We start from the raw sequence: 142,129 nt of genomic DNA on the forward strand, positions 1-142,129 counted from the left end.
TGGGCTTGTTTGTCACTGCAGTGTCAGAATCTGAAACAGGGCCTGGTGCCAAGTAGGTGCCAAGAGAGTTGCGAGAAGGTGCCTTCCCCATTAAATCCTTTTCAGGACTGTTTTCACTGGGTTGGCTGAGTAGGCGTCCCTCCTCGGGGGAGTCCAAAGGGTCCAGAGAATCCTCTTAGAATCAGAGATGATGAAGGACTAGCTCAGGCTTGATGGCTGTTGGGTCTTCTGTCCCCTCAAAATCCATACTCTTGCTTGTTGTTATTTGTTCAAAAATATTCCCAAAATGTCCGCTATGTGCCAGCCACTGCATGTTCACAAATGAACAAAACCAAGTTTCTGCCCTAAAAGAGCTCATAGCTTTTTGGAAGGAGACACAAGATCAGATAATTATCTTCTGATGCTATAAGGGCAGTGAATCTATGTAATAGATTTCTTAGTTGCCAACAAGATCATCCTCTCTGGATAGTATACGCAGAAGGAGAATTTATGAAAGTCCGTTGGACATCTCACAGAATCCTGTGCCCAGTGAAAATGATGTCTCAAATCATGTGGGGAACAAACTGAACTCAGCTGACTAGATCGGCTTCTGCTCTTCCCCACCATTGCAGTGGAAGAAAATGAATGCGGCTTCAGAGACTGAGAAACCCTGGGTCTGCGGATAATGAGAAAGTTCATGTGTATATAAAGTATTGTGCTGCTCAGTCTCTGAGTCGTGTCTGACTCCTTGCGGCCCCATGGAACGTATCCCGCCAGGCTTCTCTGTCCATGGGATTTTCCAGGCAAGAGTACTGGAGTGGGTTGCCATGCCCTCCTCCAGGGGATCTTCCTGACCCAGGAATCGAACTTGTGTCTCCTGCACCTGCTGCATTGGCAGGTGGAGTCTTACCATTGAGTCTCCTAGGAACCCCTCATAATGTGTTGTACAGAGTTAGAAAACAAAGCAACACTTTTCATTACAGAGCCACGAGCAGGGCACACGCACCCTGCCATTTCCTGCTTTACTGAAATCAAACTGATCAGACTCTCAATTATCTTGAAGAACATAGATGGGTTAAAAAGAAACAAAAAACAAAACTATACCCAACAGCTATTGCAAAAGTACCTTAGGAATGTGTTTGTTTTATCAGAAGTATTCAAAAAGAAGTATTTTAGTATTCAGAGGTATTTTATCAGAAGTATTTGCTGTTGTCCAGCAGAAATGATTTCGAGATACAGAGAAACTACCAGTGTCCTGGCCAGGTCCTTCGGCCAGCCATTGCCCTCTGCCCCAGGAGCCACGAGAGTCAGCTGGTCCCTTCTCCGGAGAATACCCTCAGATACATAGGAGCCACATCACAGGGAGGCTGCATGACCCCTGGCTGCTCTGTGACCCCAGGAGGAGAGAGCATCCCTCTAATCTGAAGAGACCTGCTGTTTCCTCCCTGTGAGGGCTCAGAGTCCTCCATTCTGCTCCATCGGGAGTGATGGGTGAACTGCATGGTTCTGCTAAACAGATTGCCTTGCTGGGCACATGGTTGGACACCACCGTGTTTCCTAGGCCGTCTTCTTGACTGCAGACTTTCTTGAAGCTTCTGTTTGGACATGTCAGGCTGGTTTGGGGGTGGGCCCCAAGGGACTCCTCTAGAGAACTAGCATTCCAATGGATTGCAGGGTGGAGGGATCCTGCATCCTTTCTAAAGGGCTTTGGCCGAAAGTGACTCAGTGACTCAGCACTGGAAGAAAGTCCAGGGGAGGGCTTGAGCCAAAAATAGAAAAAAAGAATCATCACCACCCAGAGCCTTGCCTGGGACCTGACAGATAGCCCCGAAACCCAGCAGCAGGGATTGAGACCTGACCCTTCGGCGGCCCCTTAGACCCGGATCCAGCCCTGTAGACAGCAGCCATGCACAAAGGGCTGCATGAGTTGTGCAATATTTAAGCCACGTGTTCAGGGTTTAAGAAATTGGCCACCAAATTCTTTGATATTCGCCCATTGACAGATGGGGACTGTGTTTCCTTACTTTGAAGATGGGCTGGCTCATGATGACTTTGACCAACAGGACACCATGGAAGGGATCTGTGTGAGGTATGTCACAGAAGGTGACACAGCCCTGAGCCACCATGGAAGTGCTCCCACCTGGAGCCCCATCCTGGTGAAGCTGCAGGTAGGAGCCCAGCCTTCCAGCCATCTCAGCAGCACCCAACTTGTGAGTAAAGAAGTCTCCAGATGATTCCAGTACCTGCCCTAGTGTTCTCCTGACTTTTGGGTCTTCCCAACACTGTCCTCAGTCTTGCTGAAGCAGAGACAAGTTACCCATACTGTTGAATTCCTGGCCTGTAGAACCCAAGAGCATCATAAATGATGGTTTTCTACCACTTGCTTTGGGGTGACTTGAAAGCAATGATTACAACCGAGTCTCCACCCGTGCAGGAAAAGCTAAGGCTTTCTCTCTCACACACACTTGCACATGTGAAGTGATGGTCAGAGTCAGAACCCGTGCAATGCACAGCCAGAATCTACCTCTCCTCTATGTGAACTTAAAACCCTCACTGATTTGCTTCACTCTTCACTCCAAGGTATTTCATTCCCAAAGCTGCATAATGATCTGCCCTTTAACAAAGCATTATTGTGATGTGATGACCTGCACGAGGAAAGCCTGGTCCTGCCCTGTGGATCCCTTGCAGGCTTTCTGACAAGATGCTTGTAAATGGATTGAAACCCCACCAGGGCGGCATGAACCTGGACCTGACATGGACACATAAAATCTTATTGTCTATCCCTGAAAAAAACCAACCAACCAACCAATAAACAAACCCAGTTCCTTGGGATTGTACTCTAAAAGGGAGTTTGCAAGCCAGAGCATGTTCAGAGGACTTGGCTGCAAACTGGGCCTTAGGAGGCATAGGTGAAGGGATCAGGGACATTTGGCTTTGACAGAAGAAATCTTGGCAGAATATGTGGGCTGTATTCAGAGATCAGAAATGGTGTTGTGGAAAAAGATAAGCTTTGTGGCCCTAGATGGCATAATCAAGAGAGTAGACTCAATGGGGTAGAATTTGGCTGATTCAAGTGGTCCTACTTTGGTCACTGCTAAAAATCCAAAGACACGTATATTCCACTGTAAAAATCTTTATTAGTCTGAAAAGCTCAACACAGGCATCTCAGTTTCTCCTGTGATCAGTTGCCATTGCCACTGGTTAGCATTAGAGATTCTCCATGCTCTGTCATGAAAGGAAGGAGGACCTGATTTTGTCAAGAGTTAGAGAAGCCCAAGCCTCTTAGAACACAGTGTCCTTGTCAGGACATTAGTTTTCAGCTTTCTCTGCTGGGAGGGTGATGAGAGAATTTCTCTTCTACCTCTAGCCTCGTATTTTTAGATGGAGCTGGTGAATGAATGTTAGACAGCCCATCTGGCCTGGATATATGTGTTCCTTTCTCAGTTGCCCATGAGTATGTGCCCTGAAACAAATAGGTTCTCACAGCCTTCTCTGGTTGTCTGAAAGAGAAGCACATCTGCTGAGACACTTATTAAAATTCCATATGCTCTGGTCCTTTCTCTGCAGATCTAGTTTAGTAGATGGGGGTGGGGCTGAGTCTTTATGTAAATTGTGCCTCGGGGGCTCTGACCAGGCAGGCTTGGGAAGCGCTTGTGTAGGGAGAAAGAAACAATTACAAGCTCTTGCAGATTCCTTCACATCAAGGTATTTGTTAGACCAGGCACAGTATATTCTAAGGCTGGCAATGTGCTCACACCTGGAATTGACTTGGAAGGACAGTAGAGGTATGAGTCCCAGGCTGTTCCTTCTTTCTGGATCAGAGAAACTGGGTGGAAAGTGCTAGAAGCTGGGAGATAGAAGACTGAAAGGTGTGCTGTGGCTTCCCCCACCCACACCCCCCTCCATGGCCAAGGCTGAGCAAGCAGGACCCAGTGACTCCGCCTTCTTAGCCTTTGCTCTTGTCCTTCTGAAGCTTCAGAGGTCGCTGCCCACCAGGTTGAGCAGGGCATTCTTGTAGTCACCGCTTGTGTCTTCCTGAGGACAGGAGGGACATGAGATTTAGAAGGGAGTTTGGTTAGAAGGACATTGACCTGGCTTGGAGTCGCCTCCATCAGGAGCTCTTATCACTGGGAGCTGTGCTTCTTGGGGGGAGTCCTGGCCCATGCTTGTACTGGTTCCTATGCCACCGCCCCCCACACTGTCACCTATCTTTCCTTGTTTTCCACTTCAGGCTGTTCCTACTGCCACCACGCACCCCCACCCCTCACCCTGACCACCTATTGCTGCATTCTGAAACTTCTGAAAGGGAGAATGTCTTTTTAACATCTCATAAGCCATGTGTTTCTTGAAAAGTATAGTGAACAATAGGCATTTGTAGAATAACTAGAGACTTGACTTAGTAGCCAGTGAAGACTTAGGGATATATTTCTCATGACTTGACTTTTGTTAATGAAACTGTCAAGGCCTCAATTGACATTAACAGCTAGAAGAGCTATTTCTCTTAAAGTTATAGCAGTGTGATAATTGCTCTGCATTTTCTCAACTCTAGAACATTCACTGATGGGAATCATGTTAGGCAACCCACTGAAGCTCATATGATTTATCTCCGTTAAATGTTGCTGCCAGGATTACTTAAATCTGTATTTAAATGCTGCTCCTCAATTCCTACTAAACTACTCTCATTGACTCATCAGATATGGTTCATTCTGCAAGGATTTGGTGTGTCATTTTCAAAGGGATAACTGTAACACAAAGGCAAAGCTAACTTTCTGGGTGAACAGGGACCTCCACTAGTCACACTGGCCTCCTTGTGGTCCCTGTACGCACCACACAGCAATGAATACAAGTGTGATACTCCCTGGGAAGGGATGGACACATGTGACTGATGGCATTGGTCACAGCATTCAGGTTTCCCAGAAAGATCTCTGTTTCAAACTGGTGTTAGAATTGGGAGCTTATGACTCACCATGATCATGCTGCTGAGGGTCTTGCCGTACATCTTCTTGAACTGATTCTTGATAAGATTTAAGTCAATCTCACTCCTGGAAACGATGTTTCTTATCAGGGTCCCATCCATAGTCCCTGCTCCCTGGATAAAACACAGCAACCAACCATCACTTCCTGCCTTCCTGGTCCACCTTTGTGGCAATGACAAGTCTATGTTGGGTCCCGGGGGCTTTTGTAGGGGATGGGGAAACAGGAAGGACAGTGAAGCATTAGAAGGATGCACGAGGGGATCCCTCCTTGCTCACGGCTCATGTTGTTTCTCATTAGTAGCCAAATGCCCCAGGCTGCAGTGTGTGTTTAATTTGATTCTGGACACAAAATTCTCTTTGCTCCAGGAACAAGACCTCTTCCTAGGGCAGCAACATCGTGAACTCTGCTTAACTGGACAATGCACAGGCACGACCCTCCCTCTTACTTTCACCCTTGAATACTCTTATGTCAGAAGGAGCCACAGGGCCACAGGGATCCCACAGACTTTTTCATATCCCTGGCCAGATGTAGCCAGAGAGTCTGGGGTTCTTGCTTCAGATAATGTTAACATCCATCAATCAAAAGAGGTGGGCAGTCACCTTAACCTTCAGGAATTATTTTGACTATCTATCTTCCAATGTGGGTCCAGATACCACAACCTGCACCTAATACGAGCATTTGAACAGCTGTCTGAGTGACCAGTGCAGCCTTTTGGACAATAGGCGAACCCAGATCGGCACTCTGGCACACACAGAAAAGTTGAATGTGTCCATTCAAAGGGTGCCTTGACCTCCTGGCAATCCTGTGCTTTCTCAAGGAAGCCACTTGGACAATAATAAATAAATTAAAAGGACAATGGCACTGACTTGGGTTCAAATCAAGGCTTTGCCAAGTATCAGCTACGCGACCTTGAGCACGGTTTCGTCATCTCTGGGAGGGTGGATGGGAGGGCGGATTGCACCATGAAGAGTCAGAGGGCTGGGGTGAAAGCTCAGGGCCATGAACACCTGGGAGCGCACCTGCCCAGATCCAGCCTTCAGGAGATGCGGCTTCCCTTCCCTAGCCTCGATTTGCCCACTGAGAACTAAAACCAGCCTGATCCACAAGAGGCTGGGATAAGAGGAGACCCAAGTGTGGAAGAACTGGGTGGTGGCTCTGAGCTCCTTGGCTTTGGTGCCATGTAGGTCTGAGGTTCAGGCGCACAGAAAACAAAACAGTTACCTTCATGGCGAAGTAAAGGCGCTCCGCAAAGTAGCTGTGGAGGTTCCGGGTGCACTTCACTGCAAACAGGAAAGCGCTGTTAGCAACCAGGGGCTGTGGGCAGCATCGTATACATGTTTCTTTATTTACATCTTGCTTTGGGTCCTAAGGGTTGTGCAAATCTCGGCCTATTTATTGGTGCTCTGCCTAGTCCTGAAAGGCTTTGCGTCAGGAGGGGTGGGGCAGGGAGGGAAGCCCAGGGCACTGGGCACAGGTGCCAAGGCCAAGAGCGGGCAGACAGAAGGGCAGGATGTGACATGCACTGGGGCCCAGGGTTGGTCTGGCCCATCGGACCACAGCTCCATCAAGGGAGTCCCTGGGCTCTGACATTCCAGAGACAGCTTCACTGAGTCCATCCACACAGCTCCAAGGAGGAGCCACCATTGTGGGGACCACTGGCCTCCAAGTGTCACTTGTCAGAGGACACCTGCAGAATGAATTCCTCTGTGACAGATGGGGCTTGGCTCCAGAGCAGATGGCCCCACACTCTCTTCCATGGATGCTGCTTTAGAGACTGAGTGTCTGGGTAGGGAGATTGGTGTTTTGACCCAAGGCAGCAGAAAGAGGAGGGCTCTGAGGGAGACAGGCAGGAGTTTGAACCCTGCCTGACGGCGCTGTGTTAGTGACTTGATCTCCCTGCCTTGCCCTGCCCTCACATGTGAAGACAGTGATGTGAGTCTTCAAGGAGTAATCAGCAGGAAGGGCCCAGAAGGGCACCGTATGGTCTTGCTTTTCCTTGCCTGTAGATTTTATTTAGGAGTTGTTTAAAGGCAGGGGCTGCCCATGGGAGCTGAGACTGGAGTAGGGGTCATGTTTAGATGGTCTGGCATAGATTAGATTTATCACAGCACTCAAAGGTGCCTGGGGAGTGTCAGATATCCCAATCAACTTTTAGGGACCAGGACATACTGTGAAGCTCCCAGGCTACTTGGCAACCAATGGGGACAACCTGATGTGGAGGTGACCTTGGCTCTATTATGGGAGGGAGGAGGAAAGTCCCTCTGCTCCGGGCCTCAGTTCTTCATTCTGCAATGACTCTTCTGCCTGTCACTCTGGCTCTGGACCCCAGGATGCGCTCTGGAGTGGGTCCTCCTACATGAACCTGACCTCACGCCTGGGGGAAGGTTCTCAGTGTTCCCCAGCGTCAGACGACCCATCACTCAGTTTGGACTCCAACTACACTTCATCATTTCTTCAGTCAGCAACTGAGGCAGGGGACAGACCCCTGACTGAGGTCCTGCTAGTTGGCTTTTTCGGACCTTCACAATCAAAGCCAGAATGTTCTCTGTGTGGCTGCTGCAGGTGAGCATAGCCCCTGGGTCTTGCGCAATCCTGCAAATGTGTGCATACACATACATTCATGTACTCAGACACCTTCACACACATACTCATACACAACGATGTACACAGTGCTGGGAACTACATGGGCAGCATAGGGAGCCATCTCGGGCAGGACAGAGCACTTTGAGGACTCTGGGTCTTCCCTAGTAGCTCCAGTGTCCTGGGTGGATGGTACATGCTGAGTGAGGTCTGATATGGAGGTTTACCTTGATTGATGGTGAGCACAGGGACCCAGCACTTGCCATTGAGCTCTGGGCCCTCCGCCCGTTGATGCTGCCCCTCCACTGAGCCCCAGGGCTGGGAGACACATGTGTATCTGGGCATGGAGCTCCGTCTCTTACCTACTGTAAGCATGGCCTCCTCCAGAGACCCATGGGTCTCACTCTTGATGCTGTCCTCAATGCTCTTGTTGGCAATTTTCTCATATTCCTCAAACACTGTGGAGAGAGCCTTCTCTTAGCCAACATGTGCACTCAGCCTGACATCCCCCAACATCTTACTTCAGAGCCTATACATCAATTCACCACCCCTGACTTCCACTTGGTTGCTGGGGAAAGGGTCCTGGGATCCTCAGCCCTTTCCCCAACTCCATGTCTTGACATGGTCACACTGAATATTCAGTATGAAGGGAGAGGCACCGGCCCCTCATGGTCCTGACGTTGCCTCCCTGCCTCCCCCGTACCTCTCATCAGGTGTGTGGCGCTGCGTGTACACAGGATAGTGATGAACTTCATCTCATCTGTCCCACAGATCTTCTCACCCGCTGCGTACAGATCCTGGCATGGGGACACCCATGACAACCAGTGAAGGTGAGCAAGGGGGTGAAGGACCACCCTCGGTCCACCCTGCCAGGTGGGCATTCTCCTCTGCTTGATCATCTTTTTGATGGGGAGCCTGCTAGTCCCGTGGTTAAATTCTCTTCTTCGGGCTGCTCTAGGAACGGCCCTGCCTCGCCCTGGGCTTCACCCTGCCTCTAGGCAGTTATAGGTGCTCTGCCAGCAGGCAGATCTATAGAGACCCAGAAGCACACATCTGGACCTCGGAGGCCCAGCATCCCCAGATTCGAGAGCTGAGTTGGGTTTCAGCCTAGCATCAGAAAACACCCTCCTCCCCCACTGCCCCACCTGGAGTCTAGATGGCAGAGGGTGGGGCCAGGTGGCCAGGAAGGCAGAAGCTGCTGAGGGGTAGCCTCACCTGTGCATCTTGCAGGGCCAATCCTGGGTCCACATAACCACTCAAGTCATCTCTGCTGCCCTAGGAACAGAAGAAGTGACTCTAAGGTAGGCTGGCTGAGCAGAGCAGCCTGGGCGGAGGGGACAGCTGGGCAGGCCTTGGCTCTCTCATCTGTAAAATGAGAGTTGTAAGAAATGCCCTGAGGGGGATGGGGAATTCATTGAGCAAAAGTAAGCGCCATGCCTGGCATGGGGCCTGGTGGTCAGGACCTGCCCAATGATGTGCCCTCTTCTTCTGCTTCCTGGAGAGGTGCAGGGGTTCTCCAATGAGGGCCTTTCAACCATGCTGGGATGAAGCCAGTGAGCCCAGGCCCTAGTGGTTGTACCACACCCTTGCCCCCACCTCAGCCAACCCCAGCAGCTCTGGCCAAGAGCGGCTCTCTGGGAGTGGGGAGTGGCTGAGATCTTCCAGACAAGGGGTTCCCAGGATCCAGGGCTGTGATACCTGCAGGAGGCACACCAGAATCCTCTCCAGGTAGCCGCTGGTGTCTGCTTTGATGTCTTCTTCCAGGTTGGACCCATAGTCTGTAGGGGATCAGGACCGTGAAACTTACACCTGTTCTTTTCCTCTCAGCCCCGTTTCCCACACTTCTCCTGACTAAAGCCTTCTAGGAAGGATGAGTCTTTGGTGCGAGTGTCTGAGTGGTAGAGGCTCCCCACTGGTTGTCGTTCAGAGCAAGGAAGTGACATGGGTTGCTGGCCAGGCTCAAAACACAGACATGGGCCAGTCTAGAGAGCCTGATCAAGCTCCATTTCATCAAGTGGCTCATCAAAGCCAGAACCTTCAGACAGACTCCTCACCAGGCAGACCTTGAGAAAGAGGGGCTTTGCCTTGCATACCATGGACTCCACGATAGCTAGCTTGGGCTCCACATCCCCCACTGCTGAAATGGGGCCCTGCATGGTCCCTGGGGGTCAGCCTATGCCCAACCAGGAAGGTACCAGCCCCACCACCCACTGCTGAAAAATTTTGTGGCCTGCAGCACTGCCATACTCGCAAGGAGCAGAGTTTAGTGTCTGCATGCCCTTCCCTCCAGCAAGCAGCCTGTGAGTTTAGGGAGCTTAGCGGCTAAGCCTGAGCCATATCTGACCTCACTATCAGGCATGGGATTTGGAACACAGTGGGTGCTCAGCACCCATGTGTGGAAAAGCCCAGAAAGAGTCCTTTCCAATGCGGCCCAGTACACTTCTTGTCTCTTATTCCTTGCTACGCTGCCAAAGCTCATGGCCATTCCCAAGCTAGCCTTTAACTCAGGGCCCACATCTTCTTGACCGGCCCCTTACCTTCCTCGTATGCCTTCATTATCTCCCGCAGCTGGTTCTTGGTCCGAGAAGCCAGAATTTCGATGATGACACCCTCTTTGGTTCCTATGCCCTGGGGATAAAAATCTCTGCTTACTGGAGAGGACCGTTTGCACGCTCCTGCTATGTCCACACCCTTTTTTGTTGAGAGGCACGAGGAAAAGCCCTAGGAAGATTTCGTCATCGCTCTGCTGGGAGGCCTCTGCTGGAGGATGTTACTAGAGGAATCCACCTGCATTTGTCTCCAGTGGTGGCTGTTATGGGCAAGTGATGTGATAGGAAAACTGGGTCTCAGCTTGCCCCTCCATAGCTGGGTGGTCCCAAACAGGTTGCTTGACCTCCCTGAGCCTAAGGATCCTCATCAGGACACAGGGATAATAAATCACCCCCACTGGGGGTGGAGGAAATAGATGTAAAATGCCCAGCAGGTCTGTATACACAGTAAGTGACCTTTCCATGGAGATGATTATTGTTCCTTGGTCCTAACTCCTGAATCATCTTCAAATGCAAAAGAATCAATGGGAAGTAAAGGGAAATTGGAGAACCAGGCACGAGACAGCAGAGGCTGGTTCCTAATTCCTGCACACCTGGTCTAGTGGTGTCCCGAGAAGGACTGATTCTGGCTTTATCAAGACCAGGTGACTCAGTCTTGATAACCAAGGTAACTTGATAACTTGATAACTTGATAACCAAACAGAACCAGTCTGTTTGGTGGCAGTCTGAGTGACAGGAATGGAGTAAAGGGACAAAGTAGGTGATTAAGCAGTTAATCCCACTAGGGGATGGTCAACAGAGAAAAAATGTGGGAGAGCCCTGTAAGTTAATGGTCACTTAGGAAAACAGGTTTGCTTAACCACAAAACCAAGCAGCCTTGCTTAGCAACAAAACCCTGCAACAGAAACATGAGACATCCCCCCAGACAATGAAACAATGGTGGGATGAGACCCACATCCTGCCCAGGGAGCTCAGTAAGCTAATGATTGCCAGGACAGGCTCTTCTGCCCGCACTAAAAACAAAAATTAAGGAAAAGGAGACCTTATATTGAAAACTGAGATGATTTACTATATTTTAGTATACATTACAGCCTTTTTGCTCATTTCCACTGTTTCATGACAGTCCTGGTTTGACTATTTAGGGAAGAGAAAATCCCCTACCCATCATGGAGGAGGAAATGATGACTGAAGTTTGATGTCAAGAATGAGGAAGAAGGTGGTCTTCTCCCCCTCCCCACTTTTCCTTTAATTATAAAACTGTAGCCCACTTAGCCTCACAAGCTTTCTATTCTAATAAATCACTTATCTGTCACTTTGCCTCTCACCAAATTCTTTCTGCTCTGAGACAGAAGAACCTATGTTCTACTAAGTCCTGAAATGCGTTCTATGGTCTCATGAGCAGCAAGCTCCCAGCTTGCTGAGCTCATTCCAAACAGTGGCTCAAGGAGAGTTTGGAGCTCCCTGTGCTAAGCTCTCTGGGGAAAGGAGTCCTGGGCATCATCCCCTCATTCAGTCCTTGTAAGTGATTCTGCCTCTTCCCCAACCAACTTGCTTGGTTACCTTCATGGCATCATATAGCTCCTTGGCTTCATATCTGTATGGAGGGTACATGAGGGCTATGATGAGCCTCTCAAACTTGCCACTCAGCTCCGACTTCAAGGTCTCGATGAGATCCTAAGGCAGGAAGAGGGAATGATGATATTCTGGGTGCTGCACCCATTGGAGTGCTGGCGAGGATGGTGGTGGGGCCCACGGGCTCTGGCAAGATTCCCAAGTAGGCTCTGCCATGTGCTGGTGCTGGCTGGGGTTTCTTGGGCCAGCAACTCAGCCTCTCTGAGTATCATTATCCTTCCCTGTGGAATAGATACCATGGCGTCCCTGCTTCATGCCATTGCTTAGGGGATTGGCAGAGAGATGCCAAGCCCTTTTTCAGTGCTGTGTTGGACACACCATCATCCCTAAATACAAGTTTGTCATTATTCACCATCGAGTCCCTGTCATTTAGCCCATAGACACTCAATAAATGAGTGAAATGAATTATGGAATCTATTTTATGCATGTCTCCTTCTAAGGCACTTGTGTTTGCAAGAAGCCACAAGGCCACACACAGCTCATCTTCTCACAGCTAAAGGACCAATGGCCTTTTCAGATCTAGATTTCAAACCCAATCTTGTTTCTTACAGGCTCTGGAGACTTGGACAACATCCCCTACCTCTCAGGACATCAGTTTCCTCTAACATCAAAGGCAGAGAATAATACACAGCTGTGAAGGTTAAGAGAGAGAAATTATTTTTTAGAAGAGCATATTGGTTTCTCATATGCAGTGCTTGGGTTTTGCCACTTGTCTTTCTGGGTTAAATGTCCACATTATTGATGTGTGCTGATGGAGGCTTCCAGCTACCACGACTCTGCATGCATTTATTACTCTCTTTAGCTGGCACACCAGTGTCTGGCTCTGTCCTGGGGGCAGCGGGAGGAGGGACAAAGCCAGACTGTGTGCTCCCTGCCCTTGGATTTCCCCCACGGCAAGAGGAAACTGTACGTGAATGGCAGCTCCAATGTGAGGAGACAACCCCGTCGCACGGCACAGGGCTGAGTCTGTCCTGCATCCCTGACATGTGGGAAAGAAAAGGGCCTTCCAGGCTCAGAAAATTGGACAAGCAAAGTGTAGAGGCAGGGAAATAGCTCAGGGATGGGACCCTGGAGCAAATGTAAGGGAGCAAGTGAGAGAGAGGTTGGGAAACGTGTGTGGGGAGCCATCTGTAAGTAAGTTTTCTAGGTAAAACACAGGATGATGAGTTAAATCTGATTTTCAGAGATAAAATGCACCATATTTTCAGCATATGTCCCAAATGCTGGTGTTGCCAGTGGGCGGGGCTCCTAATCAGCTGGATCAGCTGGAGCTCCTCCAGCATGCTGCTGCCTCCCCGGTTGTCTCTGGCAGCAGCAGTCTCCACAGCCCACCTGCGCACACCTGCCGCCCTTACCTTGCCAAACTGAGCCTTGAAGGACTTGGCGATCTGCTGCCGCTGTGCGTTGCTTCTCTTTGTGAGCACGTCGATGATGGCCTGCTCGTTGGTCCCTGCAGGGGGCATGGCATGAGCACCCCCATTTCCCCCAGGGGCTGATGGGGGCTGGGGAGGAGGGAGGGCAGCTGCATGGTGGCCAAGCAGTGGGGACGCATAACCTGGAAAGCTCCCGAACCTGGTGATTTTCATGGTGTAGACAAGACAGACAGAAAATCTACCTGTCCACCCCTGGCCCACACAATGTGGGTGCAGCCCAGGCTCAGCCTCACAGTGATGGGCTTGGAGGCCCCTCTGGTCATCTGATCTGCTCTGGACATCGCCCACGGCCTTTGGAGCTCACGTCCCGCCCTGACCTCCCTTGTGCTGGTGACTGTGGGGGATGGTGGGGCAGAGGATCCAGAAAACCAGATCTGATTACCAGCCCAGCGACTGGGTGGACAGGAAGCCAGCGGCTCTCCAAGCCACTGCATTTTTTCTTTGGGAAATGGAGACAATAATAAAGATTTCATAGGAAGCAGAGGACAGAAAATTCCTTCTCAGTTTGTCTGGGAATGGCAGTTTTTGTTAATGCCCCAGTTCACCAGTTGGAGCCAGTGAGAGGGTAAATCCCGCCTAGGGTGACAACATGAGGGCTGTCTGGGCTGGGTTATCCTAATTCCAGCGGGCCTCCGGCCAGCCATCAGGAAAGCAGACGCTGGAGACAGGATGGAGCTGGCCCTGTGGCCAGCCTAAGCTGGGTGGGGGGAGATGCTGCAGAGTCTGCATGGCTGGAGCCCCCTGGGACTAGGTCAGCCCCCGCCACCATTCCCAATATTGTCCCATCTGAAATTCACAGTGACACACAGGGCCTGGAGTTCTTGGGGCTATTTTACGAGTGCGAAAGCTCAGGCTGAGTGAGGGGAGGTCCCTGCACAAGGGCGTGCAGGAGCACATGGCAGGTGGCCTCCTGCTTCCCACCCCCGTTACTCACAACCGCCCTCCCACCTCCAGTCTTCAGGCCCCTGTAGACCTGTGCTGGGGAAGGTGGGCCCTGTGTGATTCTCTGGCTGCCAGTAGATGATGGGGAGACCCTGACTTCCAAGGGTGTGAACAGAGGGGTCTTGAGCAGAATGGCAGAGCCCCAGAGAGTCACTGAGTTCCTGTATCAAGGCCACTCACCAATCCCCTTCATGGCTTTGTAGAGGGTCTCTGCGTCAGGATCTGGGTTGAAGTGGGGGCTGCCCTTCACTGAGACTCCCTCTTGTTCAACCTGCAAGAGAATCCAGGCCTGTTCAGTGCAGGAGGGAGGAAAGCAGTGCACCTTGCAGCTGCCTCAGCGCGGTGGGCACCAGCTCGGCCCCTGCCGACCAGCGGCTGAGCCTCCATCCATCCTGGACCTGCCTGTTCTCCCAGGGTGAGTGGAGGCTGCAGCTTCTGGATATGCTAGATTCTGGCAGACTGTGCTGAGGAAGGGGCACCTTCGTCCACTCGGCATCAAGTTGCCATACAGCCCCCTCATGTCAGGGCTGCAGAGGCTCCATGTGCCTGTTAGCGCCTGGTCAAGGGGAGGCCTGGAAGGAGGGGCTTCAGGCTGGAAGGAGGGGCCTTCTGAGGAGGAGTGGGTCAGTGCCACACTAAGAGATGGAATCCCAGCTTTCAGCCCTAGTGCCAGCCCTGGGGAGTTGGGGCTTGTAGGCTCAGACAGTGTAGGGGAAGACCTCACAGGTAGCTGGCACTGTGGCCACTTCCAGAGCCACCGTGTCGATTGTGGGACAGCAAGAAGCAGGTCTAGAGACTGGACTCCAGCCTTCAGCTCTCCCATAGCCAGCTGCTCCGTGGGGACCATGCCTCCAACCCTTCTGCCCACCCCAGTCCTGTGCCATGTCTCCTTTCTAGCTCTGGGTCCTTAGATCCTCAGGTAGACATTTGTTTCCTCCTTACTTGCACTTTCTGGGTTTTTATGATGATCAATGGACTTTAAGGAAAATTAAAAAAAAAAAAACAACAACAAAAAATTTGGGAGGATAGAGTTAGAGTAGGGGACTTGGCCTGAAAAAGAATCATCAGGGGCTTGAGGGGGGTGATGCTGAAGAGGGAGCATCCTTTAGAGTCCAGTGACGGCTTCACTGGAGTGACAGGGGTCAACCATGGAATCTCTTAGGAGATCCGCGAGGCCGAATGACCCAGGGGTTGGTCACTCCAAGGCATTAGCTGTGTAGGGAAGGGTACCCCAGAGACCGTGGCCTGACTGTGAGGGACTGCTGGTTTCCCCAGGGGCTCTGTGGGACTGCCTTGTCTCCTCTGCAGAAAGGCCCCTTGTTTGCAGAAAGGCTCCTTGTTTTAACACGCTTGCGCCAGTCAGAGCCACAAAACCGCTCCCATCCCGGCCCCTGTGCTGGGGCGTGGGCTCTGAATCAGGCTGTGTCTCCTTAGACAGTGCCATCTGCGGCAGGCAGCAGGCCCAGCCTCCCCCAGGCCCCTCTAGCATGACTGGCAGGCAACAGGAAGGGACAACCCTGCTCAAAGCTGCAAGGACAATGATCAAGTAAGGAAAGTCTTCATGGAGCTGAACATGCTGCCTGGAAAGTGTGCGGATGAGGCAGGGAAGCCAGACTGAGCTCAATCTGCCCTCTTCTTGAGAAGTGGGCGCTTATAAGAAAGTAGAGGGCCAGGGCACCCAGTTGAGCGTCCTGACAGCTCAGGGTCTTTCCAAGTCCTTAGGCTCTTGAGGGGCAGAGAGTTAGCTTTAGAAAAAATAGCATAATGTTCTGAAAGTTGTGAAATAAACCAGATAACCAAAGTCCCTGGGCCCTTGATTTCCAAGTCTCTAATCCAAGTCTTGCCTGAGGGCTCCTGAGACTGGTGCTCTGCAGAATTTCTCAGGTGCAAATGAATGATCCCTCTTAAGTGTGTGTTTTGGGATATAGGCAATAAAGGAGTGGAGGGAGACTGGAGATGGGGACTGAGTTTGAAGGAGACTCAGAGACCCTTCAAATGGAAGGGAATTTAGTCCCATTGCATTTGGTCTCCCACGCGCCTGTTCAACTACTCCTCCTATCCACCCCTCATCCACTCATCTACTCTTCCACTTATCCAGCCACCAGTCCACTCATTCATTCACTACCCAGATGTCCCACTCCCACATCATTCCATTCATCCATCCACCCATCCAGTCACCACATCCATTCATCCTTCCTCCCTTCCTTTGTCCTCCCTTTTCCCCTCCTGTTTTTCCTTCCTTCCTTCCTGGCTCTAGCTAGCTCCTGAAAATGCAGAGCACTTTTGAGTAAAAGGTAAGAAGCCTTTCTGCATCCTTTGCATGAATTTCAAGTATCTAGTGACAGATTTTCCTACTTTACTTCTTTAGCACCAAGTTTCATAGAAGAAATTATTAGAAGTAATTCCTTGTGGCAATTTGATCCAGAGAGCCTGTGTGGTCCCAGACGTCGCCCAGCTGGGCTCACGCACAGATCACAAGCCTTTTTTGTGGAGTCACAAGCATCTGTTACTACTGTTAAAGATTTGAGCAGGTCCTATGTGCCAGGCTTTGTGTTTTAGAGGCTTTAGGTACTTCAGACGCAACGCTCTTCTTGACATCTTTGCCAGTTGCATTAGGTAGTTATGAATGCCCCATTTCACAGACTGGGCTTGGAGAACTTGGCAAGGCTATACAGCCAGTAAATGGTGATGCTGGACTTAACCCACAGCCTGACTCAGAAGCTCAGCTGTCTGCCGCCCCCTTCTATCAATGACTCAACCTTTTCCAGACACTGAGGTTTCCCAGAACTCTTCCCTGAAGGAAACCTTGCCCACAGGAATGCAGGTTGTTAGTGAGTGTTGGGTCATCTCAGATCTCAGTGCTAAGCTCTGGGGGCCACCCAGGAGGAGCTTTCCTCCTGCCTCTTGCCCCAGGCTGGCACTCAGGGGCTGTGCAGCAGTGACATACCAGGCTGCATGATCTAGTCACCATGGAGTGACGGATTCAGCGGGTCTGAGGTTGTGCTCCAGAGGCGGTGTTGGTAAATAAAATAGCTTTCCGAGGCTTGTGATTTCACTGCAGGGAGAAGCCTCAGCCTCACTTTCCACACTGAAGTTTTACAGGTGAAAATTTCCTAGGAATCAGACCCCTGGATGTGAGCACGGGGTGTTGGAGCTCCAGATAGTCTATTTAAGACCACCCCCCACACCCGCCGCCACCCCCCCACCATGTTGGAGGAAAGGTCTGTCTAGGTCTTTCCTGGGTCTTGTGCAAAGCGGGCCAGTCCATACAGGAACATTTTCACTGAAAAGATGACTCAGTCTGGCTTGTGACTCTCCGTCTGTTATGTATCTGTGAAGGTCTCAGGTGAATTGCCACACCCTTGCCTTCTCCTGTCACAAGGCTGCTGGGGAGAACTTGAAAGACAAAACTTCATCTCTCATGAGAGGCACAGACAGGTTCCCTCGAGCTGATCTTTCACATCCCTCGGGTCCAGTCCTGGTCTCATTAGACGCTCAGAGGTCATCTGTCCCTCACTGGAAGCTCAGCCAATCTCACCTGGGGTCCACCTGTGATCTTGATGCCCTTGGCTTGTGGGTTGCCAAGCCCCACAGAGTTTGAGCTCTGGCGTCAGACTGCTCAGAGTCTAACCCAGATTCCAGCATTTCCTAGTGTGGCGACCTTGTGTTATCCTCCCTGTGTGTCCGTTTCCTTATCTGTCAATCAGGATACGGGCATTTCTATGGCAGAGACGTCTTGAGGCCCAAGTGAGAGATTGCCACAAGAATGTCTAGGGCGCAGTACTTGCTCAGGAAGTGTCATCATCATTCCGCCAGGCTGGCCAGGTCCCTACAAGGAGGCTTTGCCTGCCTGGCTGGGTGGGCCACAGGGATGGGCCTTTACCCTGCCCCTGATTTTGGGAGCAAGGCCCAGAATCAGGCCACCCCGGGCAACAGCTGACTTTGAAAAGTGCCCAGAGCTTGGTTCTCCCTGACACATCTGCCTCCTCAAAGGCTGGTTTTCCATCAGCCGGGATGAAGCTGGAGACCAGCCTGGCCCTCAAGCTGTCCTGGCTGCCTCGCCAGGGCCAGACAGTCACCCTACCTTGCCCCAGGCCTCCTCTCTGTCCCTCCTGTCCCGGCCTAGCATGTCTGAATCTGAGAGCTCCTGGGAAGTGATATTTCTGACAAAGAGATTTCCTGAATTGGGGTAAGCCCAGGTTGCCCACTGAGACTCTCAGAGAGCCTGGGGATGGGGACAGAGAGAGACCCCAGTTCACACTAGACCCCCGTCTGCTAGCTGTGGGATTGAGCAAGTCACTAGATGTCACTGAGCCTCAGGTTCTTCCTCTGTCAAGTGGAAAGAGCAGCCTTTCTAGCCCAGGGCTGCCTGGGGATGAATTGAAGGTGTGCGGAGCACATCCCCCCACCCCCTCATTGAGTGGAGGATGTCACCCACTCCTCTTTTGTGTTCTCACCTTGGACTCAAACCCAGGTGAAACATTCCTGAGAATCTGTGCATTCATCTGGACATAGGAGACTTAGGGGCAAAATGTGTCGTCCCTCCTAACTCAGCCACCTGTCACTGTAAATTTCACTCACAGATTTCAACTGTACAAAACCTCTGTGGGCCGGGCTGCCCTCCCATCCCCTGAGGGGTGGACATTGATGAGGCCTCCGACATCAGCTTGTTCAATCAGGATGCTGTCTAGCTCGAGTTCCTTCAGTGGCTCCCCATTGCTCTTATGGTAGAGCCCAAGCTCCTTTGCCTGCCATGGGTGGCTCTGTAGGACCCAGCCCTGTCCTGCTTCTCTAGGTAGATCTCGCCTGATCCGCTACCCTCCCATCCAGGACCGTCAGGCCTATTTCTCTTTGGAACCACGCTTCCCACTCTTCTGAGCCTTTGTACATTCTGTTCCCTCTCAAAGGAAACGTTTGCCTGGTTCTCTGTAAACCTGTACACACACCACACACAGACACACAAACACACGTATCACTTAACCATGATTCCCCCTTGCTTCCAGCAGCCTGGCCCCTCCATTTGGGTTCTCTCAGCCCCGCAGCTTCCCCAGCTGCATTTTGAGGTTCCTTTATCTGTCCGTCTCCCCTGTTCCCATTGTTTCCAGCCATGAGCATCCATGGGGCCGGGGCAGTCTCCCCTTGTCTTCCTCCCCAGTGGGCAGCGCAGTCCAGTGCCTGGCCCAGCAGGCAGCAGGTGTTGCCTGAGCTGACTTCTCTCTAGACCAACAGTGTGTGGGAACCCTCCCTCTTTGCTTGCTCTGCACTTACCCAAGCTTTCCACCAGGCCATGTCGTCCACCTCGCCGGCACCTTTCCCCAGGGAGACGAAGATACACTGGTCAGCCCTCCCTCCACTCAGAGACTGCACACTCACTCGGCTGCACTCAAAAGAGCAGGCAGCTTGGGGTAGGGTGTGGTAGCACCAGCAGGCAGGCCCCAGGCCCCACCCAGTACCACCCCTACTCTGACCCCACCCCCTGGGCTAGGCCTAGCTCTGGGCTCCTCTTGTGGCTTTCAGGCCCCACCTAGCACCAGCCCAGACCTGCCCTTGGAAATCCATTACTTGCTGCCAAATGTTTGAGCTGTGGCTGTTACACAGACTGGAAATTCTGAGTTCCAACCTTTGAAAGCCACACTTAGTAAATGGGGCTGTTTATTCACTCTTTGCTAGACCTGAATTATATAAAAAAGGGGCCTATTTATTGCAAGGCATCTTCACAATAAACAATGCAATGGGGAGCTCTGCAAAAGACATAAAGTAACAGCATCCTCCACATATCGGGGTGTCTCTATGCCTAGATGCCTCTTTAATCACCCTGTGTACTGTGTCCCTTTTAAGCTTTGCCACAACCCTAAGAAGCAGGTGAGTGTTCCATGTAGTATAGTAAGAAATGGAAACTCCCAAGTTAAGATAATTTGCGTGAATCACACTGCCTGGCGGGAGAAGCCACAGGATCCACCAGGCTCCTTTGACTTGCCTGCTCTGCCCTTCTCCCTGGAGTATGAACTGGCTGCCAAGGGAGGGAGGAACCTCCTGGAAAGAGATTAATATTTTCCTTTCTGGAGTTTACTGTCCTTGGGGCCCCTGCCTAGAATGCTTCAACTTTCCACATCTTAACCCCTCCTTCAGAGTAAAGATTTTGCCTCAGTGACTACTCAGTAGCCCCTCCATCCTAGGGAGGTTCCCCAGGGCTTCCAGAACCCCCACTGCTCCTAGAGCCCCAGAGAAAAGGAATCCCACTGTGGTGTGACTCGCGTTCAGTGAAATCTTCCATAGTGTTGATGGAAAATGAATCATCCGATCTAAGAAAGAAATGGAAAATTTTATTTGAGCCAAATTTGAAGACTGTGACCAGGGAAAAGCACCTCAGAAAGCTCTGAGAGCTGTTCTGCCCATTAGAAACCGAGGACAGTTATACAAGTTTTTTGAGGCATAGGCTGTACATTAACGGAGAAGGCAATGGCACCCCACTCCAGTACTCTTGCCTGGAAAATCCCATGGATGGAGGGGCCTGGTGGGCTGCAGTCCATGGGGTTGCTAGGAGTCGGACACAACTGAGCGTCTTCACTTTCATGCATTGGAGAAGGCAATGGCAACCCACTCCAGTGTTCTTGCCTGGAGAATCCCAGGGACAGAGGAGCCTGGTGGGCTGCTGTCTATGGGGTTGCACAGAGTCAGACACGACTGAAGCGACTTTGCAGCAGCAGCAGCTGTACATTAAATGACGTGCTATGAACACTTTACACAATCCAGATCTAAGTGACTTGTGACCCCTTACAAGATCAAGAAAGAATGTTATCTGTTAAAAAGTTGTCTGGCTGGTGCTAGGAGAATGTTGCATTTCATGGTTGAGTAATTGTTTCTGTGGACCGGGAGGTTTGGCCGATGCATAATGAAGACTTATTAATACAGTGCATGGTTGGGGGAGAGAGGAGACCAAAGGGCAGAGAAAAATTTTATGTTTAAATTTTCCTTGTCTTGCCATAAAATATGAATTTTATTTCTTAAGGGTAACAGGTAAGAACTGACCCCTCTATTTGTTTTCCTGACTTTGGCTCTGGTGCTTGTTTCTCTATGCACACCAAGTCCCCAGCTGTTCCTTCCTGAAGTGTGGGTTGGAGAGGGTGGGGTGGGTGGCAGCTGGGCCAAGTTACAGAAGATTGGGTAGATAGCTGGGCTGGGGCGAGCAGCTGCTGCCCAGGACTGCTGTGAGAACTGGGGGTGGGTCATCACACAGGGCTGCAAGATGCCATCATGAGAGGAAGATTGCAGTCCACCTCAGGTCACATGGATTGAGAAAGGGCCTTCTCTGGGCCCCAAACTCTGTACCTTCCTTGGGAGCCATCAGGGCCAAAACCATGGTGTCCTCCTTGGTGAGGCTTTCTCAGGACCTCAGCTGCTCATGGAGACCGTGCCCATGTCACCTCATGAGGGTCAGGGTCTGGAGACAGGATACCCTCCAGGGGGGTCTGGCCAAAGTCAGTTTGAGGATGACGCTAGCTAGGTTATCAGTGTGGTGGCCCTGGGCCAAGCTCAGAAAGAAATGCTGGACTCTTGGACAAAGACAGGCCACAGAACTTGGTGCAGAGAGAATGTCAGACAGGGCCCAGCCCTCTGAAGACCCGTAGTTCAGTGACCCAGTGAGGTTGCAGAAGACCTGCCCTCTGAGACCCGCTCCCACCTGCGCTTGTGCCCTCTTCTCAGGCTCCGCCCTGACTCGCTTCTGCAGTCAAGACCTCTCCTTCTTTCTGAAGCTCTGGGCTTGGCTTCTGGGATGCCTAGCACCCCTGGCCATTCTTTTTCATCTCTTCTGCAGCAAGCTATCCTTTGGGACTCCTCCCTGGGCCTCTGTTCTTCCCCCTTCATGTCAGTTATTCTGAGGCTCGGCTGCCCTTTGGGCTCACCCGGGTACGTCTCATGTCAGAGACAAGAGCCCCAAGGTCTCCACCTGCTCTTTTGTGTCCCCTGGGCTCAGCATACCCATCTCAGAATCACCCACTGACATCACGTCACTGAGGGCCTCTTACATCTTGCGTCTTCCTCATGTCTCTTCTGGAACTTCTCACCCATCCTCTTGTGCTCATAGCCCACGTGCCTACTTCTTCCTCCTGAATAGTCTTTCCTCACTCTTGGGCAGTCGAGGGCAGCTTGCTGGCCCGGGCTGTGTGCCTCTGCCCTGAGGAGTAGTCTCTTCCCCCGGATTACCCGGCTGGGGATGGCCATGTGATGTCACAGAGTCCGGCAGAAAGAGAGTGGCTGACACTACAGGGCTCCTGAGCCCTACTGAGTGAGCCCTGGCCTGGGCATCAGGCAGAGTTGGGTCCAGCTAGTTGCACCCTGGGGTGAGCATCTGAGCACTCAGTGTGGGGTCCTTATGGGTGAAATCTTAGTGACCTGCCCTTCCCACTACTCAGACAGGCACTGTAAGAACACACGTGGCAATGAGCTGGCAGAAGCTGTACAGTGTTGGGGAGGGGCTCAGTATACAGCCAGGCCAAGCTAGAGTTCTTGTCGGATGTTAGGTTCTTTCTTCAGTTCAATCGCTCAGTTGTGTCTGACTCTGACACCACATGGACTGCAGCATGCCAGGCTTCCCTGTTCATCACGAACTCCTGGAGCTTGCTCAAACTCATGTCCATCAAGTCGGTGATATCATCCAACCATCTCATCCTCTGTCATCCCCTTCTCTTCCCGCCTTCAATCTTTCCCAGCATCAGGGTCTTTTCCAATGAGTCAGTTCTTTGCATCAGGTGGCCAAAGTATCGGAGTTTCAGCTTCATCATCAGTCATTCCAATGAATATTCAGGACCTATTTCCTTTAAGATCGACTGATTGGACCTCCTTGCAGTCCAAGGGACTCTCAAGAGTCTTTTCCAACACCACAGTTCAAAAGCATTAATTCTTCAGCTCTCATCTTTCTTTATAGTCCAACTCTCAAATCCATACATGACTACTGGAAAAACCATAGGTTTGACTAGGTGGACCATTGTCAGCAAAGTGATGTCTCTGCTTTTTAATATGCTATCTAGGTTGGTCATAGTTTTTCTTCCAAGGAGCAAGCATCTTTTAATTTCATGGCTGAAGTAATCATCCACAGTGATTTTGGAGCCCAAGAAAATAAAGTCTCTCACTGTTTCCATTGTTTCTCCATCTATTATTTGCCATGAAGTGATGGGACCAGATGCCATGATCTTAGTTTTTTGAATGTTGAGTTTTAAGCCAGCTTTTTCACTCTCCTCTTTCACTTTCATCAAGAGTCTCTTTAGTTCCTCTTTACTTTCTGTGTAAAGGTGGTGTCATCTGCATATATGAAGTTATTGATATTTCTCCCAGCAATCTTGATTCCAGCTTGTGCCTCAACCAGTCCAGCATTTTGCATAATGTACTCTGCATGTAGGTTAAATAAGCAGGGTGACAATATATAGCCTGGCCATACTCCTTTCCCAATTTGGTACCAGTCCGTTGTTCTATGTCCTGTTCTAACTGTTGCTTCTTGACCTGCATACAGATTTCTCAGGAGGTAGGCAAGGTGGTCTGTTATTCCCATCTCTTTCAGAATTTTCCACAGTTAGTTGTGATCCACACAGTCGAAGGCTTTGGCATAGTCAATAAAGGAGAAGTAGATGTTTTTCTGAAACTCTCCTGCTTTTTCTATGATCTAACAGATGTTGGCAATTTGATCTCTGATTCCTCTGCCTTTTCTAAGTCCAGCTTAAACATATGGAAGTTCTTAGTTCATGTACTGTTGAAGACTTGCTTGGAGAATTTTGAGCATTACTTTTGAGCGTGTGAGATGAGTGCAATAGTGTAGTAGTTTGAGCATTCTTTGGCATTGGCTTTCTTTGAGATTGGAATGAAAACTGAGCTTTTCCAGTCCTGTGGCCACTACTGAGTCTTCCAAATTTGCTGGCATATTGAGTGCAGCACTTTCACAGCATCATCTTTTAGGACGTGAAACAGCACAGCTGGAATTCCATCACTTCCACTAGCTTTGTCCGTAGTGATGCTTCCTAAGGCCCACCTGACTTTGAACTCTGGATATCTGGCTCCAGGTGAGTGCTCACACCATTGTGATTATCTGGGTCATTAAGATATTTTTTGTATAGTATACTGTGCCCATCTTTGCCTGAAGTGTTCCCTTTGTATCTCTAATTTTCTTGAAGAGATCTCTAGTCTTTTCCATTCTATTGTTTTCCTCTATTTCTTTGCATTGATCACTGAGGAAGACTTTCTTATCTCTCCTTGCTGTTCTTTGGAGCTCTGCATTCAGATGGGTGTATCTTTCCTTTTCTCCTTTGCCTTTCACTTCTCTTCTTTTTTCAGCTATTTGTAAGGCTTCCTGAGACAACCATTTTGCCTTTTTGCATTTCTTTTTCTTGAGGATGGTCTTGATCACTGCCTGTTGTACAATGGCATGAACCTCCATCCATAGTTCTTCAGGCACTCTGTCAGATCTAATCCTTTGAATCTATTTCTCACTTCCACTGTATAAACGTAAATGATTTGATTTAGGTCATACCTGAATGGTCTAGTGGTTTTCCCTACTTTCTTCAATTTAAGTCTGAATTTGGCAATAAGGAGTTCATAATCTCAGCCACAGTCATCTCCTGGTCTTCTTTTAGCTAACTGTATACAGCTTCTTCGTCTTTGACTGCAAAGAATGTAATCAATCTGATTTCGGTGTTGACCATCTGGTGATGTCCATGTATAGAGTCGTCTCTCGTGTTGTTGGAAGAGGGTGCTTGCTATGACCAGTGCGTTTCCTGGCAAAATTCTGTTAGCCTTTGCCCTGCTTCATTTTGTACTCCAAGGCCAAACTTGCCTGTTACTCCAGGTATCTCTTGACTTCCTACTTTTGCAATGCAGTCCCCTATGCTGAAAATGACATCTTTTTTGGGTGTTATTTCTAGAAGTTCTTGTAGGTCCTCATAGAACCATTCAACTTCAGCTTCTTCGGCATTAGTGGTTGGGATATACACTTGGATTACTGTGATATTGAATGGTTTGTCTTGGAAATGAACAGAGCTCATTCTGTCAGTTTTGAGATTGCACCTAAGTACTGCATTTTGGACTCTTGTTCACTATGAGGGCTACTCCATTTCTCCTAAGGGATTCTTGCCCACAGTAGTAGGTATAATGGTCACCTCAGTTAAATTAACCCATTCTAGTCCATTTTAATTCACTGATTCCTAAAATGTCGATGTTCACTCTTGCCATCTCCTGTTTGACCACTTCCAATTTACCTTGATTCAAGGGCCTAACATTGCAGGTTCCTATGCAGTATTGTTCTTTACAGCATCGGACCTTGCTTCCATCACCAGTCACACCCACGACTGTGTGTTGTTTGCACTTTGGCTCTGTCTCTTCCTCCTTTCTGGAGTTATTTCTCCACTCTTCTCCAGTAACATGTTGGACACCTACCGACACTGGGGAGTTCATCTTTCAGTGTCCTATCTTTTTGCCTTTTTATAATGTTCATGGGGTTCTCAAGGCAAGAACACTGAAGTGGTTTGCCATTCCCTTCTCCAGTGGACCACGTTTTGTCAAAACTCTTCACCATGACCAGTCTGTCTTGGGTGGCCCTAGATGGCATGGCTCATAGTTTCATTGAGTTAGACAAGGCTGTGGTCCATGTGATCAATTTGGTTAGTTTTTTGTGATTGTGGTTTTCATTCTGTCTGCCCTCTGATGAATAAGGATAAGAGGTTTATGGAAGCTTCCTGATGGGAGAGAGTGACTATGGGGGAAACTGGGTCTTGTTCTGATGGGTGGGGCCATAATCAGTAAATCGTTAATATAATTTTCTGTTGAAGGGCAGGGCTGTGTTCCATCCCTGTTGTTTTGCCTAAAGCCAAACTGTCAAGCCTCCACCGGAGACTCCTGGACAATCACAGGCAAGTCTGTTCAGTCTCCCACTGGCCTCCAAAGTCAAATTCCCCGGGGGCTCTCAGTCCCTTTACCCAATCCCCAGGTTGGGAAATCTGTTGTGGGTCCTAGAACTTTCTTAACAGCGTGAGAATTTCTTTGGTATAATTGTTCTGCAGTTTGTGGGTTGTCTGGGGCTAATGGTGACCTCCTCCAGAGGGCTTATGCCACACGCTGGGTGACCCAGGTCTGCTATGGCCCAAGACCCTGTCCCACAGCAGGTCACTGATGCCCCGTGCCTCCACAGGAGACACTCACACACTCAAAGACGGGTCTGGCTCAGTCTCTGTGGGGCTTCTGGGTCCTGGTGCACAAGGCTTTGTTTGAGCCCTCCGAGCGCCTCCGGTTGGGATGGGGTTTGAGTCTAAACACAGTTTTGGCCCTCCTACGGTCTTGTTAGGTCTTCCCTGTAGCTCAAAGGGTTAAGAGTTCTCCTGCAATGCAGCAGACCATGGTTTGATTCCTGGATCAGGAAAATCCTCTGGAGAAGGGAATAGCAATCCACTCCAGTATTCTTGCTTGGAAAATCCCATGGACAGAAGAGGCTGGCAGGGTCCGTGGGGTCGCAAAGAGTCGGACACGACTGAGCAACTGCTACTACTCTCCTGTTGGAGCTTCTCCTTTGCTCCTGGACGTGGGACATCTTTTTTTAGTAGGATCCAACATTCTCCTGTGAATAGTTGTTCAGCAGCGAGTTGCAATTTTGGAGTTCTTGCAGGAGAAGATGAGTGCAACTCACCTCCGTGGGCAGGTCAACCTGGGTGCTCCTTCGAGGGGGTCCCAAGATCTCTAGCCTCACGTTTCACCTGTGGCACAAACAGCAATGGTTGCTGCTGTGTTTCAGCACTCAGCCTAGAGTGGGCAGGGCTGAGCCTGCAGCCCTGGCTCAAGCGGAGCACAGATTATCCACAGAGTCCTGTAAGCTGCAGGTGAGTGACAGAGAGGAAGGCAGAGGATGCTGCGGAAACAGACGGCAGAGCAAGGGCTCAGGTCTTGTCTGGTCTCCCGTGTTGGGAGGCTGCTCTGAGGAAGCAATGCTTCATGATGAATGGTTGCAGTTAACCCCAGAAAGGGGCTAAGCATAGGGTAGCAGACAGGCAAAATGGAGGTAAGGGATGCCCCTGGTGTGGTGCTCATGTCCAGACTGCGTGTAAGTGCATGGGGCTAACTGCCCGCTAGATCGAGGGTGGGACACTGGGAAGGTGTGGTCTGTTCGGGTAGAGAACAGGCTTCAGAGTCACCAGCAAAAGTAGCAGCTGAGGCTGGGAATGCAGAGCAGCCCTGCAGGCCATGGAATGGGTTTCCGATTAGCCTGAGCACACTGAGGCAGCATGGATGGTGCCCGAAGGAGAATGGCACGATTGGGCCCAGATTCCAGAACCTGCAGCTGTGTGGATCCAGTTGCGGGGAGGGGGAGGGAGCACAGGAGACCAGGGACATGAGAAGGAGGGGAGATGGGGTTGCAGACAGACAGGGGGGAGATGGAAATGGTGACAGGATATGGGAGGAACAGACACGGCTCACAGTGCAGGGAGTTAGAGGCCAAGAGGTCAAGGATCAAGAGGTCCTTGTGTCGGATGGGTCACCCTGTAGATATTGAAGTTTCCCAGGATGGATTTTGGGCTGCCAGGGAATGTCAGCCAGGTGCCCAAGCTTGCAGTGAACGAGGAGTAGAGGATGACCGTGGGGAGAAGGACGGAGGATGGCAGACTGGAATGGCCGGGCTCTTCCGTGGGTCCCTGACAGCACGCAGGGCCCTTACACTAGGGCCACCTGGGCTCTGGCAGAGGGGCTGGGACTGGCCCACTGGCACAGATGTAGCCACAGCCGAGAATGCTGTTCAGCACAGAAAGCTGCACATTTGGTGGGAGGCTGGTGGGTGGGACAAGAGCATGCTAGGGCTTAGGGCAGGTTCTCCCCCACATCTGTGGCCCTCCATTTCTCCAGGTTTAAAAGAAATATCTCCAGTCTTCAGAAAGAGGAAACAGCTCTCACCATTGACAATGTGATAGAAGGGGCCGCATAATGGGTATGAAATGCCGAGGTAAAATATCCCAGGAGAAACAAAAGTCGCTATTGTGTTTTTTTCTATGACTATTAACACGTTTTGAAACTGATTTTTAAATTAGGCTAGTAAACAAACGTAATCTCTGAGCGCCATCTCCTGGAACAATTTACCACATCACACCAGCCTCCGTCATCCTGGCCTCAACAGGGCACTGGGCACCACTGCCGGAATCTACAGGACAAGAAGGCCCCTGGGGGGCAGGCAATGCCTGTTGGCCCCCTGTGCCTTCTGTCCCCAGGTGAGGCTGCTGCTGGTTTAGGTCCATCTATTTCTGCGTCAGCCCCCAGCTCTGCCCTACCCAGGGGGGCCACTTCTAGACCCCCCTTCCCTTTATGGCCTCCTGCCTGCATGATGACCACTTCCTGTGACTGGCTATCTGCTCTTTGAGCCAGACTTTGCTTCATCTTGGTCTTTTAGCCTCTAGAACTACAATAAAATAGATTTCAGTTGTTTAAGCCACTCAGTCTGTGGTACTTTATTACAGCAGCCCAAACAAACAAATACAATGGCTTTGCTGCTAACTGAATCCAGACTGCACCCCTACCCCTGTTTCTTGAACATAAGGGACTCCCTTCTCTATCTCTACTGCCCAAGTCAAGACCTGTTCTCCGACCACGGATCAAACTCATGTCCCCTGCGCTGGGAAACCACTGGACTGCCAGGCAAGTCCTTCAGGAGCTTCAGTCTTTTTTTTTTTTCCTCTTTTTTTCCCTTTAGATTTTTTTTTTTTTAAATGTGGACCATGTTTTAAAGTCCTTATTGAACTCGTTGCAATATTGTTTCTGTTTTATGTTTTGGTTCTTTGGCTGGAAGACATATGGGATCTTAGCTCTCCAACCAGGGATGTTACCTGAAGCCCTGCATTTGGAAGGCGAAATGTGAACCACTGGACCTCCAAGGATGTCCCAGGAACTTCAGTCTTGACACAGGATGGAAAAGAGGTTGACTTTGGCCACTTTTTTCCCCACTGGAAGCAAGCAGGCAAACTGCAAAGCCTGGCTAGGAACGCGAAAAGGAGAGTGCCGGGAGCTGGCGGGAGAGCGCACAGAAAGAGAGCACGACAGAGTGGACACGCGTGCGGCCAGCGCACCGCAGCGGGCCTGGCGGGGTAGAGCTCCTGTCCAACAGCTCGCCCTCCTCTGTCTGCATCCTGGTGCACGAGGAGCTCCGGGGCGCAGGAAGAGGGTGGGAGGCCTGCTGTTAAGGCCATGGCTTTGCCAGGTATGCACGCTCCCTCATGGGTGCTTGTGCTTCTGCTTGGGTGTTTGTGGAGGAGGTCTGCGGCTGGCCCTGGCCGGGTCTGGGGAGAAGCTCAAGGCTTTGGTCCACGCTTGGAGGTCCATCAGAGTCTACAGGGATTGCTTTACACGAAACCAAGGGACATTCAGAAAATGTGCATATTTGGACTTTACTGGTGGTCCAGTGATTGAGACTCTGCGCTTCTAATGCAGGGGGCATGAGTTTAATCCTCTGTTGGGGACTAAGATACAACGTGCCATGTGGTGTGGCCAAAATAAAGTAAAATGAAACCTAATTCAAAAAAGAGAAAGTGCGCGTTTTTGTTGTCCTAGTCTAAAATAAGGGAGAAGCATTGCCCAGTATATTTCTCTGGGTATAGGTCTCAGCTTGAGACAGCTCAGATATGAGGCCACTTTTCTAAAAATATCCTGCTTGCCCCCAGCACTTAGGCAGGAGGGGCCCCTGGGACAAAAGGCTGCCCACCTACAAGTCAGGTACCAGCTAAGGGCTGCACCTCCTTTCTTCTTCACTACGGTGAGGCACCTCTGGCTGATGCGAAAAAGATAGAATGAGGGAAGGTAGGGGGACAGAGAGGGCCCAGGGAGACATGCCATGGAAACTCCCGTTTCCTGCTGCCTCTTATTGCCATGCACAGAAGGAAGTGTGGCCAGGGTTGGTGGGTGTGGGTGGTAAGGTGTGGGCTCATGCCCCTCCCAGATCTCCCCTGATCTAATGATCCAAAGTAATGACCACCTCCTTCTTCTGTTCAGGGGTGAGGCAGGAGTGATGGGCTAAAAATGAGAAGGCTCTCAACATCCACTAAAAAACAGACATGCTGATTTCAGCCAGGGTCACCCTGGGCTCTTTATTAAATTACAGATGCATTTCTCTGTGTAGAGCCACAGAGTCTCAGAGATGGGCATGTATCATATTACAGTTATAGACAAACACACAGATATAATATAAGAGCACAGAGCCAGTTTCAGAAATGTGTCCCTGACACTCTCAGGCCAGGACAATGCTCTCCCCACTTACAAACAATCCGAAATATTCCACTTCTAAGGAAGAGATAAAATCTCTCCACAGGATTTCACATTATTTAAATCTCCTTTCTGGCTAATTAAAAAAATTTCACACACTTGGTATCGTGAGTACATTTTCTCTTTTTTTACCTATAGTTGTCATACAGATATTCAACTAAAAGGCACAAATATAACATTCAAGGAGATGGGAGTGAGGGCGGAAAGTATTTAACGTGCTACCAATACGGATTAGAGACAACTAATTTTGGTATCTCTAGGGTACTCCTTCTGAAGTGCTCCCGTGCTCCCGTGGGCTGTGTGCATGGCCCTGGAACATCATACAGGCAGCCTGGGTGGTGGGGAGGACGCTGAATGCTAAAACATCTCTGTCGGGAGCACAGTTACTTCTACGTTTGGCAGATGGTGAATAACGGAATTGAACTTCTCTAGGGAAATGGAGAGACTTCACGCTCACACACATGTCCTCTAAAATTTTCCTGGGCCTAGGGCTTTCCTTGTAGCTCAGCTGATAAAGAATCCGCCTGTAGTGTGGGAGACCTGGGTTTGATCCCTGGGTTGGGAAGATTCCCCTGGAGAAGGGAACGGATACCCACTCCAGTGTTCTGGCGTGGAGAATTTCATGGACTGTATAGGCCAGGGGGTCACAAAGAGTCGGACATGACTGAGCGACTTTCATTATTCAGGGACCTCTGACTTAGGGACAGAGGATGAGATGGCTGGATGGCATCACCAACTCGATGGACACGAGTTTGAGAATGCTCCGGGAGCATTGGTGATGGACAGGGAAGCCTGGGGTGCTGTGGTCCGTAGGATCACAAAGAGTCGGACTCGGCTGAGCGACTGAACTGAACTGAAATGAGGGACCTGTTGGTTTATCCGGGAAGAAAAGGTGCACTTCCAGCTGGTGAACTGTAGAGGGCCTCATCTCTTTCTGAGACAAGATTGGAACATAAGCAACCAAAAAATGGAAACCAGGAGCAAGGAGTGAAGAAGATGAGAAATTCAAGTACTCCTCTCTGTGCCAGATTGGGGAATGAGACACAGGATTGTATTCATATTTTAAAGATCTTTGGGGCTTTGTTCAAAGAGCAGAATTTGACTAAAACTCCATCCCAGACCTTGGTGACACATGAAGATCAGGTTTTGGGGACTGGGGCTCATCATGTCTAATCCACAGTGCATCGGGTGCTATGCCCTCACAGGACCAGTACAGGTACTTTTCATACAGTGGAGCAGTGCTCACCAGGTAGCAAACTCTGATTAGCAACAGATTCCAACACATTTTGACCATAAACCAAGACTCAATATATATGTCTAATTCAGCAAGCAAAGGGCTCTTAATAATCTTGGGGTTTTGGTGCTTTAGAGCTTGGGCTATGGGGGCTGGAGTGACAAAGTGGCTCTGTTGACTGTCCGGGCAGGGGTAGAGATGAACGGCTGCATTCTGGAGGGGGGCCTGGAGCACATGGATGGGGAGTGCTGGAACCGTGAGCAGCAGTTGTTGATGCTGAAGCACTCCCGGCTGGGCTGAACGCAGGCCCTGGGGCTGCAGCGCAGTGGCCCGCAGTGGGGCCTCATTAGGGCAAAGTTGACGCACTTTCCCTGCAGGAGACAAGAGAGAGAGAAGATCACCAGAAGCCACTGGAATTGGGAGCAGAAGGCTGCAGTTTCCCTGGGGCCTGCCGAGCTCCTTCTCTGACTCAAGTCCACCCTTCTCCTGCTGCCCAGAGTCCCCTGATTCCCCTGCTGGGCCTGCCAGTCCCTATAGGTGCTCCATATGCAGTACAGACTTCAGGCTTTGGTGGGCCTGCCATTCATTGTGAAATGTTACCTTGAGCACCTGTGAGGCCCAGCCTTGGGACCCACTGTGCCAAACCCTGTCCTGAGCCACACGTCTCCAGCTGCCCATCCATTCTCACGTTCCTCTGCACCTACTGCCGGTCTCAGTCCTCAGCTCCTTTCCTAGGCCGACTCAAGCACCTCCTGTCCCCTGGTCACCTGGCTCCCCTGCCCTTCTGCCACTGCCCTTCAATGCAGGCCCTCATGGAATCCTCCTCCTCGAGTTTTCTCTTCCTCAACTCACACCTTCAGTTGTGCTTCCTCACTGCCTGGAAAAGCAGCCCGGTGCTCAGCCTGGTGCATCAGGCCATCGAGTCCACAGGCTCCTGGCCTATCACCAGCACTGCCAGATGCACATGGAGTGCTCCTGTGTTCCAGCTGCGCTCTCCATGCTCCTCTGCTTCACGGTTGTCCTTCCTGGCCTCTCCATTTCCCATATCCAGACTACCATCCTCTGAGACTGCCTCTGTTTCCCCCTAAGCCAGTCTGGGAGTGCCAGAGGCACTGTGGCTGGTTCCCTCTTCTCTCAAGCCCATGCGTAGAGTCTCTATCAACAGCAGGATTCTGATCCTTCCTGCCCTAGGATTGCATCCCAAACTCCTGAACTAAACTGTTCATTTACTCAGGCGAATTTTACAATCACTTTAGAATCATTTTGGAGAAGGCAATGGCACCCCACTCCAGTACTCTTGCCTGGAAAATCCATGGATGGAGGACCCTGGTAGGCTGCAGTCCATGGGGTCGCTAAGAGTCGGGCACGACTGAGCGACTTCACTTTCACTTTTCACTTTCATGCACTGGAGAAGGAAATGGCAACCCACTCCAGTGTTCTTGCCTGGTGAATCCCAGGGACGGGGGAGCCTGGTGGGCTGCCATCTATGGGGTCATACAGAGTCAGACATGACTGAAGTGACTTAGCAGCAGCAGCAGCAGAATCATTTAGGTCAAATTCCCTAAAAATATTCATTACAATTTTCGCTAAAGCAGCATTAAGCCCATAAATTTTGGGGGGAAAAGTTGGCATTGTGGTCTAGGTTTTTGCATTTTCAAGTCTTCTTTCATAGCCAAAGAGTAAAGTTCTGTGGTTTCTGTACATTATAGGTCAGTACACATTGTCACACCCATGTGTGGGTATGTTCTTTTATTGCTAGATTATAGATTGGGATCTTCTACCTTTGTTTCTAAGCTCCCATATTTCTATTTATTCTAGAACATGAACAGGTCATTCCAGACTTAGTATCTTCTGCCTGTGGGATCCCTTTGACTTTCTCAAAGCAAGACTGCAGGGCACCTGGGCTGAGGCCTGGCTCCTCTCCCCTGGCCATAGCCTGTCACTGGGAGCTGCAGGGGGCAGGGATGTGCATATGGGTTGAGGGAGAGGAGTAAGGGGTTCAAGACAGTGGTGGAGGCCCCCGGGTCATGGCAGAGCACCCGAGTCTGTTGTGTGATCATAAGGGGCTGAGGGAGGCAACTGGGGGCTGAGGGGAGTCTCCTTGTCCTCTGGTTTTCTATTAATGAAGAGATCTAAGCCGGTGACCAATTACTTTCTATATTAACTCAGCTGCTCCACAGTGAAGAAATGTTTCTTGAAGCGATTGGCAAATGGTTTGTTGAACCTTAATCTCCAGTGCTTTGGAGCTTTGGCTCCATTTCTGGATTTCCTGTTTATTACAGAGGGAAGTGTGTGTGTGTGCACGTGTGTGTGTGAGAGTCAGTCTATGGGTCTGTGTGTGTGTGCATGCACGTGTGCATGTGAGTGTGTGAGAGACTCTGCGTGTGTGTGAGAGAGAGGAGTTGGGAGGGGATGAGGGTTGTTGAGCGTGGGGAAGCAGGCTGCCATCACTGTCCCAAAGCTATGATCTGAGACTTTCATAAAGGTCACAGCCTTGAACAACTTTCAAGTTGGGACTTCCTGGAGGGCAGAAGTGCTGCCCCAGCTTTATCACACATTTTTTGATGTTCCCTCTGTGAGCGGCATCAAAACATAGGAACTCAGGAACTCCTTGGCCATGAATGCATCCTACAGCCTCTCTGTAGCTCTAATCATTCCTAGGACAACTGTTTCCAGTATATATTTATGTGTTCATATTTAGAGGAGGTCTGCAAGCAATATAGTGTGAAAATAAGAAATTAATATTCACAATTGTTTGCACATCTAACACACTGCACAGAGGAAGGAAGTCCTTTCTAGTTCTTTCCCAGTCATTGTGAGAGCACGTTACAGGAGCTTCCTGGACTTGAAAGTGAGTGTCCCTAGGGTCGTTAACAGCCTTGCTGCACCCTTACACAGCCTTGTCATGTTGAGCCCATCAAAGAGCATCAGAACCTTGGTCTCTTTAGCCTCAAAGTGCAGAGCAGTGATCACCTGGCAGAACAGAGAGGCAGCCAAGCATGGGTGAGGTCTGGGCCTTGGGTTGTGGATACTGGCTTCATGGCTGTGCAGCTGGGCAGGTGTATAGGGGGTCAGCTTCCTCCCCGGTAGAGTGTTGGGAGGATGAAAAGCCTGAGCTTGTATGAAGCACTCACTCTCTGGCAATCCCTACTCTGTATAAATGGCCGCTGTTGTGGGAATGAATGAGATCCTTGTGTAAAAGGTCTCGAGTGAGTCATACTCTCTGTAGACAGTTATGTCACTGCCAGCATCACATTCAGTGAGAAGTGGAAGGTTTCCTATTTTTACTCGATTTTCCTGATGTGTCTAGCAGAACTGATTTCCATGAACTGAATGGGCTGACCTGGGAAAGTCAGGGAACAAAGAGAATCAGGACCTCCAATGTGGGTTTGACTCAAGACTAAGAAAGTAAACCGAGACTTGCTGCATCATTCCGTTATGTGTGTAGGAAAGATGGTCTGGGAGAGACCATTATCAGATTTCCTCTGGGGATTAGAAGGCAGTGGGGTAGAAAAACATGGTCATTTCACAGAAGGTTACAATAAACAAGAATGATTGCTTCTGTTACAAAAATGCTGAGTGTTTTGGTAAACTGAACCTTGGAGAATTTTCTGCATTGTATTGTGCTGAAGTGCAGACTGGTTGGATCTCCTTGCAGTCCAAGGGACTCTCAAGAGTCTTCTCCAACACCACAGTTCAAAAGCATCAATTCTTCGGCGCTCAGCTTTCTTCACAGTCCAACTCTCACATCCATACATGACCACAGGAAAAACCATAGCCTTGACTAGATGGACCTTTGTTGGCAAAGTAATGTCTCTGCTTTTCAATATGCTATCTAGGTTGGTCATAACTTTCCTTCCAAGGAGTAAGCGTCTTTTAATTTCATGGCTGCAGTCACCATCTGCAATGATTTTGGAGCCCCCCAAAATAAAGTCTGACACTGTTTCCACTGTTTCCCCATCTATTTGCCATGAAGTGATGGGACCGGATGCCATGATCTTCGTTTTCTGAATGTTGAGCTTTAAGCCAACTTTTTCACTCTCCTCTTTCACTTTCATCAAGAGGCTTTTTAGTCCCTTGGACTGCAAGGAGATCCAACCAGTCCATTCTAAAGGAGATCAGCCCTGGGTGTTCTTTAGAAGGAATGATGCTAAAGCTGAAACTCCAGTACTTTGGCCACCTCATGCAAAGAGTTGACTCGTTGGAAAAGACTCTGATGCTGTGAGGGATTGGGGGCAGGAGGAAAAGTGGACGACAGAGGATGAGATGGCTGGATGGCGTCACCAGTTCAATAAACATGAGTTTAAGTGAACTCTGGGAGTTGGTGATGGACAGGGAGGCCTGGAGTGCTGCGATTCATGGGGTCGCAGAGAGTCAGACACGACTGAGTGACTAAACTGAACTGAACTGAAATGCAGACACATCTAAATCACAACAAGCAGCTGGCTGAGGTTTTAGAAGGCAGCAGCTCCTACAAGGTCATACCCAGACTCCACTGTTCCCTCTCTGAGCATGTTCACATACACAGGTCTGACTGCATTTCCAGTCCAGGTGGAGGAGTTTGGAAACAATCTCCCCATGGCTCAGGAACTGGATGGAGGAGAGAGAGGCTGCACGTTTGTGCTGCTGGGAACTGACTTCTCTGGGGCTTGTTTTTCAGCACAGCCTGGTGAAGAGGGCCTGGGTGAGGTTCTGCCTGAGCAGAGCTCCTGGGAGGGGGTACAGGGCACATGGGGTGGTCAGCAGTGAGAGGACAAAAGGCTATGTCTGTCCTTGGAAGGACATCCGGTTGATGCTCCTAATCTCCTGCCTGGGCTGAGCTAGTGCAGGTTGAGCCCCCCCAAGCGCAGTCTTGACATGTTCCCACTGAGGCATGCCCTTTCCTCCAGCTCCAGAACTCCTCACTGAGGGGACCTATGGTTCAGGTAGGAAAAACACTAGGCCACTCCTGCATAATATGTCCCTGAATAGGGTGTCTCCTGTTATACATTCAGGGTGGGGATTGGGAGCTGACACTGGCCTGCAGAGATGGTAGGCTCCCAGTTGACACCCCATCATTTAGACTATGATTCACTTTAAGGCCTGGGGCCAGAACACAGAAGGCTTCAAGAAAGGAATCAGGACTCCTGTACCCACCGGAATATTGGAAATGTCCACAGATATCCTTAACACTCAGGGCCCCAGGATTATGGTTGGGAGGGATAAGGTCAAATGGGAGGGGGGCAGAGGAATGGGAGGGGTTACATCCACCAGGCACAGTCACGGGCTCCCAGCCCCTCTCAGGATGAGCAGGGTTGGTTTCAGCCAGCTCTGGCTGCTGCCGCTTACTCTCTGGGTGGCCTTGGCAGCTTCCCTGATCTCTCAGGCCTCCGTTTTGCCTCCAGGAAGCACACAGATCACTGTGAACCCAGAGAGACTAATGGGCAGACTTGAGAGCTGGTGTTGCAGGGGCCGAGCAGAGCCCTGGGTGGGTACGAGTTCCCTAATCCACCACTTTGCCATCCTGACATGAGCTTCAAAGAGCAGCCTTGGGGCTGTGACCGTTTCAGAGACCTGTGCTCTGGGCAGGAAGGCTACTTCTGGTGTTTTCCCATCTGGTGTCTTATCTCTGTCTTGCTCTGTCCTTCCTGCTCCTGACTGAGCATCTCTGAGTAGTTGTCTCTACTGTTCAAGGCATGATGCTGGCATGGGGCTCTTGTGAGCATAATGAGGCTGTGGTTCTGGGGAGAGGTTCCAGGAGAATCAGGTGGAGAATGGGGCTTCCAGGCAGCAAACCCACAACTGAGAGCCATAGGAACGCTGGCTCCTCTGGCGCCCCTGTCTCTGCTGGGTGTGAGCAACGCCTCAGATATGTCAGTATCAGTGTCCAGAGGCTTTCTGGCCTGTCCACAGTTTCCAAACGCCCAAGTTCCCAGTCACCAAGAGCCAGTGCTTGATTCAGGGAAGGTGACCAATGCAGCCCTCATTAAAGACTCGGGCTCCACAATCTCCTCCAGGCCCCTGGTCTGGTCTGTAGAAAGGGTCTGAGTTTGGAACGGCCAGGCAAATGATTTCCAGGCAAACCATTGCCCTCCTTGGGCCCCAGGGAGCTGGGTAGGGCAACCTCTGGTGGTTTGTGGGCAAGCAGCATGAGATCATGAGTACTGACCCCAAATGGGGGACAGAGCAGTGAGAAAGGTAGAGCCAGGCTCAGAATTCAAGTCTAACTGTGCTCCTCCCAGCTTTTGTGACTTAGTCAAGTCACTCAGCCTGTCTGTGGGTCAGTATAGCTGGGATAATAGTAGTATCTACCTATACGGTTATTGGGAGGATGAAAGCAATGAAAACATGTAAAGCTTTTAGCTGAGCAACTGACCCACAGGAAGAGCAGAGTAGAATTACCCGGCATTACTGTTACATCCCAAGGATGACACCCGGGACAATCTGGCCTCTCCCCGTTGTCACAGGCAGTGACACAGGAGGTCGTCTTTGCCACCTGCTGAATGCAGTCGTGTTGGCCCCACAGCACCGTGGAGAGGCTGCCACCATGTCCCACCATTGCTGGCACTTGAGTGACCAGTTCAGGAAGATCTCATGGGGGGGGGGTGCAGCCAGCAGTCCCATAGGCGCGGGGGAGTTGTGGAAAGGGATGATTGATGGAAGGCAAATAGGTCTCTCCAGACCTTTTCACTCAGGATTGGGAGTTCTAGTCATAGTTCTGAGAAGAAAGGTCCTGACATCCTTGAGATGAGGACACAGAGGGAACGCATGGGTGCCATGTGGAGAATCGTCTGGAGGTGCATGAGCTCCCGGTCTCCACTTCTTGGGCATTCTTCCTGGCAGATACCCAGACAGGACAGGGTTCTCTGACCCACAGTCTCAGGGGGCAATGATGAAAGGCAAAACCAAGACCCCAACCCATGGGGGGCATCCCTGTGCCCTGCTTACCATGTCTCTGGTTGGACACCACATTACTGACATCTGATTGCAGCGCTGAACAAAGTCACACAAGCTATCCAGTTTTCCCTGAAAAGCAGATGTGTTTGTGAGGACGCTACAGGCCTAGATGCTGCCTCTAGACGGACAGTGTCTCCTCTCGCTTGAAATTGCCTGTCAGGGCTCCATCCCCACCAATTCCCTGAAACAGCCCTGAACTGCCCTTTGGGGGCCCCAACAATATCCAGAGCTTGGGCCCATCCCAAGGGGGAAATGCTGGTAGTGATGGGAACGTGAGCCCTTGTACTTTTTGGCTTCCCCTGAGCAACTAGGCTTGGGACGCTTTTGGCTTTTCTCTAGTACAGTCCAGTGCCCCCAGCTTGTTTCTGCTCATGCCATGCCTAATGGACCCAGACTTGTGCATGATCCAGCTGTCCTCATCTCCTGCTCCCCAGCCTTGGAGTCAGAACTCCTTCCAGAGGGCCCTTCTCACCTCCATTCGTTTCATTCCCCCTCCTTGGCACCCACAAGGGACAATCACTGTGGGGCATGGCATTTGGCATGTCTCCTCTGGCTCCTAGGGAGAGAAAACGCCATGTTCTTGTCTGGCAGCTCCTTCCTGCAGACACATGACATCTGTTGCCCTGGCACCTGTCAAGTACCGGCCACTCAGCAAATGTTTGTGGGAGAATCAAGGACAGATGAGCAGCACCCGGCACAGGAAGAGAGTGGCCTCTATGTGAAAGCACACCAGCTCCATTTGGCTCACAAAGACGGCTCTTCTCCAAACATCAGCAAACTTCATCCTGTCCCCTTGGTTCCCAGAGGCGCCCCTGCAGGAGAGGCCGGGTGCGAGGCTGCGCCATGTGATGGCGGCTGTCAGGGGTGCAGCAGCCGCAGGGGACAGGGCTGCACTCACCCGCCGCGGGCAGGTCCAGCCCCCCAGGCCCCACTGCACCCAGTGCTATGCCAGCCCTGCAGAGACCCTGTTTGCCAGGAGATCTCAGACCCAGTTCCCCCGTCTTGGGACACAGTGCTCCTGCTCTAACTGCCTCTTATGGGCCCTGGTCTGGGTCCCCACTCTGGTGGGTCAGCCACAGCCTCCCCACCTGACTTTGGCACCTGTGCTCACCTTGACTCACCTCTCTCACAGCTCGATGCCAGATAAGACTCCCTCCTCCCTCCTCAGTCCCCCAGAGGCCAACCCCAAGGCCCTCACCCTGAAATGAGCCAGGGATGAAGAATAAGGAAACGGAGGCCCAACATGCATCAGAGCTCAGGGAGGGGGTCTGGGTCCCTGAAATCTGAGGATCCTTTTCCAAAAACTCACTTGACTCCTGGAAGGATCATCCTACAAACAGTCCTTTGGGAACTGACCAAAAGCCCATTGATTCCAGGAAGGATCATAGCTGTTCCTGAGACAGGCTACCCCACATGCTGATCCAGTGCTAAAGGCCCTGGATCAGACCATGTTGGGGGCTGGGGAATGGTGTTCTCTGGGTGACATTTTGTGAGTCTACTTCTTCATCAGCATCCCCGCCTTCCCTCTGTCACCCTCTCTTTCTACCAGTTCTCTCTGCCCAGACAGGTGAGAGCTGGGGGGTGGGGGAGGACATCTCCCCATATACATCTGGGGGCCTCTGTGTGTAGGGCATTATGTGCAGTGGGCGTGCTCTCAACATCAGGACCAAACACATCACTTACCCTTTCTGGCTTCAGCAGTGGCGGTGGCTCCTTGACGGTCTGCAACGGAAGTGATCAAAATTGGAGTCGTCAAGTTTAGTGCCCGTAAAGCTTATCTCTACTGAGCTGATGCGTCCTGGGCGTTCTGGGGTAGGATCTTTGCTGCATGAAGTGGCTTCCCTCAAGTCTCACCCCAGCCCGGGTGTCACAGCTCCCTCCTTAATGACTTTTCACCTCCATCCATCTTTTCCTGCTTACTTGGTACTCACAACAAGGGAAAGTCACTGTGGTTAAAATCATGGGTTAAAAGGCATGTGGAGGGCTCTGGCTCAACCACACAGATAGAAGGAGATGCAGCTCAATAGCAGTAGGGAGGCACAAAATGGGTTTTGGGGCATCAACCTTGGTGTCTGCTGTCTGTAGGTCTATAGCCAACAGGCTCCCCCTCCCTGGGCCTCAGGCTCCTCAGTTATCAAAGGGGAATCAAGACCTCCATGTATGGTTAAGTGGGAGACAGACTAAGGTTCCTGGTCCCTGGTAGAGGCTGCACATGGGAGTTTTCATCAGCAGCCCTGATAGCATATGAAGACAAGAGAACACTCCCCACCCGCTCCCGCCTCCCCTCTCCCATTCCCCTGCAGCCCTCCCTGCCTCCCAGCCTGCAGGGATGACTGTCCACCTCCCTCTCCCCATGCTTTCTCTCCTCACTTCTCGCCCTTTGCAGAAACCTGACCTGCTGGCTTCTATGCTGCTTTGCTTGTCCTTTCTCAGCTCTGCTTTCCCTCTTCTTCACCCAGCGCTGTCCTGTGCCCTTGCAAACCAAACTGGCCAGTCCCTCTGCCTCCTCTCCCTGCCCAGGGCCAGTCTCTACTCTTTTCATTATCAGGGCACCTGCCACACACTCTGAAGGTGGCATTTACCTTCAATGCCCCCCAGGTACCTACCCCAGACCAGACACTGGACAATGAGCTCTTATGGGCAAAGGTGGTGGGCACTTCATTCCTGCCCCTCTGTGCCCAGCATAGGGTCCTGCATATCCCGATGACTGGGTGACTGATGAAGGAGTGACTAAGGTACCAGAGACGGGCAGGGATCCATGCTGCTTTCAAAGGCACAGCCGCCTCTGAGGTAGCACTCTCCAGGCCAGCAGCCTTCTCCCTTTGGGCCATCAGTGACCATGCAGACCCCTCTTCTTCCCCCAACAGCAGAGACTTCTGGGGCTTTGATCTATCTGTGTCTTTCTGCTGTAGGGCAGTGTGGTTCTCAGGGGATCTGGGGTCTCCTCTTTTCAGGGGCCAGACAACCCATAGGCCACCTCTATGTGAAGGTGGAAGTGTGAGGCAGGTAGCCCCCTAGAAGCCTGACTGTCTATGCCCAGGAGGGGAGGACAGAGTTTGTGCCTTGTTTTCTGGAGCTGATGGGAACCTGCCCACAGGCAGGATCTGAAGCAGGCCCATGCTTGGTCCCTCAGGGGTTGGTGAGGGCTGGACACAGGCTGTGTAGGCAGGGCTCACTCACCCTCCTGTGGCATAGCCACCAGATGCAGCAGAACATCAGGGACAATAGGAGCAGGGCTGGGATGAGTGCGAAGAAGTAGAGCGGGTTGATGTACGGGATGACTTGTGCGGGTGGGGCGGGTGGCGCGGGTGGCGTGGGTGGCATGGGCGATGTCTCTGGAGGCGGCTGGGCAGCTGCTGAGGGAGCTGGTGGGGTAGTCGTCTCTTGAGCTTGCCCCCCTGCCTACAGAAAGAACACATGGTGGAGTCCTGGCATGAACAGGCGCCTACCACTTGGATCCCACGCCAGTCCTCCCTTACCCCTTTCTGCTTGTTTACCCTACTTGAGGAAACAGATTCTAGGAGATCACAGCTGGTACCCTGTGGAGCCTGGGCCACAGATCCCTCTGCTGGCCCTGCTCAGAGGCTCTCTCCAGAGACCTGTTAAGGAAGCCCAGTCCTCCAAGGAGCGATGGCACAGGCCTCACTGCCTGAGTTGGCCGAGAGCATGGGGTATTGTGAGGATCACAGACGGCTCTGACACCCACATGGGAGAGAGGTGGGCGTGCGAGAGCAGAGGCACGGCGCCCTGAACACCCATCCATAGCCTTACTCCCCTGCCTCCTGGCTCTGCAGCCTCAGGCAAAGCTAGCTGGGTATGGCCACCGCTGCTGCACCCTCCAGACCCATGTGCCTGGAACCCAGATTTGGAGGGCTTGGGGGTCCCAGAGGTCCTGGACTCTATCTCCTACTCACAGTGTCCCAACCTCTCCCACTCACCCCAGTTGGAATCCAGGATGGAGCCTTGAGGTCCCCACCACAAGGCCCAGCCCAGGGAAGGTGGCAAGGTAGGTCCAGGGTGGGCAGAGCCTCAGCATCATTTCTGGAGTCTGCTTATTGGTCCCTTCCATGTGCCTTCAATAACACTTGGTTCACAGAGAGAGCAAAGGTTTGCAAGGCTTGGACGATAAGGCATACCCCAGGTGCTCTTTTTGTAGTCCTCCTATGGCACTGCCCAAGACTGACGGGAGTTCAGCACACAGATGTAGGGTTAAGGGCTCTGAGCTACCTGCGAGATGATGCTTAGGGTGCATCAGGCTACCTGCTGGACCTGCCCGGAGTGTTGTTCCCTTCACTTGCCTCCCCAGGGTGCAGGGTGTCAGGACAGCCTTAGCTGCCAGAGCCTTACCCTGGTACTCGCACAGTCCTTGCTGGTGAGGCTGACATCACTGTTGATGAAGCTGATGCCATTGTTGAGGCTAATTTCAAGGGAGAAAGCCCTAAAGCACAGAGAGGGTAGACAGTGACAACCAGGTCAGACAGAGTTCTTGTACTTGGCTCAAGCTGTAGCTCATAATCTCTTCACTGTAATGACTTTGAACATCAGGCATTCAGGGATATCAGGGAGCAGACAGCATAGGTGGGGAGAGTTCATCCCAAAGTATTACGAGGTCATCTTCTGCAATGAAGTCTGATGAGGCAGTGAGGATCCCTGAATGAGGTCAGATGTCCTCGTGGCCATGAGCTAAGTGACCGGGGATGGTGGCATGGTGTCACCATTCCAACTCCTCTGTCAGTACAGTATGGGAGTTTAGCTCCGAAAGGCTGCCCAGAGCAAAGGTACCATCCACCTCCGGGCACATCACCTCCTGCATCCTGCTCTCCTCGGCAGAGCCAGGGTTGCAGCAGATCACTGAGCACCTCAAGGGACTGTCTACCGGGGCAGGTGTGGAGGATGCATGTTGTCTTCCTGGAGACATCACTGTGTTGCCCCAGTAGAGGTGGGTTCTCAAATTCTTTACACCTCACGGTGGCAAAATTGGGCACTTACTCATCTGGATTCTCTATCTTTATTCCTGGGCATATCATACTGGTATCTTGCACAGAGTTGGCTTTTTCATCTGAAACACAATCACGTGAGAAGAATGTCAATGGACTTATCCACCCACCCACCCACCCCTCCCCTTCTGCCTGCCCTTGGCAAGCAGAGCCACCACTCTCTGGCAGAAGCAGCTTCTCTCCTCTGCCTTTTTCTGACACCTACCATGCACCAGGCACTGTTCAGGGCTTGGACTCTGGTGTTTCATGGGAACAAGACAGGCAGAAGTCTTGCTCTCAAGGGCCTGACATTTGTGGGACTGGAGAGGGAGTCAGACAATAAAGTAACAAACAAGGGTCAAAATGAATGCCAGAGAGAAAAGCGCCACGATGTCAAAAAACCAGGGAAGGGGTGGGGAAGGGAGGGGGAGGGAGAGCTGCAAAGACTCAGTACGGCCAAAAATAAATGAATGAAATTATAATCAAACTGAAGGTTTCCCTTTACATTCCTCATTTGTTAATGTTTTTATAGCCTCCTTTTAACTTAGGGACATTTTTTTTTTAATGAACGGATGAAGAAGCACATCTCATGAAGAGCATGTCTCATGAAGAAGCATCTGTGTGACTCTCAATACTTTCTCCAATTCCACTTCAGCTTTTCTTCTGTCATTCAGAAAAATTAGATTTATTAAGCTCTCTCTGAGATGATACAGGCACTTATCTATGTTGGGATCAGGGGTAATGTTTTATTCTTTACTTTCCTGTTTTCTACCATGTAGCATTGTTATAATTAGCAATTTCTAATGTATTTTTATTGTTTTTATCTTTTTTTTTTTTTTTTTTTTTGCCACAGGTCAGGGCTCTTCCCTAAAGAATGGTTCATTTTCACGTGAAAAACTTTTTGGACCTAACTCAACCGTCAGATTAGCTATGAACTTCAGACAGGGCGAGTCCTTCATTGGGACTGCAAATAAAAGCTAACTGCCCAGCATGGTTAGGGGAAAGGATTTGCATCTGAAGGACAGGACAGTTGGGATTACTGTGAGCAGCTTGTTCTCCATAGGCTGTTCACAATCCTGAACAGGGAGAGGGTGACGGCAGGCACTCCACAGACTGAGGGCCCAGAAAAGCGTGGCTGACTGTGAAGCAGGCTTCAGCCCAATGTTAACTGGTCAGCTAAACGCGCGCCACATCTAGAGAACTTTTTGAAACATAAAAGCTTTACATACTGGTGACAAGCAATGTAAAACTTACAGAAACCTAGGTTGATTTTTTTTCTTTTTTATGTTTCTTTATATTTTCTAAACTTTTGTCTTATGTTTTAATCAGAGGCAAACATAATTAAAAGGAAGCAAGTCAAGCCTCATCAGTGCCTCGGGGCTCCGGGCAGTAAACAGCACGGTGCAGCCGCTTCTTATCATCCTCGACTGTATGCAGTGAGGAGGTCAGTGGAGGAGCCCAGGACTGTAGGACGGCTCTCCTGGGGGAGAACCTGGTCCTGGGCCATCCCAGAGACGTGATGTCTAGAAAGGAAAGCAATACAGCCACGGACCACAGAGGAACATCTGAACACACTTCCTGAAAGATAGGTTGTGTCCCACCTTCCTCGAGAAAGGTCATCTCAGTGAGGTGGAAGGCCCAGAGGAGGCAAGAAGCAGCTTGTGACCTTGGGCATGCTCTTGAATTGACCCTGACTCTGGTTTCAGATCTATACAAGGGAGTAACAATAGGTGTCTTTTGAGAATTAATTGGGATAGTGCATGTAAGGCCCTGAGACATTAGCAAATGTGCTCAGTAAATAGTACTCCATGCAAAAATTTAGAGTCCTAATCAGTCCCCAGAAACTACAAACCATGGGAAATCTAACTCCCTGAGACCATCTACACATTTTGTGGTGTGAGCAGTTAGCAATGGAAGAACCCCGGCCATCCCATGCACCCATGGAAGAGAAGATGGCCCAGAAGTGCTGAAGGAGAGGACTTGCTCTGGGTTTACCAGATGGTCATGGAATGAGGAGTCATTGAACATAATGTATCAGATCAATGTAGCAGTGGGATAACTTGGAGACCTGAGGAGGAAGAGGAAGTCTAACTGTCCCCAGGCACTCTCTGGGGGAGATCAGACCCATTTCAGTGATGAGAGCATATCTCCTGCCCCATCTGTGTGCTTCCTCAGGCCACTCGCCCATCGTGGAGGAACACCTAGGGCCTGAATATTTCCAGATAGTAGCTATGTACATGCTAGGGCTTAGTTGTGCACCTACCATACAAATGGCCCCATTGTATAGTACAGATAATAGAGACTGAGAACAGAACACTCATTAGGTCAAGATCACACATGTAAAGTGGCCCTGAGCCAGAATTCCAGGGTCCAGGCTTGGCAGTTGGCATCTGCTCTCAATACCACTCTCCTGGAGAGCTCAGTGCACCTGGCCCAAATGCAGGACCCTGGGGTGCCATCACTTCCCACCAGAAGAGTTGTGAGATTCAGGTACTTGTCTCTCAAGGGAAGTGAGGGCCAAGGGAAGTGTGGGGGGAGTGCAGCCATAAGGGCAGACCCAGCATCCCAAGGCCAGCCTCTGCAAGGGCAAGCTCTGAGCCAAGATGGTCTTGATGTGCTGGACCTGATACCTTCCAGACTGAGACGAAGTGCAAGGCGGCCAGTCTTACCAGCCAGGTGGCTCCTTCCATTGCCTATGTTGCCTCCATCCTCACAGTGTCTGCAGTGAATGGTCAGCAAAGGCTCTGATGGCTTAGCTGGCTAAGGGAATGCAGTGTGGTGTGGGAAACGCGTCACTTGGTGGCACCGAGAGGCTACTTACCAATTAGCTTGTCTTTGAATTTAAATCTACAAATAACTTCATCCTCATTCTTTGCATTATTAAAACCTTTTCCAGAAATCATCAATTCATATTCATCTGCAAGGGAGACACCCAAAGGTCTGTTATTAGGAGAGTGCTGACTTCCTTCTGATCTTACAGTTACGATGGGCCACACTATAACTGAATTCTCAAGGATTCCAATAAGGAAGCAGCTATATCTGAACCAATATATGGGCACACACTGGGTCATACCTGGCATCACAAAGGGTAAAGCTGAGGTGCCTGGGCCTTGAGCACTTGTGCCTGGGCCTCCCACTGCCGCCTTTGGTTCATCAAGCTCATTGAAGGCACCCTGTCTGCTACCCTCCATGGGGCAAACCCAGCCACAGGTTTCTGACTTTGAAGTCCCAAGGTCTTCCCTACGAGGTGCAGACAGTGTTCCTTACCAGGCCTTCCCTTACATTAATGACCCGGAAACAAGGTAATGCAGGCTGAAGACATTCCTGACCCCTGTCTGAGCTGAGCACACAAGACTATGTGCTTGTGGGCCTTTCTCACACTCAGGGGTCTGTTCCTCCTCACTGTGATTCTCTATGCCAATGGCAGGCTGGATACCCCAGAAACAGGGCCAGGACCTGGGTAAAGCAGGGCCAAGAAAGGAGGCGCTGCACAGGCGAATCACCCATGGAGGGTGAAATCCTGTCTTAGCTGTGGTTCTGAAGTCTGTAATGACTGCTCTTCACCTCATTCTTCCTGCCACGTCATGTACCTCACACAATGCCCCCAGGGATGCACCAGGCATTTCCTTCTGTTAGGGTGGGAGACTTTGATTTGCTAAGGTGTAGTTCTGGGCCATCAGAGAAGGCAATAGCACCCCACTCCAGTCCTCTTGCCTGGAAAATCCCATGGACAGAGGAGTCTGGTAGGCTGCAGTCCATGGGGTTGTGAAGAGACTGAGTGACTTCACTTTCACTTTTCACTTTCATGCATTGGAGAAGGAAATGGCAACCCACTCCAGTGTTCTTGCCTGGAGAATCCCAGGGACGGGGGAGCCTGGTGGGCTGCCCGTCTATGTGGTCGCACAGAGTCGGACACGACTGAAACGACTTAGCAACAGGAGCAGTTCTGGGCCATAGCCCTAGCCAGGCTGCTAGCCAGGCCATAGCCCTAGTGCCAGGCTGTCCCCACTGGCACTTCCTGGCAACTGAAATACTAATGGATCCAGAGAAGGCAGCCAGTGGGCCTGGCTCCTGGGGAGTAGATCAGGATAAATGCAGGTCTTCCAGCTACAAGCCCAAGGTCAATAGCCTCTACCCTTGTTCTCCTAGTTAAGATCATTAATTGCCCAAGATCAATTAGCTTTAGGAATATTCCTCAGAAATGTCAGCACAGCTTTGGACCTAACAGTCCCCCTCCTTCAAGTCTTCCTGTAGTCCCTATCAGATCAAGGTGAAGTTTGTAAATTCTCTGTTTTGAGGAAATTAGATTCTTGGGCTGTGGGCTGAAGCTGTCCTGCTGACATGTTTTTATAGGCTTTCAAGTATTTTCAAGAAAACGGGAGTTCATGTTTAAAATCTGAACATTTTCTCTACTAATCCAGGTTCCTAGTATTCTTGGAAAATGGGAACACTTGGCATGTGTGGGTTTGTATTTCTGCACGTCAACCACTGTCTGGGGCAGAGGCCACTGCCCTCAGAAAGGGAAGCTCTCCAGTGGCAAGTGCTTGCCCCTAACACTATTGACCATCATCCTTGGCTTGGCCTTGGTCCACTCCTCTTTCTCTTGGTACTTGCCTGGTCTAAGAGGGTACCTGATGCATTGACCTGTCCTTGGAAGAGCTCGAGCAACACGGAAGCATGGAGAGAGCACTGAAGCTTTGATAAAGCACAGGGAAGGTGAACTGATTGCCTTGTGCTAAGAAATCAGTGCTTTGTGGCCCATTCAGGGCAACCTTGAGGTCCCTTAGTGACATCCCTCCCACGCCCAGTAGCCAACAAACCAATGCTGCTTCGGAACCCAAATCTGCCAGGTTGCTCCCCCACTGTTCCATTTCCTAAGAGCCCTGCCCACCATGGCATAAGAATCTGTATTTGTCCAGGAATATGCAGCTGGAACTGTGTCCTGCAAACATGCCTTTACCAGCACAACTTAGTCCAGCCTGAGCAAGGTAACTGGGCCTTAATCTCATGGAAGTATATTTCATAATTCATATTCCAGGATTATTTATTGCAAAGAATGGTTTCTTTGCAAAGCAGAACCATAAACCAATGAAACATATTTTAAGTAAAGATATAGGCAGAGAAGAGAAACTTTAGCTATTGAATATGGGGAAATCAGGCTCTAGATGAGGCAAAAAAAAACAACAAAAAACCCAATAGAAGCTTTTCTGCCATAAGCAAAAAGCCAAAAGGAATCAGAAACGAGCAAATAAGTGCCACGCCAAAGCTTACAACTCCTGTGTTCATCCAAATGTTGTTTCCCACTAATGGGCACCTACTGCACACCAATCTTTACACTTTTTCCCTTAAATCTCCCAACAGCCCCATGAACTTAGGCATGAGCTAGGCAAGATTTACTACTCAATTTTACGCAGAGGGCAACTGTGACTTAGAAAAGGGCAGGTCACTTCCTCCGGCCCAAGGCAGGTACAGGGACGTGACCCCAAGTGCCCAATTCAGGACACATTTACATCACGTCTGCTCCTGTCTTAATTCCAAACATCCATCACTCTGCTCTCTAGGGACATGCCCTTTCTGACCTGAGTCTTCAGCTCACAGGGCTCTGAGTCGAAACCAGAAAGCCCCAATAGAGGACCTGGCTGTCCCAGCCGCATGGTGAAGATTGGGCCCAGCCTCCTCCATGTGGGTGACTGGAGGGAGGGCAGCAGTGGAGGGCGGGGCCGGATGACAGCCCAGAGCACAGACCACACTGGCTTCCTCAGGGGCAGTGCACGCTGCCCTCTGCCTGGGCGCCTTCTTCCTGCTTGGATCTCCTGCTGCCTCCAGCTCCGCTCAGGTGCTGCTTCACCTCTGCAGTGGAGCCCCTCTCTCCCAGGCAGTGCTGCTCTCAAAGACGGGCTGCTGAACTCTGGCAAGTCTCCAAAGTGGAAGGCAGGGTGGTGGTTTCAATATTTCAGCAAGAGAGACTTCCAGGTAAAGGACTTTTGCTTTGCCCAGAAAGCTGTCCCTCTTGCTTTCCAAATTCCTCTCCTCATACCCCAATTCCTCCAACAGTATCAACCACAGGAAGAAAATAAAGTCACAGGGAGGACTGAAATTGGCTTCCAGGGCTGTATTTACTGCACATCCCACATGGGTCCACTGCCTACAAACCCTCAGGCCCTGGAAGGGAGATTGAGTCTTTCTGGAACAGAGAACTTTCTCTCTGGAAGAAAAGTTGTACATCAAGTCGTTTGGGAGCTCTAGAGAGAGGAGCTGATGAGGCAGGCTTGTCTGAGAAGGCTGGTGTAGCTGAGCTTGAAGAGGGCGTCTAAGCTGCTTGGGACTGACAGGGGCGCACAGGTGGAAGTGGCTGGCCCTGGGGAGAGGAGGCGGGGGCACCACGTGCGGTGTGGCACAGCCACTTTGAGAGAGACTGGACATTGCCAACCATGAGCTGGGCTTCCCCTTAAGGCAGTAGTTGTACTTTGGTCTTGATTGCAGGGAATTCCTTACCCAAGCTCACAGAGAGGTAAGTGTCAGAATGGTCCTACAGTATGACTTTTAACATCAACCTGTTAGGAACAGTCTGAATATTGTCTCCCCAAGACCAGTGAAATGAATTGGTCCATCCATACAATGGCATATTATGTAGAAGGTTGGAGAATACTCTGTACTGCATGATCCTATTGATATAAAATATCTCTGTAAAGTATGTTTAGATAGAAATTTCCATATCAAAGTTGAACTCCGTGGTTGTTAATTGGGGAGACCATGGGATGGGACAAGGGGGGACCTTATCATGGTGGAGGGACAGCCTCTACCCAGGCTGGTTGCAGGGGTATCCCACACTGTTCTGCACAATGTGCCCTGCCTTCACCCCTGCCCGACGCAGCCTGCCCCACCCACCCTCACAGAGGGCCTCCAGCCCCAGTGCGGAGCTGGACAGCAGACCTCAGGGGGAAGCCCCGCTCTGCCCGTGTCCTATTGCGGCCTCCACCGGGCCCCACCTGCTGGGCTTCTTGCAGACACTCACTCTGGTCTGGTCACATACAGGAAAATGAGCCATGAATAAAGCCCGAATAAACCTGCCTGCCTGGGTTTATTTGGGCTTTATTTATGGGTCAAGCCTGAATAAACCCAGCAACACACAGGAGGGATGAATCCCCAAACCATAGTGCCCAGTGCCGGAGGCCAAACCTCTCACTCATCCTTTGTGAGTCACGGGAGAGAAGTTCTAAAGCAGCAAAATAGCCTGTGGAGGAAGAAATCAGAGAGCAGCTGCCTCCAGGGGATGGGGGCAGGGATTGCCTGGGAGGAGAGCTGAGGCCACATTCTGGGGACAACTCTGATGTTCTGAGCCTTCAGTGTGCATTTTTCAGAACTCATCAAATGATACGCTGAAGTCTGCTGCATTTGAAAAAACAGAACAAAACAAAACTCAATGAAAAGTGTTCCGCAGGTAAAGATATGCAGAATAAAGGGTTTGTGGGTGTGGTAGTCTGATCAGTATAAGTTATTTTGAAATGCATCAAGAAATAAGATGGATTGATGAAGAGAGAGAGATAAGAAAGAGAGAGGAGTTAGATAAATATGTGACCAGGGATATATGGTTAGATATTAATTGCAAATCCAGTGGAGAGAGGAATGTTCATTATACGTTCATTTCCATTTTTGCTATGTGTTTGAAATCTTCTGTAATAAAGCATTGGAATAAAAACAATGAAGTGGATGATAAAAAAAAATATATAATGCTGTAGACACAGCCAAGCAGAACTATGAGAGACCAAGGGCTGTGAGAAGCCTGGGGGCCCAGCTGACCAGGAAAGGCTGCGGATTGAGGGGCTCTGAGAGTGAAGTCTCAAGGGCTGGGTGGGCTGGACACTGCAAAGCTGGCCAAAGTTTTGCAGGAAACCCAATACCCCCATCCCCAGCCTCTGCAGCAGATGGGCAGACTTGGAGTAGAGGCTGGACATTGAAAGGCCCAGTTGTCTGGCTTGGGGGCCTCACCCTCCAGAAGGTTACAGAAGTAGCCTTCTCTGCCCTTCGGGTCCTATGTAGGGGATGGGCTGGAGCAAAGGCCTAGGGGCAGGGAGGCCAGCAGAAGCCTCTGCCTATTCCTAGAGGCAGCCCAAGGTGCTGAAGCAGCTGCATGCCTCATGCTCACACCCTCCTGGCTTTCCCTCACTAGGGTCACTGACTTATTCAGAATGACAGCTTCTACTTTATCTGGGGTCCAGGTTTCTGCCTTGAGCTTTCCCTCCCAGTGACAGGCATGCTGTGCGGCAGCTTTTGACAAGATGACACCAATTGTAAAGGTCAGAGCAACACCGCTGGGCCTCACTGGCAGAGGGTGTGCAGCAGGCACCTGTCACCCCAGCTAGGCCACCACCGGGCGTGAATGACAACAGGCATCCTCCCCTGAGGGCTGCAGGCCCGTGTGTGTCCTGGGGACATGATCAGAGAATAGAAGCTCTCAGGTTGCTTGCAAGCTGGGATGTGCAAGGAAAGACCCTGCACGTGTGTGGGGTCTCCTTCCATGGCCACACCTTGCACAGGTCACAGGGTCAGAGACAGGAGGGGCCAGAGAGCTTCCACCCACAGAGGGCTCAGCTGGAGATGCTTTCACCCTGGGTGTTCTTTAACCACTTCCCTCCCCAACCTGAGCTCAGCAGAGAGGTAGGGGAAGAACCAGGTGTCAGTGATGGAAGTCTTAGCATCAGCACCTGTAGGTGAGGGCCACCAGCTTCTAGATCCCGTGCCCGTCACCATGAATTCCACTGATTCTATGTCCCACTGCAGATCTGACAGAAGGTATTGTTATTCCTACTTCTTGGAGATGAAATTGGAGTTGGTAGATATTTAGCAAGTTGCCTCGGTTTCATGTCCTTGAGCAGCAGAGACTGGATGTGAACGCTGCTCTGTCTGACCCCACAGCCTATCGCACCGTAGTCTTGCAGTTCCGAGGACCACAGCCAGGACCAGCTTCCTGGCTATGCATCCAGCTGCATCCAACTGGATGCTGTTACTGGGAGCGTGTGCTTATCCACCCACCTCAGCTCTACAAGTCCCAGCAATGTGGATGCTTGAGCTGACACACACAGAGCTCAGTTCAGAGAGAGAGCTTCTATCAGCAATGCGCTACATAGGATCCTCCCCAATCTGATGCAGGGACCATCCCAGGGGAGGGACGGCACCCTCATCAGGTTTCAGATCTCAGGGAGAGGCCGTCCCCACTGAACCCCTGGGTGTAACGGTAGCTGTGAATATTTTTTGGATGCCCTTGTCAGGATCTGTTACTAGAATGACATTGACCATGAACTATGTCCAATTCTTTTCTTCATCCACTGAAATAATCATGTTTTTCTTCATTTTTCTGATGAGGAAAATCACATTGATATTTTATATATTGAATCAGGTTGGCATTTCAGGGGTGAACCCTAATTAGTCTTGATGTGTTGTCCTTTTTTATGTTGTTGGCTTCTGTTTGTTAGTGTTTTGTTGAGGGTTTTTAAAATAAAGTTTTTCTTATTTCTTAGTTAGATTTCAAGTTTTGAGCTAAAAAAATATGTACGCTTGTAATCAGTTAGCAATATTTTTGTGTCAGGTCATTTTGTGGCATACATTAAACATACAGAGCTGTTTGTCAATTACATCCTAATAAAGCTAGAAAGTGAAAGCAAAAGTCGCTTCGTCATGTCCGACTCTTTGCGACCCCATGGACTATGCAGTCCATGGAATTCTCCAGGCCAGAATACTGGAGTGGGTAGCTGTTCCCTTCTCCAGGGGATCTTCCCAACCCAGGGATTGAACCCAGGAACCCCGCATTGCAGGTGGATTCTTTACTAGCTGAGCCACCAAGGAAGCCCAATAGCTGGAAAAAAGAAGTAGTTGTGCAAACACACACACACACCACAACCCCCACATACACACCTCACACACATTCTCTTATAGGCCCGGTGTAGTCATATGCCCCCAAACTTCTGTGCAATCACCCCGCACACTCAGACACCACACTCACACATACAACTCACACTACACACACAACCATATATACTGAAACCATGTGCTCAGAGTACACCCACAATGCACACTGGACATGCTAAGAACTCACACAAACACACACCACTGTATTTGCTACAGCAACTCCAGCTCTTACCTCCTACACAGATATCGGAAGGCTCCACAGAAGTAATTTCAATACAGGACTTAGTTTCGAGCTAAAATAGGAAGATGAGGGACAGGAGCAGGGGATGTGAATGGCAGGAACTTGTCGAGAACCCACCTCTTCCCGCTTCTCAAGTCCAGCCCTCACTCACTGGATCAACGATGTCTTTAAGAGCCTTGAATCCTTGGTTCACTGCAAACACGTGATATGGGCTGTCTGCAATTTCTATTAACTACAGTGGAGAGGAGAGGGTTGGCACACAGCCAGAGGCTGAAAACACAATAGATCCTATCCCAGGAAACGGACTCTTGCCTGCTGCCGTGTCGGATTCCAAGGGCCACTCTCTGGCATCTATCAGCAGCACCCCCTCAGGAAGTGGAAAGCTCCTCCACCCACACCTCTGGTGTGCAGGTTAACACAACACTTGCTGTTCACATGCCATGACTACCTGCTGTCCAAACACTTGGACTGGGGTAAAGGGACATCCACTGGGTGATGCTGGGACAGCTGTCTCTGAACGCTTTCACCAGCTGGGCTCAAAAGTGGCACGTGGTTCCCCGTTCAGAATTACCTGATGCTCCTCAAAGTTTTTTACACCCACGCAGTATACTGTCGCTCCCATTTGCCGAGCCTTGTCAGCCTACGAGAAAAAAAGCGTTGAGTATAATTCGTCAAACAAGTGGAACCCAAAGCTGGTGACGATGGTCTGGACTCACTTCTTTTACAGTTTCTTTTAGTGTCTGTTCCTCCAGAGTTCCATCAGTCAGACAGATAATCATGGAATGAACCTTGTTTTCTGCAGGAAAGATTCGGAGTTGCCTTGTGAGCAAGGCACCTGGAAGGACCTGCCTCAGGCTGCCAGGCCCACAGTGCCGCTCCCGCACCTCCTCCTGGGGACAGGCCACCCTGACCCCAGAACTGCCACCCAGAGCACCCCGAAAGAGAAGGCACCTTAGCCCAGGACCCACGTGACAGGTGAGGAGCCTGAGCCTGGCTCAGAACACTTCCTAGTGGACTCCCACTAGGGCAAGGTGGCACAGCCTTTATCCTGAATGGCAACTGCAGCTACTTCCCTGGCAAGGACAAGCCTCTCAGCTGAGCTCAGGGAGGAGCAGCCAGACCGACTGCCAGAGGCTTGGGCAGTGGCCCCGCCCAGCTCCCTGCCTTCCCAGCAGCCTGCGCTTCCTTCCTGATGAGGCCGCAGCCCTACAGTCTACATGCCGGTGGTTCTAGGCCGAGCACAGCCTTTCCCACTGTTGGAAACATGGTCACAGGATGAGAGTCAACCACAGGGGAGAGGCTGAAGGGAGGAGGGGGAAAGCCAGGACCGTGGTGGACAGAGTGTGGGCAGGCAGGGGGCACCAAGGTCTCTGCTCCCCAAACTGAACTCTGTCTCCTCACTGTCCCTGGAATTTCTCTTTTCTTTTTCATGCAGCTCAACTATAGGTCAAGCACTTGATATCTAGTAAGAACCAGGAATGTAATAGATGACCCCATGTGGTTCTCAGGAATATCCCTGGGGGAGCTTTTCATCCTCATTGCAGGGAGGAGGAACCTGCAGCACAGAGAGGGCAAGGAGCTCACTCCAAGAGTCAGCACCAGAAGCTGGCCGAAGAGGGTGTGCACCAGCCCACACTGAGGCCTGGGCCTGACTCTGTCCCCCCTGAGCACAGTGACGTCAGCCGGCAGCTTACCTCCTGAGTGAGCTTGTTCAATTTGCTCAATTGCCTGCAACAAATTGAAGGAAAGTTGGGGGAGGTGAGAAGTGAGAAGACCCAATAATTCTTTAAGAATATGATAAAGCAGAATAAATTCTCAGGGCTATAGGATCTGTACCTTTTTAAATCCTTCCTGCATGTATGTGTCTCCTGTAGGCACTATGTTCTGAAGTCTGATAAGACCATCATGAACTTCATTTCTGAAAAAAGTCAGGCAAGGGGATTGAGGAGGAATGAAGGTTGACTGTTAGAAAATAGACCAGCTGCCCGGTGCCATTCTGCTCTGTGGCACCTTCCTGGACCAGAGAACACAGTGGCCCTGTTGTGACCCTTCTGTCCATGTCTTAACCCTGACAGGACTAACCCTAATGCTTCTTTGTCCATCACCCAGTGAGCATGGAGGATGCTGCTTTTCTGTCCCATAAGTAGGACCTGGCTTTCGATGTGCTCATCCCTGTCTCAGCAGGCAGACCTCAGGGGACTCAGCAAGTGGTGAGTCCGTGGTGAGAGGGGAGCACCCATGGATGAAGCACCTGTGGATCCAGCATCCCCAACATGACTGGAGGTACTTTTGGCACCTAAGGGGCCTCTGGTGAGGGCACATTATCCTCCAACAAGCAAGGCTGAGTTTGGAGAAGTCACTCTGCTGATAACTCTGCCCTGCCCCCTCATTCTCTCCCACAGGCCCCCTGTAATAGACTTGGTCCTTCCAAACCACTTCCCTCACTGGATCGGTGCTAAAGGAAGTAGTCAAGCTGCTCCATTAGAGTCTAGGGCTCCTGGGCTTCACGTGCTCTTGAAGGAATAGATGGTAAATGGGGAAGAGGCCCAAGAAGTGTCCATCTGGGCTGAAGAGCAGTGACCCCAGGCTGCCACAGGGATCTCTGTTGGCCTCTGTTACAGCAGATATTGGGGGATGGGACTGGGACATGCCAGGGGGTGGGGCTTAGGTTCAAGCTTACCCGGTGTGATGGCTGAGCCCTCACAGCAAGTCTTAGAGAATGTGGTGCCTGAAGGGTGGCTCTTGCCTCAGGCAGAAGGGATTCTGCCATAAGCTGAGAACTGAGAGCCCCTGATCCTGCCCTACTTGACCCAGCATGGGAACTGAGGAGGCCTGTGACCAGGGCCAGTGGAGGCCAAACAAGGCCCTGCCCACCCATGCAAAAAAACAAAAGACCCTACCCTCTTCCTGTCACTTTTGGGAAGATTTGTTTTTGTTGACAGCATCTCAAATGTGCTGGAACCCTCAGCTGTCCCTAGCTTCCAGCCCAGGACTGAGCTTATCCAGATTTCACTCTGGCCTTTTTCTTGGCTGCCCTGCCACCCCATCCTTATTCCCAGCTCCATGCATGGAGAGAATACTAGCCTGCTTATGCCCTCATGAAGTCCACTTCTTACAACTCTACCCCATTTCCCACCCTCCTCATTCTCACTTCTTTTCTGACACTTTCCCTTGAGGGAGACATTTTCATCTCCATTCTCCAGAGAGGACTGGGAGCCCCTCAGGAGACTCCCTCACAGCTCCCTTGGTTCAAGTTCTGAACTCTTGGTTAGAGGAGTCAGCGGTCCTCCTCTCCCCCACGGACAGCTCCTCTACCAGAGGCCCCCAGCTCTCTTTCTGCCACTAGCCTGACAGCTCCCCACTCACTCGCTTTCTTCCACCTCACACTCACTCAGAGTCTCTATCTGTAGGCCACAGGGATGCACAAAACCATGCCTTCCCCAGAGCACTGAACAGAAAACCCAGTCCCTGTTTCTTCTGGGATCCAGGCCTGGGGAGAGCTGTCTCCATGCACTGGCACCCCCCCACACTCTGGGTTTCAGTCATTTGCATCATGAGCATCTTAAGCTCCTGATTACTCATGAGCTCTATATCTTCCATCTCCAAACCTTTGGGCACACCTAGGATGCTGCTGTGTCATGCTTTCTTCCCACACCCAGCCCAGCCTGGTACTCAGAACCACACTCATGGGCTCCCTTGTCTCAGATCCACCAAGGGGTCAATCCACGGAAGCTCTAGCACTTCATCACACCCATCCCTGCTGCCTGGTTCTGACTCTGCCTCTCTTCTTCCCCCAGTCGGCCCAGAGCAGAGACTGGCACACAGGACAGGTGCCAACACAGGCCAGTGTTCACAGAGGGCCCGCAGCTGCTCCTCCAGGTCCCAGGAGTCCTCACAGTGAGCCAGTTCTAAGAAACGAGAAGAGGGCTGAGAGGACAGCACACGTGGAGAGCAGGGTTTGGGGAAGTGGAGATGGTCAAGCAGCACAGGGGACGCCGGTGCCAGCACAGTCAGGGCTTGGTAGGAACCGGGGAGCTGGGACTGCGGTCAGGGTGAGCACTCAGCGGAGCCCAGGCTGGCCCAGTCTGCACCCAGTGGAAACCCTCAGCTCCTAGGAGTCTCCCTGGACCTCATTCAGCAGGCCTGCCTTGGGAGATTAAAGCAGCACTTACCTGTCTGAAGTAAGCTGCATGACGGTGTGACCCTCTGTGGAGAAGGTGATGAAGGACATCCGCAGGTTAGGGCTGGGGAGGAAGCGCGTGCTCGTGAGAAGCTCTATATGACACAGGCTCACAATGAAGCCGGTGTGCAGCCAGGAAGAAGGTCACGCCAGCTTCTCTTTTCCCCACCCCAGCGCTTCTGCTTTTGGGTTCATTTCCTAAACCTGGAAGTTTCTCTAACTTTAATGAAGGATTGTAGGTATCCTAGTGAAGGAAGCCTGTGGAGACATGCTGCCTTCTTGGAAGAATGTACCAGGATGGCATCCTGATCCAACCTTATACCCCTCACCCCTCTAAAGTGTCTTTCTCCCTTAAACACACACACACACACACACACACACATGTGTACACGCACACTGCATACATCAGATACCTATGTATTCTTTCAGGAGGGCTCCTAACTGGTTTCTCTTCTTCTATAAAATTCTTTGTACCTTTACTCCTCTTGCCTCCTTTACATCCTTCTCTGCTTTATTCCCACTCATCTCAGAGAAATCATTCTCCTTCTTAGCAGCTAGTCATATACATCCCTCCATTTCCTTTCCCTGGACTCTGTCTTTTGGCCCATTGACACTTATCATTGTTTAGGTAAGTTGCTATAGTATGTTCTTAGATAAACTCCCTACTGCTCCTGGGTCTTGTTTCAACACTTTTTACTCACAATATCAGACTTTCCTTTTTGGTACATAACCATGATCATGTCAGACCCCTGCCCAAGAATCATCTGTAGACCCCTATTTTTTACAGCAGGAAATCCAAGTCCCTTGGCCTGGCATTATGTGTCCTGAAGGCTTTGGTCCAAATCTGTCCTGTGCAGCCTCAGCTCCCAACCTTCTTCTGCATTAACCCTACTCTCCAGCTGAACAGACCACTCACTGCACAAGAAGTCTCCTTAATAGTTTCTGTTACTCTCCCTTCCCCATCCTTCAAGACCTAGTTCAAAATTCCACATCCTCTAGGAAACCATCCTTGACTTTTTCCCTAAAAATTCTTGCTTTTCCCTTTAATTTGCCTTATAAGACTTCTGCCTTTTTCTTTTGGCTCTTGACACCATTTAACCTGGGGTTCAGTTATCACGTTACAGGTTTGCCTGTTTCCTCATCTATAAGGTCCTTCCGGGTAGACTGTGTCCCCTACAATTATGACCTACCTTCCCAGTAGGAGGCAAGAAAACTGATGAGACCCAATGGAATCTGCTTGACCTGTTCTTTTCTGCTTCAGAACATGCCCCTGGGCTCTGTGCTCCTGACTCTAGGGGCTCCCATTCCCACTGAGTCTAAACAGCTATATACTCTGCCTGTTGGGAAAACACCCTGCAATTTGGAGAAGCCATACTTTTCAAACTTCTTGACCAAATCCTCCACAAAGGAATAAATGTTCATCCAATTGTTGTTCACACTGCCTGACCTGAAAATGAAGAAGACTTGAGTTAGAGGGATGAGGTGCATCCATTATGTAGGCAGAATTTCTGCCTTCTCTGTTTCCAGTAGACCCTTTAGCAACTCCTTCCTCCCACTGCATGTGGCTGAAGGCTGCTACACACCCTCAGCAATCTCAGTGGGTCATCCTGGTGGGGAATTCATAAGTTTTGAGTGTGGGAAGGGTGACCAATCAGACCTGTGTGCTTGGGAGTCAGGAACTTTTAAGGGATGAGGCGTTTCTGCTAACAAACCAGGATGGTTGTGCAGCTATCACATCGGAAGTGATGTAGGGTACATTGGTTGGAAAAGCCTCCAGTGATTTTGATATGACTCTTCTGGTCCCTCAATTTCCCTTGAGCATAAACCATTCCCAGGTGTCTGCTCTTCTCTTGTCCCTTGAAAGTGTGTGTTTGGGTGCGGGTCAGGGCTCTTTGGCACAATATTCCAACAAAAGTCTCTTAGTTGGTCCTGTCTACCATTCCTTCTGCATCCTCTAGGCTGCAACTAAATCTCTCAACAAATAGTGATGACATTAAGAGTAGATTCTTTTAACATTATCAAGATCATCATTCACTGAGATGTATGTTCCAGGCACTTCACGTTACATGTTTTCCAATTCCAGAACAACCCCATGATATCAGGGTTATTTTCATTTTTCAGATAAGAAAGCTGAGGCTCTCACAAGTTATGGAATTTTCCACAATTTCCATAGCTGGTATGGAACTGAACCCATTTCTAGCCTTAAAACCCATGCTCTACCCATCGCTCTGAGCAGACACATGTGACATGGCTATGTCCAACAATTGCTGTTGTTTGGTCTCTAAGTCATGTCTGACTTATAACCCCTTGGACTGTAGCCCACTAGGCCCCTCTGTCTGTGGAATTTCCCAGGCAAGTATACTGGAGTGGGTTGCCATTTCCTTCTCAAGAGGATCTTCCTGACCTGGGGGTCAAACCCAGGTCTCCTGCATTGGTGGGTGGATTCCTTACCACTGAGCCCCAGGAAAGCCCATGTCCAACACTTACTGAGTAGCAAACACTGGACTCTGACAACTGACCCACAAAATAGACTTTCTATCAGAAGCGTCCATACTAAAGTGCAAGGGAAATCCTTTCTTAACTAGTGGTAACACTTGAAATGAACATAATATTGTTTAAGTCAACTATACTTCAATTAGAAAGTAAAACCTTTGTACTTTATGTACTCAAATCACAAAAAGAGAACACATTAAAAGAACCACGTCCAAATGAGATTTATCCTTGCAATGTGAGCATGGTTCAACATATGCAAATTAAAAAATGGGATACACAACATCAACAATTGAAAGCCAACAATCACAAGATCAACTCAATAGATTCAGGCAAAGCATTTGACATATTACACCAATATTTCATGATAAAAAACCTCAAAAAGATTTGAGTATAGAAGGAATATATCACAAAATAATTAAGGCCATACAAATAAACCCACAGTTAGCATTATACTCAATGGTGGAAAGCTGAAAGCTCTGTTTCTAAGATCAGCCCTGAGCCAAGGATTCCCACTTTTATCACTCTTCTGCTAGAGCTAATTGGCACAACAAAGAAACAAAAGGCATTCACATTGGAAAGGAAGAAGTATGCTTGTCGTTATTTGCAGATTATTTGATTTTGTATATAAAGAATCAGAGAAGGCAATGGCACCCCACTCCAGTACTCCTGCCTGGAAAATCCCATGGACGGAGGAGACTGGTAGGCTGCAGTCCATGGGGTTGCTAAGAGTCGGACATGACTGAGCGGCTTCATTTTCTCTTTTCACTTTCATGCATTGGAGAAGGAAATGGCAACCCACTCCAGTGTTCTTGCCTAGAGAATCCCAGGGACAGGGAAGCCTAGTGGGTTGCCGTCTATGGGGTCACACAGAGTTGGACACAACTGAAGTGACTTAGCATAGCATAGCATAGCATAAAGAATGGGAATGCAAACTAGTACAGCCACTGTGGAGAACAGTGTGGAGATTCCTTAAAAAACTGGAAATAGAACTGCCTTATGACCCAGCAATCCCACAGCTGGGCATACACACTGAGGAAACCAGAATTGAAAGAGACATGTGTACCCCAATGTTCATCGCAGCACTGTTTATAATAGCCAGGACATGGAAGCAACCTAGATATCCCTCAGCAGACGAATGGATAAGAAAGCTGTGGTACATATACACAATGGAGTATTACTCAACCATTAAGAAGAATACATTTGAATCAGTTCTAATGAGGTGGATGAAACTGGAGCCTATTATACAGAGTGAAGTAAGCCAGAAAGAAAAACACCAATACAGTATATTAATGCATATATATGGAATTTAGAAAGATGATAATGATAACCCTGTATACGAGACAGCAAAAGAGACACAGATGTATAGAACAGTCTTTTGGACTCTGTGGGAGAGGGAGAGGGCAGGATGATTTAGGAGAATGGCATTGAAACATGTATAATATCATATACGAAACGAATCGCCAGTCCAGGTTCGATGCATGATACTGGATGCTTGGGGCTGGTGAACTGGGACGACCCAGAGGGATGGTACGGGGAGGGAGGTGGGGGGGGTGGTGTTCAGGATGGGGAACACGTGTATATCCGTGGCAGATTCATGTTGATGTATGGCAAAACCAATACAATATTGTAAAGTAATTAACCTCCAATTAAAATAAATAAATTTATATTAAAAATAAAATAAAATGTATAGACAGAGAATTAAAAAAAAAAAAGAATTCCAAATACTCAACCAAATACCTGTTGGAACTAAACAATGAATTGAGTGAATTTTCAAGATATAAAAATCAACATCAGAAATCAGTTGCATTTCCAGTAATGAAACATTGAAAGATAAATAAAGGAAACTGTCCTATTGGGAATAACATCAAAAATAATAAAACACCTATGAAGGAATTTAACTAAAGAAGTGAGAATCTATGCAATAAAAACTATGTCACAAATAAATGAAAAGACACCCCATGTTCCTGCATTGGAAGAAACAATATTGCAAAAATGTCCAGGTTACCAAAAGCCACATAGCTTCAACGCAATCCCTGTCAAAATTCCAATGCATTCATAGCAATAGAAAAAAAAAATAGTCCTAAAATTTGTGTACAGCCACAAAAAACTCCAAATAACCAAAACATTCCTGAGAAAGATAGACACATAGACAAATGGAACAGAATAGAGAACTCAGAATTAATGCCACATATAGTTAACAAATATTTGAACAAGGGAGCTAAGAGTACCCATGGGGAAAAGATAATATCTTCAACAAATGGTACTGAAAAAATAAAGCACATGCAGAAAAATGGAAATGAATCTGTATGTTACACGAGTCCCCAAAACTAACTTCTACTCATAAGACCTGATACCATGAAACTCCTAGAAGGAAATATAGAGAGAAACTCTTTAAAATTAATCTTGCCAATAACTTTTGGGGATATAACAACAAAAGCAAAAATCAACATCAAGCATAAAACTTCTGCAAAGCAAAAGCAACAGCAACAAAAAAAATGAAAAGGCAACCAATAGAATGGGACAAAATATTTACAATCACATATTGGATAAAGGGTTAATATCTAAAATATATAAAGGGCTGCTGCTAAGTCGCTTCAGTTGTGTCCGACTCTGTGCGACCCCATAGACGGCAGCCCACCAGGCTCCCGCCGTCCCTGGGATTCTCCAGGCAAGAACACTGGAGTGGGTTGCCATTTCCTTCTGCAATGCATGAAAGTGAAAAGTGAAAGTGAAGTCGCTCAGTCGTGTCTGACCCTCAGCGATCCCATGGACTGCAGCCTTCCAGGCTCCTCCGTCCATGGGATTTTCCAGGCAGGAGTACTGGAGTGGGGTGCCGTTGCCTTCTCCTATATAAAGGGCATATACAACTCAATTAAAAACCCAAACAATCTGATTATAAAGTGGGTGGAGAAATAGATACTTTTTCCAAAGGAGACATCCAAATGGACAGCAAGTACATGAAAGATGCTCCATGTCACTAATTATCAAAGGAATGCAAATCAACAACCACAATGAAATACATCTCACACCTGTTAGATGGCTATCATCAAGAAGACAAGAGGTAACAAGCACTGCTGAGAATGTACAGAAAAGGGGAACTGTTACAGTGTTGATGGGAATATAAATGGCTTTAGCCACTATGGAAACAATATGGAGGCTCCCGAGAAAATTTGAAATAGAATTACCACACCAGCCAGCGATCCCACTGCTGGGTGGGGAAGTGAATGGGGAATGAAAACAGAATATTGAAGGGGCATACACAATTCCATGTTTATTGCAGCATTATTCACAATAGCGAAGATGACAGAAACAACCTAAGTGTCCATGAACAGATGAGCAGATAAAGGACATGTTGTACATACATGCAGTGGAATGTAATTCAGCCACAGGGAGAAGGCTGTCCTGCCGTTTGTGTCAGTAGTGATGGATCCTTTGCTAAGATAAGCCAGACAGAGAAAGACAAATGCTGTATGTTATCACTTATGTGTGGAATCTAAAATAGCCAAACTCATCTGAACAGGGTACAGTGGTGGTTACCAGGGTCTTGGGGGAGTAAGCACTGCTGTTTAAGGGGACAAACTTGCAACTAGTTGACAAGTAAATCTCAGGTAGCTAATGCACAGTTTAGTGAACATACAACAATATTTTATTATAATCATTAAATTTTCTAAGTGACTAGATCTTAATTATTCCCACCACAAAAAAGAAGTAATAATCATGTGATGTGATAAAAGTGCTATCTAAATATACTTGATATATGCCAACTATATTTGAAGAAAAATAAGGGTTTTTAAAAAGGAAAAAATAAAATCAGAAAAATTATATGTATATATTGTATATGAAAATATTGATTTGCAACCATTAATACCCCTGTAGCCATAAAGAAAATATCTCTAATAGGTACTGAACATATTTTCACACAAAGGAAGTAAAAAGGGAACCAAAACCTGTTACTTAAAAAAAAAAAATAAACGAAACACAAAAGAAGGCAGAAATGGAGAAAATTAGGGAGGAAAAAAGCCAAAAGACATACAGAAAACAAATAGCAAAAGTCCTTCCTTATCAGTAATTACTTTAAATATGTGTGGATTAAACTCTCCAATCAAAACATACAAATTGCCATAATGGATAAAAAAAGATACAGCCATATGACGACTACAAGAGTCTCACTTTTGATGTTAAGACACCAGGAGGTTAAAAAATGAAAGGATAAGAAGAGATACTTCAAGCAAAGATAAATCCAAAGACAGCTGGGATGACTATTAGACTTTACATAAATAATTGTTATGAAAGACAAAGAAAGACATTATATAATTAAGGGAGTGTTATTTCACTGAGAAGACAAAAAAATTACTAATGGAGAAGCAAAATTTAAGACGCAAACAGATGTAAGGGAAATACAAACAGGTCTACAACAAGAGTCAGACACTTCAGTACCTCACTGTCAGTAATAGAATGACCAGACTATAAGAAAATAGAGAAATAAGGGAATAAAGGATGTGAACACCATCACAAGCCAATTGTACCTAACAGATATGTATAGAACACTCTTCTCCTAAACAGCAGAATACACATTTTTCTCCAGGATAGATGACAAGACATTTCTTTAAAAGTCTTTTAAAAAATATTTATTTGTTTATTTTCTTTTTGTCTGTGCTAGGTCTTCATTGCTGTGTGAGGGCTTTCTCTAGTTGCAGGAAGTTAAGTCAATAGCATAAAATAATCTGGAGATTCACAAATATGTGGACATTGTTTAAACAATACCCTTTTAATCAGCAAATGGGTCACAAGAGAAATTAGAAAATAGGAGACACATGAAAAAGGAGCCAAAACATACAGTAAAAGTAAAGAGGGAAATTTGTAGTTGTAAACACATTCATTAAAAAGGAAGAAAAATATCAAATCTATAAACTAACTTTATGGCTTATGGAACTAGAAAAAGAAATGAAAATTAACCCAAACTAGCAGAAGGGAGGAAATAAAAAAGATTATAACAGAGATATAAAAAACATAGACTAGGAAAACAAATACCAGTGAAATAAAAACATTGGTACATTGAAAAGATCAGCAAAATCTACAAACCTTTATATCCACTGACTTAAATAAAAAGGAGTGACTCAAATGACTGAAATAAGAAAGCGAAGTGGGACACCACTACTGATTTTATACAAATAAAAAAGATTGTAAGAGAGCACTGAAATTTGTAAACCAACAAAATAGATAACCTAGATGAAATGAGTGAGTTCCAAGAACACACTGGACTACCAAAACTGCATCATGAATAAACAAATGCTTGATTCAGTAATCAATAATCTCCCAACAGAGGAAAGTCCAGGACCAGATGGTATCCAGGTTAATTCCACTAATCATTTAAAGAAGAATTAACAGTAACCCTTCTCAAAATCTGTTAAAAAATTGAAGATTAAGGAACACTTTCAAGCTTAATTTATGAGGTTTGCATTACCCTGATACCAAAGCTAGACAAACACTGCAAGAAGAACACAGACTAATATTTCATATGGATATAAGTGCAAAAATCTTCAATTAAAAAATCTAGCAGCATCTGAAAAGGTGGGATTTATTTCTATACTATAAAGAAGGTTCAACATACAAAAATTAAACAGTGTAATTAATAACATCAGTATATTGGAAAACTGCATAATCATTTCAACTGAGGTAGAAGAATCACTTGATAAAACCTAAAATCCCTTCATAAAAACACTCAAATTGGGAACAGAGAAAAATTCTCTGAAAAACATGATAAAGGCAAATATATGAAAAACCTACAGCTAACATAACAATGGTGAAAGACCAAATGCTTCCCCCAAAGATCAGCAGTAGTACAGGGCGGCCACGTGCATCACTTCTGTTAACATAGAATTGGACGTTAGAGCCAGAGCAGCTAGGCAAGAAAGAGAAATAAAGGCATCCACATTGGAAAAAAAATATAGCATCTCTGTACCTGGATAATATAATATTATATGTAAAAAAACCCTGAAGATTTCACAAAAACATTTGATTTAATAAAGCAATTCTGCAAACGTATAGGATATGAAATTGACATATAAAAATCAGTTATATTTCTATATATTAATAATGTATATTGGAATTCTGCATTCAAATGGGTATATCTTTCCTTTTCTCCTTTGCCTTTTACTTCTCTTCTTTTCACAGCTATTTGTAAGGCCTCCTCATACAACCATTTTGCCTTTTTGCAATTATTTCTCTTGCGGATGGTCTTGATCCCGGCCTCCTGTACAATGTCATGAACCTCTCTCCATAGTTTTTCAGGCACTCTGATCTATTCCCTTGAATATATTTCTCACTTCCACTGTAGAAATGTAAGGGATTTGATTTGATTTAGGTCATACCTGAATGGTCTAGTGGTTTTCCCCACCTTCTTCAATTTAAGTCTGAATTTGGCAATAAAGAGTTCATGATCTGAGCCACAGTCAGCTCCTGGTCTTGCTTTTGCTGACTGTATAGAACTTCTACATCTTTGGCTGCAAAGAATATAGTCAATCTGATTTTGGTGTTGACCATCTGGTGATGTCCATGTGTAGAGTACTTTCTTGTGTTGCTGGAAGAGGGTGTTTGCTATGACCAGTGCGTTCTTTTAGCAAAACTCTATGAGCCTTTGCCCTATATCATTCTGTACTCCAAGGCCAAATTTGCCTGCTACTCCAGGTATTTCTTGATTTCCTAATTTTGCACTCCACTACCCTATATTTCCTGTGGTCATGTATGAATGTGAGAGTTGCACTGTGAAGAAGGCTGAGTGCTGAAGAATTGATGCTTTTGAACTGTGATGTTGGAGAAGACTCTTGAGAGTCCCTTGGACTGCAAGGCGATCCAACCAGTCCATTCTGAAGGAGATCAGCCCTGGGATTTCTTTGGAAGGAATGATGCTAAAGCTGAAACTCCAGTACTTTGGCCACCTCATGCGAAGAGTTGACTCATTGGAAAGGACTCTGATGCTGGGAGGGATTGGGGGCAGGAGGAGAAGGGGGACGACGGAGGATGAGATGGCTGGATGGCATCATTGACTTGATGGACATGAGTCTTGGTGAACTCCGGGAGTTGGTGTTGGACAGGGAGGCCTGGCGTGCTGTGATACATGGGGTTGCAAAGAGTCGGACATGACTGAGTGACTGATCTGATCTGATCTGACCCTATAATGAAAAGGACATCTTTTTTGGGTGTTAGTTCTAGAAGGTCTTCTAGGTCATCATAGAACCGTTCAACTTCAGCTTCTTTAACATTACTGGTCAGGGCATAGACTTGGATTACTGTGATATAATGGTTTGCCTTGGAAATGAACAGAGATTATTCTGTTGTTTTTGAGACTGCTTCCAAGTACTGCATTTCGGACTCTCTTGTTGACTGTGATGGTTACTCCATTTCTTCTAAGGGATTCTTGCCCACAGTAGTAGATATAATTCATCTGAGTTAAATTCACCCATTCCAGCCCATCTTAGTTTGCTGATTCCTAGAATGTCAATGTCCACTCTTGCCGTCTCCTGCTTGACCACTTCCATGTGCCTTGATTCATGGACCTGACATTCCAGGCTCCTGTGCAGTACTGCTCTCTACAGTACTGGCCTTTACTTCTATCACAGTCACATCCACAACTGGGTGTTGTGTTGCTTTGGCTTTGTCTCTTCATTCTTTCTGGAGTTACTTCTCCAGATAGCTGTGAAAAGAGCTCCAAATAGCTGTGAAAAGAAGAGAAGCAAAAGGCAAAGGAGAAAAGGAAAGATATACCCATTTGAACGCAGAGTTCCAAAGAATAGCAAGGAGAGATAAGAAAGCCTTCCTCAGTGATCAATGCAAAGAGACAGAGGAAAACAATAAAATGGGAAAGACTAGAGATCTCTTCTGGAGAAGGAAATGGCTACCCACTCCAGTACTCTTGCCTGGAGAATTCTGTGGAGAGAAGAGCCTGGTGGGCTGCTGTCCATGGGGTTGCACAGAGTGGAACATGACTGAAGCAACTTAACATGAATGCATGCATTGTAGAAGGAAATGGCAACCCACTCCAGTATTCTTGCCTGGAGAATCCCAGGGAGAGAGGAGTCTGGTGGGCTGCCGTCTATGGGGTAACACAGTCGGACACAACTGAAGCAACTTAGCAACAGCAGCAGCAGAGATCTCTTCAAGAAAATTAGAGATACCAAAGGAACATTTCATGCAAAGATGGGCACAATAAAGGACAGAAATGGTATGGATCTAACAGAAGCATAAGATATTAACAAGAGGTGGCAAGAATACACAGAAGAACTATACAAAAAAGATCTTCATGACCCAGATAACCATGATGGTATGATCATTCACCTAGAACCAGACATCCTGGAGTGCGAAGTTGAGTGGGCCTTAGGAAGCATCACTACTAACAAAGCTAGTGGAGATGATGGAATTCCAGTTGAGCTATTTCAAATCCTAAAAATTGATGCTGTGAACGTGCTGCACTCAATATGCCAGCAAATTTGGAAAACTCAGCAGTGGCCACAGGACTGGAAAAGGTCAGTTTTCATTTCAATCCCCCAAAAAGGCAAAGCCAAAGAATGCTCAAACTACCGCACAATTGTATTCATGTCACAAGCTAGCAAAGCAATGCTTAAAATTCTCCAAGCCAGGCTTCAACAGTACATGAACCGTGAACTTTCAGGTGTTCAAGCTGGTTTTAGAAAAGGCAGAAGAACCAGAGATCAAATTGCCAACATTTGTTGAATCATTGAAAAAGCAAGAGAAAAACGCCTACTTCTGCCTTATTGACTATGCCAAAGTCTTTGACTGTGTGGATCACAACAAACTGTGGAAAATTCTTCAAGAGATGGGAATACCAAACCATCTGTTCTGACTCCTGAGAAATCTGTATGCAGGTCAGGAAATAGCAGTTAGAACTGGACATGGAACAACAGACTGGTTCCAAATAGGAAAAGGAGTACGTCAAGGCTGTATATTATCACCCTGCTTATTTAACTTATATGCAGAGTACATCATGAGAAACACTGGACTGGAAGAAACACAAGCTGGAATCAAGATTGCCAGGAGAAATATCAATAACCTCAAATATGCAGATGACACCACCCTTATGGCAGAAAGTGAAGAGGAACTAAAGAGCCTCTTGATGAAAGTGAAAGAGGAGAGTGAAAAAGTTGGCTTAAAACTCAACATTCAGAAAACGAAGATCATGGCATCTGGTCCCATCACTTCATGGGAAATAGATGGGGAAACAGTGGAAACAGTGACAGACTTTACTGTTTTTGGGCTCCAAAATCACTACAGATGGTGACTGCAGCCATAAAATTAAAAGACCCTTGCTCCTTGGAAGAAAAGTTATTACCAATCTAGACAGCATATTAATAAGTAGAGACATTACTTTGCCAACAAAGGTTTAGGCTTCCCTGGTGGCTCAGAGGTTAAAGCATCTGCCTGCAATGCGGGAGACCTGGGTTCGGTCCCTGGGTTGGGAAGATCCCCTGAAGAAGGAAATGGCAACCCACTCCAGTATTCTTGCCTGGAGAATCCCAGGGACAGAGGAGCCTGGAGGGCTGCCGTCTATGGGGTCGCACAGAGTCGGACACAACTGAGCAACTTAACTTTCAACTTTTCATGGTTTTTCCAGTAGTCATGCATGGATGTGAGAGTTGGATTATAAAAAAAGCTGAGCGCCCGAAGAATTGATGCTTTTGAACTGTGGTGTTGGAGAAGACTCTTGAGAGTCCCTCGGATTGCAAGGAGATCTAACCAGTCCATCCTAAAGGAAATCAGTCCTGAATATTCAGTGGAAGTACTGATGCTGAAGCTGAAACTTTGGGCACCTGATGCGAAGGACTGACTCATTGGAAAAGACCCTGTTGCTGGGAAAGATTGAGGGCAGGAGGAGAAGGGGACGACAGAGGATGAGATGGTTGGATGGCATCACTGACTCAATGGACATGCGTTTGAGCAAGCTCCAGGAGTTGGTAATGGACAGGGAAGCCTGGCATGCTGCAGTCCATGTGGTTGCAAAGAGTCGGCCACTACTGAGTGACTGAATAACAATACTAATAACGAACATTCTAAGAAGGAAATTAAGAAAACAGCTCCATTTACATTATCAAACAGAATAAAATCCTTAAGAATTAATTTAATCAATCAGACAAAGTGAAGTGAAGTGAGGGATTCCCTGGTGGGTCAGATGGTAAAGCGTCTGCCTGCAGTGCGGGAGACCCGGGTTTGATCCCTGGGTTGGGAAGATCCCCTGGAGAAGGAAATGGCAATCCACTCTAGTGAAATTCTGTAAATATGTAAATCATTGGAAAAACATGCTAAGGAAAATCATAATTTTTTCTATGGTAAGACAATCAAGCTAAGTCAAAACTAAAACATGCAGTGCATGCCCCCATTTGTGATGGACTGTTCCCAAATACACATTGTGCACTAACCATATCCCCTCAAGATAGGAGGATATAATCAACCTCTGAGGATAATGGTCCCTTTCTTCTGATGCCAGTATTGTAAGTTTAAAGATCAATTTTTTTTTCTCATCCTGGCAGGGGATCATTGACCTAAAAACTTATTCTTTATATGCATACCTGCCTAAAATCTCGGATGAACTTTCATATAATGTTAACCTGTCAGTGTGGTATATGATTCTTTGTCTCAAAAATATATAAAATTGCATCTATAGCTCCTGGTAAGTGGAACAGTTCTCAGAGATTCCGAGACTCTGTCTCTTAGGTTATAATCCTCTGTTTGGCTTAAATAAAATTCTCTACTTTTTCTTCTTTGCCTAATTGTTATTTGACTTTTCATCAGCAAACATTACATATTCATGGATCAACAGCCTTAATATTGTTACATTGGCAATACTAGCTAAGGGTACCTACAAATTCAATGCAGTATCTATCAAAGTCTCAACAGCATTTTTTTTTTTTTTTGGTAGAAATTGAACAATCCACCCCAAAGTTCATATGGGATCTCGGGAAACTCAAATAGCTATAAGCAAAACCTTGAATAAGAACAAAGTTGGTAGATTCCCATTTGCTGGCTTCAAAATGTATTACAAAACTACAATAATCAAAACAGCATGACTCTGGCATAAGGACAAACATATAGAAAAATGGAATAAACCAGAGAGCCCAGAAATAAACCCTCTTATATCTGTTTAACTGATTTTTTTTAACAAGGGTATCAAGACCATCCAAAGTGAGAAATGACAGTATTTTCAACAAATGGTGCTAGGAAAACAGAATGTCTACATGCAAAAGAATGCAGTTAGATTCTTACCTTATATCTACAAGGTATATACAAAAGTTAATTCAAAATGGATCAGAGACCTAAAAGTAAATGCTAAAACTAATAAACTTATAAGAAAACATAGGGAAAAAGCTTCATCTATTGGATTTTGTAATGGTTTTTAGATATGACACCAAAAACACAGGCCACAAAAGAAAAAAAGCAGATAAATCAAACTTCATCAAAAGTAAAAACTTTTGCACAAAAGATACCATAAAAAATGAAAAGATAACCTACAGAATGAAAGAACAGTTGCAATTCATATATCTGATGAGAAACTGATATCCAGAATGCATAAGAGCTCCTACAATTCAACAACCAAAACCAAACAACCCAATTAAAAAATGGGTAATGGACTTAAATATACATTTCTACAAAGAAGCTATACAAACGGACATTAAGCACATAAAAAGATGCTCAACATCACTAGACACTAAGGGAATGTAATCCAAAGTCACAGCAATGGCTATTATCAAAACCAAGACAAAACAAAACAAACAAACAAAACACTTGGAAAGTAATGTCTCAGAGAATGTAGAGAAACCGAAACCCTTGTACACTGCTCGTGTGAATATGAAATAGTGCAGCCCCTGTGGGAAATAGTATAGCACAGTGAACATAGGTAAACACAGAATTAAAAGCACACAATGATTCAGTACTTCCACTCCTAGTGGTATGCCCCAAAGAAGTGAAAACAGGGACTCAGATACATGTACACAGACGTTCGCAGCACTATTCACAATAGCTCCCAAATGGAGACAATCCAAGGGCTTCAGCTCAGTTCAGTTCAGTTGCTCAGTCGTGTCTGACTCTTTGTGACCGCATGAACCACAGCACGCCAGGCCTCCCTGTCCATCCATCATCAACTCCCGAAGTTCACCCAAACCCGTGTCCATTGAGTCGGTGATGCCATCCAACCATCTCATCCTCTGTCGTCCCCTTCTCCTCCTGCCCCCAGTCCCTCCCAGCATCAGGGTCTTTTCCAATGAGTCAGCTCTTCACATCAGGTGTCCAAAGTACTGAAGTTTCAGCTTTAGCATCAGTCCTTCCAATGAACACCCAGGACTGATCTCCTTTAGAATGGACTGGTTGGATCCCCTTGCAGTTCAAGGGACTCTCAAGAGTCTTCTCCAACACCACAGTTCAAAAGCATCAATTCTTCGGCGCTCAGCTTTCTTCACAGTCCAACTCTCACATCCATACATGACCACTGGAAAAACCATAGCCTTGACTAGACGGACCTTTGTTGACAAAGTAATGTCTCTGCTTTTCAATATGCTGTCTAGAGTGCTTATCAACAGCTAAAAGGATAAAGGAAATGTGGTATATACATTAAATGGAATATTATTCAGGCATAAAAAGAATGAAAATTTGATATATGCTGCAACATGGATGAACTTTGAAAAGCATTTTGCTAAGTGAAATAAGTCAGACACATAAGGCCAACTAGTGTGATTCCACTTGTATGAGGTACCTTGATTAGGTTAATTCACAGATACAGAGAATAGGATAGAGGTTACCACAGCTGGGAGAGATGAATGGAGTTACTGTTTATTAGGTTCAGGTTTCAGCGTCCTCTGCTGACCAAAGCACATAAACCATATATAGCCTTTCCTGAGCACCCTTCTAGAACAGCCCCTCCCTCAGCACTTCTCATCCCCCATCCTAATTTTCCCTTTGGTGTTTATCCCCATCTAATACCCTATTTCCTCTTTGATTTATTTCTCACCTCCTAAAATGAAAGCTCTAAGAGGTCAAGGACTTTTCAGGTCTTGTTTGCTGCCTTATCCCCCCCTGCCCAAAACAGTGACTGGGGTACTGAAGTTTTCCAGGAATCATTTCAGTGAGTGGATGAGCAAGGGAAAGAGGGAGTGAATAAGACTGCTCACCAAGGCATGAAAGATCCAGAGAACCTGGGAAGTGTCTGAGGAGGTGTCTGACCTGCACCGCACTTCCCCACAAAGGGCACATGGGGGAGAGCGAGCCAGGGAGTCAGGGCTGGATCAGGGGCCCCCGCAGTGCAGGAGAGTTCCCAGGGTGTGCGACTCTGCCTTCCCTGGCAGTTTATTTCACGCTCATCCCCCATGACTTCATCTGACACATGATAGGAAAACCGTATAAACCCCCATTCATCCTCATCACAACCTGGTGAGGTAGGTATGAAGATCCCATTGTACAGATGGGGATGCTGAGGCAGAGAGAGGAGGCGACTTGCCCAAGCCGCATGACTGATGAGTGGAATCCGCCTGACTGCAAAGCTGGGGCTGCCTCCTCAGTGGTCATTATTTCCCTCTCCCCAAGAGTATCAGGAAGCAGCCACAGGAGGAAGCCTGTCCTCATACTCTGGGAAAATCTTGTCAAGCTTGTTTTCTGCAGCTAGAATGAATGAGCACAATTTCCAGGGAGTGGTGTTCTTTCCCTGGGGCTCAAGGAATATGCTGTGCTTTCAGAGAAGCCTGGCCAGGCCTCCATGGCCAAGCTGTAAGCCTACTCCTCCCTGATGGCCTAGCACGGAGAAGTGGGTACTAAGGGCCCTTTCTTGGACACCCCCACATCCCCTTCCCATTTGCAAAATCCAGTAGGATTCAGTCCTGGCCAGCCTTAAAGGCAAGTGTCATGCCTGATGGTAAAAGGGAGGGTCTGAGGAGCAGCTTCAATACTGGGGTCTGAGTGCGGGTAGAGGGGCTTAAGTGGCTCCCCTTTCCCTCCTGCCTTCCCAGCCTCTTGGGAAGGCCCGTACCCTTCACAGTGAATTATGTAGCTACACCAGCTCTGCTCAGAGGGACCCGTGCTGCCTCCAGCGTTTAAGCGGCTAAAGGAGGCAAAAGGTAGGGGAGGGGGCAGGTGAGAGGGGTGGAAAGTGGGGACAACCTGGTTTAAGCAGCCATTTCTCTGGTGCTTTTTTTAGTCCCCCTACTTTATACCTTTCTTGGAAGAGAAGAAAGGGGAACATCTTTCCACTGCATAATGCTTTGCAGCAAACTAACTTTGATTGACATTGAGTAAACCATTTAGTACTCTCAACCTGTTTCATAACGTTAAGATAGAGAAATAGAACATCATCCCACAAGCTGTTGGGTGTTTTAGTGTTCAGCACATCTTGGAACCTAATAAGTGCCCAATTATTATTATTTCATGTGACCACCTGTGTCCAGAGCCCTCCCCTCATCCATCGTGGGGCTGTGTGTGCCCACACTGGGCTTGACTGCAGAGAGCAGGGGTGTGGCCAAGGGCACTGCAACAGAATGGCAGCTGAGAGGACCCTTTGGACTCACTGCCACTCTCTGGAAAGACTGACCCAAAGAGGCTGTCATCCCCCTACAATGGCCAACCATCTCCAACCCCAAAGCCCAAAAGGGGAATTACTACCACACTCTGGGCAATCAGACAAGACGTGCCCCAGGGTGTCTTAGCAGTCCTTCCACTGGACTGTGAGGAGGAAACTTCTCTTCCCACCTCTGCTGCCTTTGTGTAGAAGCTGGGGCACACATCCCCTCAATCATCAGTCTCCACGGACAGTAAGAAGAATCAGAGGAAGTACAACCTGGGATACTGGAAGCAGGGCAACACAAGAAGTCTGAGTCATGTCACCCCCACCAGCCTCCGGGCTACTTCACCCAACCTCTGGGAGCTTGCACCACTTTCCAGAAGACTGAATATGTAAGCACTTCCCCTGCTTTATATTCCAGGATTGTTTTGAGGATGATAGATGGACAGTAAAAGATTTTAGGGACCATTAAGTGTTTTTCTTGGTACTGGGAGTCATACCATTGTTAATACTAAATGAATAAAATTTGTCCTCAGCCCCGCAGAGGAGTTAAAAATGGAACCAAGGCAGTCTCTCCAGTCTGAGGATCCACCCTTCGATTTCCTTCCTTGAGGGTCAGAAGGTACTTAATGAGAGGCCCAGGTTTCCCAGGGACACATGCAGACAGACCAAACTGCCCAAAGAGCACACAAATTGTAATGTGGGTCTCTAAAGTGCTCAAAGAAAGAAGCAAAACATTTAGAACCAACAAAGCGAAAAACTTTCTAAGTACTGACACTATGAGAATGCCCAACAGATGACATGGCAATCTCTCTAGGGCCCAGTAAAATAGAGGTTATTTGGTTAAAAACAAAACAAAAACGCAAACACAACCCCAAACCCTAAGAAGCTGCTGAGAAGACAGCTCTTAGCAACCACCTGTCCCTGCAGCTGTTTAAGGGGCATGCAGGTCACAGATCCAGGCCAAGCTGATAGCCATCCAGAAACCTATGGTGGCCTTTTTAATTTCCCAAAGAAAATGTCCCAGGAAACAAAGGCCTAGGGCATTCCTTCTGATTCGGGACAAGGAGGCCCCAGAGGTCTGTTACTTGGGTCTGACCAAGATTACTCTGCCCTCTCCCCTCAGAGAAGCTGGCATCCATTTAAGCCAAGTCCTGCCCAAGTTGACATCAGAGACAGCACCACCCAATGGCACTGGCAAGGGCAGGAGGGCCACTCACATGTCCAAGATGAAGTAGAGGTCAAATGAGCTGTGGCAGGAATTCTTGTCTTCTCTTGACCGGCTTTTCCGGTGCCAGGTGCCGGGGCCCTGGCGGTGCTGGAAGCTTCCCGAGTTCTGGATGAGGTGGCGATAGAGCTTCCCCCAGTCCAAACTGAGGTGGTGCAGGTCTTTCCAGCCTGGACCACTGTGCTGGAAGCTCCCCAAGCTCAGCAGCGGAGGTGGCAGCACCAGCAGCAGGAAGAGCGTGGGCCCCGGCATGCCAGGCCCCCAGCTCTCCATTTATTTCAGCAGTCCCTCGGCCTCACTGGGTGCTGGCAACTGAAGGCCCCCTCAGACGGCAGCCTGTGCCGCCTCTGTGCGTTCCCAGGGCCTTTGGCCCCTCCAGCCCTTTCACAAAAGTGCCGCGTGAGCCTTGCCTGGTACCTGCCCTGAGGGCGAAGAGGTGAAGATGGCTGGCTTTGGGGGCTGGCCCTTCTCCCACCCCAGGGGGCAGAATTCCCTGTGATGACCCTTCTGAGGGACAGGAAGGTTGGCATGGTGACTTTGTGACCTGCAGCTCTGCTCAGCGTCCTGCCTGTGGACAATCCCAGGGGGAGTCAGGGGATCTTTGGAGGGGCGGTAAGATGAGGCCTCCATTTGTCCCTCATCCCAAATCGTCTCTTGGAGCTATTAAAATGCTATAGATATCCTGCCTTTTTTATCAACTGAAAGAGGGCAGAGCAGAGGTGGCTCAGATAAGGACATCACCATCATGATGCCGTCTAGGAACTGGGAGTGTAGGGTGTTACAGTGGTCATTCATGTGACCCAGTAGATGGAATGATATAGAAGGGAAATAAAGTCCTGCAAGGATGTCAAAGTCCCTTGTAAATGAGGGACATGCCAGTTATCCATGTTGTATAAAAACCACCACAAGCTGAATGACAAAACAAAAACTAGTTTGTTTTGCTCACAGTTCTGTGGACCAGAAATCCAGAACGGGCTGAGAGAGGATGGCTTGTCTCTGCTTCATGGAAAAACATGCAAAAACTGAAATGGCCTGGGCTTGGGCTCACAGCCGTTAGTGTGTGACCGTTAGTATGAGATGGTTAGAATGAGACCCTTGTCAGCTGCCCAGAGGCCTTTACGAGAGAGAGTTCAGTGAGAAGTGGATCGTGGCCCTCTCCTCGGGCCCTCCGGGCCCTCTGGTCTCAGGCCAGTGAGTGAGCTGGGGCCTGGCAGTAGGCTGGGAGCTGTGTGCTTCAGAGTTCCTGAGACCTCACCACGGCCGCCCACTGGCCAGACCCAGGCTTCAGCAGCGGCCGCCCCTGCCCCCATCCCACCTCTGTGGCCTAGTCATGGCAACAGCATCCGTGGGTCGCAGGCCCCGTTTGGGTGGCCTTGGGAGCCTGAGGGCCAGCAGGGCCCTAGGTTCCTGGCTCCCTCAGTGATGACAGCTGGTCAGGGACTGGAGACCTGGGTCTGAGGGCATCACTAGCTGAGATCTGCTTCCTCAGCCAGACCTGGACGCTGGCGGGAGGATCCAGACTGGGTGCTAGACGAGTATCCCGGGCAGGGTAACTAGCCCAGGCACAGACACCTTCCTCTTAGCCAGGGCTTGGACCTCAGAGGATGAAAATCGAGTCTTGAGACCTTTAACAAGTAAAATGAGGGGTAATGATGTCTCTGCTTATGGGATTCGTTAAGTGTTAAAAGTTAAAAGGAGGCAAGGAGGCAGAACTAAATGCCTCCCCTTCCCTTCCTTGTCGGAATGGAGAATGACACTTAGTTTGGTGAGGCTTACAGTCACATTGTGACCTGACCGGGACCTGACCTTAGGAACAAAAGATCAGACACCAAGAAGTTTGCAACAACCAACCACACTCCTGCCTCACTTTTTCTATCAAAGGGTTTTTGCTGAAAGCTTTCGAGGAGTTTGAGGTTTTTAAGGCATGAGTCACCTGTCTCCTTGCAATAAGCATTTCTTTGCTCTAAACTCTGGCACTTGGGTGTTGCTTGGTTTCACTGTGTGTAAGGCATGGAGACTTGTTCAGATAACAAAACCATTCACTCAAGTAAATTTTAGAAGTAGAACATGTCTTCCTTCTCCCCCAAACCCTCTAATTTTTTATTACAAATATTTTGAGGGATTTGAATCTGCGGTCTGGACTCCTATCAGTGAAGAAGGCAATGTTTTCATTTATTTGGGCTGTTTTTAGTACCTTCCCTATGAATTTCCCTTTGAATGTTTTGACCTTTTTTGTCAAGTGCCTTCCTGACATATACTATATTTTTGATGCTATTGGAATGGCATTTTTAATATAGAGTTTTTAAACTATTGCTATCCTGAAGAAATTTGCTTATTTACTGCTATACTCACCCAGTATTTTTTTTTTTAGTTTGACCTCCTTTTATTTCACCCCATTTATGTTAAAAAACAGGAGTCATTTTTGTACAATTTTTCCATATTTTAAATTTGGTTGTTTCATTATATATATATATGTTTTACATATATTGTTTTTATTCTATCATAAATTTCCTATAAGCTAGTGGTTAGAGTGTGAAGCTTGCTGAGATTCAGGTTAACTGTTGTTGATTTTATTCCTTTTGCATTACACCAGGAGACACATGATACTTAATAGTTGTATTTTTACTGATACTGAGATTGGTCAATGGGATAAAGTTTTCCTGTCTGTTTCCACAATTAAATTTCTCTCAACAATGTTTTAATTCATAGTTAAATCCCCCAATAACATTCCAGCTAATGGCTTAAGTGTCTCCTGATGATAAGTATTTGTTTTATTTCATTAAGGGTTTCAAAATGGTGATTCTTTTTAAAAAATTTTTATTGGAGTATAGTTGATTTAAAATGTTGTGTTAGTTTCAGATGCACAGCAAAGTGTATCAGCTACACACGCATATATACCCACTCATTTTTTAAGGTTCTTTTCCCGTATAGAGTGTTATAGAGTATTGAGTAGAGTCCTTGTGCTATACAGCATGTAAAATAGTGATTTCTAATTTTATTATTCATTTTGTATTTATTAGTTGAGATTCTTTTCCCCCCCTAGTTTTATCGAGATATAATTAACATATACATTATAAGGAGAAGGCAATGGCGCCCCACTCCAGTACTCTTGTCTGGAAAATCCCATGGACGGAGGAGCCTGGTGGGCTGCCGTCTCTGGGGTCGCACAGAGTTGGACATGACATGATAGCAGCAGCAGCAGCATATACATTATAAACATTTAAAATATGCAGCGTTGTAGTTTAACTTACATAAATTGTGAAATGCTTACTATAGTAAGGTTAGTTAACATACATCATCTCATCCAGATACAAAAAATAGAAAAAGAATATTTTTTCCTATGAAAATAATTCTTAGGAAAATAATCTATTGTCTTAACAAATTCAAACATACCATATAGTAGTGTTAACTGTGGTTATCATGTTATAAATTACATCCCAAGTACTGTTTTATCTTGTAACTGGAAGTTTGCATCTTTTGAACAACTTCTTTCGATTCCTCGCCTACCAACTCCTCACTTCCAGTAACCACAAGTATAATCTCTTTTTTTGGAGGTTTTATTTTTTTTAAGATCCCACATACAAGTGAGATCACGCAATATTTATCTTTTTCTGTTTTTTAATTTCACTTAGCAAAATGCTATCAAGTTTTATTATAGCTTTGTAGTCCAGTCAGAGAACATGACCCTTTCAACTCTATTCTTCTTTCTCAAGGTTGTTTTGGCTAGTTGGGGTCTTTTATGTTTCCAAAAGTTTTTAAATTACTTTTTCTCATTCTTTGAAAAATGCTATTTGTATTTGATAACTATTGCACTGAGTCTATAGATTTCCTTGGGCAGTATGGTTATTTTCATAGGATTAATTCCTCCAATGGGCTTCCCAGATCATGCTAGTATTAAGAACCTGCTTGATAATGAAAGAGATGTGAGAGATGCCAGTTCGATCCCTGGGTCTGGAAGATTCTCTGGAGGAGGGCATGGCAACTCACTCCAGTATTCTTGCCTAGAGAATCCAAAGGACAGAGGAGCCTGCCAGGCAACCTAGGGTCCATAGGGTGCAAAGAGTTGGATATGACTGAAGCGACTTAGCACACATGCATGCAATTCCTCCAGTTCGTGAACGCAATGCATCTTTCTGTTTGTATTACCTTCAGTTTTTTTCATCAGTGTCTTATACTTTTCTGAGTACAGGTCTTTGACCTCCATAGGCAGAAGTATTTCTAGGTATTTTATTCTTTTTTATGCAATTATAATGGGATTATTTCCTTAATTTCTCTTGCAGTTTGCTGTTAGTATGGGGAAATGCAACATTCTGTATTTCTATATCCTGCAGCTTTACTGACTTCACTGATGACGGACTCTAGCAGTGTTCCGTGGCATCTTTAGGCTCTCTGTGTACGGTATAGAGTCGTCTGCCAACAGTGACAGTTTTTCTTCCTCTCCAACTTGAATTCCTTTTATTTCTTTTTCTTATCTGACTGCTGTGGCTAGGATTTCCAATAATATGGTGAATAAAAGCGGTTAGAATGGGCATCTTTGTCTTGCTGCTGATCTTAGAGGAAATGCTTTCAGCTTTTCACCATTGAGGATGATGTTAGTTGTGGGATTATTAGACAGTTCAGTTCAGTCGCTCAGTCATGTCCAACTCTTTGCGACCCCATGAACCGCAGCATGTCAGGCCTCCCTGTCCATCGCCAACTCCCGGAGTTCACTCAGACTCACGTCCATTGAGTCGGTGATGCCATCCAGCCATCTCATCCTCTGTTGTCCCCTTCTTTTCCTGCCCCCAATCCCTCCCAGCATCAGAGTCTTTTCCAATGAGTCAACTCCATTTCTTTAGGGTCAGTTATCAGAGCTTTATTCATTTCCTTGGGTCATGTCATGTTTTCCTGACCTCCCTGATTTGCTCTATGGATATGTGCACATTTGAGCAAGCTATCTCCTCTTTCCTGCTCAGACTCTGTGGTTTAGGCTGATGCTTTAAAGTCTCACCTTGTGTTCTGGGATTTTTGCAATAGACTCTTGCCTATGAATAGTCCTGAAGCACATTAGTGTCAAAGGAAAACTTGGTTAGGTATGCAGAGTCTATAGGGAAATGAATCTGAAAGATTGTGACGTCTGGCTCTACCAGCAGAGGAGTAGATTTGAAAAGACTGGGAAGGTGGGAACCAAGGGTTTCCTTTATGAGAAATATTAAGGGTATAGGAAGGGAACCAGCATTTCTGCAGGAGTTAGTAGGTGCCAAGACATTTTCTGATGGCAGATTTGGGAGGCTGTGTGGGCAATGGGCCTGGAATGTGAGCCCATGTATGGTCAGCAGCCCCCTTAGAGAATGACTGTGTGTGTCAACCCCATATGCTGCTGTCCAGAGTCAAAAAGACCAGTCAGGCAATCCTCTCTCTCTGGCTTTCCTGACTTCCCAAGACACTTCTTACACCTCTGAATTCATCATCTTCTTGTCTCTCAGGGCACAAAGGGCTGACATTAACTACTGAGCAGCTGAATCTTTACCAGGACTTGGCCCTGTGCTGAACACATCGCAGCGGTTATTGTCAGCCTCATGGCATCCTGTGGAGAAGATACCATTACCTCCATCTTTTCAATGAAGAATTAGAAGCACAGGGAGATAATGTAACTTGGCCAAAAGATTAAGTAGCAGCCAGCGAGTGGTGGAGGCAGGATTGTATTCATACTTCAAAGATATTTTGGGCTATTTTCAAAGAGCAGAATTTGACTAAAACTGCATACATTCTAGCCCTTGGTAACAGATGAACTGACTGTGGGGAATTGGACTCATCATGTCTACATTCACAGGACACCAGAGTGCTTTGTCCTGGCAGGACCAATATGGATAGATACTTCTCTTACAGTGGAGTAATATGAGAAGTGGCTCACCAAATACACTGTCTTGCTGATCACCAACAAATTCCAACTCCTTTTGACTGTAAACCAAAACACAATATATATGTCCACTACAGTACGCAAACGGCTCTTAACAATGTGGGGTTTTGGTGCTCAGATATTGGGTTATGGAGGTGGGAGTGACATACTACTTCTGCAAAGCTTCCGGGCAGTGGGAGGGATCAGCGGTAGCATCTTGGAGGGTGGCTGAGGGCATATGGGTGGGGGATATTGATGATCTGAGCAGTTGATATTGAGGGGGAAGCACTCCTGGCTGGGTTGAAGGCAGATGTTTGATCTGCAGAGCATTTGCGCACAGTGGGGATTCACTAAGGTGAAGCTGATGCACCTTCCCTGTAGAGAAAAGAGGAGAGGAGAGGTGAGGTCACTGAGAAGCTGCTTGAATCAGGTGCAGAAGGCTGTGTTTCCTTGGCTTAAGGGGAGCAGACTCAGGGCCCGTCAGGATCTCCAGGGCAGACTTTCTTGATGCCCTTCCTCTTCCTAGGTGCTAGCCTCCAGTCTGCACTCCTGTTTCTAGACTCTGTTCAGGCATTGTTGTTCTGACTCTCATCTCCCTTCGCTCTGGTGTTGAACTTGTCTGCTTCCTCCTGGCCTGGGAGCCTGTGTGGTAAGGACAAGGGCTGATTGCCACTGTTGCCCCAGTAAGGTCCAGGTTCTCTTGGTGAGTGTATGCCAAAGGGATTAATCCTCACCACAACCCTCAGAGCAAGGGCAGGTAGGGGCACCCTCAGATGGTGATGGGCTGTGGAAACGCATGGGCCCCTAGGTTTGGGTGAACATTGGTACAGATCTTTTGGGCCAGTGTAATCTGTCTGTAGCAAGCAACTGCCCCCGACTTTCCTGTCATTTCCTCCTTGTCTCCAGCTCCCGCCCAGTGGAAGACTCCCAGCTGAAGAGGCCAGATTGCCAGATGGAGTGCCCTCAGCACTCTGGCAGCTGGCAACACCTGGGCACTAACACCAAGAGATGCAGACAGAGAGAGAGATGTCTCCACGCTCTGTGAGACAGCATAGTGGAGAGAAAGAAGGACACCTTGGTCTTTCCCAGACACCCGGGTCACTTCCAGTGGGAGGGTCCTCCAGGACCACAGGGTCCGCCCTTACCCTCAAAATCTCACTGGCAACCAAAGCAGCCAGAACTTAGGAGTACACTTTGAGCCACAACTCCCGAGTGTGGACCTTTCTTGGAGTGATCCATGCTATGTACACTCACACCTTCATATCCCTCAGTTTGTTATATGCAGCAAAGGATGCAAGGTGCCCAATAAAATAGTCCCTGCTCTGAAGTAAGCTTCTAGTACAGTGGTTTGCTATGGTGGCTTGAATAATGGCCCTGAATATATATCCAGGTTCTCATCCTTTGCACTGATGGATGTTGTAGGTTATATTGCAAAAGGGCTTTTGCAGGTGTGGTTAAGATTCTTGAGATGGGGGAACTATCCTAGGTTATCTGGCAGGGGGGCCCTACATGTGATCAAAGGGTCCCATGACAGAGAAGCAGAGGGAGATGTGCCCTAGAAAACAAGGCAATGTGCCTATGGAAGCAGAGAGGGATTTATGTGCTGCCCGACTGTCTTGTAGAGGGAGGAGGGCCAGGAACCAAGGATCATACTCCAGACGCTGAAGAGTCAGGAGAAGGATTCTCTACTGGAACCTCAGGGAGCTGTGTATTCTGAAAGGGTCCACTATCAAAAAACTTCCTCTGGAGATTAGCAGGTGGGGGAGTAGACAGACACTGTCATCTCACAGAAGCTAACAGGAAATGACCTTCCACAGTGCATGGAAGGTCACGAAGATGGGTACTGTGTCCACACGGCCTGGCTGTGTCTCTCTTGCTGTACATTCAGGGGTGAGACTGGGAGCTGATTCTGGCCTGCAGAGACCGTAGATCCCAGCTGACACCCTGTCACTTAGACCATGATTTATTTTAAGGCCTGGGACCAGAGCACCAAAGGCTTCAAGAAAGAAATCAGGACTCCTACATCCACTGGAATACTGGAGGTATCCAAATATATCCTATAACACTGGGAGCCCCAGGAGTATGGTTGGGAGGGATAAGGTCAAATGGGAGTGGGGCAGAGGAATGGGAGGGGTCACATCCACCAGGCACAGTCACGGGCTCCCAGCCCCTCTCAGGATGAGCAGGGTTGGTTTCAGCCAGCTCTGGCTGCTGCTGCTTACTCTCTGGGTGACCTTGGCAGCTTTCCTGATCTCTCAGGCCTCCGTTTTGCCTCCAGGAAGCACACAGATCACTGTGAACCCAGAGAGACTAATGGGCAGACTTGAGAGCTGGTGTTGCAGGGGCCGAGCAGAGCCCTGGGTGGGTGCGAGTTCCCTAATCCACCACTCTGCCATCCCGACATGAGCTTCAAAGAGCAGCCCTGGGACTGTGACCGTTTCAGAGACCTGTGCTCTGGGCAGGAAGGCTACTTCTGGTGTTTTCCCATCTGGTGTCTTGCTCTGTCCTTCCTGCTCCTGACTGAGCATCTATGGGTGGTTGTCTCTACTGTTCAAGGCATGATGCTGGCATGGGGCTCTTGTGAGCATAATGAGGCTGTGGTTCTGGGGAGAGGTTCCAGGAGAATCAGGTGGAGAATGGGGCTTCCAGGCAAGCAAACCCGGGACTGAGAGCCACAGGAACGCCGGCTCCTCTGGCACCCCTGTCTCTGCTGGGTGTGAGCAATGCCTCAGATATGTCAGTATCAGTGTCCAGAGGCTTTCTGGCCTGTCCACAGTTTCCAAATGCCCAAGTGCCCAGTCACCAAGAGCCAGTGCTTGATTCAGGGAAGGTGACCAACGCAGCCCTCATTAAAGACTCGGGCTCCGCAATGTCCTCCAGGCCCCTGGTCTGGTCTGTAGAAAGGGTCTGAGTTTGAAACGGTCAGGCAAATGATTTCCAGGCAAACCATTGCCCTCCTTGGGCCCCAGGGAGCTGGGTAGGGCAACCTCTGGTGGTTTGTGGGCAAGCAGCATGAGATCATGAGTACTGACCCCAAATGGGGGACAGAGCAGTGAGAAAGGTAGAGCCAGGCTCAGAATTCAAGTCTAACTGTGCTCCTCCCAGCTTTTGTGACTTAGTCAAGTCACTCAGCCTGTCTGTGGGTCAGTATAGCTGGGATAATAGTAGTATCTACCTATACGGTTATTGGGAGGATGAAAGCAATGAAAACATGTAAGGCTTTTAGCTGAGCAACTGACCCACAGGAAGAGCAGAGTAGAATTACCCGGCATTACTGTTACATCCCAAGGATGACACCCGGGACAATCTGGCCTCTCCCCGTTGTCACAGGCAGTGACACAGGAGGTCGTCTTTGCCGCCTGCTGAATGCAGTCGTGTTGGCCCCACAGCACCGTGGAGAGGCTGCCACCATGTCCCACCATTGCTGGCACTTGAGTGACCAGTTCAGGAAGATCTCATGGGGGGGGGGTGCAGCCAGCAGTCCCATAGGCGTGGATGGGTAGTAGGGAGGGGGTGGATGGGAAGCAAATAGGCCTCTCCAGATCTTTTCACTCAGGATTGGGAGTTCTGGGCATTGCTCTGGAGAAGAAAGGAGCTGACATCCTTGATAAAGATGCAGGGGAAATGCCTGGGTACCATATGGAGAATCGTCTGGAGGCTCATGACCTCCAGGTCTCCACTTCTGGGGTGTTTCTTTTGGCAAATTCTGGGACAGGGTTCTCTGACTTACAGTCCCAGGGAGCAACCATCAAGGGCAAAACCAAGACCCCAGCCCACGGAGAGCATCCCTGTGTCCTGCTTACCATGTCCCTGCTTGGACACTGCATCAATGGCATCAGGCTGCTGCGCTGAAGAAAGTTATAAAAAACATCCAGTTTTCCCTGCAAAGCAGATGTGGTTGTGAGGAAGCGACAGGCACAGACGCTGCCTCCAGATGAGCAGCATCGCCTCCATCTCCCACGAGTCCCCAGGGCTGTGTCCCCACACACTGGCTGAGGCAGCGCTGCAGGCCTCACCTGGGGCAGGGGGCTGGGAAACCTTCTGTGTTTGTTGGGAGATGGACTCTGTGGGTCACAGACTGAATTGGATTCTGGAACAAATCCGTGCTTTAGGTGTAGGAGGAGATTTTTTTTTTTTTTGGAAGAAAAAAAAAAAAAACCCAAAAAACCTAAAACTAACGTCAAAGGTTGGAGGAGGTGCGCAGTAGCCAAGGAGAGGTCCTCAAGGAGAAACATGGTGGGCATGGGGACCGGGCAGGAGATGAAGGAGGGGGAAGAGGGCCTGCATTTGGGGACAGAGAGGGAGAAGTCAGGGGAGAGACCCGCTCCCTGCTCAGGGGGAAGGGTCCTGATACTGGGGAGAAAGAGAAAGATGAGGAAAATGAAGGACCGGCCAGAAAGTGGACCTGGTGGAGGTAGGATGCGGGGCCGGGCCTCTGAGTGGGAACAAATCCCTGGCAGGTGGCTTCCTTCCTCTTGGAAGGTGAGCTCTGGCTTTCCTGGGCCCCCACAGTGACTGTCAGGGGAGACGTGGGGCTGGCCTTCCAGCTGCCATCTGAAGCTCCCAGGAGGAAGCAATGGACCCCACAGTGACAGAGGCAGGACCAGGAGGAGGAAGGCAAAGTTGAACCCAGAGATGGTGGTTCTTTCTTCCTCACACCTGCCACCTGCGGCCCTCCTTAGTCCCTGTCATCTCTCAGCCTCCTGCCAGCGCGGATCTCAGTCACTGGGAAGAGGGAAGAGCCCTCAGGTTTCCTCCTTCATGTGGCCCTTGTCACCCCATCTCAGGTGCCCCGAGGACAATGCAGTGAGCTCTCTCCCTCCCTCACTTAGCAGACAAGAACTGTGGGTCCTTCCTGGCTGTTTAATGGTGGTAAGATCTGGGCTCAGAAATATTTGTTATTGACCTATATGAGGTTCTTGTAATTTAGTTTATTTTCGTTCATCCAGTCACTGGTGAGCAAAACACAGGCAATTGCTAAAGTTGATGATAACCTTCGTGAGAACTAGGGATTGTTTGCTTGTGAGCCAGTCATCAACATCCAGAATACTGAGCCCATTTCAGGGGGAAGACCCCAGTCCAAAATACGGTGCCCATAAACTCATCTCCACTCACCTAGGATTTTCAAGTCCAGGCCTCTGCTGCAGGAACTGGCTCCCCCTTCCTCCCACCCCCCAGTTTGGAGGGCATTATCCTTCATTTCCTAAGGGTACTTCTCACCTCCATCCGTCTTATCCTGTCTTCTTGGCACTCACAGCAAGGGATAACCACTGCAGTATATCCCTGCTCGGGGGATGGCTTCTAGAAAGAGAAAATAATTGAGTCCTTGTCTGGCAGCTCTTGGGTGCAAACACAGGTTTTCTGCTTCCCCGGGTACTGTCAAGTATCAGCCACTCAGCAAATGTTTGCTGGAGAATCAGGGACCAATAAACAGTACCTGGCACAGTAAAAGAGTGGCCTCCATGTGAAAGCACACAACTCCTTTTGGTTTAAATATATCTCAAAATATCAGCAAACTCTATCCTGTCCCCTTGGTTCCCAGAGGCGCCCCTGCAGGAGAGGCCGGGTGCGAGGCTGCGCCGTGTGACGGCGGCTGTCAGGGGTGCAGCAGCAGCAGGGGACAGGGCTGCCCTCACCCGCCGCGGGCAGGTCCAGCCCCCCGGGCCCCACTGCAGCCAGCGCTATGCCAGCCCTGCAGAGACCCTGTTTGCCAGGAGATCTCAGACCCAGGCCCCTCTATCTTAGGACATGAGCCCCTGCCCTAATTTCTACTTATGGGGCCTGGTTTGGGTCCCCATCTGGTCTGCCACAGCCTCCTCACCTGACCCTTGGTCTCTGTGCTCACCCTGGCTGCCCTTCCCTCACAACTTGATGCCAGGCAAGACTCCCTCCACCCTCCTCAGCCCCCTAGTCCCCAAATGCCAGCCCCACCAAGACCCTAGCCCTGACATGAGCCAGGGATGAAGAACAAGGAAATGGAGCCCAAAATATATCAGAGCTCAGGGAGGGGGTCCAGGTCTCTGAAACCTGAGGATCCTTTTCCAAAAGGTCGCCTGAGTCTTGGGAAGGACCATCCTACAAACAGTCCTTTGGGAATGACAAAAAGCCCATTGATTCCAGGATGGATCATAGCTGTTCCTGAAACAGGCTACCCCACATGCTGATTTACTACCAAAGGCCCTGGATCAGGCCATGTTGGGTGTTGGGTAACGGCATTGTCTGGATGACATTTTGTGAGTCTTACATCCTCTCTGGGGTCCCTCCCTTCCCTCTGTCACTATATTCTTTCTGCTTGTTCTCTCTGCCCAGGTGGGTAGGAGTTGGGGGAGGGGAGGACACATCCCCGTACACATCAGGGGGCCTCTCCGTGGACAGCAGTGTGTGCAGCAGGTGTGCTGGCAACTTTAGGGCCAAACGTACCACTCACCTTTTCTGGTTTCTGGGCTGGTGGTGGCTTCTTGACGATCTAGGATGTTAAAGACACAAACACAGCTGGAAGGGCCGTGGAGAGCTCTAGCTCAGCCTTTCAGACAGGAGGGCACCCTGCTCAGGAACACTAGGGGGACAAACATCTGCACTGGGGTGTCAACCTAGATGCCCAAGGCCTGAGCATCCATGGGTAACAGGTTCCACCTCCTTGAGCCTCAGCCTCCTTCAGTTTTCAAAGGGTAATCAATAGCTTTGTGTAGGGTCAACAGGGGGACAGACTAAGGCTCCTGTTCCCTGGTAGAGGCCCCACCTGGGAGCTTTCAACGGCAAACGACATCATATGAAGACCGGAGAACATTCCCCACACTCCCACTTCCCTCCCCTTCTTTCCCGCCCCAGGCTCAGTCTTTATCCTTTATCATCATCAGTGTGTCTGCCACATGCTCTGAAGGTGACATTTATCCTCAGCCCTCCAGGTACCAATAGCAGGCTATACACCAGCCGGTGAGCTTCTATGGGCAATGACAACAGCCGTTTCATTTCTGGGCCTCTGTGCCCAGCATGGGGTCCTGCACATCCTGGTAACTTAGTGATGACTGATGAAGGAGTGATTAAGGTACCAGAGATGGGTGGGGATCCATGCTGTTTTCAAAGGCACAGCGCCCCCAAGATTAGCAGCCTCCAGGCCAGCATCCTTCTCCCTTTGGGCCACAAGTGCCCCTGGAGAATCCTCTTCTTCCCCCAATAGCAGAAACTCCGTAGGCTTTTGTTCATTTGAGTTCTTCAGAATCCTGACCACTGTGGGGCATCTGTGGTTTCAGGACATCTGGAATCCCTTTTCCCCTTCATGGACCACCTTCCTATGAAGGTAAAAGCATGGCACAGACTGTTTTTTGCTGGTGTGAGGGCTCCAGAGCTGATAGGAACCTGTCCACAGGATCATGAGGCAGGCACCTACCCAAGGGGGAGGTTGGTAAGGGCTGGGCACAGGTTGTTCAGGCAGGGATCACTCACCCACTTGTGACAGCAGATGCAGACAAGCAGCGACAGGAAGAGGGACAGGAACAGGGCTGAGATGAGCACAGGGACCCAGAGAGGATTTCTGTAAAGCAGGTTATGGCTGACAACCTTGGGCATTAAGGAAATCTTCTTTGGGACAGTCCCATGTATTATTATCTCCCCTTCTGGGAAAAACTCAGGTATGGTGGTCTCCTCCTCTGGCACAACTGTGGGTGCTGTGGTCTCCTCTGCTACAGTGGTGGGCACCGTGGTCTCCTCTTCTGGGGAAATGTTAGGCATGGTGGTCTCCTCCTCAGGAACAAGCATGGGTGCTGTGGTCTCCTCTGCTACAGTGGTGGGCACCGTGGTCTCCTCTTCTGGGGAAATGTTAGGCATGGTGGTCTCCTCCTCAGGAACAAGCATGGGTGCTGTGGTCTCCTCTGCGACAGTGGTAGGCACCATGGTCTCCTCTTCTGGGGAAATGTTAGACATGGTGGTTTCCTCCTCAGGAACAAGCATGGGTGCTGTGGTCTCCTCTGCAACAGTGGTAGGCACCATGGTCTCCTCTTCTGGGGAAATGTTAGACATGGTGGTCTCCTCATCTGGCACAACCGTGGGTTCTGTGGTCTCCTCTGCGACAGTGGTGGGCACTGTGGTCTCCTTCTTTGAGAACGCCTCAGAAAATATGATCTCCTCTTCTGGGAACACCTCAGGAAATGTGGCCTCCTCTTCTGGGATCACCTCAGGAAATGTGGTCTCATCTTCTGGGGACACCTCTGGAAATGTGGCCTCATTTTCTCGGAACACCTGAGGAAATGTGGTCTCATTTTCCAGGAGCCTCCGAGGAAATGTAGTCTCCTCTTCTGGGAACACCTGAGGAAATGTGGTCTCATTTTCCGGGATCCTCCGAGGAAATGTAGCCTCCTCTTCTGGGATCACCTCAGGAAATGTGGTCTCATCTTCTGGGAACACCTCAGGAAATGTGGTCTCATCTTCTGGGACCATCTGAGGAAATGTAGTCTCCTCTTCTCGGAACACGTCAGGAAATGTGGTCTCATCTTCTGGGACCACCTGAGGAAATGTGGTCTCATCTTCTGGGACCACTTGAGGAAATGTCTTCTCTTCTGGGACCACCTGAGGAAATGTGGTCTCATCTTCTGGGACCACTTGAGGAAATGTCTTCTCTTCTGGGACCACCTGAGGAAACGTGGTCTCATCTTCTGGGACTACTTCAGGAAGTGCACTCTCATCTTCTGGGACCACCTGAGGAAACGTGGTCTCATCTTCTGGGACTACTTCAGGAAGTGCACTCTCATCTTCTGGGACCACCTGAGGAAACGTGGTCTCATCTTCTGGGACTACTTCAGGAAGTGCACTCTCATCTTCTGGGACCACCTGAGGAAACGTGGTCTCATCTTCTGGGACTACCTCAGGAAATGCACTCTCATCTTCTGGGACCACCTCAGCCACTGTCATCTCCTCTGGAACAAACGTACTCGCTGTGGTCATCGTAGTCGTGACAGTGGTAGATACTCTGGCTGTTGTGACAGTGGTAGGTGGTGTGCTTGTTGTTGTGGCAACAGTAGGTACTGTGGTTGTCAAGACAACAGCAGGCACTATGGTCCTTATCATGATAACTGTAGGCAGTGTGATCATTGTTGATACAACAGTGGGCTCTGAAGGCTTAACCTATGGAAAGCACACATACCAGGATTCTGAGGTTGGCCAGGGTGATCTCTTCCCGGGCACCCACCAACCATTTCCCACATTGGGTTTCCTGGTCTACCCAGGACCACCTGTCCTCAGGTTGCTTCATCTACAGGGACCACAGTGGCACTAGCCTCTCTCCCCTACTTCCCAGCTCTGTGACCTTGGGCAAAGCTACTCTCTCCCTCTCTCTGAACCTCTATCTCCATGTCTGTGCTGAGGAAGTTAGTGGTATTTGATGCATTAGAAAGAGGCTATAGAAAGTTCCAGCACAGGCCAGGTCCACATGGGACCTTAAGGAATGGGCTCTGTGCTCTTGTTGTTCATAGCCAAGGGTGAGTGAGCTGCATCCATGGACCTGCACTGCCCAGCCCTTCTCTCCATCAGGGGCTTTGCTGGAGAGAAGCAGAAGGGAAGGGGCAAGAGTGAGCCTGTGCTCAGGAGACGGCAGTCTCTGGGTGACCCTGTGCTGGGCCCAGTGCCAGAGGTGGCTCCTGAGTTCTCTTCTCAATGTGCCTGTAGATGGGTGGTCCTCAGGTGGCAAGACTCCTGGTTGGGAAATGTGGGGGTTTGGTCTCAGGTCCCCAGGAAGGTGGACAGGGAGCAGAGGACACAGACACATACGGGGACTGTCACACTGCGAGAACCCTCACCAGCTGGCACTAGACACAAGGGCAGTGGGATTAAGCACAGAATCCCTCTTCTCAAAGAAACCTCACTCCAAAGTGACAGGCTCTGTTGTTGCCCATACCGGGCTGCTCCAGGCTAAGCAGCCTGGATGCCGTAGACTTGGGAAAAGCAGCCCCTGGGAGCAGCACTTTGTTCCCAGTTTCCTCCTCCTGAGCTGAGCTCCGCCCTCACCACAGCCCTGCCAGCTCCCCAGGAAGAGAGGGCAGAGCCCCCCTGCAGAGGTCAGAGCCAGTTTGCAGAGAGGGGCAGTGGAGGAGCATGAAAAAGGAGGAGAGGCAGAAGGGAGGCTGACGACCTCTGCAAAGTGACCGCCAGTGTTCCCCAAACAGACTTGGGAGGCCGGGGCTGTGATGGTCACGAGTGTGTTCAGAGCCCTGCCTGCTGCTGCACCCACGCAGTGAAGACACACGCTGACTGATCACGGCCACAGCTGTTCCCACCCTCCAGACTCCTGGGTCTGGGACTCAGATTTGGAGGGCCTAAGGGGCTCAGAGGGCCTGGAATCTGTCTCCTAGTACACAATATCCCAGCTTCTTACTCTCACTCTGGATGGAATCCAGGCTGGAGCCTTGAGCTCCCCACCACAAGGCCTGGCCAGGGGAGGTGGTATGGTGGGTCCAGGGTGGGCAGAACATCAACACCATTTGTGGGGTTGCTTAGAGCTTGAATTGGTCCCTTTGAAGTGCCTTCAGTGACACGTGGTTCACAGAGAGGGTAGAGTTTCTGCAAGGCCTGGACAGATGCCTTCAACCTAGGTGTTCTTGTAGAAGGATTTCTGTGATTTTTACAAACCTGATGAAGGGTTAAGGGCACCTATCTGGCAGTGGGATGCTGCCTGAGACACCTGTCTCATAAACTACTCGCTTGGCCTTCCCCAAGGAATTTTGCTCCACTTACCTCTGCTTCCCAGGTTTTGTGTTCCTCCATTTTCACCCCCGTCCACTGAGGTCCTTGCAGCCCCACCCTGTCACTCTCACAATCCTTGCCAGCAATTTTCAAGTCTTCATCTACAAAGTTGAGACCATTGTTCAGGCTGTAATCAATGAAAACCTCCCTAAAGCACAGAAAGGCAGAGGGTAACTAACAGATCAAAGAGACATAGCCCTTGGCTCAGTCCATAGCTCTCTCACAGTAATGATTTTGACTAGCAGCCATTTGGGGCTATCAGAGAGCAGTCAGCAGGGGTAAGGGGAGATTATCCCCAAGCACCATGAGATTGACCTCTGCAGTGAAGGTTATCAGGCAGTGAGGAGTCCTGAGTGGAGTCAGATGTCCTCCTGGCCATGAGCTAAGTGACCAGGAACAGCTGTACTGTGTCACCATCCTGACTCCTCTGTATGCACAGAATATGTTTGAGTCCCTTGGAAAAGCTGCCTGGAGCAAAGTTACCATCCCTGGTTGCACAACTTCTCCTGAATCCTTCCCTATGCAGAGCCTGGACCACAGCGGGTCCCTGAGCTCCTTGAGGGACCACCAACCAGGCCAGGTGAGGATGATGCCCTGAGCTGTCCTGAGACAGATATGTGTTGCCCAGCAGAGGTGACTTCCTACATTCTTGGCCCAATTGCCCCCCAACCCTAAATACTTACTGTCCAGCCTTGTCAAACCTATGTCCTGGGCAAAATAATTTTTCATTATTGATAGAGATGGGTCTTTTTCCTAAAAAAAAAAAAAAAACACACACACACACACACAAAATTGTCATTGGACATGTCCATTCATTTGTATTTCCCATTCTGTTTGCCCCTGGAAGCAGAGCTAACACTTGGGCAGAAGCAACTTTTCTTCTGACATGTACCATGTCCCAAGCACTGAGCTCTGGTGTTTTGTTTTTTTAAACTTTATTTAAATATAGTTGATATACAGTATTACCTAAGTTCCAAGTGTACAATATGGTGATTCACAAAATTTTAAAGGTTGTACTCCATTTATAGTTGTTATATTAATAAAGGGCACTGGTATTAAAAGGGAACAAAGCAGACAGAGGCCCTGCTCTCAAGGGCCTGACATTTGTGGGACTAGAGAGGGAGACAGACAATAAAGTCACAAACAATGAACAAAAAACGTCAGAGTGGAAAGTGCTGTGATGTCAGTAAACAAGGGGAGGGACAGGGAAGGAGAGGAAGGCACAGCTGCTTAGGAGTAGGTGACCTGTCCTGTCTTTTAGAGACACAGTTTCTCTTTAAGAGAGAGGGAAATATTCACACAGGACATGGAGGGATGTCTGGGATTTGCTTCACAAGAATCAATTGTGAGAGTATCAGCAAAATCAGATTGGCCAGGGTTGATAATTACTGAAGTAGGTAAGGCTGCTTCAGGGCCGTTCTGCAGCTTTTGCTACTTTTGTATGTTACTGAAGAGTCTCATTAAAGATGAGGTGTATCTGAGGTGGGATTCCTGGAGGGGAACCAGGTGAGGGGGAAAGCTGGGGAACAATCTAGGGAAGAGGGAAGAGGCTGTAGGTGCCTGTGCTGAGGCCTGAGGTAAATAGCTTAGGTTGTTGATGGAAAGAGAATGGGGACTCGTGGGCCCTGGGAAGGGGTGTGGGCTTTATTTTAAGTACAGTGAGTGTGTCAAGGGGCTGGCCAGGTCCAGGCGAGTTTGGACATAGAAGAAGCAGGACCTGCAATTGGCCTGGATGTGGGATGAGAACAAAGAGGAGTCAAGGACGACGAGCAGGTTAGTGGGCAGAGCATCTGATGGGTGGTGGTGCCGTCTGTGGCCACAGGGAAGCCTCTGTGCCTGTGCTTGTTATATAATTCTGTGGGAGCCGGGTGCTGGCCCTCAGGAGTCTCCAATGTGTGTCGTGAGTAGCCGTGGAGCCTTCTCTCTCCTGAGCCCTTAACTCTTCTCAGATCCTGACTGTGCTCACGGGTCAGGCCTTTGCCTCAGATGGTTTCCTTCCCAGTGACCAGCTTTTGGCTGTAACTCAGTTCTCGGATTAGCTATGAAGTTCTGCCTGTGTTCCCCTTCATTTGTGCTGATATTGAAACTTACCTCCAAGTATATTTAGGGGGACAGATTTGTGTCTGAGGAATAGGATGGTTGGATTAGAGCAAAAAAATTTTCCCAAGGTAATGTGGTGTAATGTCCATAGTGTTCATAGAGTAGGGAGAGTGAAGTGATGGCAGGCACCTTGCATAGTGAGGACCGAGAAAATCATGGTTGGTTGCTGAAGAGCTTTCTTTTCCTTTTAATTGTAGTTCTGTTTTGTTTTGTTTCTTTACAATATTATACTGGTTTCGGAGGACAAGATGGTTGGATGGTACCACCTACTCAAAGGATACGAGTCTGAACAAACTCTGGGAGATGGTGAAGGACAGGGAAGCCTGGCGTGCTGCAGTCCATGGGCTTGCAAAGAGTAGGATGCGACTAAGTGACTGAACAACAACAATAATCTCAGGGGTATTGCCTAGTGATTAAAATTTTTAACAGATTATGCTGCATTTAAAAGCATTACAAAATATTGGCTACATTTCTTGTGCTTACAATATATCCTGTAGCTTATTTCTTTTATACACAGCAGTTTGCACCTCTTAATCCCCTGCACCTGGATCTTGCCTCCCCCCATTTCCCTCTTCCCTCTGGCTGCCACTAGTTTGTTCTCTATATCTGTGAGTCTGTTCCTGTTTTGTTTTATTCAACTGTTTCTTTCAATTTTAGATGCCATGAATAAGTGATAATGCACAGTATTTACCTTTCTCTGTCTGACTTCAGTTAGCATAGTATCCTCTAGATCCATCCATGTTATTTCAAATGGTAGAATCTCATTATTTTTCATGGCTGAGTAATGTTTCCTTATGTATGTGGATATATAGCACATCTTCTTTATCTATTCATCTGTTGAGGGGCACTTAGGTTGCTTCCATATCTTGTCTATTATAAATAATGCTGCTGTGAACATTAGGGCATATGTATCTTTTCAAATTACTGTTTTTGTTTTTTTCAGATAATACATCCAACAGAGGAATTGCTGGATCATATGGTAATTCTATTTTCACTTTAGTGGGGAATCTCTACATTGCTTTCCCTAGTGACCGCACCAGTTCACAATTCCATCAACAGTGCACTAAGCTTCACTTTTCTCCACATCCTGGCCAACATGTGCTAATAGCTATTTTGGCATGTGTGAGGTGACATCTCATGGTGGTTTTGACTTACATAATTAGTGATGCTGGTAATCTGTTTATGTGCCTATTGGCTATCTGTATATCTTACATGGAAAAATGTCTATTTAGGTTTTCTGCCCATTTTTTAACTGCTTTTTTTATATTGAAGTGTATGAGTTATTCATATATTCTGGATATTGACTCATTAGTCATACCATTTGCAAATATTTTCTCATTCAGTAGGTTGTCTTTTCATTTTGTTGATAGTTTATTTTGCTGTGAAAAAGATTTTAAGTTTAATTTGGTCCCGTTTGTGTATTTTTGATTTCTTTTTCATTGCCTTAGGAGACAGGTCCAAAAAGGTATTGTTACAATTTGTGTTAAAGAATATTTATGTTTTCTTCTAAGAGTTGTATGGTTTCAGGTATTAAACTTACGTCTTAAATGCATTTTTAGTTTTTATGTTTTTGGTATATGATGTGAGGAAATGTTCTGATATCATTCTTTTTGTGTGCAGCTGTCCAATTTTTCCAGCACCACATACTGAAGAGATTGACTTTTCTCCATCATATATTCTTGCCTCATTTGTCATAGATTAAGCAGTGGCCACAGAACTGGAAGAGGTCAGTTTTCATTCCAAAGAAAGGCAATGCCAAAGAATGCTCAAACTACCACACAATTGCACTCATCTCACACATTAGCAAAGTAACGCTCAAAATTCTCCAAGCTAGGCTTCAACAGTATGTGAATTGAGAACTTCCAGATGTTTGAGCTGGATTCAGAAAAGGCAGAGGAACCAGAGATCAAATTGCCAACATCCATAGGATCATAGAAAAATCAAGAGAATTCCGGAGAAACATCTACTTCTGCTTCATTGATTACACTAAAGCCTTTGACTGTGTGGATCACAACAAACTGGGAAATCCTTAAAGAGATGGGAATATCAGACCACTTGACCTGCCTCCTGAGAAATCTGTAGACAAGTCAAGAAACAACAGATAGAGCCAGACATGGAACAACAGACTGGTTCCAAGTTGGGAAAGGAGAATGTCAAGGCTGTATATTGTCACCTTGCTTATTTAACTTATATGCAGAGTATATTTTGCAAAATGCCGGACTGGATGAAGCACAAGCTAGAATCAAAATTGCAGAGAGAAATATCAATAACCTCAGATATGCAGATAATACCACCATTACACAGAAAGCAAAGAGGAACTAAAGAGCCTCTTGATGAAAGTGAAAGAGGAGAGTGAAAACCTGGCTTAAAACTTAACATTAAAAAAACTAAGAGCATGGCATCCCAGTCCCATCACTTCACGGCAAATAGATGGGGAAACAATGGAAATAGTGAGAGACTTTGTTTCCTTGGGCTCCAAAATCACTGCAGATGGTGACTGCAGCCATGAAATTAAAAGACGCTTGCTCCTTGGAAGAAAAGCTATGACAAACCTAGACGGCATATCAAAAAGCAGAGACATTACTTTACCAACAAAAGTCCGTCTAGTCAAAGCTATGGTTTTTCCAGTAGTCATGTATGGATTTGAGAGCTGGACCATAAAGAAAGCTGAGAGCCAAAGAATTGATGCTTTTGAACTATGGTGTTGGAGAAGACTCTTGAGAGTCCCTTGGACAGCAAGGAGATCAAACCAGTCCATCCTAAAGGAAGTCAGTCATGAATATTCATTGGAAGAACTGATGCCAAAGCTGAAACTCCAATACTTTGACCACCTGATGTGAAGAGCTGACTCATTTGAAAAGACCCTGATGCTGGGAAAGATCGAAGGCAGGAGGAGAAGGGGACGACAGAGAATGAGATGGTTGGATGGTATCACCAACTTAATGGATGTGGGTTTGAGCAAACTCTGGGAGTTGGTGATGGACAGGGTAGCCTGGCATGCTGCAGCCCATGGGGTTGCAAAGAGTTGGACACAACTGAGCAACTGAACTGACCATATCTGCATGCATTTATTTCTGGGATCTCTATACTGTTCCATGGATCTTTGTGCCAGTTTTTGTGTCATTATCCTGCTGTCTTGATTGCTGCAGCTTGTGGTATTGCCTGAACACAGGAAGCATGATATTTTTAGCTTTGTTTTTTCCTCAAGTTTACATTGGCTATTCTTTTTTATTTTATTTTTTGTGGTTCCATAGACATTTGAGGATTACTTATTTCATTTCTGTGAAAAATATCAGAGGTTTTTTTCCTATGAATTACATTAAATTTGTAGATTGCCTTGTGTAGCATGGACATTTTAACAATATTAATTCTTCCATTTCAAGAACATGACTTTTCTTTCCATTTATTTGTGTTTTCACTTTCTTTCATCAGTGTCAGGTAGTTTCGAGTATAGGTCTTTGACCTCCTTGGTAACTTTATACCTAGGTATTTTACTCTTTTCGATGCAGTTGTAAATAGGATTGTTTTCTTTAATTCTCTCTCTGCTAGTTTATTATTGGGCTTCTCTGATAACTCAGTTGGCAAAGAATCCGCCTGCAATGCAGGAGACCTCCGTTTGATTCCTGGATCGGGAAGATCCCCTGGAGAAGGGATAGGCCACCCACTCCAGTATTCTTGGGCTTCCCTTGTGGCTCAGCTGCTAAAGGATCCACCTGCAATGCAGGAGACCTGGGTTCAATCCCTGGGTTGGAACGATTCCCTGGAGAAGCCAGTCCAAGGTGTTCCAAAGAGTTGGACAAGACTGAGTGACTTTCCTTTCACTTTCTGATAGTTTATTATTAGTGTATAGAAATGCAACAAATTTCTGCATACTAATCTTGCATCATGCAACTTTATTGACTTCATTTATTAGTTTTAGTAGTTCTTTTGGTGGAGTTTCTTTTTTTTTTTTTTTTTTATCATTTTCTGTATATAGTATCATGTCATCTGCAGATAGTGACAGATTTGTTATTCCAATTTGGATGTCTTTTACTTCACTTTTTGTCTGTTCTCTGTGCCTCCGCCTTCCAATATATGTTAAATAGAAGTGATAAGAGTGGGCATCCTTGTCTTGTTCCTGATTTTAAAAGAAAAGCTTTCACATTTTCACTAATCTGTATTATGTCAGTTGTGGGATTGCCATAAATAGCTTTTATTAAATTGAGATATGCTCTCTCTATAGCACCTTTGATGAGAGTTTTTTAAATCATGAAATGGGTATTGAATTTCATCAAATGCTTTTTCTGTGTCTATTGAGATTATCATGTGATTTTTATCCTTATTTTTCTTTTCTGTTGTCAATGTGGTGAATTATATTCATTGATTTGTGGATATTGAATCATTCTTACATCCCTGAAATAAATCTCAGTGGATTATGATGTTTAACCCTTTTTTATACTTTGTTGAATTCAGTTGGCTAATATTTTGTTGAGCTTTTTCATCTATATTCATCAGAGATATTGGCCCATAATTTTCTTTTCTGTAGTGACCATGTCTACTTTTGGTATCTGGGTAATGGTGATCTTGTAGAATGATTTTGGGAGTGTTGCCTCCCCTTTGAAATAGTTTCAGAAGGATAGGTATTAGCTCTTCTGTGTAAGTTTGGTAGAAATCCCCTGTAAAGCCATGTCATCTTGGACTTTTGCTTGCTGGGAGTGTTTTGATCACATATTCAATTTCAATACTAGAGGTCAGTCTGTGCAGATCTATTTCTTCCTGATTCAATCTTGGAAGATTGTATCTTTCTAGAAATTTATCAGTTTCTTCTTGACTGTCCCATTTGTTGGCACACAACTGGTTGTAATATTCCTTTATGACTTTCTGTGTCACTGTGATATCAATTGTGATTTCTTCTCTCTCACTTCTTGTTTCAGTCCTTTCTCTTTTATTTTTATTTTGTTGCCACTTTTATTTTTTAATTGAAGGAAAATTGCTTTACAGAATTTTGTTGTTTTGTCAAACATCAACAAGAATCAGCCATAGGTACACCCATGTCCCCTCCCTCCTGAATGTCCCTCCCATCTCCCCCTGCTTCTAGATTGTCACAGGCTCCTGTTTGAATTCTCTGAGTCATACAGCAAATGCTCATTGGCTATCTATTTTATATATGGTATTGTAAGTTCCCATGTTACACTCTCCATACCCCTCACCCTCTCCTCCGCTCCTGCTGTGTCCATAAGTCTGTTCTCTATGTCTGTTTCTCCATTGCTGCCCTGTAAATAAATTCATCAGTACCATCTTTTTAGATTCCATATATATGCATCAGTATACAATATTTATATTTCTCTCTCTGACTTACTTCACTGTATAATAGGCTCTAGGCTCGTCCACCTCATTTGAACTGACTCAGATGCGCTCCTTTTCAATGGCTGTGTAGTACCGCACTGTATACATGTACCACAGCTTCTTTATCCATTCACCTGCTGACAGCCATCTAGGCTGCTTCCATGTTCTAGCTATTGTAAATAGTACTGCAATGAACATTGGGGTACATGTGTCTTTTTCAATTTTGGTTTCCTCAGGGTATATGCCTAGCAGTAGGATTGCTGGCTCATATGGTGGTTTTATTCCTAGTTTTTAAAGGAATCCCCATGCCGTCTTCCATAGTGGCTGTATCCATTTATATTCCCACCATCAGTGCACGAGGGTTCCCTTTTCCCAACACCCTCTCCAGCGTTTATTGTTTGCAGGCTTTTTGATGAGGGCCATTCTGTGTTTCAGTCCTTTCTCTTTTTTCTTGATGAGCCTGGATAAAGGTTTATCCATCAACTTTATTTTTTCAAAAAAGATCTTGATGTCCTAGGAGACGGATTACTTACTAGCTTTGCATACGAAGGGCGAGGCTTCCAGCCACGTCTCTTGCTTCACTTGTTCATTCTGCCTTTATTCTTACAGTATCTACAGTGAGTGGGCAGCAAGGACTTTGAAAGCTTGGTTGGATGAAAGGAATGCAGTGTGTTTTGTGATATTTCTAACTTGGCATACCAAGGGGGTTACTTACTTACCATAGACTTTTCTGGGGCCCAGCTGATATCTGCAAACAATTTCATCCTTCCTTTTTTGATGTAGGCCAGATGCAGAAAATGTTACTTCATAGGGTTCTGTAAGAATAACATCCAAAGGTCTGTGTTAGGAGGAGCTCAGAACTGTCTTCCCTCTGAACTCACAGTTACAGAATTTCACTCAAAACTAAACTCCCAAGTGGTTTCTATGAAGAAGTAGCTCTGTCTGAACCAAACTCTGGTGACCTTCTGTGCAAGATCCTCAACTGGTATCGCTGAGGGTCCACTCTGAGGATACTGGGCTGGGTTTTGAGCACTTGGGGTGCTGCTACAACCCCCTCTGAACAGTTGAGCTAAAAGACACCCAGTCTCATACCCTCCCCAGGGACAAATCCGGACCCTGAAAAGCCATGCTCTTCCCTAAGGGGTATAGTCAGTGCTTGCCACTGAAAATCACAGAGGGAACCAAGACAACACAATCTGAAGACAATCCTGACCCTCATCTGAGCTCGGCACACAAACCTGGTGCCTGTGGGACTTTCTGACACTTAAGAATCTGTTCCTCCCTGTATTTCTCTGTGTCTATGGCAGGCTAGTGACCCCAGGAGCAAAATCAGGACCTGGGTGAGGCATGCAATGAGGCAAGGACCCTGCACAGAAGAATCCCCCATGGAGGGTGAAATCCTGTCTTAGCCGTGGTTCTGAAGTCTGCAGTGACTATTCTTCCCCTCCTTCTTCCTGCCCCTTCATGTGCCTCACACAATGCCCTACCCCCACCAGAGAGATTCACCAAACACTTCCTTTAGCCAGGGTGGTAGACACTGACATGCAGTCTGGGCCATAGCCCCTCACCAGACTACTGGGTCCCCAGGGGTGCTTCCTGGCAATGGAAACAAATACCAGGGGATCCAGAGAGGGCAAGTCATAGGCCTGCCCCTGGGGAGCTGGCCAGGGTAAATACAGGTCATCCTACTGCAAGTCCATGGTCGTTAGCCTCCACCCCTGCAGCCTGGCAAAGGTTGGCTAGTTCCAATTGCATATCCTTGATTTACCCAAGGTCAGTTAACTTGGGAAGCATTCCTCAGAAATGCCAGCACAGCCTTAGACCTGGCAGTCCTGATTTTTCCGGCTTTAGGTGTTCCTGCGGCCCCCATCATATCAAGGTGGGGTTTGCAAATTCTCTTTTGAAGTAAATAGATTCTTGGCCAGTTGGCTGACACTAGCCTGCTAACATGTTATGACAGACTTTTTTTAAGCAGAAAGCCCCATAAGGGACCTAGCAGTCCCAGCCTTATGGTGAAGATTGAGCCCAGCCTCTTCCTCCATGTGGAAGACGAGGGAGGGCAGCAGCAGAGGTCAGGGCTGGCTGATAGCCCAGGGCACAGGCCACACTGGCTTCCTCAGGAGCAGCGCACGCTGTCTGCCACTTGGGCGCCTTCCTTCCTCCTTGGGTCTCCTGCTCCCTCCAGCCCTGCTCAGGCACTGCATCAGCTTTGCAACAGAGTCCCTCTGTCCCAGGCAGTGCTGCTCTCAAGGGATGGCAAGTCTCCAAACTGGAAGGCAGGGTGATGGTTTCAATATTTCAGCAAAAGAAACTTTCAGATAAAGGACGGTTGTTTTGTCCAGAAAGCTGTCCCTTTTTCTTCCCAAATTTCTACCCATCGTACCTTATTTCTTCCAACAGTATCAACCATGGGAAGAAAATGAAGTGACAGGAAGGTCTAAAATTGGCTTCCAGGGCTGCATTTGCTGCATTGTCACATGCAGTTCACTGCCCACCAGCTCTCACATGGCAGAAGCACTGACAGTCCCTGGAAGGGAGACCAGTCCTTTCTGGAATGGACAGCTTTCTCTCTGAAAGCAAATGATCCACCAGGCCACCTGGGGGCTCCAAAGAGCTGGGAAGGCAGGCCTCTCCCTGAGAAGGCTGATGGAGATGAGCAGGAAGAGGGCATCTAACTTGTTTGAGACTGACTAGGGTACACAGATGAATGTGACCTGCCCTGGGGAGGGCAGATCTGGAGCACCACATGCTGAGCGGTGGATCCACTTTGAGAGAAACTGGACTTTGACCATTATTACCTGGCTCTCCACTTAAGGCAGAAATTCTATTTTGATCTTGATCGAGGGAATTCCTTTCCCAAGTTCACAGGGTGGTAAAAATCAGGATGGTCCTACAGTATGACTTCTAGTATCAACCTATTAGGAATAATCTGAATATTGACCAAGGGGGACCAATGAAAGAAATTGGCCCATCCATGCAATAGAATACTGTGCATAAAGGTGGAAAATTCTATGTACTACAAGATCCTGTTAATTTAAAAATATCCTTGTAAAGTATACTGAGGTGGGAGTTCCATATGAAAGAGGAATTCTTTGTGGTTGCTATCTCTGGACACATTAGGTTGGGACAAGGGGGAACCTTATCATGGTGGAAGGGCAGCCTCTGCCCAGGCTGGTGGCTGGCGTGCCCCACACTGTGTGTGCACGGCGTGTCCTGCCTTCATCCCGCGGGTTCTCCTGCTCACACAGCCCCCACAGAGGGGTTCTGGCGGACTCGAGTAGGACACCAGGCCTCAGAAGGAGGCCTTGCTCTGCCCTGCTTCCTGCTACAGCCTCCAACGCTGGGCCTCACCTGCTGGGCTGGGCACAGACAGGAAAAAGCGTGGCCAGGTGGTGCCTCCAGCCTGCCTTCCAGGGTCAAATCCCAAGCAACACACAGCAGCGGTGAACCCCCAAACCACAATGGCAAATACCCCAGGCCAGACCCTGGGCTCATTCCCTATGAGTCACTGAAGAGAAGTTCTAAAGCAGCAAATTAGCCTTTGGAGGAAGAAATCAGGGAGTAACTGCCTCCAGAGGGGGAGGGCAGGGATTGCCTGGGAAGGGAGCTGAGAGGAGATTCTGGGGTAACTCTAGTGTTCTGAGTCTTCATGTGTGCATTTGTCAGAACACATCAAATGATACACTTAAGTCTGCTGCATTCCACAAAGAGAATCTTAACAAAAATTGTTTTCCAAATTAAAAATGTGTGTTGTGGTAGCCTGGTGACTGTAATTTTTTTAAAACTTATTTTTTTTTGTTTTAAACATTTTATTTTGTTAGGGTATCAGATCAGAGCAGTCGCTCAGTCGTGTCTGACTCTTTGCGACCCCATGAATCGCAGCACACCAGGCCTCCCTGCCCATCACCAACTCCCAGAGTTCACTGAGACTCACATCCATCGAGTCAGTGATGCCATCCAGCCATCTCATCCTCGGACGTCCCCTTCTCCTCTTGCCCCCAATCCCTCCCAGCATCAGAGTCTTTTCCAATGAGTCAACTCTTTGCATGAGGTGGCCAAAGTACTGGAGTTTCAGCTTCAGCATCATTCCTTCCAAAGAAATCCCAGGGCTGATCTCCTTCAGAATGGACTGGTTGGATCTCCTTGCAGTCCAAGGGACTCTCAAGAGTCTTCTCCAACACCACAGTTTAAAAGCATCAATTCTTCAGTGCTCAGCCTTCTTCACAGTCCAACTGTCACATCCATACATGACCACAGGAAAAACCATAGCCTTGACTAGACGAACCTTTGTTGGCAAAGTAATGTCTCTGCTTTTGAATATGCTATCTAGGTTGGTCATAACTTTCCTTCCAAGGAGTAAGCGTCTTTTAATTTCATGGCTGCAGTCACCATCTGCACTGATTTTGGAGCCCAGAAAAATAAAGTCTGACACTGTTTCCCCATCTATTTCCCATGAAGTGATGGGACCAGATGCCATGATCTTTGTTTTCTGAAATGTTGAGCTTTAAGCCAACTTTTTCACTCTCCACTTTCACTTTCATCAAGAGGCTTTTTAGTTCCTCTTCACTTTCTGCCATAAGGGTGGTGTCATCTGCATATCTGAGGTTATTGATATTTCTCCCGGCAATCTTGATTCCAGCTTGTGTTTCTTCCAGTCCAGCGTTTCTCATGATGTACTCTGCATAGAAGTTAAATAAACAGGGTGACAATATACAGCCTTGACGTACTCCTTTTCCTATTTGGAACCAGTCTGTTGTTCCATGTCCAGTTCTAACTGTTGCTTCCTGACCTGCATACAGATTTCTCAAGAGGCAGATCAGGTGTTCTGGTATTCCCATCTCTTTCAGAATTTTCCACAGTTGATTGTGATCCACACAGTCAAAGGCTTTGGCATAGTCAATAAAGCAGAAATAGATGTTTTTCTGGAACTCTCTTGCTTTTTCCATGATCCAGCGGATGTTGGCAATTTGATCTCTGGTTCCTCTGCCTTTTCTAAAACCAGCTTGAACATCAGGAAGTTCACGGTTCACATATTGCTGAAGCCTGGCTTGGAGAATTTTGAGCATTACTTTACTAGCGTGTGAGATGAGTGCAATTGTGTGGTAGTTTGAGCATTCTTTGGCATTGCCTTTCTTTGGAATTGGAAGGAAAACTGACTTTTTCCAGTTCCATGGCCACTGCTGAGTCTTCCAAATTTGCTGGCATATTGAGTGCAGCACTTTCACAGCATCATCTTTCAGGATTTGGAATAGCTCAACTGGAATTCCATCACCTCCACTAGCTTTGTTTGTAGTGATGCTTTCTAAGGCCCACTTGACTTCACATTCCAGGATGTCTGGCTCTAGGTCAGTGATCACACCATTGTGATTATCTGGGTCATGAAGATCTTTTTTTGTACAGTTCTTCTGTGTATTCTTGCCATCTCTTCTTAATATCTTCTGCTTCTGTTAGGTCCATACCATTTCTGTCCTTTATCAAGCCCGTCTTTGCGTGAAATGTTCCTTTGGTATCTCTGATTTTCTTGAAGAGATCTCTAGTCTTTCCCAAATTTCTTGAGAAATCTGTATGCAGGTCAGGAAGCAACAGTTAGAACTGGACATGGAACAACAGACTGGTTCCAAATAGGAAAAGGAGTACGTCAAGGCTGTATATTGTCACCCTGTTTATTTAACTTCTATGCAGAGTACATCATGAGAAACGCTGGACTGGAAGAAACACAGGCTGGAATCAAGATTGCCGGGAGAAATATCAATAACCTCAGATATGCAGATGACACCACCCTTATGGCAGAAAGTGAAGAGGAACTAAAAAGCCTCTTGATGAAAGTGAAAGTGGAGAGTGAAAAAGTTGGCTTAAAGCTCAACATTTCAGAAAACAAAGATCATGGCATCTGGTCCCATCACTTCATGGGAAATAGATGGGGAAACAGTGTCAGACTTTATTTTTCTGGGCTCCAAAATCAGTGCAGATGGTGACTGCAGCCATGAAATTAAAAGACGCTTACTCCTTGGAAGGAAAGTTATGACCAACCTAGATAGCATATTCAAAAGCAGAGACATTACTTTGCCAACAAAGGTTCGTCTAGTCAAGGCTATGGTTTTTCCTGTGGTCATGTATGGATGTGACGGTTGGACTGTGAAGAAGGCTGAGCACTGAAGAATTGATGCTTTTAAACTGTGGTGTTGGAGAAGACTCTTGAGAGTCCCTTGGACTGCGAGGAGATCCAACCAGTCCATTCTGAAGGAGATCAGCCCTGGGATTTCTTTGGAAGGAATGATGCTGAAGCTGAAACTCCAGTACTTTGGCCACCTCATGCAAAGAGTTGACTCATTGGAAAAGACTCTGATGCTGGGAGGGATTGGGGGCAAGAGGAGAAGGGGACGTCCGAGGATGAGATGGCTGGATGGCATCACTGACTCGATGGATGTGAGTCTCAGTGAACTCTGGGAGTTGGTGATGGGCAGGGAGGCCTGGTGTGCTGCGATTCATGGGGTCGCAAAGAGTCAGACACGACTGAGTGACTGATCTGGTCTGATCTGATATTTTGTAAGTTAATGTATTTGTATTTCTTTTTAGAGTCCATATATAAGGTATGACACAGTGTATTTCTCCTTCTTTGTTTGATTTACTTCACTCAGTATAACAATCTCTAGGTTCATCCATGTTGCTGCAAATGGCATTATTTCATTCTTTTTAATAGTTGAATAATATTCTGTTGTATATATATACACCAGATCTTTTTTTTAAATTAATTTATTTTAATTGGAGCTAATTACTTTACAATATTGTATTGGTTTTGCCATACATCAACTTGAATCTGCCACGGGTGTACACGTGTTCCCAATCCTGAACCCCCCTCCCACCTCCCTCCCCATACCATCCCTCTGGGTCATCCCAGTGCACCAGCCCCAAGCATCCTGTATCCTGCATCAAACCTGGACTGGCAATTCATTTCTTATATGATATTATACATGTTTCAATGCCATTCTCCCAAATCATCCCACCCCCCTCCCCCATGGACAGCAGCCCACGAGGCTCCTCTGTCCACAGAATTCTCTAGGCAAGAATACTGGAGTGGGTTGCCATTTCCTTCTCCAAATTGATCATAGGTGCATTAATTTATTTCTGGGTTTTCTATCCTGCTGCATTGAGCTATATTTCTATTTTTGTGCCAGTACTTGTAATTTATTTTGAAATGCATCAAAAACTAAAATGAACCAATGAAGATAGAAAGAGTTAGATAGGTTAATATTAAAGGAAATACAACTGATATTAGTTGCAAATCCAGGTGGTGGAGAAAGGGGTGCCCACTGTACAATTGTTTCCACTTTACTGCAGGTTTGAAATGATTCATAAGAAAAGTTTGGAAGAAAAAGAATTTACTGAATGATAAAAATAAAGACATGGATGTAGCCAAGCATATCATAGTTTATACTGGGTGACAAGTGACTATAATAAGAAGAGGCCAAGGGCTGTGGGAAGTCAGAGGAGCCAGCTGACTAGGAAAGATTTTGGGTTTGAGGCACTCTGAGAGTAAAGTCTCAGTACTTGGAGCCAGCAAGCTGAGGAAGGTCTTCCAGGAAGTCTAGGCCCACGCTCACCAGTCTCTTCAGCAGGTGGGCTTAGAGCAGAGGCTAGATGTTAGAGGGCACGGTTGTCTGGCTTGGGGGCCTCAGCCTTCGTGGTCAGTGGGTTAGGGCAATGGCTTTCTCAGCTTCTTAGGCTCTGCGTAGAGGATGGGCACAGAGGAGCACAGGCCTGGAGGCAGGGAGGCCAGAGGGGCCTCTGCTTAGTGCTGGAGGGAGCCTGAGAGGCTGAAGAGGCCACGTGCCTCATGCTTACTCCCTCCTGGCATTCCCCTCATTTGAACCTTTGATGTATTCAGAATGACAGCCTGATGAACAGATTCTTGTGCTTTATTTGGGGTCCAGGTTTCTGCCTTGCACTTTCCATTTCAGTGGCAGTGATGCGGTGTGGCAGCCTTTGACAAGATGCCAACAGTTGTTCAGGTCAGAGCAGCACCGCTGGGCCTCACTGGCAGAGGCTGCGCGGCGGCACCTGCATCCCAGCCAGGCCAGCACCGGGCGTGAATGCAATGGGCAGTGTCCACTGAGGCCTAACAGGCCTGTGAGTGCCCCGGGGACATGATCAGAGAATGGAAGCCGTCAGGTTGCCGCACAGCTGGGATGTGCAGGAAAGGACTCTGCACATATATAGGGTCTCTCACCACACTGCACTGCTGCTCCCAGGGTCAGACACAGGAGGAGTCAGACAGATTCCACCCACAGAGGGCTCAGCTAGAGATGCTTTCATCCTGGGTGTTCTTTAACCACTTCCCTCCCCAACCTGGACTTAGCAGGAAGGTGGGGGCAGAGCCAGGGGTCAGTGATAGAAGTCTTAAAACCAGCTCCTGTTGGTGAAAGCCACCAGTTTCTAGATTCTGTGCCAGTCACTGGGAACTCCACTGTGTCTACATCTTACTGAAGATCTGATAGTGGGTGTTGATATTTCTACTTCTTGGAGATGAAATTGGAGCTCGCGGATACTCAGCAACTTGCTTCGGTTTTGTCTGTGGGAGGCAGAGCTTGGATATGAACACTGCTCTAGACAGATGCGGATTAGTCAGACAGCACAGCCTATTGCACTGTAGGCTTGCAGTTCAGAATTCTGAAGCCAGGACCAGCTTCCTGGGTCTGCATCCAGCTGCATCCAAGCTGGGTGCTGTCACCGGTGGGAGCTTGTGTTTATCCACCTGCCTCAGCTCTACAAACCCCAGTGATGTGGATGCTTGAGCTGGCACACACAGAGCTCACTCAGAGAGAGGGCTTCTAACAGAAACACAACTGCGCAGGGTCCTCCCACACTGATGCAGGGACCCCAAGGGAGAGACCCTCCCATGGGAGAGGGGGCATCTTGTCAAGTTCCAGATCTCAGGGAGAGGCCATCCTCACTGGGTGTAATGTTGGCTTTGAGAATTTGCATGGGTGCCTTTGTCAGATATGTTCTTATGATTCTGGACCTGAACTTTGTCCAATTCTTTTTTCATCTGTTGAAATATTCATACTTTTCTTTTCCATTTTCCTGATGTGGTAAACTCAGTGATATTTCAAGCCCTGAACCAGTTGCGTTTCTGGAATGATCCCTAATTCGTCTTGATGTATTATCTCTTTTTTATGTTTAGTTTCATTTCAGTTGCTAAGTATTGTTGAGGGTTTTTAAGTATCAATAAATATTTAATTTTTAAAAGAAGCTTTTGGTTTTAGATTTTAAGAGCTAAATTTATTTTTGTCACCTGTTTTGCAGTATGTATTCAAGTCTATATTATGTGGTATACCTTAAACTCATTCAGAGCTATATGTCAATAACCTCTCAATAAATCTGAAAGATAAAACTAATTAAACACATATATGGGCTTCCCTGGTGGCTCAGTGATAAAGAATCTGCCTGCCAATGTGACAGATGTGGTTTCGATCCTTGGGTAGGGAAGATCCCATGGAGAAGGAAATGGCAACCCATCCAGGTAGTCTTGCCTGGGAAATCCCACGGACAGAGGAGCCTGGCAGCCTACAGTCTATGGGATCCAAAGAGTCAGATACCATTTAGTGACTAAACAGTAACAGCAACATCCACAAGCCCCTGGCGTATACATGTTATACAATCACACATTTACTTCTATATCAAAAACACTTATATTCTGGACAGATTTATATATAATCCCCTCACATGCACATAACACTCACATTTATGTACACCACATAACACCACATACACCACACTTATGTACACCACACACACATACTATACACCCTCCACTCAAAGCACACATACAATATATACACAATCACATCACATACAAAAACACACCACAAATACCTCCCCCCACAATCACAACACTCTTATGCCACATGAATGCATCACACACACACACACACACACACACACACTTCTGTCTAGATCTGTGGCTTGGCTCTTACCTCCTAAACAGACAAAGTGTGTGTCCCCAGCCATCATTTCCATACACGAATTTTTCACGAGCTGGAACAGAGGGGTGGCAGGGTCAGGGAGACAGATAGCAGGGACATGGGGAAAAGGCAGCCCATCTCCCCTCTCATGTTTAACCCACACTCACCGAGGCAACAAGCTTTTCAGCAGAATTGAATTCGTCCATCCCATACATTTGGTCCTTTCTTTCTACAATATCATGTAGCTAGAAGGGAGAAGAGATGGTTGGCACACAGCCAGGGATTGAGCACACAGCAGGTCCTGTCCCAGGAGACAAGCTCTTGCTTGCTGCCATGTTGGACTCCAAGGGCCACACCCTGGCGTCTGTCAGCAGCCCACCCTCAGGGAATGGAAAACTTCTCCACCCACACCTCTGGTGTGTAGGTATACACAACACTTGCTCTTCATCTGCCATGACTGCCTGTTGTCCAAACACTTGGGCTGGGGTAGAGGGTCATCCGCTAGGTGACCCTGGGACAGCTGCCTTTGAAAGCTTTCCCCAGCTGGGCTCAAGAGTGGCACTTGGTTATCTGTTCTGAATTACCTGATCTCTCTTATAGTCTTTTACACCCAAGCAGTAAACCTTGGCCCCCATATTCCGAGCCTGTTGAGCCTAAGAGAAAAAAATGTTTTGAGTGGAAACACCCAACTACATGGAGCACAAAGCTGATAATGGTGGACAGGACTCACTTCCTTCTTTGTGTCCTGTAACGTCCTTGGTAGCAGCGGCCCCGCGGTCAGGGTGATAATCAGGCTGGAAGCACTGCTCTCTGCAGAAGAAGCAAGGAGTGGCCTGGTCAGAAAGGCACCTGGAGAGACCTGTTCACTCTGCTAGGCCCCCAGCACTGCTCCCGCACCTCCGCCTGATCCAAGTAGCCACTATCAGATGCCTAGAGAGGAAAGGCCTTAGCCCAGGACCCACGTGACAGGTGAGGAGCCTGAGACTGGCTCAGAGCGCTTCCTAGTGACCCTCACTAGGGCAAGGTGGCACAGCCTTTATCCTGAATGGCAACTGCAGCTACTTCCCTGGCAAGGACAAGCCTCTCAGCTGAGCCAGGGAGGAGCAGCCAGACTGACTGCCAGAGGCTTGGGCAGCGGCCCCGCCCAGCTCCCTGCCTTCCCAGCAGCCTGCGCTTCCTTCCTGATGAGGCCGCAGCCCTACAGCCTACATGCCGGTGGTTCTGGGCCGACACAGCCTTTCCCACTGTTGGAAACATGGTCACAGGATGAGAGTCAACCACAGGGGAGAGGCTGAAGGGAGGAGGGGGAAAGCCAGGACCGTGGTGGACAGAGTGTGGGCAGGCAGGGGGCACCAAGGCCTCTGCTCCCCAAACTGAACTCTGCTCACTGTCCCTGGAATTTCTCTTCTTTTTTATGCAGCCCAACTATAGGTCAAGTACTTGATATCTAGTGAGAACCAGGAATGTAATAGATGATCCCATGTGGTTCTCAGGAACATCCCTGGGGGAGCTTTTCATCCTCACTGTGGGGAGGAGGAACCTGCAGCCCAGAGAGGGCAAGGAACTCGCTCCAAGAGTCAGCGCTAGGAGCTGGCCGAGGAGGGTGTGCACCAGCCCGCGCTGAGGCCCGGGCCTGGCTGTGTCCCCCCTGAGCACAGTGACGTCAGCGGGCAACTTACCTCCTGAGGTAGCTTGTTGAATCTGTTTATTTGCCTGCAACAAATTGAAGGGAAGTTGGGGGAGGGCAGTCAGATGACCAGATAATACCCTAAGAACTTGACAAAGCAGAATAAATTCTCAGAACTGTCTTTGTACCTTTATCAACCCTTCCTGCAAGTTTGTGGCTCCTGTAGGCACTATATTCTGAAGTCGGCTAAGACCACGACTTATTTCTTGTCTGAAAAATCAGAAAACAGGATAGAGGGAGATGGTGGTTGATCATTAAAAGAAGCCCCAGCTGTCCTGACACCATTCTCCCCTGTGCAGACCTGCCTGGACCAGAGAGAACACAAGAGGTCCTGTCGTGACCGTTCGGTCCGTGTCTCTGCCACTGACAGGACTTAGGCCTTCATCTCTCATCCAGTGAGCCTGGAGGATGCAGTTTTGTTGGTCCCGTAACTCAGGGCTGGCTTTCAGAGTGCTCATCTCTATCTCAGGCATCCAGACCTCAGGGGACTCAGCAAGGGCCCTGCCTTGACCATCTGCATTGAAAGGGGAGCACCCCAGATGTGCACCTGTGGATCCAGCACCCCCAACATGACTGGCCGTACTGCTGGCACGTAAGGAGTCCCTAGTGAGGGGTCCCTAATGAGGGCATTATCCTCCAACAGGCAGGCTGAGTTTGAGAAGCCACTCTGCTGATGTTCCTGCCCTGTCCCCTCCTTTCCTGCCGCAGACCCCTGTAGTGGACTTGGTCCCTCCAAGCCACTTCCCCCTCTGGGTAGGTGCTAAGGGAAGTTGTCAAGCTGCTCCATCAGAGTCTAGGGCTCTTGGGCTTCTTGTGCTCCTGAAGAAATAGACCATAAGCTGGAAAAGATGCCTGAAGACTGTTCATGCCAGCAGAAAAGCAGTGATCCCAGGCTGCTGCAGGGATCTCTGTTGGCCTCTGTTAAAGCATATAGCAGGGGATGGGACTGGGATACACCAGGGCGTGGGGCTTATTTCAAGCTTATCTGGTGTGATGGCTGAGATGTTACAGAAAGTCTTAGAGAATGTGGCGCCTGAAGGCCAGCTCTTGCCTCAGGCAGAAGGGATTCTGCCGTGAGCTGAGATCTGAGAGCCCCTGATCCTGCCCTGCCTGACCTAGCATGAGAACTGAAGAGGCCTGCGACCAGGACCAGTGGAGGCTGAACCAGGCCCTGCCCACCCCACTCTTCCTGTCACTTTTGGGAGGATTTCTTTTATGTTGACAGCACCCCCAAATTTGCCAGAACTCTCATCCCTCCACAGTGTCTGGCCCAGATCTGAGATTCTCCAGGCTTCACTCCTGCCTGAGCCTAAGTTTTTCTTAGGCTGCCCACGCCATCCGTCCACTGGTTCCCCCTGTCCTCCCCACTCAGTCCCTCTTCCCAGCTCCATGTGTGGAGAGAATACTAGCCTGCTTACGCCCTCGTGAAGCCTTTCACATCTTAAAACTCTGAACCTTTTATCCCGTTCCCTGATCCCCACTTCTCTTCTGACGCTCTCCCTTGAGAAAGACAGCCTCACCTCCACTCTCCAGAGAGGACTGGGAGCCCCTCAGGAGCCTCCCCACAGGTCCCTGGCTCAGACTCTGAGTCCTCTGCCTAAAGGAGTCAGCGGTCCTCCTCTCCCCCATGGGCAGCTCCTCTACCAGAGGCCCCCATCTCTCTTTCTGCTACTTGCCTGACAACTCCCCCTCACTTGCTGCTTGCACCTCACACTCACTCAGGTCTCTCTCTCCAAAATGCAGACCACAGGGACACACAAAATCACACCTTCCCCAGCTCACTGAACAGGAAGCCCCAGTCCCTGCTTCTCCTGGGAGCCAGGCCTGGAGAGTGCTGTCTCCATGCACTGGCACCCCCACACTCTGTGGGTTTCAGTCGTTTGCACCATGAGCGGTCTTGAGCTCGTGGATGCTCTTGAGCTCCTGGATGCTCATGAGCTCCCTATCTTCCACCTCAGGCCTTTGGGCACGCCTAGGATGCTGCTGTATCATGCTGCCCTCCTGACCCCAGCCCAGCCTGGTATTCAGAACCACACTCATGGGCTCCCTTGTCTCAGAGTCACCAAGGGGTCAATCCATGGAAGCTCTAGCACTTCATCACACCCATCCCTGCCGTCTGGTCTGACTCTGCCTCCCTGCTTCCCGCACTGGCTCAGAGCAGAGACTAACAGATGGAGCAGGAGCCAACACAGGCCAGTGTTCACAGAGGGCCCGCATCTGCTCCTCCAGGTCCCAGGAGTCCTCACAGTGAGCCAGTTCTAAGAAATGAGAAGAGGGCTGAGAGGACAGGACAGGTGGAGGATAAAGTTTAGATAGGGTGTAGATATCTAGCAGGATGTGGTCTCTCAGTGCCAGCTCAGCCAGAGGTCAGTGGGGGCCAGGGAGCTAGGACTGCGGGATCAGAGTAGGCACCAAGGGGAGCCCAAGATGGTTTAGTCTGCACCCAGTGGGTCCTCAGCGAACCCCTCAGGCCCCTGTGACCCCCCCACCATGCCTACCTTGGGGGATTGAAACAGCACTTGCCTGTCTGAGGTGAGCTTCATGACGGTTTTGCCCTGCGTGGAGGAGGTGATGAAGGACATCTGCAGGTTAGGGCTGGAGAAGAAGTATGCAAATGAAGCCAGTGAGCGGCCACGAAGCGGGTGCTTGCCAATTTCCCTGCTCCCATTCCAGCTCTTCTCCTTGGGGCCATTTCCTGAACCCCAGAGGTTCCTACAACTTAGTAGAGGATTCTGAGGCCTGTTTGCTCCATCCCTATACTCCCACCCCCACTCCAAATCTCCTTCTGTCTCTCTCTTTCTCACACACAGGCATGCACACATATGCACCAGAAGATAGGCACCCGTCCACTTTTGCATGATTCTCTCAACTGGCCTCTCTTCTACTGTAACAGTCTTTGTAACGTCACTCCTTTTCCCTCCTTGCCCACCTTCCCCATGTCCTGTTCATATCAAAGAAATTATTCTACCTTGTTTCAGCCTTTCACACATCTTCCCCTTCTCCTCATCCAATGATCCTCATTATTTTTTATCTTAATTGCTGCCATAGGTCCCAACTGTGCTCTCTACTTGTCTTGGCTTTTGTTACAAATCATTTTGACCATTGCTATCAGACTTTTCTACCTGGACGACATCATGTACCATTACTCAACAATCAGCTAGAGCTCCAAATTGCTCACAGGCAGAATCCTAAGCCCCTTGGCTTGGCATTATGAGCCTCAGTGGTTCTGGCCCTATGCTCTCCTATTCAGACTCATTTCTCACCCTTCCCCTGAGTTAACCCTACTCTCCAGTCAAAAAGACCACTTACCCCATAAGAAACCTCCTTGCTTGTTCCTGTTACCCTGTCTTTCCCCATTCTTTGAATCTAGTTCAAAATTTCAGATCCCCTAGGAAGTCATACTTGGTTTTTAAAAAAGAAGACTTGCTTTTCCCTTAAAGTTGCAAGTAAGCCCTTTGCACATTTCTTTTAACCCTTGGCACCATTTAACTCGGTATTTGGTTACTGGTTTGCCTGTTTCTTAATCTGTGAGGTCTCAAGGACAGACTGTGTCCCTTACAATGTGGCTTGACTCACAGGCAGGAGCCAAGAAATGTGCTGAGACCTGATAGAACCAGATTGAGCTGTTCTTTCTGCTTTAGAACAGGCCCCTCCCCGGGCTCTGTGCTCCCGACCATAGAGACGTCTACGACCTCCAAATCTAGAGAGCTGTGTCCCCAGCCCGGAAGAGGAAGACCCAGCCATACTTTGTGTACTTCTTCACCATTTCATCCACTAATTTGTTAATGTCCTTCCAAATATTATTTGCCTTCTGTGACCTGAAAACAAAGAAGACCCGAGTCAGAGACATAAGGGGCATCCTTCCAGTGGGTGGAGTTTCTGCTTCCCCAGATTCTAGCAGAAACTTTAGAAAATCCTCCCCATCCCAGGTAGCACCAGGCTGCCACGCTCCCTTAGTGAGCTCAGTGGGTCACCCTAGTAAGAATCACCCTAGGGTCACAGTGATTTTTATCACTGTGAGTGCTGGGGAGGATGATCAACCAGATTCATGTGCAGGGGGTTGAGGGACTTTGGGTGGCAAATCAGGAGGGTCAATTGTTTTACTTGGGGCTCAAAGACAAGAAAAGAGGGATGATGTGTTGGTTATAAAGGCCTCCAGTGATTCTGCTGTGTTGGCTCTCATTGTCCCTCACTGATGGGCACCCAATAGGCACTGGCCTCAGGCCAGGGAGGGTGTGTTACTCAGAGAATTTTATTTCCATTTCTTCTCATCAGTCTGCAAAGCTGAGCCACTCTGGACACTGAGGGCCTTTTCTGGGACCACTGTCTGGGGAAGGGCTGAACATGCTGTGGAACACTGCTATCCTGGCATCATGATACCCCACCAGCAGGGAAAGCCTCAGGCTCTTCTTTGGCCTTCCAGATTCTTGTTCCCGTTGTCTTAATGTTATTGCCAGGATGGAGACAGAGGAGGCTGAAGGGTGCTGTGGCCTCAATACCCCTTCTGTCTAGGTGGGAAGTAGCTATATGTGTCCCTCGCCACTCAGGGTTTGAAGGTCCTTGCAATCCCACACTGCTGCAGGCTGCATAGGCCAGGTTATGAAGGGTGAATGTAGGTCTTACTGGCTAAGTGTTTGTCAAGGTTCTGCACATGGTAGGGCTGGAACTGAGGCTGGTGCCCTGTCTTGGGCTCTTTTCCAGTGAATGTGAAAATGAGTCTGAGGAACCCACCACAAGCTCCTTTCTTTCACCTCCAGTGATCATCATATTCATAAATATGCTGAATGTCAAATGTGTGATTCCCTTATACCCAAGAGGACCCTTCTCTTTACCTTTCCTTCTGCCCTCTAGGTGGCATCTAAATCTGTTAAGAGATGGTGAGTAAAGTAGCTGTTGGATTACTCTAACAACTTGAGGATTATCATTTATGGAGCATGTATATACCCATCGCTTTATATGCATGATTTCTGATTCCAAAACACCCCTATGATGCAAGTAAGAAAACTGAGGCTTTCACAGGTCAAGGAATTTGCTAAAATTTCCAAGGATACCATGGATTTAAACCTACATCTAGCTGAAAAAGCCATGTTCTACACATCACACTTGTCAGATCTAGGTGTTATGGTTGTGTCTGATAATTGCTTTGTGGTGAAGTGTCAGATCCTCTCAATCCACTCATAACACACACTTTCTCTTGGAAGCTCCTGTGCTAATGTGTCAGAAAACTTCCTGTCTGAGTATTGGTACCACTTTCTACTTTCCTTCTCATTACTCCTACCTTCTGTGATTCCTCTCAGTAAAGAGGATCTTCAAAAGAAGGGTTTTCAGGAAACAAGTACCTTAAACCCATGCAGCTTCTCTGGGAGAATTTCCAGTTTGTGATTATTTTGAAAGAAGGTCTAGATTCTAGAACATATGCGCACGCGCGCACACACACACACACCCCTATGAAAGCGCATGGACAATGGACAACACCTCAGAGATCTACAGGTCCCTTAGAAAAGGTAGCATGGAGCAGAACAACTATGTGGGCTTTTGACACATAGAGCTTTAATCATGATTTAGTGCCTCCTCCTAAATGAAAATGAAGAGAGGAGGATTACCAGAAATTTGAGGACATCTCCACTATTAAAACTTTAGGTCAAAGCACGTTAGTGATATAGCTGTGCTGAGAGATTGGAAGTTGCTGGGGCAGGATCATGCAGTTGAGCTGAGCTATAAAAATGTTAAATTTTGCTCCCCCATGGCAAAAAGTCAATAAGGAACTTGCAAACTCATACAGCAGGAAACAGCAGTCAGTTCAAGCACTGTATTAGAAACATGATCATAATGCCAAAAGAAAAGTCTGGAAGATTTGTAGATGGCTACCTTTGGGGAGTGGTATCAGAAATGAAGGAATTCCCTGGTGGCTCAGACAGTAGAGTCTGCCTGCAGGCAGGAGCCTCACAGATTTTTTTTTGTAATAGTGTCTGATTTTAAATTTATGTTTAAGCATATCATCCTAAATTTAAAAATGAAATTGCAAACAAAAACTTGTAGCATGGAGAATGGAACTAAATGGCAGATTCTAAAACTCCAAGTCCTCATTCTCCCATGGACACATTGAGTAAACAACAATAAGCCGTCAGCACCAACTTTTGTAGGAACTCTGAAAGTGAAAGTGTTAGTCACTCAGTTGTGTCTGACTCTTTGTGACTCCATGGACTGTAGCCCAACAGGCTCCTCTAGTCCATGGAATTCTCCAGGCAAGAATGCTGGTGCGGGGTGCCATTTCCTACTCTAGGGGATCTTCCCGACCCAGGGATTGGACCCAGATCTCTTGCATTGCAGGCAGATTCTTTACCAATAAGCTGTCAATACTAACTTTGTAAGGACTCTAGAAAACAATAAAATGTTAGCAATAAAGCACATGTGCAATCGTGAAATAGTTCTCTTCAAAATGGCATAAGAGTTTTGTGGCCATTTTATTCACCTTTCCCCTACTCCTTCCCTGGTACAGGGCCATTTTGATCTTGATCAGTGGTCCTGTTGCAAGTTCTCCTTGATTCCAGAAGAATCAGTGTAGATCTAACTTATGAATTATTATGTACATCTCTTTAAACCTGTTTGGATGAACTTTAGAATGCTCAAAAATAGGTGTATACAAGTGAATTAAAAAAGCCACACATATGCCAGGGCCAGAAGTATGCTAGAAAAGTCCTGAGCAGACCTTTAACTTTTCCCCTGGGTGGGTATCTAGGCTCAGAGCAAGCCTATCTAAGTGGTGGAAGAATGGCCCAGCAAGTAACCATTCTGCAAGGGTTGAGAGAAGTGCTGTTCTGCCTGTCTGTCTTCTATCTCTCTCTGTTAATTTCTTTTGGGGATGATTTTATATTTGTTCAACTTCTGGAAAATGAGGAAATATCTATCAAAAATTAGCTGACTATGAGCTAATGAAACAGCAATTCCAGTGATTACAGACAACAAGGAATATTATTTGCAAAAGTAGTTTGGAAAAGTTTCAATATAAACTGCTACATACTTCTACAATATTATTCTACAATAACAGAAACACACATCCCAACAGCCAATGGGAAATTCTGACTTCTAGACTAACCACATTATAGTTTAAAAACAATTTTCAACAAAACATACAAGGAAATAGAACATTGCTCATTCAAAAGATATAAACAAATTTACAGAAGCCATTCCCATGGATACCAAGGCTCCAGACTTTCTAGACAAAAACTTGAAGAAGGTCAGAGTCAAAGGAAAATAAGGACAAATAAACAAAATCAGGAAAACAGTATATGAGAAAAATGATAATATCAACAAGAGACATAAATTATTAAAAGAGCAAACAAATTCTGGAGCTGATAAGTTCCATATTTAAACTGAAAAATTCTTCAGTGGTTCAGTATCAGATGTTAGCAGACAACACAAAGAATGAATAAAGCTGAGGACAGGACAATTGAAATTATTGCGTTTCAGGAGTAGAAAGAAAAAGAGTGAAGCGAAGTGATCTGGTGGTGGAGTGCTTCTAACAATTTTGATTTGGCATTTCCTAATTCAACTCCATGTATGCTCAGATAAATTCTTAAAAATTAAATTGTGCCTCAACTTACCATTTAATATCAGAAATGGCAACTCTGAGCCCCTCTCCTTAGCACACCCGGAGTGACACTGCCCAGAACCCTCATGTCTCAGATGTGGGTGGATCCTGAAGTCCTGCTTCCCTCCTCTACACCAATCCCTCTCTCCCTCCACCTGTAAATCTCATGTGGATGCTCCTCTGGGGCCCGTGTCCCTATTTTCTCATTGCACACACCTGCCTCCAGGCTCCTGTCTGTCTTTTCCCAACCTCTCACTGGGCCTCCTTGAACCGTTTTTCTCTTTTCACTCTGCCTGCTACTTCCGTCTATCCTCCTCTGATCAATCCTACCCAAGAAGAAAATAGAACATTGCTTCTAGTCCTTCTCTGGCCCTGAGCACCGTCCTTGCCTCATCTGTAAAACAGGGGTAATAACATTGATTCACATTAATAACAGTGATGAAATCACTTTTCTCCTCTATCCTTATCCTCAGTGTAGGGACACAGATGGCTTCCGCAGATCAATTCTGCCTGGAACTCTGTAGCCTCCACCTTCAAAAGAGCTCCAGAATTTGGCCCTCATCACCACCACCCATGCCCTACTGGACCATAGTACCATTATCTTCACCCTGGATCCCTGCCCCAGGCCCCTCACTGGTCTCCTAGCAGGCTCTACACTTGGCAACCATCAACTGTGTCTCTTTTAGATCACAATCCAACCGTACATGTTCTCTGTATAAATAACATGCAGTTTCTCCCACTTCTCACCTTCCGGTCTGTGAGCTTGGCCATCCCGACCAGCTCCTCAGTATACTCTCTAGTTTTGATCTCTGGGTGGGGAAGATCCCCTGCAGGAGGAAGTGGCAACCCACTCCAATATTCTTGCCAGAAAAACCCCATGGACAGAGGAGCCTGGTAGGCTACAGTCCAAATGTTTGCAAAGAATTGGACGTGGTTGAGTGACTAAGCGTGTGCGTGTGTGTGTGCGCGCGTGCGCGCGCACACACACACATACACACACACTCACACACAGCACTTTCCATTCTTCTGGCTGGAGATCCTCCAGTATGCTTATTCCCATGTAAAATATTGCTTATTCTCCTCTTTATTTATCACTTGTCTCTCTTCTAAAATGGAAGCTCCAGGAGGACAAAGACTTTGCTGAATTTTGTTCTCTGCCTTATCCCCACTTCCCCCAACAGTGGCTAAAGTACGGCATTGCTCAGTGATTATTTGTAAATGGTTGAATTAATAAAGGAGTGAATGAATAAACAGGAATGCTAATATCATGAGTGGAATGTCCCAGATGACTTCAAAAACACTAACTAACTGGTAGCCCACCTCCCCACCAAGGGCAGTGAGGGCTGGATCACGGTCCTCTGGAACGCAGAGGAGTGTCCAGAGAGTGGGGCTCTGCCTTCCTCAGTAGTTCCTCTCATAGTGAAAGTGAAGTCGCTCAGTCGTGTCTGACTCTTTGCGACCCCATGGACTGTAGCCTACCAGACTCCTCCCTCCATGGGATTCTCCAGGCAAGAGTACTGGAGTGGGTTGCCATTTCCTTCTCCAGGGGATCTTCCTGACCCAGGGATCGAACCCAGGTCTCCTGCATTCCAGGCAGATGCTTTAATCTCTGAGCCACCAACTAAAGTTCCTCCCATACTTTTACTCTATTATTGCATCAGATGCTGTAGTAGGAAAACCACCTATGAATTGCCCTTCATCATCATCACAGCCTGGTGAAGTGGATACGAAGATCATCATTGTACAGATGGGGTCACTTGTGGTAGAGAGAAGTGGGTGACTTGCCCAAGCCAGTGTGTCTGGTAAGGGCCAATACATTGGAAAAGACTGTGATGCTGGAAAAGATTGAGGGCGGAAGGTGAAGGGAGGCAACAGAGGATGAGATGGTTGGGTGGCATCACTGACTCAATGGACATGAGTTGGAGCAAACTCTGGGAGATAGTGAAGGACAGGGAAGCCTGGGGTCCCAAAGAGTCAGACATGACTTAGCAACTGAACAACAACATCATCCCACTGTAGCCACAATCCAGGCTTACTCCTGCTGACCTGGGGCTGGGAAATTAGTGTGTAGGGCCCTTTCTTGGCAATGCTCGGCTCCTTTTCCCATTTGTAGAATCCAGGATTCAGTCCTGCTACTCTCACCAGCCTCTGGGTTACTTCATCCAATGTCTAGGAACCTTCTCTCTTTCCAGTTGATTATATATGCAAATACTTTCCCTACTGTACTTCCAGAACTGTTTTAATAATGACAGATGTGCAGTAAAGGGATTTGGGGACTGTAAAGTGCCTCAGTGATACTGAGAGTCATATCATTGTTACTGCTGAATAAGTAAAATGCATCGTCAGCCCTACAGAGGAGTTGACAGTGGGACCAAGGCAATATCTGCAGTGTGAAGACCTGCCCCTCCCTTTCCTTCCTTGAGGACCAGAAGGTACTTAATGAGAGGCCCAGGTCCCCCAGGGCCATAGGCAGACAGAGCAAACTATTCAGAAAGCGAACACAAGCATTCACGTGGGTGTCCAAGTTGTCAAAAAAAGCAGCAAAACATTTAGAACCTGCAAATCAAAGGACTTGTAAGCAGTGACACCATGAGAATGTTTAACAGATGACATGCCAATCTCTCTGGAGGCAGTAGAAATAGAAGTCACTGGGGTAAATTAAAAAAACTGAAACCAAACAAACCCAGAAATCACAGTGAGCTTCTCCCAAATGCTGAGAAGACAGCTCTTGGCAATCAGCTGCCCCTCCAGCTGATTAAGGGACATGCAGGTCACAGATCCAGGTCAAGCTGACAGACAGACTGACAGCCATCCAGAAACCCTGTGGTCTTTTGTTTACTTTCCAAAATATAAATGTCCCAGGGGACAAAGGCCCAGGGCACTCCTAACTCAGGAACAAGGAGGACACAGAGGTCTGTTCCTTGGGTCTAATCAAGACTGTTCTTGTCTCATCAGTGGCCCTGCCACTGCCATGAAGTGGTCCTGTAGACAGAGGTTCCCTGAAGAGCACCTGGGCCAGGTAGGAGAGCCACTCACGCGTCCACTATGAAGTACAGGTCAAAGACACCCTCGCAGGATTTCAGCTTCTCCCAGGTGCTTCCGTGATGTCTGGAGCCCAGGTGGAAGCTTCTCAAGTTTGGGGGGTGGTGCAGGGATCTCCCTCGGCTAAGCGGTAGAGGCTGCAGCCCAAGCATCAGAAAGAGCATGGAGCCCAGCAGCCCAGGCCCAACATTCCCCATTTTCTTTGGCACCCGCCGTGGTCCCACTGGCCCTGGCCATCAGGCCATCTCAGGCCGTGGCATCTGCTACCTCCGCTGGTTCCCAGGGGCCCCCCGCCTCCAGCCCTTTCACCGAGGTGTGCTGGTGCTGCAGGCCCCCTGGTATCTGCCCGAGTGCAGGAGAGGCAAGAGGCTGGCCCTGGGGGTGGTCCCTCTCTCTGCACAATCCTCCTCCGCCCCAAGGAGGCAGAGTTGCGGTGGTGTCCCTTATGAGGGACAGGATGGTTGGCATGGCGACTTTGTGACCCGTAGGCCTGCTCAGGGTCCTGCCTACTGACAATCCCAGTAGGAGGCATGGGGCGGTGGGGGAAGATGAAGCTTCCATTTGTTCTTCATCCCAAACATTTTCAGGAGGCCATAATTTCTTCAAAAAGTCTGCCTTTTTGTCAACTGAAAGAAGGCAGCTCAGGTGATTTACATAAGAACATCACTGTTGGGTCAAGAACTGGCAGCCTGGAGTGCTGCAGTGGTTACTTGAGTGACCCAGTGGATGGAAGGGTCTAGAAGGGGAAGAAGGCCTTCAAGGGATGTTAAAGTTCCTTGTGAATGAGAGACATTTCAGTTTTCTTCTTCTGTGTAGCAAATCACCCCAAACTGAGTCACATAAATGAGAACTATTTTATTATGCTCCTAGGTTCTGTGACCAGAAATCAGGGAAGGTTGAGTGGCCATCAATGGCTTGTCTCTGTGCTACATGGGCATACAAAAGTCTAAGTCAAAAGTAATTAAAAAGCTAAGACTCTGAGTGTAAAACTTTTAATAAATACCTTAACCAATTTATTTTATTTTCTTCATTTTTATGTGCATAAAGAAAGAATGATATATGCTAAAAATCCTTCTCTAATAAGTCTAGATCATTCAATATATAAAATATACATTAGAAGTGATCAAAGCATTTTTGGGGTGATATTTGAAATAACAGAAATTCTTAAATAAGTGGTGTTTTGAAATTGAGGAAATCTGGGGTACTTCTCCCAATAGCCTATTAGGTTTTCCTGGCTTCACATTCTTCGTGACACTTGGTATTGTTATATTTTTATATATTTTCCTATTGACTCAATATCTCTCTGTAGTCTTGATTTACATGCTTCTCATTACTTATGGGATTGATTTTGGGTCCTTTCTGAAGGAGGCAACAGGTGATAAGACATTTTCAAATTAATTCTTGGACGTTTATATGCTTGGTAAGCCTGGAATGTAATGTGCACGTGGTCAGCAGCCTTTTACAGAGAATGTTCATGTGTAGGAACCCCACGTCTTAGTACCCAGAGTTGAAAGTCCCAGCCATGATTTTTCTTACGCCTCTGTCTTCATCAGACACTTCTCGATGTTTCTGAGCTCGTCCTATCTTCTCCTGGAGCACAGAGAAGACATTGGTTACTGAGCCCCACGTCTTCACTAGGGGTCTGGTCTTGCGCTGAGTGCTTTGCTGCCCTACTGCCATATTCATGGCCAGCCTGCAGAGGAGACAATATTATCCCCATCTTTTTAGCAAGGAAATTGAAGCACAGAGGGATTAAATCACTTGCCTCAGAGATTAACAGGCAGTAATTCGGGACAAAGGATCATATTACTATTTCAAAGACATTTTGGGCTCTTTTCAAAGAGCAGAATTATGCTAAAATTCCTTGTGTCCTGGCCCTTGGTGACAGATGAAGACAGGGAGTAAGACTCATCCATGTGTACATCTATAGTAACCAGGATGCTTTGATCTGGCAGAAGCAGTATAGATATGTCTCACACAGTAGAGCAAAGCTCACCAGGTAACACTCTCTCTTGCTGCTCAGCAACAAATTCCAACTCCTTTTGACTGTAACCAGGACTCTCTCTATATGTCTAATTCAGTACACAAAGGGCTCTTAAAAATTTGTGGGTTTGGTGCTTTTGGGTGTTAGGCTATGGGGGCGGAAGTGATGAAGAGGGTCTGTAGAACTCGACGGGAGTGGGAGGAATCAGCGGCAGCATACTGGAGGGTGGCTGGGAGCATACAGGTGGAGGGTGGTGGCACCGTGAGCAGCAGCTGTTTAGAAGGAAGGTATCCTGGCTGGGTTGGAAGCAGATCTTTGAACCATAGGGCATCTGTTCACAGTGAAGCTCTGGTAGGCTAAGACTGCTGCACCTATGCTATACAAAAGAGAGGGAATAGGAAGTCACTCAGAAGACACTGGTAAATGGTGGTCTCCTCTACTCAAGGGCATATGGCTCACTACCCATCAGGACGCACAGTGCTGGCCTTTGTTGATGTCTTTTCTCTCCCTGGGCTCTGGCCTCCATTCTCTGCTTCTATTTGAGACTCTCTTCAGGCACTGAAAGTCTGTCCTGCCTTGCCCAGTAGACCCAGGCTTCAGACTCTGGACTTCCTTTGCTCTGGTGTTGAACTTTTCTGTTCCCCCTTGGCTGAGAGCCTGGAGAGCAAGGATGAAGCTTGATCACAGCTCCAGCATTGCCCAAGTTCTCTCGGTCAGTTGCGCTAAATGGATGAATCCCCATCATGACACTCAGGCTGGACTCTGAGCCCACAGTGCAAGAGCAGACGGGTGCACCATTAGATGGGTGACAGGCAGTGGGGGTGCCAGCCTCACAGAGTGTTTAGGTTGGGAAGAGAATGATTCAGGCCTTTTGGACAGAAAAATATGGTTGCAACACCAACTGCCCTGGCTTTTGACTGGGGCAAAATCTTCTCCTTGTCCCTATCTCCTGCTCAGCTGAGGACTCTTAGCTGAAGGGCCCAGAATGCCAGACAGGGTGGCCTAAGCACCTTGGCAGCTGGCAGTCAGCTCCAGGAGGTGCAGACAGCAAGTAGGAAAGGCCTTCCACAATACCCTGTGAAGAAGAAAACCATCTGGTCTTACCCAGATTTTCCACTCATTTCCGGCGGATGCTTCCTCAATGACCAGTGCCCATCTTTATTATTAGATTATTGACATATAATTGACATACAATGTTATATTAGTTTCAAGAATACAACATAGTGGTTTGACATGTATGTACATTATGAGATGATCACAATTTTTACCATTTTGTCATCATTTAAAGTTATGATATTATTCTATATTCTCGATTCTGTATATTATACTCCCATAATTTATTTTATCACTGAATACATGTGCTTATTAATCACCTTCTCTTCTTTTGCTGACAAGGTTGGTTAAGGGTTGGTCAATTTTGTTTATCATCTCAAAGAACCGGCTCTTAATTTCACTGACCTTTTCTATTGCTATTTTAGTTTCTATTTTATTTATTTTCATTCTGATAGACTTCTTTAACTTTAGGTTTTTTTTTTTTTCTAGTTTCTTTAGGCTCAAGGTTGGATTATTTACTTGAAATTTGTCTTATTTCTTAAACTAGGCCTGTATCACTGTAAGCATCCCTCTTAATATTGATTTTGCTGCATCCCATATGTTTTGGAATGTTGTGTTTCTATTTTCATTTGTCTCAAAATATTTTTTATTTCTTCTGATTTCTTCTTTGACTCGTTTAGTAACATATTCAATCTCCACTTTTTTTTTGTTTTTTTTTTTTTTTGCAGTTTTTTCCTTGTGTTTGATTTCTAGTTTCATTCCTTTGTGGTGCTTAATATAATTGCTTATTTGTTTAAGCATATAAAATGATGCTTAGTATAATTTCAGTCTCCTTAAACTTATTTAGACTTGTTTTCTGGCCTTATATGCCACATCTCCGGAGAATATTTCACATACTTTTGAAAAGAATGTGTATTCTGCTCTTTTGTATGGAACGTTCTCTCTATATATGTATCTATTAAACAATCTGATCTAATGTGCTGTTTAAGGCCAGTGTTTTCTTATTGATCTTCTGTCTGGATGATCTATTCATTGCTGCAAGTGTGGTGTTAAATCCTCTACTATATGCCAGGCGGTGCTGGTGGTAAAGAATCCGCCTGCTGGTGCAGGAGACACGAGAGGGATGGATTTGATCTCTGGGTTGGGAAGATCCCTGGAGTAGGAAATGCCCAAAATTCCAGTATTCTTGTCTGGAAAATTCCACGGACAGAGGAGCCTGGTGGGCTACAGTCCATGGGGTGGCCACAGAGTCAGACAAGGCTAAGTGACTGAACACACATGACTATTTTACTGTTGATTTCTCTTTTTAAAATATGTCTGTTAATATTTGCCTCATATATTTAGATGTTCCTATGTTGGTGCATAAATATTAAAAGATTTATATCATTCGTTGGATTGATCCCCTTATCATTATGTAATGTCCTTCTTTGTCTCTTATCATAGCCTTTGTTTTAATGTTTATTTTATCTAAGCATTGATACTCTTTTTATTTGCATGGAATACTTTTTCCATTACTTTTGTGTTTCTTTAATATGAAGTGATTGTCTTGTATGCAGTAGATTAAATAGTCTTTAAAAAAATAAACTCAGACTACATCTTTTGCTCGGAGCATTTATTCCATTTACATTTGAAGTAGTTATTGATGGTGGTGTACTTGTTGCCATTTTGTTAATTGTGTGTGTATATTTCTTTCTATTTTCCTTTCTCCTTCTCCTGCTGTCTTTTATTGAAATTTGATGGTTTTCTTGAGTGTTATATTTGGATTTATTTCTCTTCCTTTCTGTGTGCCATTTATACATTTATGGTTTGTAGTTGCTCTGTGTTTTAAGTTTAACAACCTATGTATCTAGTAGTCTGTGCTGATTGGCACTTACATTTGAATGCAATCTAAAAACGCTGCATTTCCACCCTATCGATGTTTTACATTTTTCACACCGTATTTTACGTCTTTTTATTTTGTATATCCCTTGATTAATTAGTGTATTTGTAGTTTATTTAAATTGTTTGGTCTTTTAACCTTCACACTATCTTTACATTCTTTGCTTTTACCATTGAGATTTTTTAAAAAATATATTATTTCTACTTACGGTCTTATCCTTTTCATTTGTTATTTAGTTGCTAAGTCATGTCTGACTCCTTGTGACCCCCATGGACTGTAGCCCGCCAGGCTTCTCTGTCCATGGGGATTTTCAGGCAAGAATACTGGATTTGGTTGCCATTTCCTTCTCCAGGGGGTCTTCCTGACTCAGGGATTTAACCTGAGTCTCCTGCTTGGCAGGCGGATTCTTCACCACTGAGTCACCTGGGAAGCCCCAAAGAAGGCGTGTTGTTGTTTAACCACTAAGTTGTGTCTGACCCTTTGCAATCCAATGACCATAGCCTGCCAGGCTCTTCTGTCCATGGAATTTCCCAGGCAAGAATACTGGAATGAGTTGTCATTTCCTCCTCTAACTTTTCACTTAAATAAGTCTCTTTATAACTTTTCTTGTGTGCTTAGTTTAGTAGTGTTGGACTCAGCTTTTGCTTGTCTGGGATATTCTTTGCCACTCCTTCAATTATAAATGGTAAACTTGCCAGATAGAAAATTCTTGATCATACATTTTTTTCTTTTCAGCCCTTTGATTATAGAATTTCTGCTGAAATAGCGGTGCATGGTTTTATGCGGGTTTCTTTCTATGTAACTAGTTGTTTTTCTCTTGCTGTCTTTATAATTTTCTCTTTCTTTCTAGATTTTGACATTTTCATTATAAGGTGTCTTGGTGCAAGTATTTTCAGGTTAATTTTGCTTGGGACTCTCCATGATTCCTTGACTTGGATGTTTGTTTCCTTTTCTAGGTGAGGAAAAATTTCAGTCATTTCTTCAGGTAAGTTTTCTGTCCCTTTCGTTATTTCTTCTACTGGGAACTTTATAATATGAATGTTGTTATGCTTGAGGTAGTCCTAGAAACCCCTTAAACTATCCTGATTTCTTAAGATTCTGTTTCCTTTTTGCTGTTCTGATTGGGTGATTTCCACTAATTTGACTTCCAGATTCCTGCTCCCTTCTGCATCATCTATTCTGCTGTTAATTTTATGTAGTGTATTTTTTTTTTCTGAAAAAAAGTTTTATTTAAGTAAGGGTTTAAATATATTACATAACATTAAAACTGAAGAGGGAGGAAAAAAAAAAAAACACCACCACCAAAACCAGTTTAGTTCACATAGCTTCGGGTAGCTGCTGTTAGTAAGTTGTGAGCCCTATAGCCACAAGACTGATAAGATCAGTTTGAAATCTATTCCCTTGTCAAAAATTTAACGGATAGAAGGTTGGCCTCACATTCTAGTTTGGACATCGATTAACTAGGACTGCTGCTGCTGCTGCTGCTGCTGCTAAGTCGCTTCAGTCGTGTCCGACTCTGTGCAACCCCTTAGACGGCAGCCCAACAGGCTCCCCCGTCCCTGGGAATCTCCAGGCAAGAACACTGGAGTGGGTTGCCATTTCCTTCTCTAATGCATGAAAGTGAAAAGTGAAAGTGAAGTCGCTCAGTTGTGTCCAACTCTTAGCGACCCCATGGACTACAGCCCACCAGGCTCGTCTGTCCATGGGATTTTCCGGGCAAGAGTACTGGAGTGGAGTGCCATTGCCTTCTCCCATTAACTAGGACATGTCTGGTCAAAAATACCTTGGTGGCAACAGATGTCCTGTCACCTCACTGGAGGGTAGCTGCTCTAAGCTCTGCCCACTGGGTCACGTTGGAGACATCAGGAGATCTTTCCCCGACACTGAAGGTGCCCTGTAGCAGTACAGCTGCCTCACCCACCCTTCACTCTCCGCTTCATCAAGGGCTGGTCAGGCGGTGACATTCTCTCAGGGCAGGGAACTCTGCAGAGAGACTGCTGAGGAGCTTCCGGCCAGACATAGCCGCCTGTGATCTTGGGGCTCTGGACTTGGCTGAAGCAACACTGTTACTGCTTTGTTCCAGGCTGGACACTGCCAGGCGCCTACTGCTTGACCTCTGTTTAAATGAGGGACTTCAAGACTAGATAGCATGGCTCTTTTCAGTTGATTGCATGAAGGAGTTACACTAGTCCAAGTTAAAAGCGGACCCCGAATGGTTACCTTATGCAAGCTGTGAGGTTTTTAAACTTGTGACAAAGGACAGAAGGGAAATTCTACTCTTGCAAGGAAATCCTCACTTAAGCTTCAGTGAGCCAAAAGCACTTAAAACCCCTGAACCTTCGGGGTCTTTAGCCAGTTCACTCTCTACCAGGAACTGGCATATGTTCTTGCGCTGGTTACCCTGTAGCTGAATTACTTCTCCATATTCTTGATGCTCAATTACAGTACCATTGCAGACAAATTTCTTCTTAAATGCCTTAAGTTTAAGATAACTAGTTTCTTTTTATCGCAATCATCAGTGACCCCTTGGACAGCAGTAAGGGTCTTCCTGCTATTTCTCTGTTGAATTCTTATACGAATATACTCCTCAGTGCCAGCCGGAAGCAGATCATCATCCTTACTTGCATCAGCAAAGGGGTCGAAAGTGGAGGTTCTGGATAGCAGACATACAATAAATATAATTCCTTTTCTTTGGTGGAAATGGCCTGTGGAAGGTGGTGGTGGGAGAAGGTGGGCAGGGGGGACGGAGTGTCAGGAAGTGAGGGGACTCGAGCGCGAGGCTGCTGAGTCCTCAGTGGTGGCTCCGTGACTGGGAAATTGTATGTAGTGTACTTTTAATTTCAGTTATTGTATTCTTCAGCTCATGTTCGTTCTTTTCTATATTTTACATCTCTATTTTGAAGTTCTTACTGTATTCACATATTTTCTCTGAGTTTGATGAGCATCTTACTTTTAACCCTTTATCATGTTGCTCACTTATCTCGGTTTCATTTAGTTCTTTGATATTCTTCTATTCATTTTTCCCCTCTGTGCCCTATTTTGCCTAACTCTCTGTTTCTATGTATTACTGGATCAGCTACATTTTCTGATCTTGAAGGAATGGCCTTATGTGGAAACTTTTCTGTGGATCCAGAAGAACTCCAGCATCAGGCCCTTCAGGGGTGTCCCCTATACGTGGACTGTGAGTGCCCCCAACTGTGGAGGTTCCTCAGTGCAGGAGGCATGCAGGGGGCTGGGACTGGACTTCAGGGTGAATGGTTGCAGTGGGCCTGACCACAGATTAAGCACAATGGTGAGTGGAGCCTTGCATAGGGATCTTTGACCTACAGCCTCAGGGGGCAACTGTTAAGGACAAAAACAAGATCCCAGCCCACGGGGAGTATCCCTGTGCCCTGCTTACCATGTTCCTTGTTGGACACCACATCAGTGGCATCTGGTTGCAGTGCTGAACAAAGTCACACAAGGTATCCAGTTTCCCCTGAAATATAAACGTGGTTGTGAGTAAACTATAAGCACAGATGCTGCCTTTATGGGGAGGCATGGATCCTACCAAGGTCTGAGGCAGGACCAGGATGGGAGGGGAAAGGTGGGCAGAAATGGTGGGTCCTTTCTTCCTCACACCAGCCACTTCAGGCCCTCTCTGCTGCTGTTACCTCTCACACCTCTGCCAGGCTGGGACCCAGCTTCACTGATTGGGGCTAGATAGTCTCTGGGAGAGGGAAGTATCCTCAGGCCCCCTCCTCCACGCGGCCCTTGTAACCCCACCTCGGGGCCCACAAGGATACTGCAGTGGGTTCTCTCTCTCAATGAGCAGACTTCTGCAAGGGTAGCAGGAGCCATAGGCACTTCTGAGTAGATTAACCATGGTAGGAACTTGGCTCAGAAATATTTTTTCTTGTGACCAGCATGAGACTGTCATTCAATTTGTTTCGCTCATTTAATCACTGTCCAGTGAAGCCCAGGCCATTACTAAAGCTGATGACAACTTCTGTGAGAACCAGGGCCTGGCCTGCTGTGAGCCAGCCACCCCTATCCAGGGAGAGACTATGAGGTTGGGACTATGTGGAGGCAGTTGGCACCTGAGCCCTTATACCTACTGTCTTCCTCTAGGTGCCTAGGTTAGAGAGGCCTCCGGATTTTCTCTGGCATGGTGTGACCAACATACAGTGCCCATAAAGCTTATCTCCAACCAACCAGGACTTGGGGCATGGTCTCTACTGTAGGAACTGGCTTCCTGCTCCTCTGACTCCCCAGTCTGGAGGGGGTCATCCCTCTCTTCCTAAGGACCTTTCTCACCTCCATCTCTCTTAGCGTGTCTTCTTGGCACCCACCACAAGAGACAATCACTCTGGTCTGTGCAGAGAATGGCTTCTAGAAAGAAAATAATTGTCTGAGTCCTTGTCTGGCAGCTCCTGGGTGCAGACACATGACATCTGTTGCCCTGGCACCTGTCAAGTACCGGCCACTCAGCGAATGTTTGTGGGAGAATCAAGGACAGATGAACAACACCCGGCACAGGAAGAGAGTGGCCTCCATGTGAAAGCACACCAGCTCCATTTGGCTTACAAAGACGGCTCTTCTCCAAACATCATCAAACTTCATCCTGTCCCCTTGCTTCCTAGAGGTGCCCTGCAGGAGAGGCCGGGTGCGAGGCTGCGCCATGTGATGGCGGCTGTCAGGGGTGCAGCAGCCGCAGGGGACAGGGCTGCACTCACCCGCCGCGGGCAGGTCCAGCCCCCCAGGCCCCGCTGCACCCAGTGCTATGCCAGCCCTGCAGAGACCCTGTTTGCCAGGAGATCTCAGACCCAGGTCCCTCTGGTTTGGGACAGGAGCCCGTTGCTCTAACTGCTTCTTATGGGCCCTGGTTTGGGTCCCCACCCCGAGTCTGCCACAGCATCCTCTCCTGATCCTTTGTCCCCCTGCTCATCTGGGCTGCACCTCCCTCACAGCTCAATGCCATGTAAGACTCTCTCCTTCTTCCTTAGCCCCCAGTTCCTAAAGGTTGACACCACCAAGACCCTTACTCTGACATAAGCCAGGGGTGAAGATCAAGGAAATGGAGCCCAACACACACCAGTGCCTCAGGACGGGGTCCAGGTGCCTGAAACCTGAGGATCCTTTTCCAAAAACTTGCTTGAGTACTTGAAGGACCATTCCTTTGTGAATGATAATAAGCCCATTGATTTCCAGAGGAATCATAGCTGTTTCTGAAACAGGCTACCCCACATTGCTGATCCAGTGCTAGAGGCCTCGGATGAGGCCATGTTGGGAGTTGAGGAATGGTGCTCTCTGGGAAACATTTTGCACGTCTCACATCCTCTCCGGGCTCCCTCCCTCTCCCTCTGTCGCCCTCTTCTTTATGCCAGTTCTGCTGCCCAAGTAGGAGGGAGCTTGAGGGGCAGGAAGAAGATGTCTCGTGTAGGTAGCAGAGGCCTCTCTGAGCGGGGCAGTTTGTGCATCAGTCCTGCTGGCAACATCAGGGCCAAACACACCACTTACCTTTGGGTCTGGTTTTGGGGCTGGTTTTGGTTCCTTGGAGATCTAGGATGTTAAAGAGATATAGACACTGCTGAAATTTGCATGGAGGTCTCTGGCTCAGTCATGCCTTCAGGAGGGGATCCTGCTCAGCAGCATTAGGGGGACAAAACATGAGCATTGGGGTGTCAACCTAGGTGCCCAAGGCCTGAGCATCTGTGAGCAGCAAGGTTCCACCTCCCTGGGACTCAAACTCCTCAGTTTTCAAAGGCAAATTGACACCTTCATGGAGGGTCAAGTGGGAAACAGGTAGACTAAGAACGCTGGACTTGATAGAGGCCTCACCTGGGAGTTTTTATCAGCAGCTCAGACATCAAATGAAGGTGAGAGAAAACTCCTTACAGCCCTCGTCTCCTCCCCTTACCTCCCTCCCTGGGGCCAGACTCTGTCTTTTACCATTACCAGAAAACATGCCACATGCACTCTGAAGGTGACATTTATCCTCAATGTCCCCCAGGTACCAATACCAGACCAGACAGCATACAGTGAGCTGCTGTGGGCAAAGGAGGTGGTTGCTCCATTTCTGCCCCTTTGTGTCCAGCATAGGCATGCAGATCCTGGTGATTTAGTGATGACTGATGAGAGTGACAGAAGGTACAAGAGACGGGCAGGGATCCATACTGTTTTCAAAGGCACAATCGCCCTGGAAGTTAGCATGCTCCTGGCCGGCCTCTCCCTCCCATCAGTGTCCCTTGCAGACCTCTTCTTCCCTCAACAGCAGAGACTCCTGAGGTTTTGCTCACTTGAATCCTTCAGAAGCTTGACTGCTCTGGGGAAGCCTGAGTTTCAGTGGGTATGGAGTCCCTTCTCCCTAGGGGCTGGGACAACCCATAGACCCCCTCTCTGTGAAGATGAAAGCGTGAGGCAGGTGGCTGTATGTATGCCTGGGGATGGGAGGACAGAGTGTGTGCCTTGTTTGCTGGTGTGAACACCCCAGAGCTGATGGGAACCCGCCCATAGGTGGGGTTGTGGGTGAGACACATGCCCAGGCTCCTCAGGGGTTGGTGAAAACCTGGATTTCTATGCTATGCAGGCAGAGCTCACTCACCCTTCTGTAGCACCAGATGCAGAGAAGCAGCAATGAGATCATGGCCAGGAGTGGGATGAGTGAAAGTAACAGGAGAAGATTGCCGGGAGCCGGATACTCTGCGGGCACTGTGGGCTCTGTGGGCAATTGCGGCTCCACCTGTGAGACAAACATGTGGACTGGGTCCTCCTCCTCTGAGACACCCTCAGGTAGTGGGGCCTCCTCCTATGGACAACCACGGACCTTATGGCCTCCTGAGAGACGAATGCGTACAGTGGATCTTTCTCCTATGGAAAAATCTCAGATCCTGGTCATTGGGACAATGATGGGCTCAAAAGGCTTACCCTATAGAAGGCACACATACCAAGGTCCTGGAGTTGCCTTGGATGATCTCCTCCAAGGCACCCACTACCCATTTCCACATTGGCTTACAGTCTACTCAGGACCACTTCTCCTCATGTTGCCTCATCTACAGGGCCCATAGTGGGGCTAGGAGATCATGGCTGGTACCCGGAGAGCCACTGTGGAGCCCTGGGCCAAAGACCCCACCTCTGGCCCTGCTCAGAGGCTCTCCCCAGAGCCCTGTCAAGGAAGCCCAGTCCTCTAAGGAGTGATGGCCCAGCCCTCACTGCCTGTGTTGGCTGAGAGCACTGGGGTTTTGCAAGGACCACAAAAAGCTATGATACACAGATGGGCGAGGGAGGGCTGGAGGCCCCTGAGGAGTCGGGGTGCAAGAGAAGAGGCAGGAGACCTGATCACCTACCCGTAGCTTCTCTTCCCTACTTTCTGGCTCTTCAACCTTGGGTAAAGATACTCTCTGAGGCTCCATCTCACATCTGTGGTGAGGAAGTTAGTGGGTACTTGAGCACGTTGGACAGAGGCTATAGAAAGTCCCAGCACAGGCTGGGTCCACATGGGGGCTTAAAGAATGGGCTCTGTTCTCTTGTTCATAACCAAGGATGGTGTGCTGCGTACATGGACCTGCAGTGCCCAGCTCTTCCCCACATCAACAGCTCTGCTGGAGAGGGGCAGAAGGGAAGTGGGGCATGGAGAGCTTGTGCTCAGGAAACAGGGCTGCTGAAAGGAGGAGCCCAGTCGGGCTGAGGGTGACCCTGTGCTGGACCTGGAGCCACGTGGCTCCTGAGTTCTCCTGTCAATGTGCCTGTGGATGGGTGATTCTCAGGTGGCAAGTCTCGTGTACAAAACGTGGAGGTTCAGTCTCAGGTTCCTGGAAAGATGTGCAGGGAGCAGAGAAGGCAGGTGCACATGGGGGCCGTCACACTAAGGGAGCCCTCACAAGCTGAGACTGGACACAGGGGCAGTAGCATTAGGCACAGTTGTCCCTCCTCCCAGAGAAACCTCACTCCAGGCTGACAGACTCTGTCACCCAGGTAGTGGTGCCCCAGGCTAAGTGACCTGGATGCCGTAGACCTGGGAAAAGCAGCCCCTGGGAGCAGCACTTTGTTCCCAGTTTCCTCCTCCTGAGCTGAGCCCCACCCTCCCCACATGCCAGGTCCCCAGGAACGGAGGGCAGAGCCCCCTGCAGAGGTCAGAGCCAGTTTGCAGAGAGGGGCAGTGGAGGAGCATGAGAAAGGAGGAGAGGCAGAAGGGAGGCTGACGACCTCTGCAAAGTGACCGCCAGTGTTCCCCAAACAGACTTGGGAGGCCGGGGCTGTGATGGTCACGAGTGTGTTCAGAGCCCTGCCTGCTGCTGCACCCACGCAGTGAAGACACACGCTGACTGATCACGGCCACAGCTGTTCCCACCGTCTAGATCCCTAGGCCTGGGAGCCCAGTTTGGAGAGCCCAAGGTTCGCAGAGGGCCTGGAATCTGTGTCCTAGTACAGTGTCTCAGCCTCTTACACTCTTGTGGTGAGGCCTTGAGCTCCCCACCACAAGGCCTGGCCAGGGGAGGTGGCATGGTGGGTCCACGGTGGGCAGAATATCAACACCATTTCTAGAATTGCTTAGAGCTTGAATTGGTATATTTCAAGTGCCTTCAATGACACTTAGTTCACAGAGAGGGTAGAGTTTCTGCAAGGCCTAGACAGATGTCCCAGGTGTCTTGTAAAAGATCTAGCTTGAATTTCACAAAGCGAATGGGGGAAACAACTTTTCCACAGTGCGATATGGCTGAGAGGTATTGTTCAAGGGGCATGTACGCACAGGCTACTTGCTGGCTCTTCTGTGAGGATATTGTTCCTCTCTGTTGATTTTCAGGGTGTCTTCCCTGCAGCGCAGGTATTCTAGACATATCTAGAGGGAGGCTGCACCCCACCCACCCTGTCACTTACACAATCCTTGCTGGTAACTTTCAAGAATCGCTTGCTGTAGGTCTTGCCCAGGTCCAGAGAGTAATCAACAATAATCACTCTAAAAGAACAGAAAGGGCAGATGGAACCCAAAAGACAGGACAGATACCATGCTTACACTTGGCTCAATCTGTAGCCCCAGCTCTCCTCTGAAGGCACTGACTTAGGAATTAGGGGTTACTGTACACCAGGTGGCATGGGTAAAGGGAGTTCGTCCCCAAACAACATGAGCTCGAGTTCTGAAATGAAAGCAGATGAGGCAGTGAGAGCCCTGCTTGGGGTCAGATGCCCTCATGATCATGGGCTTAGTGGCAAGGGATGGCTGTACGTGTCGCCATCCCGACACCTCTGTATGTACACAGCTTCATTTGGCTGTTCCAAATGTTGGCTTCAACTGGAAAAGCTGCCCGGAGTAGAGGTACCATCCCTGAGACACACCATCTCCCACATCCTGCCCTCCTCAGCAGAGCCTGGCCCACAGAAGACCCCTGAACACCTCAGGGGGTTATCATCCAGGGCCGGGGTGGAGGGTGCCTGTGCCCTCCTGGAAACAGACGTGTGCTGCCCTCACTAAATGGGGCATCCCGCACTCTGGACTCCTCATGGTGGGGAAACCTGCCCAAATGGCCCCAGAACATAAACACTTACTGTCCAGTCTTAGCAAAAATATGTCCGTGGCAAGTTATTTTTTCATTACTCACAGAGGCAGGTTCTTTATCTAAAAGAAAACCACATGAAAAGAACGTCAACGGACTTGTCCATCCTTCTACCCCTCCGCTTCTGCTGCCTTCGTATATTGAAGGCCAAGAAATGCATGGTTGACTGCAGAGGAGCTTTCAAATCACTATTAATTGATTAAACCAAATATTTCCATTGCCAATTTTAAAGATTTCTTAATATAAAAAACATTATATACCAAAGATAGACAACATAAAACATGTACAAATATTGATTAAAAATTAATTATTCTTTGTTATGCCTCTCTATATTTATTAAAATGTCTTCTGGGATGTTTCTGTTAGAGGAAAATGTAATTAAAATCAACCCAATCTATCCTCATTGATGCATCACTGCTCTCGGCAATGAACAGTGCTGCTCCGCCACTCTGGTCAGCCTCCAACCACATGCGGTGTGGCGGTCAGCAGAGGAGCCCAGGACCGTGTGATGGAGTCTCATGTGTGAGCCTTGCTGCTGGTCCACCTCAGAGAGAAACATTGGTGAGTCAAGAGTGGGAAATCTGTAGAGTCATAGACCCCAGGGGGTTTATCTAAACGCATTTCGTGGGGGATAGGTTGTATCTAGCCTTTCTATAAATCTGTTATCAATAAGGCTGAAGGCCCAGTAGGCACAGATGGGCAATTAGACCACTGTGACTATGGCTACATGAGCTCTGTACAAAGAAATAACAATGGGTCTCTTCTGAGAATTAATTGTGATAGTGAGTGTAAGGCACTTTGCACATTACCTGATACAGTGGGTGCTCAATAAACACTAGCTCTCCATACAAGTGATTTACTTAATGGCACCCCACTCCAGAACCCTTGCCTGGAAAATCCCATGGATGGAGGAGCCTGGTGCGCTGCAGTCCATGGGGTCGCGAAGAGTCGGACACGACTGAGCGACTTCACTTTCACTGTTCACTTTCACGCATTGGAGAAGGAAATGGCAACCCACTCCAGTGTTCTTGCCTGGAGAGTCCCAGGGACGGGGGAGCCTGGTGGGCTGCCGTCTATGGGGTCGCACAAAGTCAGACATGACTGAAGTGACTTAGCAGCAGCAATCGCTCCTGAGAAAGTATAAATTTCACTCCCTGAGGTCATCTACACACCGTGTAGTGTGGGAGTGTGGTCATGGCAGAGCCCTGCCCATCCTATGCACCGGTGGAAGGAGGAGAGATGGCCCAGAAGTGTGCTGAGGGAGAGGACTTGCACTGGGTTTTCCAGATGGCTTTGGAATGAGAAGTCATTGAATATAAAACAATCATATCAAATCAATGTATCAGGAGGCTAACTGGCAGAGTTGAGGAGGAAGAGGAAGTTCAGCTGTCCCCAGGCATTCTGTGGGAGATCGCACCTGCCTCAGTGATGAGGGCTCATCTCCTGCCCCTACTGTGGGCTTTCTCAGGCCACTTACCTATTGTGGAGGAACATCCGGTACCTGAGTATTTTCAAATAGCAGCTTTGTATGCATGATAGGGCTTAGTGTATCTACCGCATTGGATAGATAATAGAGACTGAGAACAAAACACTCGTTAGGTCAAGGTCACACATGTAAGGTGGATCTGAGCCAGGATTCCAGGGTCCAGGCCCGGCGACTGGCATCTGCTCTCAATCCCAGGTGACTCCACCCTCCTGGGAGAGCGCAGTGCCCCTGGAACTGACTGAGGGTCCTGGGGCTGCCTCCACCACTCACCGGAAGAGTCGTGAGGGTCACAGCTTTATTTCCAAGGGGTGTGAAGGCCAAGTAAAGTGTGGGAGCAGTACAGCAGTGAGAGCAGCCCCAGCACCCCAAGTCCAGCCTCTTAAGAACTAGCGCTGAGCCAAGACGCTCCTGATGTGTTGAGGGCTGATCGCTCCCCGCCTGAGCTGAAGGGCAAGGTGGCCTTCCTTCCCAGCTAAGTCCCTTCTCCCATCATCCACGCTGCCTGTATCCTCTACAGTGAAGGGGTTTGAAGCCTTGGTTTGCTATAAGTACTGAAGAGCAGTGTGGGAAGCACCAACCTGGGTACTTACTATAGACTTGGATCTCATCCAACTTATATCTGCAAGTATATTCTTTAATTTTGTCTGGATTTAGACCGTGTGCATAAAAACCAAGTTGGTAGGATTCTGCAAAGACAACATCCATGACTGTGTTAGGAGGGGTTGAATTCTGACTTCCCTCTGATCTTACAGTTATAATAAGTCACCCCTTCAACTGAATTCCTTGGGACTCTGATGAGGAAGCAGTTGTGTTTGAATCAATGTCTGTTCACCTCTGGGCTTCACCTGTTTTCACTGAGGGTCTACTCTGAAGTGGTTGGGCACTCAAAAGCCTCTCACCACTGCCCCTACCCATCAAAGCCCATCAAGGTCTCACACCCTCCACGGGGCCAACCCCAAGCAAAGGTCTCTCTCTGACTGATGTCTCGAGGTCTTCTCTGAGACATACCAGGAGCGCTCTCCACCTGGTCCTCCCGTACATAAATGACAGGAACAAAGATAACACAGGCTGAAGACAGTCCTGACTCTTGGTCTGAACTGAGCACACAAGCCTGGGTGCCTGTGTGGCTTTCTGACACTTGGGGGTCTGTTCTTCCTCCCTGTGCTTCTCTGTAGTTATGACAAGCTGAAGACCCTAGAAACAAGGCCCAGACCTGACCGAGGCAAGCAAGAGGGCGAGGACCTTGCATAAGAGAATCTCTTACAGAAGGTGAAATCTTAGCTTTAGTTCTGAAGTCTGCAATGACTGCTCTTCCGCTCCTTCTCCCTGACTCTTTGTGTACTTCACACAACCCCCCACTGCCATTCCAGGGATTAACCAAGAACTTTCTTTTGTCAGGCTGAGAGACATTGATTTGCTGAGGTGCAATTTTGGATCATAGCCCCTGTGCAGGCTGCTGGATCCCCACTGGTGCTTCCTGACAACTGAAATAAATACCAGGGGATCCAGAGAGGGCAGTTAGTGCGCCTGGCCCCTGGTGAGCTGGCCGGGTTAAAATGCAAGTCTTCCTGCTATAAACCAAGGTCATTAGCCTTCGCCTCTGTCTCCTGGTCAAGGTCAGTTAATTACCTCAAGTCAGTTAACTCTGAAGAACATTCCTTAGAAATGTCAGCATAGCCTTGAACTTGGCAGTCCTCATTCCTTCGCTTCAGGTCTTCCTGAAACTTCCATCAAAGTGAAGTTTACAAATTCTCAGCTTTGAAGCAAATAGATTCTTAGCTCATGGGCTGATGCTGGCTTGCTGACATATTTTCTTTTCGGTTTTGAAAATATTGAAGCCCATGTAGAAAAGTCTGCATATTTTCTTGAATCCAATAGTTAAAACAATCTTGAGAAGGAAGAATGGACTAGAAGCATCTTGCTCTCTGTTTCCAGAGTATGCTACAAAGCCACAGAAGTCAAAGCAGATAGTACCAGCGCAAAAACAGACACATAAATCAGCAGGGAGAATAGAGAGCCCAGGAATAAACCCTTGCATGTGTGGTCAGTTAATCTATTACATCGAGACAAGAGTATACAATGAGAAAAAAATCTCTTTACTAAATGTTGTTGGTACAACTGGACAGCTCCATGTGAAAGAATGAAAAAAGACCATTTTCTCCCTTAATCTTCAAAAATAAAGTTAAAATGGTTTAAAGAACTAAATATAAGAGTGAAAACTTTAGAACTCCCAGATGAAAACCAAAAGCAATGGGACAATGACCGACTTTAACATGGGTGTGTCTTTAATATAGAATTTCTATTTCTCACTGAAATCTTAGTGAATTCCTTTCCTAAGCTCACAGAGAGGTAACCATCAGGAAAGTCCTACATATAGTCTGACTTGTTGTATCAACTTATTAGGAACAATCTGTATATTGATCAAGGAAGACCAATTAAATAAATCAGTCCATCCATACAATGAAATACTACACAGAAGTTTGGAAAATATTGTCAGCCAATTTGGAAAATTCAGCAATGGTCACAGGACTGGAAAAGGTAAGTTTTCATTCTGATCCCAAAAAAGGGCAATGCAAAAGGAATGTTCAGTCCACTGTTCACTTGTGCTCACTTCACATGCTAGCAAGGCTGTGCTCAAAATCTTCAAGCTAGGCTTCAGCAATATGTGAACCAAGGATTTCCAGATGTACAAGCTGGGTTAAGAAAAGGCAGAGGAATCAGAGATTAAATTGCCAACATTTTTTCGATCATGGAGAAAGCAAAGGAATTCTAGAAATGCATCTACTTCTGTTTCATTGACTACACTAAAGCCTTTGACTATGTGGATCATAACAAACTGTGGAAGTTTGGGAATAACAGACCACCTTGACCGTCTCCTGAGAAATCTGTATGCAGGTCAAGAAGCAACAATTAGAACCAGACATGGAACAACCAACTGGTTCAAAATTGGGAAAGGAGGATGACAAGGCTGTATATTGTCACCCTGCTTAACTTCTATGCAGAGTAAGGGGTAACGGTTAGATGCTTAATTGTGTTTAACTTTTTGTGACCCTGTGGACTGTAGCCCACCAGGCTCCTCTGTCCATGGGACTTTCCAGGCAAGAATACTGGAGTGGGTTGCCATTTATGAAATGCCAGGCTGGATGTATCCCAAGCTGGAATCAAAATTGCTGGGAGAAATATCAACAACGTCAGAAGTGCAGATCATACCACTCTAATGGCAAAAAGTGAAAAGCAAATAAACATCCTCTTGATAAGGGTAAAAGAGGACAGTGAAAATGCTGGCTTGAAACTCAACATTCAAAAAACTAAGATCCCATCACTTCGTGGCAAATAGAACGGAAAAAGTGGAAGCAGTGATGGATTTTTCTTTTTTGGGCTCCAAAATCACTGCAGATGGTGATTGCAGCCATGAAATTAAAAGACACTTGCTCCTTGGAAAAAAAGCTATGACCAACCTAGACAGCATATTAAAAAGCAAAGACATCACTTTGCTGACAAAGGTCCATGTAGTTAAAGATATGGACTGTTTTTTCCAGTAGTCATGTACGGATGTGAGAGTTGGACCATAAAGAAGGCTGAGCACTGAAGAATTAATGCTTTTGAATTGTGGTGCTGAGAAGACTCTTGAGAGTCCCTCAGACTGCAAGGAGATTAGAATGAAATCAACCTTGAACATTAGAAGAACTAATACCGAAACTGATGTCCAGTGCTTTGGCCACTTGATGCAAAGAGTCAACTCATTGGAAAAGACCCTGATGCTGGGAAAGAT

At 47.9% G+C, this 142,129-nt stretch overlaps 4 protein-coding genes and 1 pseudogene across 4 annotated transcripts; all 5 read right to left on the bottom strand.

The window, feature by feature from the left end:
• Window positions 1-3,096: 3,096 nt before the first annotated feature.
• Window positions 3,097-19,516, bottom strand: LOC102390348 (annexin A8). The gene is made up of 12 exons (XM_006066792.4): window positions 19,361-19,516; window positions 14,273-14,363; window positions 13,073-13,167; window positions 11,646-11,759; window positions 10,074-10,164; window positions 9,235-9,314; window positions 8,752-8,811; window positions 8,240-8,333; window positions 7,899-7,994; window positions 6,178-6,236; window positions 4,946-5,068; window positions 3,097-4,014 (listed from the first exon to the last, which is right to left on the bottom strand). The coding sequence occupies exons 1-12, from the start codon at window positions 19,379-19,381 to the stop codon at window positions 3,955-3,957; spliced, it is 984 nt and encodes a 327-aa protein (XP_006066854.2). The 5' UTR covers window positions 19,382-19,516; the 3' UTR covers window positions 3,097-3,954.
• A 10,662-nt stretch (window positions 19,517-30,178) lies between these two features.
• LOC112584712 (anthrax toxin receptor-like) lies at window positions 30,179-76,576 on the bottom strand. The gene is made up of 17 exons (XM_025284883.3): window positions 76,102-76,576; window positions 59,213-59,284; window positions 57,830-57,901; window positions 55,494-55,575; window positions 55,352-55,385; window positions 54,374-54,453; window positions 54,229-54,297; window positions 53,809-53,889; window positions 53,649-53,709; window positions 46,332-46,427; window positions 43,524-43,593; window positions 42,882-42,972; window positions 41,715-41,936; window positions 40,218-40,256; window positions 39,007-39,090; window positions 38,526-38,603; window positions 30,179-31,969 (listed from the first exon to the last, which is right to left on the bottom strand). Exons 1-17 carry the CDS (start codon window positions 76,380-76,382, stop codon window positions 31,742-31,744), a joined length of 1,740 nt encoding a protein of 579 aa, XP_025140668.3. The 5' UTR covers window positions 76,383-76,576; the 3' UTR covers window positions 30,179-31,741.
• A 5,434-nt stretch (window positions 76,577-82,010) lies between these two features.
• LOC112584713 lies at window positions 82,011-114,925 on the bottom strand. Its single transcript, XM_045165537.1, has 17 exons — window positions 114,915-114,925; window positions 114,291-114,387; window positions 113,981-114,069; window positions 111,921-112,002; window positions 111,785-111,818; window positions 110,836-110,915; window positions 110,690-110,758; window positions 110,273-110,350; window positions 110,088-110,178; window positions 100,863-100,958; window positions 93,402-93,471; window positions 92,710-92,866; window positions 89,431-91,104; window positions 88,415-88,453; window positions 87,208-87,288; window positions 85,791-85,868; window positions 82,011-82,362 (listed from the first exon to the last, which is right to left on the bottom strand). The coding sequence occupies exons 1-17, from the start codon at window positions 114,923-114,925 to the stop codon at window positions 82,135-82,137; spliced, it is 3,054 nt and encodes a 1,017-aa protein (XP_045021472.1). The 3' UTR covers window positions 82,011-82,134.
• Window positions 114,926-115,170: 245 nt separating this feature from the next.
• LOC123333467 (anthrax toxin receptor-like) lies at window positions 115,171-122,815 on the bottom strand. Its single transcript, XM_044942395.2, has 2 exons — window positions 122,420-122,815; window positions 115,171-115,610 (listed from the first exon to the last, which is right to left on the bottom strand). Exons 1-2 carry the CDS (start codon window positions 122,620-122,622, stop codon window positions 115,493-115,495), a joined length of 321 nt encoding a protein of 106 aa, XP_044798330.1. The 5' UTR covers window positions 122,623-122,815; the 3' UTR covers window positions 115,171-115,492.
• Window positions 122,816-129,634: 6,819 nt separating this feature from the next.
• LOC112584715 lies at window positions 129,635-130,009 on the bottom strand (annotated as a pseudogene).
• Window positions 130,010-142,129: the final 12,120 nt, after the last annotated feature.

This window comes from Bubalus bubalis, chromosome 4 (assembly GCF_019923935.1).
Source record: "Bubalus bubalis isolate 160015118507 breed Murrah chromosome 4, NDDB_SH_1, whole genome shotgun sequence".
NCBI lineage: Eukaryota > Metazoa > Chordata > Mammalia > Artiodactyla > Bovidae > Bubalus > Bubalus bubalis.

Coding starts and splice junctions, on each gene's coding strand:
- LOC102390348 (XM_006066792.4), bottom strand. CDS start 19,381: ATGGCCTGGTGGAAAGCTTGG. Junction 8,812..9,234: donor TTCTGGTGTGCCTCCTGCAG/GTATCACAGCCC, acceptor TTCTGTTCCTAG/GGCAGCAGAGATGACTTGAG. Junction 6,237..7,898: donor GGAGGCCATGCTTACAGTAG/GTAAGAGACGGA, acceptor TCCTGTTTGCAG/TGAAGTGCACCCGGAACCTC.
- LOC112584712 (XM_025284883.3), bottom strand. CDS start 76,382: ATGGAGAGCTGGGGGCCTGGCATGCCGGGGCCCACGCTCTTCCTGCTG. Junction 57,902..59,212: donor TTGGTCAAGAAGTTTGAAAA/GTATGGCTTCTC, acceptor CTTCCTCCCCAG/CCCTAACCTGCGGATGTCCT. Junction 38,604..39,006: donor GGGGAATGAAACGAATGGAG/GTGAGAAGGGCC, acceptor TCTGCTTTTCAG/GGAAAACTGGATAGCTTGTG.
- LOC112584713 (XM_045165537.1), bottom strand. Junction 100,959..110,087: donor AGCCACAGATCTAGACAGAA/GTGTGTGTGTGT, acceptor TTATTCTTACAG/AACCCTATGAAGTAACATTT. Junction 93,472..100,862: donor GGGCCCCAGAAAAGTCTATG/GTAAGTAAGTAA, acceptor TTTTTTTTTTAG/GAAAAAGACCCATCTCTATC.
- LOC123333467 (XM_044942395.2), bottom strand. CDS start 122,622: ATGGGGAATGTTGGGCCTGGGCTGCTGGGCTCCATGCTCTTTCTGATG. Junction 115,611..122,419: donor CTGTACTTCATAGTGGACGC/GTGAGTGGCTCT, acceptor CTTTGTTTTCAG/GTCACAGAAGGCAAATAATA.